Source organism: Ostrea edulis, chromosome 7 (genome assembly GCF_947568905.1).
Source record: "Ostrea edulis chromosome 7, xbOstEdul1.1, whole genome shotgun sequence".
Taxonomy (NCBI): domain Eukaryota; kingdom Metazoa; phylum Mollusca; class Bivalvia; order Ostreida; family Ostreidae; genus Ostrea; species Ostrea edulis.
In genome coordinates, this window is record NC_079170.1 from 37,951,122 (window position 1) to 38,095,300 (window position 144,179).

Sequence of the window (144,179 nt, forward strand, 5' to 3'; positions counted from 1 at the left end):
AGACTTTGTGAAATGCTGACTTTAAACGAGACTGTTGAAACCCCATTAACATCAACCTGTTTGTCAGTAGCCTGTCCGATTTGAAAACTTATCATACTCAGAACAAGCTCTTGCGTATCCAATCAGTTGCGTGGTATAAACACCATATGCTGTAATAATGAAATATTGATGTAAAGATATGGCAAGTTAAGGATGAAGAAGCTGAAATCATCCCGTTTCTCATAAAGTTGAGTTGTTAGTTTAACGTTGATATCTCTTTTTGATAAACTATATCAGAGCGACGTAGAAGTGGGGTTTCTGTAATGTTTTTTTTTTTTCCGGTTTCATAGTATCGAATCGATATATGAATGAAAACGATATTCCTAATAGATGAAAGGTGAGGATGACGAATAGTGATCAATATCATAAATCCTACAAGCAATATGAAATAGGGAGTTGGGCAAACATGGTCCTCTGGACACACAAGAGGTAGGAACAGGTGTTTGGGGGAGAAAGCATCCCTTGTCAACCGATCACATCCGTCGTGAGCCCTATATCTTGATCAGGTAAACATAGTTACCCTTAGTCAAAATCAGTGTGCCAAGAACGGCCTAACTATCGGTATGAAACATGTCAGACAACATTTGATCCGCTGATAGGTTGTATTGGCAAACTAGATCGTTATAACGACCATAGAATTTTCGAAATGCTGACTTTAAAGGAGACTGTTGAACCCCTGTACCACTAACTTGTTTGTCAATAGTCTGCCTCAATTTAAAAACTGGACATACGCAGAACAAGTTCTGGCTTATCGAACCAGTTGAGAGATGTAAACAGAGTATGCAGGTGATAATGGAATATTGCAACATAAATATGGAAGTTGACGATGGAGAACCTGGAATCATCAAGTTGAGTGGTTGGTTCGCTGTTAATATCTACTTTCAATAAAATATCTAAGTATAAAGCAGAAGTGGACGACTCTTTTGTGTCTTTTATTTCGAAGTCACTGGGATATATTGAATCAACTTTTGAAAATTATCATTTTTTATGGATAATACGTCGTCGATATATCTAAATTGCTTCTTTTCATATAGAACATTTTGAATAAATTATAATTCATAGGAGTGTAATAATTGGTCAGCTAACAAGAGAAGAACAATTTGTGACCAGAGGAATTCCAACTGACTATCGTAAGACCTTTTTCTACCGGCACATTTTAGAGGTTTTTAAAGACTAAATGACAATATTTTTAAATCGAAATAAATCTGCATGCAAGGTGAAGATAACGAACAGTGATCAATCTCATAACTCCTCCAATCAATACAAAATAAATAGTTGGGCAAACATGGACCCCTGGACACACAAGAGGTGTGATCAAGTGCCTAGGAGGAGTAAGCATCCCCCGTTGACCGGTCACACCCGCCGTAAGCCATATATCCTGACCAGGTAAACGAAGTTATCCGCAGTCAAAATCAGCGTGCCAAGAACGGCTTAACAATCGGTATGAAACACGTCAGACAGCATTGGACCTATTGATCGGTTCTATTGACAAACTAGATCATTATAACGACCATAGAATTTCCAAAATGCTGATTTCAATCGAGACTGTTGAAATCCCTGTATCATCAACTTGTTTGTCAGTAGCTTACCTTGATTTAAAAACTGACTATACGCAGAATCATGTATCACGAATTTAGGTAGGCATGTCACATATAATTTTGTTACGAATTGGACAGGGAACATTACTTTTTATAAAACTTATCATGTTATCCCATGACCCCAAAGAGTTCTACGGGGTCAAAGGTCATTTAAGTGTACATTTTTAAAATATTTTTCCTTTGGAATATATATATTACGACCCCTCTCACTAGTATCGAGTCAAAAATAGGAAGTTCTAAATGTATCAGCTCATGTTTCTTTTAAAATACTAAAAAAAACATCACTGTCAATTTAATGAATTTTATTGGTAAACAAATCTTTTTGGTTGCTAAGTAAGAACACTCATAGTATAATTTTGACTATAATTTGTCTTTCTACATCAATTCGACACAATTTAAACATAATTACATTTGTTGACTAGATTTCAATCATTTTAAAGGGGTTTTAGCAAAACATATAATGAAGAGAATTAAGGTCAAAGATCATAAAATGGAAATTTCGTACTTTATATATATATATATATATATATATATATATATATATATATATATCCATCATGTTATAATATGTCGATTTGCCATTATGTTCCACAAAATAGTGTAAATATTGCAACATTAAAACAAAAATATTTACTGTTAAAATCTAAAATAATCTATTTTTTATATTCAGATACATTTGGTTGCTAAGCAACAACACCATTATGATATCAAATGAAAGGTGAAGATAACGAACAGTAATCAATCTCATAATTCCTACAAGCAATACAAAATAGATAGCTGGGCAAACACGGACACCTGGACACACCAATGGTGGGATCAGGTGCCTATGAGGAGTAAGCATCTACTGTCGATGTTATGAGAAAGTAATGCCCGTTTTTCCTCCCAAAGTTCATTGTATACGAATGTTCGAGTACTTACTTTCAATCACTGTTTAAATGAACCTGCATTATATCTAACAATTTTTTTTCTTATAATCAGCCTCTTAAAATCTATTTCTAGACATAATTCTTGATACTGGGTTGTTCCCATAGGGGCATACGTTGACCAATATTTGTCTATCGACTGGAACGTATAAGATAATGCCCAACAATCTGAAGAAAAAAATCTGTATACATGCACTTTGCCACAAACACTGATGTATTCTCAGAGCTTTTGAATACTCATTTGGTTCTGTAAATGTGTTGTATAATCAAGGCTTCTGAGAATTATGCGTTTAATTACGTGTAAAATTTTATCAGGGGTAATTGCTATACACATTTAATAAATGTGTTAGATGCACAGCCAAATTAATTTTGGTAAAGGTAATCTTATTAACATGCATTCTATTATTCCTTTTAAACTAAAAATTAATTTTACAATATCGGTACTTTAAAACTATTAATACCTGTATAGTTCCTCTTCAGTGAGAGGCTGCGAACTTCCTTGGGAAGCATATGACAATTCTCCCCCCTAGATATGACCATCTCAGCATAATGGTGTATGGTAACACACATGGAGAAAATCAAATCTTCTGTCAAAAACAGCTTCATAAAATCTGCAGTTCTCTGAATAATCATATCCCATATCTGAACTGAAATTGCAAATAAAATCAATATTGGCCATCATACCTTATTTGCCAGCATTTAAAACACTTATCATACCTTATAATTAGAAACAGAATGATGATGGTTTGTGTTTTGTCTCTTTTTCAATGAATATTATATCTAGTAGTGCAGCGATAAACAGTAAAATGATAATTCTGAATATTTTTTTTATCCCGATCATTCTACTGGTACAAGGTGTAGACCTGTTTCTAAAAATAGATCTTCTGTAACAAGATTGTAAGTCAAATTCTACTGGTTTTTTGTCAAACTTTGGGGATAAATGAAATGAAATCTTAAATAACTGTTGATATATTCTATTTTGCAAGTTAAAAAAATCAGATAAGTACGTCTTGCAATTACAGTCAACATGGCTGACATCCATCCTGTTTAAGTGCAAAAAGGTCATGAAATTGACACATTGCTACATTTTGAAAAATAAACAAATATTCTAAGGCTTTAGAATACTCTTTCAGCCATAGTGGTGAATAAAATTTAAAAAGTTCTTTTTCTTATTGTTAACCAATCTATTGTATACAAAATATAAAAAATCTGCTGACGGCAAATACATTTTATAGTATTTTTTACTGTAGGAATATATGGTATATTTTCATGACAAATAAAACAATTATCATTTCCATACATATGACGGTTCCACATGTACAACTTGTACGGTACCAATTTTGATGCACCAGATGCGCATTTCGACAAATAATGTCTCAGTTTTAGAGCTAAATATAGCCAAAAACAGCGTGCCAAAAAAGTGGAGCCAAATTCGTCCAAGGATAAGAGCTATGCATGAGGGAGATAATCCTTAATTTTGAAATGAATTTCTAAATTTTATCACAGCAATTAAATATACATCCGTATTTTCAAGCTAGTAACGAAGTACTTAGCTACTGGGCTGTAGAGACCCTCGGGGACTAACAGTCCACCAGCAGAGGCCTCGACCCAGGGGTCATAATGTAAAACTTATACGGTACCAATTTTGATGCACCAGATGCTCATTTCGACAAATAATGTCTCTTCAGTGATGCTCAACCGAAATGTTTGAAATCCGAAATAACTATGAAGTTTTAGAGCTAAATATAGCCAAAAACAGCGTGCCAAAAACGTGGAGCCAAATTCGTCCAAGGATAAAAGCTATGCATGAGGGAGATAATCCTTAATTTTGAAATGAATTTCTAAATTTTATAACAGCAATTAAATATACATCCGTATTTTCAAGCTAGTATGAACTCGAGATATAAGAAATCACAGAGTCCTTCACATCTGCTTTGTACCTTGATATTTTATTGAAAATGAATATTAACACCAAATTAACAACTCAATTTTATGAAAACGGGAAGATTATAGCTTCTCCATCTTCAACGTCCTATATTTATGGAGCAATATCCCATTGTCACCTGCATATGGTGTTTATATCTCTCAACTGATTCAATACACAAGAGCTTGCTCTGCGTATGATCATTTTATTTTGATTAGAGGCAGGCTACTGACAAACAAGTTGCTGGTGCAGGAATTTTAGCAGTGACGTTCAACGTCAGCACTTATATGGTTTAGTTTGCCAATACAATCTATCATTGGGTCAAATGGTGTTTGATGTGATTCATACCGATTGGTAAGTCTTTCATGACCCACTGATTTTGACTACGTAGTACTTCGTTTCCCTGATCAAGACACAGGGTTCACGTCGGGTGTGACCGGTAGACAAGGGATGCTTACTCCAGGTAGACAACAGGACCCATATTTACTAAAGTTCGTAGACGTTAACGTAAACGTAGGACTTACGTCTGACTTAAGATTAGAGTTACTTATTCGTTAAATGATACACATGCATTCACAAAACCTTTCGTAACCACAAAGGTAACTTACGAATTGTTAAATGTACGATTGCACCTAAGCGTGCGCAGTGATTATTTTCACTTTGAAGCAAAAAAGGTAATTTACTCATCTACTTTGAATCCCCTGCGCTAACGCTGCATCATCACCTAAAATGACGAAAAAGAACACAGAACCCTGTGAGAAAGCATCGAATTTCAACGTACATATATGCCTGCCTACGGTATGTCGATCAAGTGCACCGTTATTCAGTGTTGTTTACAAATTCAAATGGAAAGTTCATCAAATTGATGTACTTGTTCAAAAAGAAGACGGCATGAACTGACAAGTATGCTAAGTTGTTTGTGTAGAAATTACCTTTCGTTTACCTCTTACAATATATTTAAAGGGGATATTAGGTGTGATATACATGCACTATATATCCAAGTATTGTATTTCTCAAAAGGTCATAAAGGTTGTCAGGAAATAAATTGCCAACATATAGCAGCATTCCTTTATTTAGATGCATATTTCTTCATGTCTGCTTCGGAAAGTTTTTCCATGATGTCTCAAAGTTAGTATTGGGATGCAGTATGTACAGTGCATATATTATGATGTAAGAATATCCACTGTGTGTACACATATTCATTTCTGTACTTATATTTTTCAAAATAAAAATCAGTTATGGTACATGTAATGATTTTCTTAATGCATTGATGATTAAAACTTTAGACAAAGACTTAAGAACACAATCTATGAATTTTTATGATCAAAGTTTGTCTATTTTGCATGTGCTGTACCTGTCCGTCTAGCATCTCTTGACCTTTTGGGCGAATAGAAATTTTAACAATATAAGGACATACACTATGTTTCTCTGAAATTATTTTTATCTCCTCGATATAAAGAATTCTTGCATGTTTTCCAAAATAATTTTAGAGGGGCATTAGCTGTAATTTTGTCACCAAAAATTGAATTCAATAACAATTGCTCTATATCATGTATTTCCCTAATAACACACGTATCTAATTATTTACATATCATCTGATTTTACATTTTTACTGACCACAACCAGGAACTATCAATATATGGAGATGTTTACTCCTCTTAAGCACTTGATCCCACCTCTGGTGTGTCCAGGGGTCCGTGTTTGCCCAACTATCTATTTTTTATTGCTTATAGGAGTTATGCGATTGATCACTGTTCGTTATCTTCACCTTTCATTTGGTTCTCGTAAGACTTCTTGTTAACACATTTTTACACGTTTATGATAATATAAAAATTCCTTGCATATGTTAACTCTAGACTAAAACAAACCTGAGAATATACCCCGGGATGTTTTATGGAAACAAAATTGAATGCAAATGAATCGTACCTGAAATGTCACAATAATTATCTTTTATTGAGAAACGCTTTTCATGTTCTAAAATGAAACTTACCATTCTTGGTTAAAGAGTATTTTATTTATGTTTTGGAAAGAAGGACCAAGCTCATTACAAGGGGTATAGGTAATGAAGAAATGATCAAGTTGACATGGGGTCATTTGCAATCGTTTTCTTAATATGGACGTTTTGGTTATAATTGATTAAAATTAGGAATCGTAGCTGGTACTTGATGATATCTTCCCAGATAAATATACAATAAAATCAGTATTATCTCATTTTTACAGTTTACTTAGCTAATAATTATGTTACATATGGTTTTTTTTTCAAGTCTTATGAAATTTAATTTCAGTCTAATGACAGTTGTTTAAATCAACATGATAATATTATTCTTTAGGTCTTTGGGTACAATGCCGTAATGGCCTAATAAATCTTTTGTGAAACCGAGAAATGCTCATCTTCCATTCCTATGGTTGTATGAAAGGACGGCTAGAGGAATTCAAAAATACATGGCAGGACTTAGAATCCAACCCAGGACCCGTAAACTGTCAATTTACCCACTGACTAATCTATGTTGATGTTAATGGTCCATCTGCTACATTGATGTCATCTTATATATTTCTCATTAATTTGTTTGATATGCAAATTTGACATTAAAATAATAATTAAAAAAAAAAACAAATGTTTCATATATTCACCAAAATAAAATTTGTTACAATACATGTTTAAGAAATTAAGTACATGTGTTTAATTTTTATTCCTTATGAATTATGAGATTGATCACTGTTCGCTATCTTCACTATTCGTTGAACTTACATAGACTTTAACCGCATACCAACAGCTCAACGTTTTGAAAAACTGGATGACTTGAAATTCTCCATCGTCAAATTCGCAGACGTGTGTTGCAATAATTCATTACCACTTCTATAAAAAGAAAAATGGGAAAGCAAAATGATTATGGGGCTGTAGATAAACAAGAAGCATTATTGTGTTCGTATATCTATGTTTTCGTTGCCATTTGTCAAAATATCAATCATCAAGGTCTTCATTCGAATTGAAGAATTAAATCAAAAAGAAGAATTCAAACCTCAGAATTTTTGCAGTGATGTAGGTAACTACATTAAGAGACAACTATGGTCAAGTTCAAAACAAATGAAGGGAAATTCATGCTAAAGCATAGTCTGTTTTCCGTATATCAATTCCGTTATGATACGTTATGTCATCTTCGTGTATGGAAAATGTGAATATAACCCATAGTGATCAATCTCATATCGTATGGAAACGTATTTCAGTTTCTCTTCCACAGCAAATCTGTTAAATCCACTGCAGAAATAAACAACTGTTGTGATAGAGGCAGTTAGCCAAGTCATCCTTTCCTTGCAAGTATTGCAAGAATGTCCGAGTAGAGAGATTGCATTGAGTGACCACAAAATATCAATCGTATCGAGATTGAAATTCCCTAATTATTTTGGTCCGATATTAGAAATATCAAATTCACCTCAAAAGCATGTGCAGGTAAATATGACGGCTTCATTTTCATTTCTTGGATTTTGGCCAGTACGAAAGCACGACATTGTATTATAAACTTAGATAATCAAAAGAAGTAAAGATAAAGAAATTGTCCATTTTCAGTTATCTCTCTGGCAAAAATGTACAGTGTGCATTGATTACATGGTATATATTCTAACAATTATATAACAGCTTAAGGACTGTTGCATAACTCTTTGTGAGTGATGTTTTGTGCTCAATTCTTTTATGTTAGATTTTAATGAAGATATAAGCACCAAGGAATCGTGGAATTGAAATGACTCACAACCGTAGGAATTAGGAATTGTTAAGGTACCAATGCCTTCCACGACACAAAATGTCAGTTTTTAAAGTCATATCCGAAAGACTTGTGATTCTCACATCTTAATGCCGAACTTTTGACAAAGGGATAACTACTACATATGTTATGTCTTAGGTTTGACGTGGTCATGGTACAAGTTGTGTCTCTATTTCGACCTCGCATGGATATATTGAATCGACATATGGAAGACAATTAGTATTGTTAATAGATGAAACGTCGTCGATATATTTAAATGTCAAATTGAAGGTTACAGCCAAATGTTATTTCTTCTCACGTAGAAGTTTCTGAACAATTCTGCTACATATGAATATAAAAACAGGTCAACTAACAAAGGAGCACAATTCGTGGCCATGGAAATTCCAATAAATTGTTGGAAGACCTGATCACCAAAGACCATCAAGATATTGTCAATGAGGAACTGTAGCATATTTTTTATTTCAACTTGTGCGTAAGATCAGAGATGTATTTAACAAAGTAATGTTTTGGAGGACTGATCACTAGATATGAATGTTTCCGTTTTCCATGTTTGTTGACGAAGCAACTGTCTATGATTTCAAAGTCTAGTTTTTAAGTTATAGCGAGGAATGGTTGTGTAAAGTGTTGAAATGGCATGGGTTTTAATGTTGTTGATCTGAGAAAAGTTTTGCGATTTCAAGTTAATCAAAAGTTCTATAGAACTTTTTTTAGTTTTTAGAATCCACATTTGATTAACACCACTTCTGGCATATTTAGTCGCACAGCAAGTGTTAACTTTCTCCATCAGAGCTGTTAATAGTTTCGTGAGGAGTGAAGATGGGGTTTGGTAAAGCACTCACTGGATCCAGCCATGTGTCTTTGTTTGTAATTCGGTTTATGTGTATTTTAGGAATCCAGTATAGGTACGGTAACTCGTATTCATTCGACCCACCGACTGGGATACCAAAGGTGCCTAAACTGAAGCACGGTTATGAATAATTTCATCTTTTGAAAGAATAGTTGGTATATAAGTAAGATTAAATGCCAAACATCTATGATATTGCTATCGTCCTTTTTGCAATAATCTTAATTTTATATTCGTTTTAGGAATGATCACAACTCCTTATCTTCAACTATTCATGGTGAATTAGAACAGGAAACTGAGAGTAACGTGGATTTATATCAGGAAAGGAATTTTGGGGAGGACGGAAGTTTTATTAGCACTTACCAAAGCCGCACTATAAACCCAGGGGAAATCGTCCCTCATGATTGGGCGTACCAAAGGTCTACTTCCATGAGGATGGAATATTTTATATTATCATTGTGTGTGAGTATCATGACGACTGTTGAGCTCTATCATTTACGGATTATATATTTCTATGTAACATTGCTCTCGGAATTAGTAGGTAAGTAATCATCTTTACATAAATTCATTAACTTTCCAATACAAAGGGATGTATGAATACTGTAGTAATCGGGCTCAAATGATTACAGATAAGGAGAGAAGGATTGAAAACTTGCGAACTTTGCGAAACAAATTGCATTATAATCAGATCATTTTCTTTAAAAGCAAGCAAATTTATTTATCTTTTGAATATGAAATAACCTATCCATGTAATATCTGATTCAATAGGATAGAATAAAAGGGCTTCCAGCTAGGTTTTCCATAAAAAATATTTCTATATTCTTTTTCACATATTGAGATAATAGATAGTATATCTAATAGTGGACCTGCTCTTCGTATGTTTTATATCTTTCTTGCGTTAACTCTGTGCTAAAATTACTATATTGCTTGTATTTCCTTTGCTAAAAATGTAAGGAAAAAAAAGGAATAAAAACGACGAAAACAGATTGAAATGCTTCCATCTTAACAGGGCATTGATTCATGGTGCACTTGCCAGACTTTGTACATTTAGTTGTAATGGATATTAACACTTAATAAGTTATGCCATGAATATTTTGGTTTTCTTCTTGTTGCCTTGAACTCGACATTTAGATATAAACAACGTTTTATCGATCAACAATAATCATTTTCATTCATCGATTATATATTATTTAACGTCCCTCTAGAGAATATTTCACGCATATAGAGATGTCACCTTTGCCGGTGAAGGGCTGCAACATTTACTCCTATGCTAAGCTCTTATGGCCTTTGAGCAGCAATATATCTTTATTGTGCCACACCTGCTGTGACACGGTACCTCAGCTTTTGCGGTCGCATCCAACGGACTACCCCAGTTCGTCATTTACTTACGACAAGCAAGGAGCACCCAGGAACTATTCTAACCCGGATCACCACCGCACAGAAATATTTTATTGAAAATAAATATTAATGGCAAACTAGCATCTCAACTTTATGACAAGCGGGGTGATATCAGCTTCCCCACCATCAAATCTCATATTTATGTACCAATATTCCATTATCAACTGTATATGGTGTTTATATTTTTTAACTGATTCGATACATAAGAACTTGTGATGTGTACAATCAAATTTCAAATTGAGGCCGGCTTCAGACCAAGAAGTTGATGTTACAGTTTCAACATCTCGTTTAAAGTAAGCATTTCGCAAATTCTGTGGTCGTTATGTTGATCTAGTTAGCCAATACAACTTATCATTGGAACAAATGCAGTCTAACGTATTCTATACCGATTGTTAGGCTGTTCTTGGCACAGACATTTGAGTAATGATTAATTCGATTACCAGATCAGAATATGGGACCCACGGCAAGTGTGACCGGTCGACAGGGGATGTCTACTCTTCCTATGCTCATGGCCCGACCTCTGATATACACGTATCCAAGTGTTCGTGTTTGCCGAACTCTTTATTTTGTATTCTTTACAGGAGTTATGAGATTGATCACTGTTTGTTATCTGTACCTTTATATTTCAAGGATTTCCTGATAACTGGAATGGAAACACTTGTTTTTCCTTCGTTTGATAATCACATTTCTCGACACATTGTGTTAATGGACAATTGCGATGATTCGTCGTAAAGACTGGTTCATTTGTGGCGGCCGTTTCACTAAGCAATTGTAGATCGTAAACGTGAACGTAGCACATCAAACAACCGTTTCACTATAAAAGTTACGACTTGTGTTCGACGAACATATTGATCGTAACTCTACGAGTGGTCTAGGACTGTAGTAAGTGCCCCTACATGCACGTAAACGAGCAATATCGCCGCCATGCTAGCCCTGGTCGATACCATTTTATAGCTGTGGTTACCTGACTGAGTTTGTTAACACTGTGGAGGAAGAAAACATTTATAATAACTTGCTTTAGCACAGGAATATTGTGCAGTCACAGCCCGAATTCGAAATACATTGAATATTGTAAATAATAAAAACAACAACAGTTGTCAACGGTGGTGGGCGGTGGGTGGGGATTGTTCTGTAATTGCATCAACATTCATGTGCATGTATAAATAACATTGTTTGAAATATTGAAGACTTTAATTTTGATACATGTGTTCAGAAATTAAAACTTTTCATCGATATGTAGCTCAGTTAAGGTTATTCGAGAAATATCCCAGCGATGTTTTAAATGTACCTCTGTGCACTTCGCACCATATGATGTCAAATTGAAAAATTACGGCACATCGTACACTCGGGAAAAAGCAACATGATTTTTTCTGCAATATATTCTAGATGTATTTATGCGTTTAAAAAGTGCAGGGAACAATTTTTGTCTTGCATATTAATGATATGATATATATATAGGAATGAGGACAACCCCGGTAATTCGGCGATGACTGTTGATACGTTGTTAAATTTTAGCATGTTTAATTTCAGTATGCACTTTTCATGTAAAGGATTTTTATATATTTCAGAGTATATCAATAAAAATGCAGCTGGTTACCCAAATGATCTGAACTTCTGTTCACAAGTAGGGTCTCTTGCTGCTTTAAAAAAAATAAAGTGTTACGTGATATTCCTCCTAGGCACCTGATCCCACCTAGGTACGTCCAGGGGTCTGTGTTTGCCCAACGATCTATTTTGCTTTTGTATTGCTTGTAGAAGTTATGGGATTGAACACTGTTCGTTATCTTCACCTTTCATTCAATAAATGACGTCATATGAAATTACTTTGAGGGGAATTTGCGGTAGCTAAGTCACATTCAGTATATATATATATATATATATATATATATATATATATATATATGTGTGTGTGTGTGTGTGTGTGTGTGTGTGTGTGTGTGTGTGTGTGTGTGTGTGTGTGTGTGTGTATTATCGTTTTAGTGTTTTACCGTAGCGAGTGTAATTATACCTGTGAATTCGAGGTGTAATATCACCCCATAATCATAGTGCATTATACTATGGAAGCCCTTAACCTAGTCCGTAACATTTAATCTATATCCGAGATTGATCACATGATCAGTATGCCTTTTATCACTATCTAAATGTAAATAACAAAGATCATAACACATGCACATTCTAATGATTCAATAATACAATTTTGTAGGAAGATATGATAAAATATCTTAATTAGGTAATGGGGGAGGGGGTAAAATTCGAAGTGCTACGTTTCTGTAGATTTTTATGAAAGTCGATAGCAATTGATTATAATACAAACTATATACACAAGAAAGAAATGGTTCGCCATCGGACTATTCCGACAATATTCATAAGAATTCTACCTGGGTAAATAAATGATCTGCATTATACATCATCACGTTAAGCTGAAAGTATATATGTATATATGCCTAAAAGAAAAAAAAGATAAAAATGTAAGAGGAAAATCAAGTAATTTCAGATATTAATTAAGTCTGTGAATTGTTTGAGATTGATATAAATATATGAATGGTGTTATAGCTTATTTTTACAACAAACAATAATCAAACGAGTGCATGAGAGGCGAAATCAACCAACAATGATCTCATAAATCCCACAATGAATACAAAATAAAGAGCAAACACGGGCCCTTGGACATATCAGAGTTGGGACCAATTAAGCATCCCCTGTCGATCGGTCACATCCGCTGTGTGCCTCATGTCCCAACCAGGCAAACGCAGAAATCCTCAGTCAAAATCAGTGTGCCAAGAACGACCTTACAATCGGTCTAACACACGTCAAACAGCATTTGACCCAATAAAAGGTAATATGAACAAACTAGATCATTATAATGACCATTGGATTATATTGAGATATATAAACATTGTTTGCAAGTGATAATGGAACATTGCTTCATAGAAGTTGATGATGGAGATATTGAAATCATCCCGTTTGTCTTAAAGATGAGTTGATATTTTTCAGTCAATATCGATTTTGTATGTATACATTCTTTAAAGGATGTTTGAAGAAGGACACGATTTTCGATGCATGTGTGCTCTTTGTTTTAATGTCTAGATCATTATCTTTTCATTATTTATTCGGTTTTGTTTTTGTCTTTTCAATATCATTCACTTATTGATGGAAACTTGATTCACTTCAGCACATTAATACACGGTATCTAAAATTCTATAAAATAGCTTTTTATATTCTTACATGATTATTTTTCCAATTTTAAGTTTCTTGAAAATAAAAACAAACAAACGAACAAACAAAAATAAAACCAAAACAAAAAACAAAAAAAAAACAAAAAAACAACAACAAAAAAAAACAACAAAAAAAAAACCAAGATACAAAAATGAAAAACAAAATACCAAATTCCCTATCAATCCTTTTAACATTCTAGGAATCTTCTGAACGTTAAAAAAGTGATTGGATTCAAAATTTCCAATATTTTCATTGACAACATGGAAATGTATTCATAGATTACTGCAGACGATAAGGATATATTCGTAATCATGAGAAAATAATGACTGTATATTTTTTTCTACAGTAAAATTAAATTTAAATGTACCTTTATATAGTTTAGAACTCTAACAAATCAGATGTAAATCCCAATCGTAAGAGCTAGGACCACGGCATGTTTCGTGAAATGGTCGTAGAAGTCAAAATCATCGTAAGCGTAATCGTACGTTCACGATCTAAGATCAGATCTCTAAACTTTTGCTGTCTTGGTCATTTACCTCATATTATCTGATCATACTAATTATCGTGAAATCAAATTTCCATTCGTTGCTAATTATCTAGGGACATCACCATTATTTTTGTGTCAACACGTTCAGCAGTCATCAACCAATGGTTCGTTTATTGCCAGTCTTGGTTGTGATGACGACAAGGAGACCTTCTCGCTGACCATTGATGGAGTTAATGAAGTGTGGTCTGTTGACCTGAACAATACTTTAACAATTGGTTGGATCTATGTCAGCGTTGGTACTGGTAATAACAATTTCATATTTCCTTTGATTTGCCAGTATTGCTTAATTAAAGATTGAAAGACACTGTAAAAGTGGATTATGAAATGTATGTTGAAAATACTGAGGATAAAAGAGTTTTGAAGAACTTCTGTCGACCTGAAGGAAGTAAACTAAGATCACTTCAACGATTGACAACATGTGAATATCCTAATTCTGCCATCGGGAAGGCGAATAAAATAACTATTCGTCAAATAGGAAAGGGGTCATTGAAACTTTTTGAAGTTAAACCAATTGGTAAATGCAGAGGGATGCAGTCCTAATTTCCATCAAACATATCCTCTTTATACATCATTCATTTTATTTAATTTACTTCCCTTTAAATATCTTTCTCAAAATTATATTTCATGAAGATTTTTTTCTATTTATGGTTTACTATCTCCCCGCCTTTGTTTATGAATATCTCGTTTGAGGCAAACGATAGTATTGAATTATACGAATTCCAAAGCTTTAAACGGCGACATGGACACATATTACCATTCAAATGAAAATGTCCAGGCCTCCTGGTTCCTGAAACTGGATAAAAACTATACGATGAAATGGATACTTTTATCAGTCAGGGGAGGTAAAATTTTGATAAGTCATTAAAAGCATACATGATCAAAAAAGAGATTCACAGCGGATGTGACTGGTAAAAAAGTAATGCTTATACATCCTCCTTTCCACTTGTTTCCACCTTTGTTATTTCAAGGGGTGTGTATTTATCCTATTGTCCATTCTTGGTGATGGATAATATATTTGAAATTGATTACTATTCGTTGTATTCAATTCTTTGTAAGTAATCAGGTAATAAAGATATGATTTTCATACGAACTTCACATTTTCACAAGTTATGTTTGAATCAAATGTATAGGGCTTACGGCGGGTGTGACTGGTCAACAGGGGATGATTGCTCCTCCTAGGAATCTGGTCTCACCTCTGTTATATCCAGCACTTCATGTTTGCCAAACTATATATTTTGTATTGCTTATAGGAGTTATGAGATTGATCACTGTTCGTTATATTCACCTTTCATTCATTGAACGAACCTAACTTTTCTCAATATGTTGTAATCCAATAGGGATCTGGGTTAGATGTAAAACTTTTTTGGCACGCTGTTTTGGCTATATTTAGCATCAAAATTGGCACCGTATAAGTTTTACATTATGACCCCTGGGTCGAGGCCTCTGCTGGTGGACTGTTAGTCCCCGAGGGTCTCTACAGCCCAGTAGCTAAGTACTTCGTTACTAGCTTGAAAATACGGATGTATATTAAATTGCTGTTATAAAATTTAGAAATTCATTTCAAAATTAAGGATTATCTCCCTCATGCATAGCTCTTATCCTCGGATGAATTTGGCTCCACTTTTTTGGCACGCTGTTTTTGGCTATATTTAGCTCTAAAACTTCATAGTTATTTCGGATTTCAAACATTTCGTTTGAGCATCACTGAAGAGACATTATTTGTCGAAATGCGCATCTGGTGCATCAAAATTGGTACCGCATAAGTTTTACATACAATTATTGTCAAGTGGGACAAATATAAAAATGATAATTTGGGTGGTATCTATTAACTGAAACTGCCTCATTTTTGTTCACGTAACAGCGCTCGTAGCTCGTTCTTCGCTACATGTACATGTATAAGGGTTAACTTCATAACTGAATTATCCTGCATTTTTCTCTCATTCAGAACTTCTCCCACTTTGGAAACAAATTATACTTGTGTTTTGTAATGATAATAACAATGATTTATTCTATTCTTTGATATTGATGAGTGATCTGCAGTTTTCCTATTTTCGCAGTTGATAATCCCGATATTTGTACTTTATAAATTAAATTTCTGATAATATTGTAAAACTTATACGGTACCAATTGTGAAGCACCAGATGCGCATTTCGATAAATAATGTCTATTCAGTGATGCTCAACCGAAATGTTTGAAATCCGAAAAAACAATAATAAGGAAGTTTACTTTTAGTCTTACGCACACGTTCCTTTTTTTTCATTTTGCCTTGCTATGAAAATCGATCCTTTGACTTTGGTGTTCCGAATGAAAGTGAACGGTAAACGCACGGTGGACACTTTGTCAACGGAGAGCGCATGATGAAGGCACAGAGAACGCACGGTGAACGCACGGTGAGAGAACGTAGAAATGGTCAAATAAAACGTTTGAGAGACTGTAAGCAATACAAAATAAATAGTTGGGAAAACACGGATCACTGGACACACCAGAGGTGGGGTTAGGTGTCTAGGAGGAGTAAGCATCATCTGTCGACTGGTCACACCCGCTGTGAGCCCTATATCGTGACCAGGTAAACGGAGTTATCCGTGGTCAAAATCAGTGTGCCAAGAATGAACTGTACTCACTCATGTATTATTTCACATTGATTTGAAATATTCTCTCCTATATCAGGACATTATGAAGTACACGTTACAGATGGTAACCTAACAACAAGCACGCCCACACTGTGTCGGAATTTCAGTTTTACCGGACCAAATTCCTTAAAGAAAAACAACAAGGCCTTGGAATGTTCCACAGAAATGACAGGGGATACAATTGTCATGACAAGAACAGATTTTGGACCATTGAGGCTGTTTGACTTGTATCCCATAAGTAAATATGTTTGGATATCTATAATTCATTAATACTTTGTCAGTAATGAATCTTTGATCTTCCAGTCTATAATATTTATCGATCTAAGTATTGTGAAATTTAAACTACTTTTAAACATGACAAACATAGAAAATAGTTTGAGTCACATAAATATAAAAATAGTCACATAGAAGAAAAATAAATATTTGATAGTTATTGTGATATGATGGGAGCAAACATTATCTCTGTAAAATAATCTCGATTATCAGAGATATGATTCTAATTCCAGTTACCCCTATTTCAAGAGCATGTATCAAAGGAGATATTCTATTTAAAACAGGTATCAAATCATTGCCTGTCTTACTGTAATGCAACTATACTTTTAGTTTGTCCCGAAAACCACTACGGACCAAACTGCACTAAATGCAAAGCAGAGTGTATACCCTGTAGTCCTATCACTGGTGTATGTTTGAATTCGATGTGTGACCAAAAAACAGGTAGATGTGAAGATTGGAAAACAGAAATGGTTACATACAGTACCGCCTCTGACGAAGACACACCTAGTACTAAGGAAATGAACGTCATTCAAGGTATCCTCTAATATTTTATAATTACTCCAATATCATTCTGTTAGTGTGTACTGAAGGTTTTATTCATAAGATGGGGGTTATTGTGGCAAAAATATGATATTAATATTAAACATATCAAATGCAAAGATAATGTTATTGTAGCTCATCATGAATGCGCCTTGATTATTATTTTTTTATCTTTGCTTTTTGTCGTTTGATTCGACGCAGAAACTTCATTTCAATATAGATACATTGTAAATCGTGTGGTATTAGGCACTCGGTTAGAAGATATTAAGCTAAATATCAGCATTACTTTGAGTGAACTTGACAGCCTATTGGTGACAGTTTTGTGCATCAATTCCTCGCGATATTAAACCAGCATTGGGTACCGATAGTGTATACTTATTATAAGGTAATGGTTTCTTATCCTTATGAAAGGTGAAGATAACGAATAGTGATCAATCTCATAACTCCTACAAGCAATACAAAATAGATAGTTAGGCAAACACGTACCCCTGGGCACACCAGAGGTGGGATCAAGTGCCACGGAGGAGTAAGCATCCCCTGTCGACCAGCCACACCAGCCGTGATCCATACATCCTGATAAGGTAAACGGAGTTATCCTCAGCCAAATCAGTGTGCCAAGAACGACTTAACAATCGGTATGAAGCACACCAGACAGCATATGACCCAATGATAGGTTGTATTGACGAACTAGATCGTTATAACGACCATATAATTTACGAAATGCTGACTTCAATCGAAACTGTTGAAACCCCTGTACCATCAACTTGTTTGTCAGTAGCTTACCCCGATTTAAAAACTGACTATACACAGATCAAGCTCTTACATGTCGAATTAGTTGAGATATATAAACACCATATGCAGGTGATATATTCCTCATGTAACATGTCTAATTATTTTATCACTTCTGGTTTTCTAAACACATTATAAATAGATTGTATAAGATATTTGAATATGTTTATGCTTAATTCTTACTAGTCATAGGGTAGGTTCTGACCCATTAGAATAAGAGTTATGTAATTGATTACTTGTCGTTAACTTTACGTGTTCAGCACATATAATACCGTTCTTTATATGCTGATTTTGACTACGAGTTGCTCCGTTTATCTGATCAAGATATATGCTTTTAAGCGAAGTAACTGATCAACAGTAGATATTTGATTTTTGTCCTTTACTTGCTTTTGTATCTTTTATATGATTTATGAGTATGATTTTTTGATTTTCTTTTGTACATATGCTTAACTATATAAAGTAAATTTCTATTTAAGAATGTATTTCCGATTTGTATCAGTGAATAATGAAAAGAATCATGCTAAGAACTTTACTATATATCAGACAGAACATGCATTCTATCAACAATTTTGAAAGTGGTTATTGCAAATCTTCATGACGTATAAGACTTTTTATTCCAGGCTTTCATTAAATCCACACCAATTTAGTATAAACAAAACTAGTTATTGAAATAAAGCATTTTAAAAACCATTAATAAAAATCGGTAATCTGAAGATTTGAAAACAGAAAGGGCTACACACAGCACCATCGCAGATGAAGACACACCTATTACTAAGGAAATGGACGACATACAAGGTATATTCTAATATCTTGTAATCAACCTGAAATCACTCTGTCAGCGTGTAGTGAAGTTTTGACATGATTATCTTGTGTTCATAAAAAATGAGCAAACAGTATTATACATATACATTTTTTTTTAAATTGATATGTTGTATGAGTATTATGGACATATGTAAAACATTAACATAATTCTTTAGAGGTCAGCTCCAACAGAGGGGACCAGACTCAGTCCATCATAGTGCTGTTTGTTCTCGTGGTGATAGCTGTGGTTTTGGTTTTTATTGTGGCTTTCCGCTTTAAAAAAAGGTAACCGTTTCACATATCACCGAACAAGTTCAATAATAGAAAAATCCATAGATATCCAAGTCAGCATTTTGCAAATTATATGGTCGTTATATATGTAAGACTCCAAAGTGTGATGACACTCCAAAGTGCGATTGTCACGTCAAAGTGCGATAGTCTGCGCCAAACCCCGATGGTGTGACACGCCAAAGTGCGATGATCCACAATCATGCGGCAAAGTGCGATGGTATGACACGCCAAAGAGCGATGGTGTGAGACTAATGTACCATAGAGCGATGGTGTGACACTGGCAAAATCCGACGGCACACACTAATGCTCAAAAGTGAGAGGGAGTGACACGCGTAAGGTCATTGGTTTATAAACGAAACAGTGTTTTGGTACCGACTGTACCAACCGTGCGTTGTTCCAAAAAAATATCAGTGCAAAATCCATCCAAAAAATAAGAAACTGGCATTTCATTTATACGGTATTATTGTGAAAGACGTTAAGAATGATGTCACAATGAGGTGACATTACAAACGTTACTGAACCCCGCACGTTCGGCCTTTGGTGTGATCATCGAACTTTGGCATCTGTAACGTTAACAAACCATCGCACTTTGGCTCAGACCCTCGCACTTTGGGTTGATCATCGCACATTGGAGCGACTATCGCATTTAAGAGTCTTACATATATATGATGATCTAGTTTGTTAAACTGTTATTGGGTGAAATGTTGTCTGACCTGTTTCATGCCGATTTATTTGCAGTTCTTGATTTTGATTATGGATAATTTCTAGGCACACGATCCCGACTCTGATATATTCAGGGGTCCGTGTTTGCCCTATCTATTATTTTTGTATGCGATTTTATATGAGATGTGCTATCGTCACCTTTCTTAAACAGCCTTATTATTGATTGCTATGATTTCCTCAAGCTGTGGGCTCTATAAAGAGCATGGGTTACAAAATTAATTAAAGTTGTAAATTCTACTGGCGATATGTGCGTTTCTGTAGATTGCTTATTTTACGGGGGTATTTTACACCGCGAAATGATTAGTAGACGAAAAATCGTGAGAACATGGATTCGCTAGTGACTTGTTGATTAGAGTTCATTTACATATATCTCAGCAATATGTAGGAATATACCGTACATATAACACTGATTCGGAATTACTGTTTCTTGACGTCTTAAAATTTGTAAATTGCCTACAATTTGTGTTCATTTAAGAACGAAAACACCAAAAGTGCAAATCAATGAGGAAAATGTCTTTTCCGTGGAATTACATGGAGTAGAATCACGAAACGAATACGAACTAGAGGAGATTCCCCAGAACGAGGTTGGCGATGTTGAGGATGAAATCATCACCGTAGAGTACAGTAATCTGACGTCACAAAGGGTCTCCATTGATCAGTTCATCAGAGAATTACCAGAAAAAAGAAGCAACGGAATCCTGGAGAAAGAATTCGATGTTTGCATTCAGTTTTATCATGAATCTCGTACTCTAAGTATTCATCAAGGACTTATTAAGTCACCAAAGCACTTATAGTATATTTTCTGGTAATGATAAAAACACAAACCTATTTTCCCTTCATGAAAACATGTACACCACTCAATAAGTCGCACATGTATATTGTATCATTAAATGAATGAAATAAACTCTGATCTTTTTCCTTCATACAGAATTTAATGTATTTGCATCTTTCTGGTTGATTATAGGAACTTCCTACTGGACTACTAGAGTCCTATTCCAATGCTCTGAAGGCTTCCAGTAGAAAGGGGAATCGATACAAAGGAATTTATCCATGTGAGTACACACTTAATGACCTGTGCGACGTTTTTTACATTTTGTCTGGGAAAAACATTATTGTGATTATTGAAAAATAAATTCGATTTTCGAAAATTACATCTTGTATGTAAGGTGAAGATAACGAACAGTGATCAATCTCATAACTCCTACAAGCAATACAAAATAGATAGTTTGGCAAACACGGACCCCTGGACACACCAGAGGTGGGATCAGGTGCCTAGGAGGAGTAAGCATCCCCTGTTGACCGGTCACATCCGCCGTGAGCCCCATATCCTGATCAGGTAATCGGGGTTATCCGCAGTCAAAATCAGTGTGCCAAGAACGGCTTAACAATCGGTATGAAACACGTCAGACAGCATTTGACCCAATGCGAGGTTGTATTGACGAACTAGATTGTTATAACGACCATATAATTTGCGAAATGCTGACTTCAATCGAGACTGTTGAAATCCCTGTACCATCTATTTGTTTGTCAGTAGCTTACCTCGATTTAAAAACTGACTATACCCAGAACAAGCTCTTGCATATCGAATCAGTTGAGATATATAAACATGCATGAATTGCGACGTTTTTCGCAAGCAATCTTTAAAGGAAGCACTAACGTGCTTCATGAAGTATGCTGGTGGAAAACGTCCCAGTTCATGCCCTCATGTATTTTCAGAACTGAAATTGTTTTCTTAAGTATTCACCATTTTAGTGTTAAGACTTGTTCAAATCTCATGGACATTTCTTCTCACGTCTCCAGTTTATAAGGAAGAAATTTGTTAAGTACTTCTTACTTACTCGTTATGTCATTTTAAGAACATTCACGACATGCATGAGAGTTTTGAGATTTTTTTTAATCCATTTTCATTAATTTCTTCGATTTGAAGAATGTTTTTATTAATAGATAGATAATTAGATATATAGATAAACAGACAGATGGATGAACATCAGACTTGGTGGCTTAGTGGTTAGATAACCTAACTAGCCATACAAAGGTTTGAGGTTTGATACCCGATTGTTCCAAAGTATTTTCTCTGCCTCTTTGATACAGTAATGTACAATTATTCAACTTCCTGTAATATACAATAGCTTTCTTTACATATGTACTTGCATCAATCAGAAATTATTTCTATTGATTATCCTTTTTAGATGATTATAATTGCGTGAAATTGATGAGAACATATGCAAATGAGAACGATGACTTTGTCAATGCATCTTACATACATGTAAGTATGTCATTACAATACTTACAAAATCACTAGACATCATTTCTAATATAATATGAATGAATAATTCCTAGATTTCGGATTGGCTGATACCTACAGCAGCACTAGAGGCCACTTGTTATATTTCCTTGAATGGATTTCCCACGCGCTAAATACCATAACAATCAAACAAACAAGGAAGTTATATCTTTCAAGCGAGGTCAAGTTTCAGTGATTTATTTTCAGGGTTTCAACAAAGAGCGAGCGTACATAGCCGCACAAGGTAGACCCACTATTATAGAAAATACATTTACATTTTCAAAAACAAGTCACTGATGCAAACAATTGAATTCTTTAACCCTTAATGCTACTGGATGGATAAGAACTATTTTTAAGAAAACTCACATATTTGTGGTTATTTCATCAAAATTGATTAAGAATCTATCACTAAACCTTAAAACACACATAGGTCCTTTTAATCACAAGACGTTAGAGGATTTCTGGACGATGATCTGGCAGAATGACGTCACAAGGATCGTCATGCTGACCAACCTTTACGAAGGAGATAGGGTAACTGCTCTAGAATTGGTAGAATGACTATTTGAATTATTGGCGTTTTTATATTGGTTAAGATATGATCCAGATGGCAGAAAATCTTAATGAAAGATAACAAACGAATATCCAGAAAGAAAATGTGGTAGACGAGTATGTTATGGGGCAAAATGTCAATAACACAATTAAAAAAAAGCATTTGTTTACAATAAACAATCTCAACTTCCAGTCATTTATATCCATAAAGTAGCATCCGTTATTTGATTACTGCTGAGCTGAATTCAGTCACAAGAATAAATCTTGTCATGGCACCGTTGAAATGTGAAATCCCAAATCAGTTTAGTACAGTTTAGAGTAATGTGAGGTTATAATTTAAACATTGCAGTTCTAACTACAAATTATAGAGTCTGTTTATATTGAAGAACAATTCTAGAAGGGTCTGTTTTACAAAGCAGAATATGAAATTGGTTACTAATGAAAGCTCCCAAATATTTCGTTAGTCACTTTATTAAAATAGCCATTCATAAAAACATTCATGAGTTGATATCAATAAGCAATGATTGGATAATGACTACAGTAAGCATGCACTTCATTACAATAGACAGGGAAAATACTGATTAAATTCAAATCATTTTATTCGAATGCAGATAGGTAAAACTCAAGTTATGTCTCTGAAATTGGATAGTATCCATATCAAACATATCTGTGTATTGTTTTTCTTTAAATCAAACACTCTAATAATCTAACCGTTTGCTCTCTTAAACCATTGAGGTCTACGTGTTTCAGATGAAGTTTCTGAAGTACTGGCCGGACACGGATCTGGACATCGGTCAATACACCATAAGACTGGACAATGTGGATGTGTACGACCACTACGTGCTGAGATATATGGTTGTTCATTGTCAGGTGCTTATGTCTTCTGTTTTCTACATCACACAAAAATGTCTATTGAACTTTAATCATTCTTTGACATTTGTTAAAACTGCTACAGTTAGCATACCTTATAATTAATATCCATATCGTCATGTGGAGTATATCCCTTTCTAACATTAACCTGTACTTGTATTCATTCTAAAATGTTACATTCTATACATGTACATAATTACAATGCAGGAAGAGGAGAAGAAAGTGACCCAGTTTCACTTCACCACCTGGCCAGACAATTCCATTCCTGATGATCCGACGTCACTCTTTTACTTCCGTAACCTGGTCAGAAATGGATTGACCACATCTGATGGACCGATAGTCGTTCATTGCAGGTATACGAGTTAGGTGTTACCTATCATTGAAATAAGATTCTTACGTACAGTGTAGTTCATTATATAAAACAGCTTCATATCAGGGAACACCTTATCATATCATTATCTTTGATCTTGTAGTGCTGGAATTGGGAGAACTGGAACATTCATATCATTTGATTACCTCCTGGAAGAGGGCGCTGCAGAACAGACAGTTGATGTCAAGGGGTACATTGCTTCTTTAAGACAGCAGCGCGGAGGATCTGTGCAAACTTGTGTAAGGCCCATATATATGTTGACAATATCACATGCTTCAGGGTATCCTAGCAGTACCATTACCAACGTTCAGATTAGTATGGTCACTTCAGTCAGTGTGCTTTCACACTACCCGTATCTATTTGCCGTCTTCCGTCATGTATTGCGCGTCTCTGTGTGTTGTTTGTCGTACATATTTGAAAGAAAAGAGTTAATACAAAGAACAGTGATCAATCTCATATAATCTATAACGAAAACAAAGTTTACAAGAATGCAAACATGAACTCCAGAAAACTCCAGAGGTCGACTCTGGGCCCAGGGGGGAGTGATTATCTCCTACTGATAGGTCACACCGCCATGATTCCTATATTTCAATCAGCTAACATCAGCATGTAAGCCACGACACAACAATTGGCGTGAAAGACTTTGGCGATTATTCAACCCAACGATAGTTTGTATCAGCAAATAACATCATTACAACGAGCTTTGAGTTTTCAAACCGCTGATTTGAAGCACATTAAAACTTATTTGTGTCTATACCCTGTATTGGAATATGATGCTGAACAAGCTGAAGTAATCCTGTTTATCATGAAGTTGAGTAGTCAGTTTACCTTTTGCGTCTTTGTTAAATAAATATTGAAATGAGAAGATAAAATATGCCCCATAATAATGCAAAAGAGGTCAATTAGTAAAGGAGCACAATTGATGTTCATGAAAGTTACAAAACACTGCTGAATGGAAGACTTCTTCGAAATCGTTTATGAGCAACTCCATTATCTTTTTACATCGATTTCAGAGTATATGTGCGTAAAATCAGAGTAAAGTTTAGCGAAGTAATATTTAGGATGACCGATCAAAGATTTTAGTATTTCCGTGTTCCACTTTCATAATGAAATTCTGATAATTTCTCTTTTCCTGTACTCAGAAAGATCCAGGCCAACATACATTTTCCGGTGTTGACGTTTTCCTTTTTATGACAAATATATTTTGCTAGAGCTTTAATTTTGAGATTTAGAAAAATTTGAAGTAGGATATATATATATTAAACATGTTGCTTGTATTATTTCAGGACCAGTACATCTTTCTTCATGAGGCACTTATGGAAGGAATTTCAAACAGCAATGTTCACCATGGTTGTCTATCTGTGTTGTAACATATGGGTATATGAGAAAAATATAACATACTTACACACAAATAGTTTGCTTCATTTTCACATAAGGAGACATCAATATGACAAGAGTGTTTCGATGTCACGTAACAGGAACATAAGAATACCAAAGTACACTTCATTCCGTCGTGCATTGTTCATTTGTATATTCTATGCAGATTATTGTTTCAAAGTATGATTTTCTTCATGTCTTATTTAAAAAAAAATCTCATTCCTAATCAGATATTTTAAATTTTTCTTTACGAGACCACGTTTTACTTGTTACTCATTTTGACTGTGCGTCATACATTGACATAAAGAATAGGGATTCACTAGTTGTTGGGTTTTTTTTTTTTACATTCTTACGACACACCCATGGCATTTGAATAGATCGTTGGAATTCAACTGAATCGAAAATACCTTGTTACTGATTATTATGCACAGCTGTCCAATTCTGAATGCTTAAACTAAAAGCATTCCGTTTTAAGAAAGGTGAAGATAACGAATGGTATTCAAACTCATAACTCCTATAAGAAATACAAAATAGATAGTTGGGAAGCACGGACCTATTAGTAAACCTGAGGTCGGATGAGGTCGTTATGAGGAGTAAGTATCACCTGTCCACTGGTAACACCCACCGTGAGCCTTACATCTTGATCACGTAAACGGATTAATCCGTAGTGAAGATCAGTGTGCCACGAACGGCCTAACTATCAGTATGAAACACGTCAGACAACATCTGACCCAATGAGAGGTTGCATTGGCAAACTAGATCATTGTAAATGCTGACTTTAAACGGGACTGTTAAAATCCCATTAACATCAACTTGTTTGTCATTAGCCTGTCCGATTTGAAAAGTTATCATACGTAAAACAAGCTCTTACGTATCGAATCAGTTGCGTGGTATAAACACCATATGTCATAATAATGAAACATTGCTATAAAGATATGGCAAGTTAAAGATGAAGAAGCTGAAATCATTCCGTTTCTCATCAAGTTGAGTTGTTAGTTTACCGTTGATACCTATTTTCAATCAACTATATGAGAGCGATGTAGAAGTGGGGATTCTGTAGTGTCTTTTTTTTTTTTTTGGTTTCATAGTATAAAATCGATGTATGAATGAAAATGGTATATGTACATGTATATATATATATATATATATATATATATATATATATATATAGTTTGTAAATAAAGAATTAGGTATTTGATACAGTAATTACATCCAATAATAAAAGTCAAGAAACACAAAACTCGAATAACATTTCACTGTTAGCGCTTTCGGCTTTAATGCCTCTTCAGACAGTTATAAAATGTCTGAAGAGGCATTAAAGCCGAAAGCGCTAACAGTGAAATGTTATTCGAGTTTTGTGTTTCTTGACTTTTATTATTGGATATATATATATATATATATATATATATATATATATATATATATATACATATGATGTGTAGATGAAAGGTGAGGATGACGAATAGTGATCAATGCAAGGTGAAGATAACGAACAGTGATCAATCTCACAACTCCTACAAGCAATACAAAACAGACAGTTGGGCAAACACGGACCCCTGGACACACCAGAGGTGGGATCAGGTGCTTGGGAGAGTAAGCATCCCCTGTCAACCGATCACATCCGCCGTGAGCCCTATATCTTGATCATTTAAACGTAGTTATTCTTAGTCAAAATGAGTGTGCTAAGAACGGCCTAACTATCCGTATGAAACACGTTAGACAGTATTTGATAGGTTGTATTGGCAAACTAGATCGTTATAACGACCATAGAATGTTCGAAATGCTGACTTTAAAGGAGACTGTTGAACCCTTGTACCATTAATTTGTTTGTAAGTAGTCTGCCTCAATTTAACAACTGGTCATACGCAGAATAAGTTCTGCCTTATAGAGCTAGTTGAGAGATATAAACACAATATGCAGGTGATAATAGAATATTGCTACATAAATATGGAAGTTGACGATGGACACCCTGAAGTCATCCCATTTGTTATCAAGTTGAGTGAGTAGTTTGCTGTTAATATCTTATTTCATTAACATGTCTAAGTATAAAGCAGAAGTGGACGACTCTGTGGTGTCCTTTATTTCGAGGTCACTGGGATATATTGAATCAACATTTCAATGAAAATTATCATTTCTAAGGGATAATATGTAGTAGATACATGTATATCTAAATGTCGAATTGAAGGCAACAGCAAGAGATTATTTCCTTTCACGTCGAACCTTTTGAATGAATTCTGCTTCATAGGAGTATTAAAAATGGCCAGGTAACAAAAGAAGCAAAATTCGTGGCCAGGGGAATTCCAACTCATTATCGGAAGACCTGATCACCAATGACTACGAAGATGTTGTCAATAGAGAACGCCAGCATATTCTTTGTTTCAACTTCATAGTACCTGTGTGTAAATCAAAGTAGTGTTTAACAAAGTAGTTTTTGGATGTCTGATCACTAGATATGAATATTTCCTTTTTCCACTTATTTGAGGAAGTAACTGTCTATGATGTTAAAAAGACTAGTATTTACTTTATCGTGAGGGATAGTCATGTAAAGTGTTAAATATTAATACGTTTCTATGTTGTTGATTTTTCGATTTCAAATTTGCTAAAATTTCTTTAGAATGTTTTAAAATCGTAATATGATTAACACCACTTCTGTTATATGTTTGGAACAGTACATTTGACGTTTCTCCATCATAGCTGTTAACATTATCGTCAGGAGCAGAAATAGGGGTTTGCTTGAACATCTGGTGCATCAAAATTGGTACCGTATAACTTTTACATTACGACCCCTAGGTCTAGGCCTCTGCTGATGAACTGTTAGTTCCCAAGGATATCTACAGCCCATTAGCTAAGTACCTCGTTACTAGCTTGAACATACGGATGTATATTTAATTGCTGTTATAAAATTTAGAAATTCATTTCAAAATTAAGGATTATCTCCCTCATGCATAGCTCTTATCCTTGGACGAATTTGGCTCCAGTTTTGGCACTCTAGTTCTCCTTTTAGCTCTTACAAGTTTATTGTTATTTCGAATTTCCTAAATTTGGACTTGCGCATCACTAAAGAGACATTATTTGTCGAAATGCGCATCTGGTGCATCAAAATTGGTACCGTATAAGTTTTATATTTAATGGATCCAGAAATATATCATTGTAATGGTATCGGTTCTTGTGAAGTTTGGAAATCTATTATACATGTAGGTACGTAACTTATATTCATCCACCCATATACTGGTATATCAAATGTGTCTATAGCAAAACGTGAAGCATGATTTTGTAAAAATACGGCTTTTGAAAGGGCGGTTGGAGTATCAGTACGATTACAAAATTTGAAATTAATGCGAAATTGATTTAAAATAGAGCTATATTAATGTTGTAAGAATTTGTGTAATCTATAGAATTGGTGTGATTGCTGTCCATGATCTTCACGCTTCCAATTTGGTACTCTTTGACACTAAATTTCCACCTCATAATTACCTTAGTTTACGTTATCTGTATGAACACTACTCATATCATTACACATTTCATAATTATCCAATTATCTTCAAAGTACAAATTTTTTACATTATAAATTAGAAGTATTTGACCACAGTCGACTCCGTTGATGAAAACATCTATAACGTCTTATTACTGATAAAGTAAATATATGGGCTCGGTAGAACAGTCACTGGATCCTGCGAGGTTTTGTGAAGTGTTTGAATCCAGTATACAGGTAGGTATAGTATCTGATATACATGCATCCCCTTGTCTGGGATATCAAATGTATTTGAATTGAATGATTTCGTCTTTGAATGGAAACTTAGAGTATATGTTCAATGACCAGATGTGGAATTAAACCAAGATTATACGAGATACTTTATCAGTTTTAACTACGGATTACTCCATTTATCTAATCAAGATATGGGACTTACGGCGGGTGTAAGCGATTGAAAGGGGATGGTGACTCCTCCTAGCCATCTGAATTTAAATTTCTTAACTTCATGTATGCGTCATATTTGTGTATGGGAAAGTGATCAATCTCATATGAGATAGACACGTATTTGAGTTTTCATTCAACAAATTCAAAAGTATATTATATACCTACTGTCAATTTTCATATCTTTGAATTTTCTATTTTGATTTATCAATGCCTAAAGAACAATTGTATGTTTCATACAGCTATGGCATATCTAGAATCCGCGTTTTCCCTACTCTTAGTTTTATATTCCATTTATGAGTTATGGGTTTATCACTATTCCTTATCTTCAGCTGTTAATGATGGATTAGAAGAGGAAAATTAAAGTACTTTGAATTTATATCAGTAATGAAATTTTGAGGCGGACGGAAGTTTGATTAGCATTATCAAAGTGTCATTAGAAAACAAGGGGAAATATTCCTTCATAATCGCGCGTATCAAAGGTTTTCTTTCCTGAGGAAATGCCGATGCCGTTCAATATTTCATTTCATTTTATGGTTGTGTGTGAGTATCACGAAAATCATGTTGACTTTTAAGCTCTACTACTTATGGATTATATATTTCTATGTAACTTTCCTCAATGGATTACTAGGTAAGTAATCATCTTCAAATCAGTTTAGTCAATTCATCTCCGATAACTTTCCAAAAAGAAAGAGCCTAGTATGAATACGGTAGATATAAAAAATGTGAAAAAGCCAATGGAAACAATTTATTTCATGATGCACAGAAATGCTTTATTATTTTGTTTGTGAAAGTCGTAAGAAAACCAAACGAAGTATTGGGTCAATAACAGAAATGCATACATTTTAACAGGAAATTAATTCGTTTTCCACTTGCTAGGCCTTGCACATTTAATTTAAATGACAACTGACACTTACTTATCCAATGCAAATCCTCTTTGGTTTAGGGTAATGTGTAAAGCGAATTGTACTTTTATATTTCAAGGTTTTCCAGAAAGCTTGGTTGGAAACGCTTTTCTTTCTTTTTTAACGATCGCATTTCTCGACATATCGTTTTAATAGACATATTGCGATCATTCATCGTGAAGACTGGGGATATCTCTCATCTCTATAACCGAAATTTTATAGTGTTAATTTCCATGGTCTCTGGTATATATTCCCAGCTATTTGCACCATACTTTACAATTCTCAAGCACAATTTCAGTTCTTTCATACATATTTAGGATCCTCGCCATCATTTGTGTGTAAAGAAGCTCAGCAGTCGTCTACCAACGGATCTTTTAATGCCAATCTTGGATGCGATGAAGACATTAATACCTTCTCTCTGACCAATGATAGGATTAACCAGTCGTGGTCTGTTGAACTGGAAAACACTGATATCATTAAATATTTCTTTGTCATCGTTGGTACTGGTAATAACAATTTCATACTTTTTCTCCATTTCGCCAGTATTATTCAATCAATATATCGTTCTAAGATTATATAGGTTTTTTTTCTATTTTCTAAAGCGGAATATCAAATGTATGTTGTACATAGTGATGGTATACAGTCTTCGAAGCATATGTGTATACCAGAAGGAAGTAATCGAAAATCATATCAACAATTGATGACATGTGAATATCCTAATGTTGTCACTTGGAAGAGGAATAGAATTATTATTCGTCAAATAGGAAATGGACCATTGAAACTATTTGAAGTTAAACCTTTCGGTAAATATGGAGGGATAGAATCCTAATTTACGTAGAGATACCATCCTCTATGTGTATCATTCATTTTTTCTTCTTACTATCTCTACATAAATCATGATTTTATCATAATATTAACGAACGTTTTGATTGATATATATTGTCTAAATGATAACGAATACTTCATAAATTCAATGACAAAAAGCGTAAATTTTATTTCCTTATGCTTCATTATCTTCCCATCTTCATTTAGGATTTTCTCGTTTAAGTAAAACAATGATACTAAATCATACGGATTTTTTGGAACCAATTTCCAAAGCCTTAGATGGGGACATAGTCACATATTACAATTCAAACGAAGATGACCAGGCATCTTGGTTCCTGAAACTGGATAAAAACTATCTGATGAAATGGATACTCGTATCAATCAGAGGAGGTATATTTTTGATAAGTCATTATGATTTAACAAGATCAATACCGATAATATTCACGGCGCATGTGACCGGTCAACACCTAGGCACCTGATCACACATCTGGTGTTTCCGGGATCCATGTTTACCCTAATATCCTTTTCCGATCTTACTTGAGATTGATCACCACTCGTTATATCTAGGGATAATATTATCGGTGTAACTATTAGTGACCTATCATTCATTACCATCGTTAAATATCATTCTATATCAGGATACTGACAAACAAGTTCATGACACAACATTGTCATCAGTCTCGTTTAAAGTCAGCATTTTGAAACTTCTATGGTCATTTTAACGATATAGTTTACCAATCAAACCTGTCATTGGGTCAAATGCTGTCTGGCGTGGTTCATACCAAATATAAGGCCGTTTCTTACACACTAATCTTTTTACTACGGATTACTTAGTTTACCTCAACAAGAGGGCTCAAGGCAGGTGTATCCGGTCGACAGGGGATGTTTACTTCTCCTAGGCACCTGATCCCACCTTTTGTAATGTACAGGGGTTTGCGTTTGCCCAACTCTTGATTTTGTATTCTTTGTTGGATTTATAAAATGACCACTGTTCGTTATCTTCACCTGTCCATAAATTGAATTTGAAATATATCAATTTGATTAAATATCAACTTCTTGATTTCACAAGGTGTGCTTGATTAATTAAAAGGATAAACATTTTCAGAATATAATATAATGAAAAATGTGAAAATAGGTAAGCTCACTGCAGAGTGAAGAACTTTGATCAACCTCATAAATACCAGAAAGAAACCAAAGTTAAAGTAGGGCACACATGGACCCCTGCATATATCAGAGATGGGATCAGGTACATAGGAAGAGTGAGCAATTTTGATAGATCCAACGTAAAGCATACAGCTTGATAATGTGGTATGATGAAAGGTGAAAATAACGAACAGTGATCAATTTCATAACTCCTATTAACAATATAAAAAAGATGGTTGGGCAAACACGGACCCCTGTACACACCAGATGTGGGATCAGGTGCCTAGGAGGAGTAAGCATCCCCTGTCGACCGGTCACATCCGCCGTGAGCCCTATATCTTGATAAGATAAATGGAGTTATCCGTAGTCGAAATCAGTGTGCCAAGAAAGGCCTAACAATCGGCATGAAAAACGTCAGACAGCATTTCAGTCAATGATATGTTGTAATGGCAAACTAGATCGCAATAACGACCATACAATTTGCGAAATGCTGATTTTAAGCGAGACTGTTGGAACCCCTAAATATAAAATGAAAATATCCAAGCATGAAGAAAAAAGTGCGGAAAACCGAATATGTGAGTTAATTTTCTAAGTTTGAGGGTCATAACTGAGCAAAAAGACTTGATCTGTAATTATTTTTTGTCATGGTAAAACAACGTACCAAATAAAGGGCAAAGATAAGGAACAGTGATCAATTTCATAACTCCTATAAGGAATACAAAACAGAGAGTTGGGCAAACACGGACACCTGGGTATACCAGAGGTGGGATCTGGTGCCTAGGAGGAGTAAGCATCCCATGTAATATAAAGATGTGTATGTAGTCTGATAATTTTTATGTCAGGAACTATTTCCATTATGCCTATTAAAGGAATAATTTCGTCATTGTTGTCATAAAGATCTGAGCTATAGTTTACAAAAATTCATTCTTTTTATTAGCCTAACGTTGTTGATTATAATGTCATCAGTAAAACCTGCACTACACTCTTCAATGTATGATATCGTATTGATTTGAAAAATGATCTCTTATATCAGGGAATTATGACGTATACGTTAAAGATGGTGGCCAAACAACCAATCCGTCCACATTGTGTCGGAATTTCAGTTTTACTGGACCAAATTACTTAAAGAGAAACAACAAAGCTTTGGAATGCTACAGAGAAATGACAGGGGATACAATTGTAATAAAACGAAGAGATGATACATCAATGAGGATTTTTGAGGTGTACCCCATAAGTAAATATAATTCCATAATTACATCCGTCAAAACTTCTTTAGTGATATATCTTTGATGTTCTCCTCTATCATATTCATCGATCTAAATAATTAATGGGAAATTCAAGAGACCTTTCAATTTGACATCAATTGAAATTATACAAAGCATATCTTGGCACAACAATAAAATATATTTCGCTAGTTTATAGCAAATAATAGTAGCAAAATGATCTCTGAAAAACCGTGTTGATTATTAGAGATAAAATTCTATTATTCTATTTACAATTATTTTACGAAAATGTATGAAGGAGAAGATCAAAAACATAAAGCCTATCAAATTATTGTTTGTCTTACTGTGATGAAAATATCCTTTTAATTTGTCCTGAAAACCACTACGGACCAGACTGCGCTAAATGCAAAGCAGAGTGTATATCCTGTAGTCCTATAACTGGTGTATGTTACCAATGTCATGGGCCGTTCTACGGGGATTTCTGTCAGCACACATGCCCAGCAAACTGTTTGAACTCGATGTGTGACCAGGGGACAGGTATATGTGAAAATTGGAAAACAGAAATGGTTACAAACCAATCAGCGTCTGGCGAAGACACAACTATTACTCAGGAGATGGACGTCATACAAGGTATGTTCTAATATTTAATAATCAGCCTGATATCACCCTGTTAGCGTGTAGTAATTTTTTGAGTCACGAGATGGAGTTTATTGTTGCACGAGTATCATATTGATATTAGACATATCAAAGGCAAAGACAATGTTATTACAGATACCTTATCAAGCGTGTCATGAGTGTACTATGTTTTTGTTTTGTTTTGTTGCTTTGATTTGATGTGCTTGTGTATATCCATTCAGGTTTTGAATTGTGGAGAATCATGTCATTCGAACTTTTTAGGAGGTGTTGTGTACTAAATTCGTACTTAATTGACACCTGATGCTTGTCAGTTAAATATAAAAATGACGGTAACACTTGTTTTGACATAACTCTTTTTATTGAAGTCGTAAAAATAACACCTCTGGAAACGTTATTTTAGCATACATAAGTACATTGTGTGGTATTAGACACTCGATTAGGATATATTAAGCTACATCTGGTGATTTCTTTGGTTGGACTTGACAGCCGAATTGCGACAGTTTTGTGCGGAAATTCAGCTCGACATTTAACCAGCATTGAACACTGATAATGTATGTATATTGTAAGTTAGTAAATTGTTATTTATATATTTTGTTTTCAATAATTTGAAATAAATTGTTTAAATTTTTGAGTATATTTGTGATTAATTTCTTCTATTCAGAGCGTTTATTCGGATCCATAACAGTAGGATATATATGATTTATTACTGTTTGTTATATTTACCTTTTCAGCAATTGTTAGGCCTTCCTTTATATTTAATTTGACTACGGGTTAATCTGTTTACCTGACTACGATAAAGGACTTAAGGTGGACATAACTCGTCAACAGAGAAGAAGGCTTACTCCTTGGCCATTTCTTATTTTGATTCTTTTGTAGGATTGATGAGATTGATCACTGTTCGTTATATTCACTTGTTCACATGCTTAATTATATAAAATGAATTCATATTTGAGAAGCTAGTTCCAATTTGTGTTAATAATGAAAGCAACTATGATAACATATTTCATTAGGTTACATTGAACATGCGTTCTATAGACAATTTTTGAAATAAAAATCAATATATGCACCCAGGGGTGCATGAGCCGAGTTGCATGGGATACATTGTAAAGTCAGGAATGATGTGGCATATTTATAATTTTGAAGAACTAATTTTAGTTTTAAACTTTTCGAGTTACTGTTCAGAAACCATATTTGTCTAAAGTTTTCAATCTATTTTCAGTCACTATGACCTTGACCTTTGTCACTGTGACCTTGACCTTTGACTTTTTTCTCCAAAATAGGGGCCTTACTTTGCTGGTGTCCAACAATATATCCAAGTTTCATTTCATTCAAATTAAAAATTTTCGAGTTATCCTGAATTTTTTTTTTGGGGGGTAAATCTATTTTCGGTCATTGTGACCTTGACCTTTGACCTATTTTATCTAAAATAAATATAGGTCTTCATTACCTGGTACATAACAATAGCTTTAAGTATCATTTGATTCAGATTTAACCTTCCTGAGTTATCATCCGGAAACTAAATATTTCTGAAATTTTCATTCTATATTCGGTCACTGTGACCTCGACCTTTGACCATTTTTCTCTATAATGAACAGGAGTCGTTCTTTCCTGGTACCCAACAATATATCAAAGTTTCATTTGATTCGGATTTACACTTTTTGATTAGATTGTAAACTTTTCGAGTTGTGATCCAGAAACCATTTGTTGACGCCCAACCGCCCATCCGCCCGCCGGTCCGCATCACCAAACCCATAGCCGAGTTCAAATTCGTTGCAACTCGGCTAAAAATTACAAATCTTCAAGATGTATAGGACTTTTTGCTACAATTTATAGTATTTGGTTTCATTGAGCATTCAGTTCATGTACGGTTTCGTAAATGAATATTGTAAACTTCCATGCCTTTTGATCCTATACTTTCAACGGATCCACACCCCTGCGGTTTTCACTATACAAATATTAGTCAAATAATATAGTTTAAAAACAAATACTAAAAACTGGTAATTTTTAGATTGGAAAAAGCAAATTACTACACACAACATCGCCTCTGATGAAGAGACATATATTACTAAGGGAATTGACGTGAGACAAGGTATACTCTAACATCTTATAACCAGCATGACAATACTCTATTAGTATGCAGTGAATTGTTTGCTGAAGAATAGTATTACAATCCAGCATGCAGTATTGTACGTCGATATTATTTGGAAATGTATATGTTGTATGAGTAATGTGAAAATACATGGAAATAACTTATTTCTTCAGATGTTGGGTCCAACAGTGGAGATCAGACTCGATCCATCATTTTACTATCTGTTCTCGTGGTGTTGGCTGTGTTTTTGGTCTTTACTGTGGTTTTCTTCTTTAAAAAAGGGTAATCCTTTCACAGATTACCGAGCGATTTCAATAATTGATGTTTCATTGACAATGAAAAAAAAAAAAAGAAATATCCATAGACAACCTATTTAATTGTTGATTAAACTGACTCCATCATGTTGCGGCTGTATAATGAGTATGGGTTGTACAATTAAGTACATTTGCAAATCCTAATGGAGCAATGTGCATTGTTGAAGATTCCTTATTTTACGAGAATAGTTAACATCGCGAAATGAATCGTAGATGACAAGTCGTGAGAACATGGATTTGCGGGTTCTCTGTTGATGATGTGCAAATACATATTTCTCAGCAATATGTAGGAATATACCGTACATAGAATAATAATTCTGAATTGCTGTTTCTTGTCTTAAAATTTGTAAATTGCCTACCATTTGTGTTCTTTTAAGAGCGAAAACACAAAAAGTAAAAACAAATGAGGAAAATGTCTTTTCCGTGGAATTCCATCGAGTAGAATCAAGAACTGAATCCGAACTAGAGGAGATTCCCCAGAACGAGGTTGGCGATGTTGAGGATGAAATCATCACCGTAGAGTACAGTAATCTGACGTCACAAAGGGTCTCCGTTGATCAGTTCATCAGAGAATTACCAGAAAAAAGAAGCAACGGAATACTGGAGAAAGAATTCGATGTTTGTATTCAGTTTTATCATAAATTCAGTACTTTACCTATTCATCAAGGACTTACTAAGTCAACAAAGCATTTATAGCATATTTTCTGATAATGAGAAAAACACAAACCTATTTTCTCTTCATGAAAACATGTACAACACTCAATAAGTCGTACATGTATATTGTATCATTAAATGAATGAAATAAACTCTGATCTTTTTCCATCATACTGAATTTAATGTATTTGCATCTTTCTGGTTGATTATAGGAACTTCCTACTGGACTACTAGAGTCATATTCCAATGCTCTGAAGGCTTCCAGCAGAAAGGGGAACCGATACAAAGGAATTTATCCGTGTGAGTACACACTTAAGGACATGTGCGGCGTTTCTGACGTTTTCTTTGATCATTGTGATTATTAAAAAATAGATTCGAATTTCTAAAATTACATCTTGTATGAATCGCAATGTTTTTCGCAAGCAATCTTTAAAGGAAGCACTAACGTGCTTCATGAAGTATGTTGGTGGAAAACGTCCCAGTTCATGTCCTCGTGTATTTTCAGAACTGAAATTCTTTTCTTAAGTATTCGCCATTCTAATGTTAAGACTTGTTCAAATCTCACAGACATTTCTTCTCACGTTTCCAGTTTATAAACCAGAAATTTGTTAAGTACTCCTTTCTTACTCGTTATGTCATTTTAAGAACCTTCACGACATGCATGACAGTTCTGTGTTGTTTTTTCTAAAACATTTTCATTAATTTCTTCGATTTGAAGAATGCTTTTATGAATAGATAGATAAATAAATAAATAGATAGATAGATAGATAGATAGATAGATAGATAGATAGATATGTAGATAGATAGAAAGATATATAGATAGAAAGATATATATATATATATATATATATATAGAGAGAGAGAGAGAGAGAGAGAGAGAGAGAGAGAGAGAGAGAGAGAGAGAGAGAAACAGACAGATGGATGAACATCAGACTTGGTAGCTTAGTGATTAGATCAAAGGTTTGAGGTTTGATACCCGATTGTCCCAATGTATTTTATCTGTCTCTTTGCTACAGTAATGTACAATTATTCGACTTCCTGTGATATGTAATATCTGTCTTTACATATGTACTTGCAACAATCAGAAATTATTTCTATTGATTATCCTTTTTCAGATGATTATAATCGCGTGAAATTGATGAGAACATATGCAAATGAGAACGATGACTTTGTCAATGCATCTTACATACATGTAAGTATGTCATCACAATACTTACAAAATCACTAGACATCACTTGTAATATAATATGAATGAATAATTCCTAGATTTCGGATTGGCCGATAGCTACAACAACACTAGAGGCCATTTGTTATATTCCCTTGAATGGATTTCCCACGCACTAAATACCATCACAATCAAACAAACAAGGAATTTATATCTTTCAAGCGAGGTCAAATTTCAATGATTTATTTTCAGGGTTTCAACAAAGAGCGGGCGTACATAGCCGCACAAGGTAGACCCACTATTATAGAAAACACATTTACATTTTCAAAAACAAAACGAGTCACTGATGCAAACAATTGAATTCTTTAACCCTTATTGCTATTGGATGGATAAGAACTATTTTTAAGAAAACTCACATATTTGTGGTTGTTTCATCAAAATTGATTAAGAATATATCACTAAACCTTAAAACACACATAGGTCCTTTTAATCCCAAGACGTTGGATGATTTCTGGACGATGATCTGGCAGAATGACGTCACAAGGATCGTCATGCTGACCAATCTGTACGAAGGAGATAGGGTATCTGCTTTAGACTAAGTAGAATGACTATTTGAATGATTGGCGTTTTTATATTGGTTAAGATATGATCCGGATGGCAGAAAATCTTAATCAAAGACAACAAACGAATATCCAGAAAGAAAATATGTAGACTAGTATGTTATGGGGCAAAATGTCAATAACACAATTAAAGAAAAGCATTTGTTTACAATTAAAAAAAATCCCAACTCTCAGTCATATATATCCATAAAGCAGTGTCCGTTATTTGGTTACTGCTGAGCTGAATTCAGTCACAAGAATAAATCTTGTCATCACACCGTTGAAATATGAAATCCCAAATCAGTTTAGCACAGTTTAGAGTAATGTGAGGGTATGATTTAAACATTGCAGTTCTAACCACAAATTCTACAGTCTGTTTATATTAAAGCACAATTTTAGAATGCTCTGTTTTACAAAGCAAAATATGAAATTGGTCAGTAGTGAATGATCCCAAACATTTCGTTAGTCACTTTGTTAAAAGAGCCATTCATAAAAACTTACATTAGTTGATATCAATAAGCAATGATTGGATAATGAATACAGTACGCATGCACTTCATTACAATAGGCAGGAATAATACTGCTTAAATTTAAATCATTTTATCCGAATGCAGATAGGTAAAACTCAAGTTATGTCTCTAAAATTGGATAGTAACCCTATCAAACATATCTGTGTATTGTTTTTCTTTAAATCAAACACGCTAATAATCTAACCGTTTGCTCTCTTAAACAATTGAGGTCCACGTGTTTCAGATGAAGTGTCTGAAGTACTGGCCGGACACGGATCTGGACATCGGTCAATACACCATAATACTGGACAATGTGGATGTGTATGACCACTACGTGCTGCGATATATGGTTGTTCATTGTCAGGTGCTTCTTTCCTCTGTTTTCTACATCACATACCAAGGCGTATTGAACTTTAATCATTCTCTGACATGTGTTAAAACTGTTACAGTTAGCATACCTTATAATCAATCTCCATATCGCCATGTCGGACACATCCCTTTCTAACATTAACCTGTACTTGTATTCATTCTAAAATGTAACACTCTATATATGTACATAATTACACTGCAGGAAGAGGAGAAAAAGGTGACACAGTTTCACTTCACCACCTGGCCAGACAAATCCATCCCCGTTGATCCGACGTCACTTATTTATTTCCGTAACTTGGTCAGAAATGGACTCACTGCATCTGATGGACCGATAGTCGTTCATTGCAGGTATACGAATTAGGTGTGACCTATCATTGAAATGAGATTCTTACGTACAGTGTAGTTCATTATAAAACAGCTTCATACCAGGAAACACGTTATTATATCATTATTCTTGATCTTGTAGCGTTGGAATTGGGAAAACTGGAACATTCATTTCATTCGATTACCTCCTGGAAGAGGGCGCTGCAGAAGAAACAATTGATGTCAAGGGGTACATTGCTTCTTTAAGACAGCAGCGCGGAGGATCTGTGCAAACGTGTGTAAGGCCCATATATGTGTTGTCAATAACACATGATTCAGGGTATCCTAGCATTACCATTCCCAACGTTCAGATTAATCCGGTAACTTCAGTCTGAGTGCCGTTACACTACACTTATTTACATGTATTTGCCGTCTTCCGTCATATATTGCACGCTTTGTGTGTTGTTTGTCGTACATGTATGAAAGAAAAGAGTTAATACAACGATCAGTGATCAATCTCATATGAACTATCACGAAAACAACGTTTACAACAATGTAAATATGAACTCCAGAAAACTCCAGAGGTCGGACTATGTGCCCAGGGGGAAGTGATTATCTCCTACTGATAGTTCACACCGCCATTATTCCTATATTTCAATCAGTTAAAATCAGCATGTAAGGAACGACACAACAATTGGCGTGAAACACTTTGGCGATCATTCAACCCAACGATAGGTTGTATAAGCAAATGACATCGTTATAACGAGCTTTTATTTTTGAAACCGCTGATTTGAAGCCCATTAAAACTTATTGGTCTTTATACCCCCTATTTGAATATGATGCTGAACAAGCTGAAGTAATCCTGTTTATCATGAAGTTGAGTCGTCTGTTTGCCGTTAGCGTCTTTGGTTTATAAATATTGACATGTAAAATGAGAAGATAAATTTTGCCCCATAATAATGTAAAAGAGGTCAATTAGCAAAGGAGCACAATTTCCGTTCATGAAAGTTCCATGACACTGCTGGATGGAAGACTTCTACGACATCGTTCATGAGCAGACTTCTTCGACATCGTTCATGAGCAACTCCATGATTTTTTTTACATCAATTTCGTAGTATATGTGCGTAAAATTAGAGTACAGTTTAGCGAAGTAATATTTAGGATGACTGATCAAAGATTTTAATATTTCCATGTACCACTTTTACTAAGGAACACGGAAATATTACCGCTTCGGTCTATGATGGGAAAATAGCTAGTTTTTAATTCATTGTGGCTGATGATCATATACAGTGTTAAAAAGTCGTACGTTTTGATGATGATAATTTTTAAATAGTTATATTTATCAAAAAATTGACAATGCATCCTCGATTTACACCGCATCTCACATATGGTGTGGTACTTTACGTCTAATTCTTCTCTCTCACATTTGTTAATATTTTTCCTGACCAAACATAACTTAATGAAAACCTAAACCACAATTGCCGTGTGGGAACTCTGGATTGAAGAAGAAATTAATCATTCTTAATTATGATTGACCGTTTAGGCACTTAGATCTGAAGTCATAATGAAATTCTGATAATTTTTCTTTTCCTGTACTCAGAAAGATCCATACCTACATACATTTTCCGGTTTTGACTTTTTCCTTTTTATGACAAATATCTTTTGCTAGAGCTTTAATTTTGAGATTTAGAAAGATTTGAAGTAGGATATATATATATATATATATATATATATATATATATATATATATATATATATACATGTTCCTTGTATTATTTCAGGACCAGTACATTTTTCTTCATGAGTCACTTGTGGAAGGATTTTCAAACAGCAATGTTCACCATGGTTGTCTATCTGTGTTGTAACATCTGAGTGTACGAGAAAAATATTACCAACTTACACGCAAATAGTTTGCTTGATTTTCACATAAGGAAATATAAGTATGACAAGATTGATTCGATGTCACGTAACAGGAACATAAGAATACTAAAGTACATTTTATTCCTCGTGCATTGCTCATGTGTACATTCTATGCAGATTATTGTTTCATAGTATGATTTTTCTCATGTCTGTTTAAAATAAATCTCATTCCTAATCAGATAATTTAATTTTTTTTCATTTTACGAGACCACGTTTAAACTGTTACTCATTTTGACTGTGAATCGTACATTGACAGGAGAAACAGAGATTCACTAGGTTTTTTAAAATTCTTACGACGTACCCATGGCATTTGAATAGATCGTTGGAATTCAACTGAATCAAAAATACCTTGTTAATTTGAATGTAGATCTGATTTTTATGTACAGATGTCTAATTAAGAACACAACTAAAAGGATCCCTTTGTAAGAAAGGTAAAGATACCGAACTGTCTTCAATCTCAGAACTCCTATACGGAATACAAAATAGATAATTGGGAAGCAGCGACTTCTTGGTATACCAAAGGTCGGATCAGATTGTTATGAGGAGTAAGTATCACATGTCCGCTGGTCACACCCACCGTGAGCCTTACATCTTGATCACGTAAACGGAGTAATGCGTAGTGAAGATCAGTGTACCACGAACGGCCTATATATCGGTATGAAACACGTCAGACAGCACCTGACCCAATGGTAGGTTGCATTGGCAAACTAAATCATTATAGCGACCACAGACTTTGTAAAATGCTGACTTTAAACGAGACTGTTCAAACCCCACTAACATCAACTTGTTTGTCAGTAGCCTGTCCGATTTGAAAACTTATCATACTCAGAACAAGCTCTTGCGTATCCAATCAGTTGCGTGGTATAAACACCATATGCTGTAATATTGAAATATTGCTGTAAAGATATGGCAAGTTACGGATGAAGAAGCTGAAATCATCCCGTTTCTCATAAAGTTGAGTTGTTAGTTTAATGTTGATATCTCTTTTTGATAAACTATATCAGAGCGACGTAGAAGTGGGGATTCTGTAATGTCTTTTTTTCTGTTTCCTAGTATCGAATCGATATATGAATGAAAACGACATTCCTAATAGATGAAAAGTGAAGATGACGAATAGTGATCAATATCATAAATCCTACAAGCAATATGAAATAGGGAGTTGGGCAAACACGGTCCTCTGGACACACAAGAGGTAGGAACAGGTGTTTGGAGGAGTAAGCATCCCCTGTCAACCAATCACATCCGCCGTGAGCCCTATATCTTGATCAGGTAAACGTAGTTACCCTTAGTCCTAATCAGTGTGCCAAGAACGGCCTAAATATCGGTATGAAACATGTCAGACAACATTTGATCCGCTGATAAGTTGTATTGGCAAACTAGATCGTTATAACGACCATAGAATGTTCAAAATGCTGACTTTAAAGGAGACTATTGAACCCCTGTACCATTAACTTGTTTGTCAATAGTCTGCCTCAATTTAAAAACTGGCCATACGAAGAACAAGTTCGGGCTTATGGAACCAGTTGAGAGATATAAACACAATATGCAGGTGATAATGGAATATTGGAACATAAATATGGAAGTTGACGATGGAGAAGCTGAAGTAATCTCGTTTGTAATCAAGTTGAGTGGTTGGTTCGCTGTTGATATCTACTTTCAATAAAATATCTAAGTATAAAGCAGAAGTGGACGACTTTGTGGTGTCTTTTATTTCGAAGTCACTGGGATATATTGAATCAACTTTTGACAATTATAATTTTTAATGGATAATAGGTCGTCGATATATCTAGATGTCGAATTGAATGCAACAGCAAGAGATTGCTTCTTTTCATGTAGAACGTTTTGAATAAATTCTACTTCATAGAAGTATAATAATTGGCAAGCTAACAAAAGAAGCACAATTTGTGGCCACAGGAATTCCAACTGACTATCGGAAGACCTTTCTCTACCGGTACATGTTAGAGGTTTTTAAAGACTAAATGACAATATTTTTAAATCGAATTACATCTGCATGCAAGGTGAAGATAACGAACAGTGATCAATCTCTTAATTCCTACAAGCAATACAAAATAGATAGTTGGGCAAACACGGACCCCTGGACACACAAGAGGTGGGATCAGGTGCCTAGGAGGAGTAAGCATCCCCTGTTGACCGGTCACACCCGCCGTTATCCCTATATCCTGATCAGGTAAACGGAGTTATCCCTAGTCAAAATCAACGTGCCAAGAACGGCTTAACAATCGGTATGAAACACGTCAGACAGCATTTGACCCAATGATAGGTTGTATTGACGAACTAGATCGTTATAACGACCATATAATTTGCGAAATGCTGACTTCAATCGAGACTTGAACCCCTGTACCATCAACTTGTTTGTCAGAAGCTTACCTCTACTTAAAAACTGACTATACCCAGAATCGTGTATCACAATTTTAGGTAGGCATGTCATATATAATTTTGTTACGAATTGGACAGGGAACATTCTTTTTATAAAATTTGTCATGCTATCCCATGACCCCAAAGAGTTCTACGGGGTCAAAGGACATTTAAGTGTACATTTTTGAAATCTTTTTTCTCTGGAATATATATATATATATATATATATATATATATATATATATATATATTACGACCCCTCTCACTAGTATCGAATCAGAAATAGGAAGTTCAAAATGTATGAGCTGGTGTGTCTTTTACAGTACAACAAAAACATCACTATCAATTTAATGAATTTTATTGGCAAACAAATCTTTTTGGTTGCTAAGTAACAACATTCATGGTATAATTTTGACCATGATTTGCCTTGCTACATCCATTCGACACAATTTAAACATAATTACATTGCATGATGAATAGTAAAGGTCACATTATTTTAAATATATAATCTTTGTCTAGATTTTAATCATTTCAAAAAGGGTTTTAACTAAACATATAATGAAGATAATTAAGGTCAAAAGTCATAAAATGGAAATTTCGTACTCTATATACATATCCATCATTTTCTAATATGTCGTTTTGCCATTATGTTCCACTAAATAGTATAAATATTGCAACATTAAAACAAAGATTTTTACTGGTAAAATCTAAAATAATCTATTTTTGTATTCAAATATATTTGGTTGCTAAGCAACAACACCATTATGATATCAAATGTAAGGCGAAGATAACGAACAGTGATCAATCTCATAATTCCTACAAGCAATACAAAATACTGTAAGTTGGTTTAATTCCACGTTGTTAAAGTTTCGCGATTTGTTACAAGGGTACCAATCACAATGGTTTTATTTTCACGCTATAGGATTATCTACTTTTTAAATTTCGCGCGTTCAGTCTCGGTGATATGTATACTTTGTCACTGAGATGACCCGCAGTCTGCGACTAGTAGTATCAACTGCTGAATAAAATTCACAAGAAACACGTTTTGTGTGGTCATTTAATGATTTCATTTTCAAGGTAGCCTTTGGAGAGTTAACATGTCTATTTTAAACTGGGTGAAAAACGGAAAGCTTGCGATAAAACCCCCAAATTCTATGTATCAACACGTACAAATTACAATGCCATGAAAACACATTTAAATCAGATCAATTATCTTCTCCATTATCCTTAGGTGCTAAGAAGGCGCCAATTAAAGGTGTCGGCGACAAGAGTCAAATAACTGTGGTAATAGCGGCAACGATGCCTGGTATATTGCTCCCTACCCAACTTTTGTATCGCGGTCTCACCAATAAATGTCTCCCCTCATACAACTTTCCTAAAGACTGAGATATATTTCACAGTGAACATCATTGAAGCAATGTAGAAATAATACATGCACTGTAGATATATTGAGAAGATCACCGTTCCCCATGTTGAGCGCGTGCGAGATGAGTTGGATTTGCTTTTAAGGCAAATCTTTTGATGTTTATATAGCTCACGAAGACAAAGCATTACTTACTATGCTGGAGGAAAAGGGAATTCAAGTGGTGTTCGTCCCCACTGCGTGTACGAACAACCTGCAGTCTCTTCATATTCAGATTAACGGACGATTTAAAACGCGTTTACATCCGAATTCCAGACATGTTATGCAAATGAAATAAAAACTTCTCTAGAAAAAGGTGTCGAAATTGAGGATGTTGAAATCGACTTGCAGTTGTGGAAATAAAACCGACCCACGCTAAATGGCTTGTGAGAGCCGTTGAAATACTGGGTCAAGACAAAGAAGTAATAACAAGGGCTTTTGATAAGGCCCGTATATTATTCAATGCGACCTGCAGTGTAAAAGCAGTTAAGAGTATACAAGTACATGTATACTAAAATGTCATATTGTGTGTATGCATTCATATGTTAAATGATGTAACTATTCAATACTTTTCCCAAGCTGATCATAGTATCCCGTTCACAAAAATAAAAGTTATCTCTTTGTTTTTAATTATAGCCGCATTCAAATATTTTTACTTCATTATTCACTATGGGTTTAATTTCGCGAAGAAAAGATAAATCGTGAACATAGTGAAATTAAAACCATCGTGATTATTTCCCAATCTACAGTAGATAGTTAGGCAAACACGGACCCCTGGACACACCAGAGGTGGGATCAGGTGCCTAGGAGGAGTAAGCATCCCCTGTCGATGTTATGAGAAAGTAATGCCGGTTTTTCCTCCCCAAGTTCATTGTATACGAATGTTCAAGTACTTACTTTCAATCACTGTTTAAATGTACTTGCATTATATTTAACAAAAATGTTCTTCTTATAATCAACCTCTTAAAACCTATTTCTAGACATAATTCTTGATACTGGGTTGTTCCGATAGGGGCATACGTTGACCGATATCTGTCTATCGACTGGAACGTATAAGATAATGCCCAACAATCTGAAGAAAAAATTCTTTATACATGTACTTAGCCACAAATTCTGATGTATTCTCAGAGCTTTTGAATACTCAATTGGTTCTGTAAATGTTTTCTATAATCAAGGCCTTCTGAAAATTATGTGTTTAATTACTTGTAAAATTTTATCAGGGCTAATTGTAATACACATTTAATAAATGTGTTAGATGCACAGCCATATTAATTTTGGTAAAGGCAATCTTATTAAATGCATTTTATTATTCATTTTAACCTAAAAATTAATTTTACAATATCGGTGATTTAAAACTATTAATACCTATATAGTTCCTCTTCAGTGAGAGACTGCAAACTTCCATGGGAAGCATATGACAATCCTTCCGCGGTTGAGTTAAGGCTTTCCCCTTAAAACTTTTAATACCAGTGCTGTACATAAATATACTTTACCGCACTGGCACATTGCACGACGTCACAATGAAAATACGTCATGACGAAGGTCATGACGTACATATCTACAGTCCTTTTGTGGTTGGAAATGTCAAAATATTGTTTCGCTATTTACCACCGCTGTGAAACGGTAAACTGCAATCGCGTAAAAGTTTCTGTCAAATGGGTTATATCAATTCTCTTTGATATTGAAAAAGTTTCAATTTCTTCTTTATATACCATACATGCTTAAGTAATATCCATATTATATTGTGATCTTGATATCGACTCTAATCTACACGTATAGTTACGTTCACAATTGACTCGTTTGCATAAACAGGGTTTCCGTACATAAAAATTCCATCATTGGCACGACACCCCGAGGTTTTTAAGTGAAAGATGTTTGATTTATGTGACATGTGAACTTCAGTGCCAAAGGAAAGTTAGGGGAGCAAGTTCTGGCTTCAACAGAAAATATGTCTTTCAGGCTAGATTCAACTTCGTATGTGCAAAAATCGCTGCATCTTGCATATTCAATGCAAAAATTAGACATGTTACAAGTCACGATAAACGTGATCTCAGTACTTTTCAAATTAAGAAATTAATATGCTTTGAAGTTATATTAACTTCAATTTGCATTAATATCTGGATATCGTGCTAATTCAACGATTTATACATACACGATACGTTTTTATCTTGATATTTGATCACGTGATACAGAGTTGATGTATAGACCGTCGGTCTGGTGAAAAATGCATAAGAGGTCAATATGTACTTAATGATATATACATATTGTTTTTGTATAAAAGGGTTGTGTTTACAGAATTTGTCACAAATTGATCTGTTTATTAACGCTTTTTTGCTGACAAATTTCTATAGTCCTACTTAACACAACTGCGTCCCTTTAGATATGATCATCTGAGCATAATGGTTGGTGGTAACACAAATGGAAAAAATCAAATTTTCTGTCAAAAACAGCTTCATAAAATCTGCAGTTCTCTGAATAATCAGGTCCCATATCTGAACGGAAATTGTAAATGAAATCAGTATTGGCCACCATACCTTATTTGTCAGCATTTAAAACACTTATCATACCTTATAATTAGAAAGAAAATAATGATTTTCTGTGTTTTGTCTCTTTTTGTATGCATGTTATATATAGTAATGCAGCGATAAACAGTAAAATGATACACGTATGTCAGTGTACCTTAATGTTAGGATTTTATTTGTGAATGTATTATCTGGATTCATTTGAATGTTAACCAAATGTATACGGATTTAACCCTATATTCAACCTCAAAGAGTCATACTAAGTGAATGCCAGGTTGTTGCTCCGAATGAAATGCCACCGTTCTTGGATCAGGTGTCCTGTGTCCTCCACATCAGCATCCTTCCAATGCATATCTGGATTTGCCAGAAGACTGTCAGTAGCGAAAGATTTGTTTGGATTCAAACTTTGCCAGTAATATAAAGTATGAATGAATTGAAATTCTGAAAAAAATTATCCCGATCATTCTACTGGTATAAGGTGTAGACCTGTTTCTAAAAATAGATCTTCTGTAACAAGATTTTAAGGATGTACGGGACTGACGATTTTGAAATTACCGCGCAACTCCGAATGACGTAAATAAATCCTATGTCGTTCGCATCTCCTATTTGATTCTGAGTGTATGTTAGATAATATCTACAATGCAATTAATTCTATATATATATTTTACATAAACTATGACAAAAATATTATTATATTCGAAATAAAAACAAATCGCGTAAATTTTACGACTTTAATTACTTTCCGGCAATGTAAACATAGTGAGACTTTTGAAACATTGAAATGCGGGGGAAACGCGGATTTCAGTCAGCTAAAACGATCCAGCGTTACATCAAGGTTTTTTGACCCACAGAAGACGATGGAAAGCTGCCTCACCAAGACACCAGACGCTGGATCATCTATATTTGCAATCGCAGACGCAAGACATGTGTTCAGGTTTGTCAATCACTGTTAACAGGTTAATAAATTAATGCCGAGTACGCACGTACGTCAAATAAGAAGAAAACAAAATTGTTCAAGTGCAAATCTTCCCAAAAATTCCATGAAAATCGATGCTTGAAAACAATATTGAAATAGGGTATGAATTCACCGGCGCTTATTAAATTGTCAATGTCAGCTGATTGTTCATAGCCTTTGAAGATCTAGATCAACCTAAATTATTTAGCCAAACATACAAAGTGTATGATACAAGCATCTGAGTATGAATATGTTAAAGTATTTGTCAAGTTTTAATATACATCTCTATAAATTTAAATATCTGTTGGAGGAGGGGTCATATAAAGCTAGGATATACACAATAGATCAGTGGTGGATCTTTGGTTTTACATAAATTGATAAGTAAGATTTTTTCTTCCTTTAATAGTTGATGTTTGCAGTACAGAAAACAGAGACAGGACACTATAAAAATCTACCACCACATACAAATTATACAAACCCAGTGACAGGCTTTGATTTATTTTCACTTTGTGCAAAATATACAGCATAATGCCATAAATGGGTCAACTTTTATTTATTTTACTATATAATTGATTTTGAAATCATTTTCATCCACTTATTAAGATTCAATTCATAGTAACCTTTACACCATTAACAGCACAAATATCTCCAGTATCTTGTTTCAGTGTCTTATTTTTTTCCCCAGAACATTGCAGCCATACACATATTATATGATTGTGTTCCACTCTTACAAAGGAATATAAGGAAATGGAATGATAAATTTCATTAATCATGCATGTTTTCTGCATCTAATGTTGCTAAAAGTTTTTGAAATCATGAATAGAATTTATGTCCAGATCAAATGTTTTTTGATAAATGTTTTAGATTTCATAAAAATGAGTTTAGAATTATGATTTAAACAAAGGTTATTTTTCAATGAGTTATAGGCCTAGCGTAAGATGTGAAAGTTGACTCATTCATGACAGTATGCTGCAATTCTATGCCAGCATGAATGTGTTGAACAACAAAAAGAATATGAATTGTCACTCAGCTTCCTTAGGCCCCAATATTAACACTTCATGTAAATAGCCGAGGTTCATTGATGTATCAGTATTGTTTTTCAGTTCAGTAATTCAAATACCCCCCTCCCCTCCCCCCGAGTAACAAAAAAAGTAATTTTATTACAAAGGAATAGTAATACACTAATTGATAGCTGACTACAATAAAATCGTAAGGTAACCATGGTCTTTTTCGATCATGCAGGAAGATGGATGCTAGGTATTTTCTGCCAATTAAGTTTAAATTCAGCCCAACAATTTCAACACTATGACACTACTATTATACATGTACAACACTAAATATTTTTTTTAACAAGACGCTTCATTAAAGAAATTTATTTAACATTATTAGTTTTCTATTCACCTAATGTATTATCTAGTTTCTTTGGGCCAAAGTTTCCACTATTAAATGTCAGCTAGACCATGTAGACAGATTCAATGTTGAAATCTAGTTGTATTCACCTTTTTTGTGTTACACATACCATGTGAGAGTAAAATATAATTGTTCTATATCTATTTCATGTAAACAATATTTGGGAATTGTCAAGCTAGCTGGATAATTTTGCTGCAAGTCATTTGATATCATGATATCATATTGTGCTTGTTTTTAAAATATATATGCAAATTAAAGATTGTCCAAGTCCTATAATGAAAAAATGACAAGCATGGCATTATGATAAATATGTACGTTTTTGTTATATGCATAATTTTGCAAGGAACTCTAGTTTTTTTTTAAATGCATACATACCTACATGTATATACTGCCCACCATGAATAAGTATACACTCACCAAAATAAGTTACTTGTGCATAAAAAAGAAACATGGGTTACATCATATATAGATACAGATATTTTGATGCAAATACATAACTCTTGCAAATAAATATATAATGGTAGGCTTTTAACTTTTCATATCCTTCTGGTCTTTTTATTAAAATACTTGATTTTCTGAATTCTCTAAATAAGAGATATTATGTAAAATTTAAATTGAAACTATTTCGAACTATTTACTAATACATATTATTTTGTATTTGATGTGAATATAGTAACTTTTATAAGGCCCTTTGATTTTTCAACTGTAATAAATCAATATCACAATTTAACAGACTATATCAAAATATTGAAAGTCCATTATTGTTTCACATATATTGAATTTGTACCCTTAACTAATTATTTTATTGAGCTTAATTGAAAGTTATATTCAGTGAATTAATTTGGCTCTTTTTCATTATATCATATACTATTGGCTATCATTAAGGTACAATGTATCTAAGTTTATATAATTGCACCTGTCAATAAGTTAGTCCTAATACTAAATGCAGTTTGGGCAAGACACACATCAAATATTTGATGCAAGTGTACCTCTAAGTTTTGAGAGGAATTCTTAAATCATTTAACACGTTAAGGGGCGATGGCGAAATCAAAAGTTCAATGTCTGACAAAAAACTAAATTCACATCAAAATTGGTACCGTATACGTTTTACATAGTTTTCACGAAATCACACCCCACTCCCCTTAAATCTAAATATTATGAATGTTGAAACTAATCGATTAACAAGTAAAAACATGCGAGTATAAATAATACTGTTATACTTTTACTTCTGTTTATTCACAAATTAAAGTGTACATTTAAAATATTTAATGTTCATTACCGGTAAAATGTAATATATTATTATGTGGTTTTTAACAGCCACTTGTCTTTTTTCCACTAAAGTGAAATCGATGTTGGATGACAAAAACTTATTTGAGTTTTTACTCCCCCTGAGGCCCCCTAACTATTTGAATTTAAATTTTTTTTCCTGACATTGGTCTTTTGATTTCGCCCCTAAACATGATGGACACTCAACAACCATGGATCAAATTCTGTATGTTGACTCTGCCATTGACCCAATAACCAGAAAACTTACTACAAAATTTATACTTAGTAATAAGTCTTTATACAGGACCCTGCATACAAAATAACCTCTAAAGTAATAATCTTGAATACTTATGATATTCATTGTAAAATTTAATATTGTTTATTTATTCTATTAATATATATCATAGGGGCACATACTTCATTACGATTTTATGTCTTATTTTAAGTTATACATACACAACTACATGTATATAATTTATTGATTCTTTTAATAGACACCTAAAATTGTTCAAATGCATGTTGTCAATATTTGAACAATGCACCCACAGGAAAGAAACATGGAAGAGTGTGGGATGCAAACACAAAACTAAACAATAGTAATTTGTCTGCATGTGCATGTACGCGCACGTACGTGCATTGCAATTTTGGTACAAAAAATTGAAAATCAGAATTCACAAGGAATCAACATGAAACCTTGTTAGGATGATAGTATATCATTTGTATATACGCAAAATGATAGTCGTGTTGTCTGCACGCGCGTGCATGCACATGCATCACATTTTTCTTACACGAATTTTGTAATCAGTGTAACTTTTTTGTTGCTCATTCAAATGGTTTGATATTCATATTATAGGTAGATATTGAGATCCTTAACTGATCTGCATTGTCAAGATTACCAATCTGCACGCGCATGCACGTGCGCTTCTTTTTGATTGGATAATACATGTACTAAAACATCTGTAACTCTCTTATTAATGAAGCGAATGAGTTGATATTCACATCATAGGTAGATGATATGTGTATCTATATACTGGTGTAACAAAAAATGCCAACGCACACGTGCATGCACATGCATCATATTTCAAAAGTTAATTTTTTGAAGGACGATAATGTTTTTGTTTTTCATCAAATTCTTTTGATTTTGAGGTTTTAGGTGTGTCTTGGTACTCCTCACAAATTGGTGTGGTTAAAATTACTGGTCAGCACGTGCACGCACGTGTGCTGATTTCTGATTGGATGATTTTAAAATCACTATAACTTTCTTGTATTTGATGCAAACATTAAGAAATTCTTTCTGTGGGTATATGATAGAAAGGCCTGTACTAGAATGACATCAACAAAAGTACGGAATCATACTCGTGTGTGTGTGTATGCAAGTGCATTGCTTTCTTTTATTTCTTTGCACTAACATGACCATAGTAAATCATAGTAAACGTACTACATGTAATTAAAGGCTAAAATAAAATGATTTTTGCTATAGGTTTACAATGACTTTACTTCTTAACTGGTTTGGGGAACATATGTAATGGTCCCAGTTACAATTAGAACTAGTTACAAATGGAATTTTGATTTTACTTTAGATTGCAGAATTTTTATCTTTGATATGATTTTATAAAGAAATGCAACTCATTTTTAGCTCAAGTGAGCATTTCTGATCACCCATTGTCTATCGTCTGACTGTCTGTAAACTTCTCACATTTTCGACTTCTTCTCCAGAACCACTTGGCCAATTTCAAACAAACTTGGCAAAAAGCATCCTTGGGTCGAGGCAAGTTAAGTCTGATGAAATGAAGGGTAACACCCTGCTCCAAGGGGAGATAATAGCGAAATAGTAGATATATATTGACAAATTTATAAAAAAAATTATCCACAAAAATCCTGTGGGGATCTGTGTTGGAATAGATCCTCAGTACCCCCTAGCTTGTCGCAAGAGGCGACTAAATGGGGCAGTCCTTCGGATGAGACTGCAAAAACCGAGGTCCCGTGTCACAGCAGATGTGGCACGAGATAGATCCCTCCCTGCTCAATGGCACTAAGCACCGAGCATAGGCCTAAATTTTGCAGCCCTTCACCGGCATGGGTGACATCTCCATATGAGTGAAATATTCTCGAGAGGGACGTAAAACAATATTCAATCAATCAATCTCCAGTACAATACTTCCAGAACAAGTAGGCCAATTTCATGCAATGAAGGGCCATGCTACCTTTAAAGGTATAAAAGAGATAATTACAAAAATAGGGAGGGGTCAATTAAAAATCTTCTCAAGAACTGCTGGGCAAGGAAAGTTCAAATGTTCATGGCAGCTTCCTGACATAGTGCAGATTAAAGTTTGTTGAAACCATGGCTCCTGGGGGGTAGGATGGGGCTACAATTGGGGATCAAAGTTTTATATCTGAATATATAGGGAACAAATCTTTAAAAAGCTCCTTCAGAAAGCAATAATTATATATAAATATTTATTATATTTAATATATAAATTTATTTAATAGTAAATATATATAATGCTATCCATTTCACGTAATTTTTGGAATTTTTTAATTATTCTGATATCAACCTTACACGTATATTGTTCACAGGTTGTGAACATGATGTCTCCAGCAAGGATATGTTTGATGATGGTTACCATGGGAACGAACTCAGACCTATGTCAAAAATGTCATTTTCTGATAGAATAGACATAATGCTATCCATTTCACTTGATTTTAGAATTTTTAAATTATTCTGATGTCAGCCATACACTTCCGGGTTCTCTACAGGTTTTAAATATGATTCTCCAGCAAGGATATGTTTGATGATGGTTACCATGGGAACGATCTCACAGACCTATGTCAAAATGTCATTCTCTGATAGAATAGACATAATGCTATCCATTTCACTCAATTTTAGAATTTTTTAATTATTCTCATGTCAGTCATACCTTTCCATTTTTTGTTTACAGGTTTTGAACATGATGTCTCCAGCAAGGATATGTTTGATGACGGTTACCATGGAAACGAACTCACGGACCTATGTCAAAAATGTCTTTTTCTGATAAAATAAATATAATGCTATCCATTTCATTCAATTTTAGAATTTTTTAATTATTCCGATGTCAGCCATACACTTCCAGGTTCTCTACAGGTTCTAGATATGATGTCTCCAGCAAGGATATGTTTGATGATGGTTACCATGGTAACGAACTCAAAGACCTATTTAGAAATGAATTTTTCTGTTAAATTAAAACTAATGCTAATTACTTTAATCACTTTAGGAATTTTTTCACTGCTCTGATGTCAGTTCCATACCCCCTTTTAGACAAATAGTAAATTTCAGTCAATTATAATGTCTCAAGCAAGGGTATCTTTGATGTTCGTTACCATGGAAACGAACTCACGAACCTATCTAAAAAATGTCTTTTTTCGATAAAATGAGTACAATACTATCTATTTCACTCATGTTTAGGATTTTTTAATTACTCTGATGTCAGTTCCATACATCCTTAAGTCAAATTCTACTGGTTTCTGTCCAACTTTGGGGATAAATCAAATAAAATCTTAAATAACTGTTGATATATTTTATTTTGCAAGTTAAAAATCAGATAAGCACTTCTTGCAATTACAGTCAACATGGCTGACATCCATCCTGTTTAGGTGCAAAAAGGTCATGAAATTGAAACATTGTTACATTTTGAAAAATATGCAAATATTCTAAGCTTTTAGAATACTCTTACAGCCGTAGTGGTGAATATAATTTTAAAAAAGTTCTTTTTCTTATTGTTAACCAATCTATTGTATGCAAAATATAAAAAAATCTGCTAACGGCAAAGACATTTTATAGTATGTTTTACTCTAGGAATATATGGTATATTTTCATGACAAATAAAAAACAATTATCATTTTCATACATACATGTATGTCGGTTCCGCATATCTCTGTGAACTCGAGATATAAGAAACCACAGAATCATTCACACGTGCTTTGTACTTTGATATTTTATTGAAAATGAATATTGACACCAAATTAACAACCCAACTTTATGAAAATGGGATGATTTCAGCTTCTTCATATTCAACGTCCCATATTTATGGAGCAACATTCCATTATCACCTGCATATGGTGTTTATCTCTCAACTAATTCGATACACAGGAGCTTGTTCTGCGTATGATCATTTTATTTTGAATAGAGGCAGGCTACTGACAAACAAGTTGCTGGTGCAGGAGTTTAAGCAGTGACGTTCAAAGTCAGCACTTCTATGGTCGTGATATTGATCTAGTTTGCCAATACAATCTATCATTGGGTCAAATGGTGTATGATGTGCTTCATACCAATTGGTAAGTTTTCCCTGACACACTGATTTTGACTACGGAGAACTTCGTTTCCCTGATCAAGACATAGGGTTCACGTCGGGTATGGCCGGTAGACAAGGGATACTTATTCCAGCTAGACACCTGGACCCATATTTACTAAAGTTCGTAGACGTAAACGTAAACGTAGGACTTACGTCCGACTTAAGATTAGAGTTACGTACTCGTAAAATGATACACATGTATTCACAAAACGTTTTGTAACCGCAGACGTAACTTACGAATTCTTAAATGTACGATTGCACCTAAACGTGCGCAGTGGCTATTTTCACTTTGAAGCGAAAAGGGGTCATTTGCTCATCTACTTTGAATCCCCTGCGCTACCGCCGCATTATCATCTAAAATGACGAAAAAGAACACAGAACCTTGTGAGAAAGCATCGATTTTCAACGTACATGCATACCTGCCTACGGTATTTCGATCAACTGTACCGTTATTCAATGTTGTTTACAAATTCAAATGGAAGGTTCATCAAATTGCTGTACTTGTTCAAAAAGAAGACGGCATGAACTGACAAGTACGCTAAGTTGTTTGTGTAGAAATTACCTTTGGTTTAACTCTTACTATATATTTAACAGGGATATTAGGTGTGATATACATGTAGCATGTATTATATATCCAAGTCTGGTATTTTTCAAAAGGTCATAAAGGTGGTCAGGAAATAAAGTGCCAACAGACAGCAGCATTCCTTGATTTAGATGCATTTCTCTTCATTCCCGCTTCTGAAAGTTTTTTCATGATGTCTCAGGATTAGGATTGGGATGCAGGATGTATATATTATAATGTAAGAATATCCACTGTTTGTACACATAATCATTTCTGTACTTATATTGTTTTTAAAAATAAAAATCAGTTATGGTACATGTAATGATTTTCTTAATGCATTGATGATTAAAACCTTAGACAAAGATTTAAGAACATAATTTATGAGTTTTTATGATCAAAGTTTGTCTATTTTGCATGTTTTGTACCTGTCTGTCTAGCACCTCTTCACCTTTTAGGCGAATAGAAATTTTAACAATATAAGGACATACGCTATGTTTCTCTGAAATTATTTTTTCATCTCCTCGATATAAAGAATTCTTGCATGTTTTTCAAAATAATTTTAGAGGGGCATTAGCGGGTAATTTTGTCACCAAAAATTGAATTCAATAACAATTGCTCTATATCATGTATTTCCGTAATAACACACGTATCTAATTATTTACATATCAGCTGATTTTACATTTTTACTTACCACAACCAGGAACTATGAACATATGTTAACTCTTGACTAAAACAAACCTGAGAATATACCCCGGGATGTTTTATGGAAACAAAATAGAATGCAAGTGAATCGTACCTGAAATGTCACAAAAATTATTTTTATTGGGAAACGCGTATCATGTTCTTAACTGAAACTTACCATTCTTGGTTAAAGAGCATTTTATTTATGTTTTGGAAAGAAGGACCAAGCTCATTACAAGGGCGTATGTGTAATGAAGAAATGATCAAGTTGACATGGGGTCATTTGAAATCTTTTTCTTAATATGGACTCTTTGGTTATAATTGATTAAAATTAGAAATTGAAGCTGGTACTTGATGATATCTTCCCAGATATGTGTAGATAAATATAAAATCAAATCAGTATTATCTCATTTTTACAGTTTATTTAGCTAATAATTATGTTACATGTGGGTTTTTCTCAAGCCTTATGAAATTTAATTTCAGTCTAATGACAATTGTTTAAATCAACGTAATAATATTATTCTTTGGGTCTTTGGGTATAATGCTGCAATGGCCTGCTAAATCTTTTGTGGGACGGAGAAATGTTCATCTTCCATTGCCATGATTGTGTGAAAGGATGAGCAGGGGAATTATTCAAAAATATATGACAGGACTGAGAATCCAACCCATGACCCGTAGTCTGTTGCTCTACCCACTGACCAATCTATGCTGATGTTCATGATCCATTTGCTACATTTATGTCATCTTATATAATATCTATATATCACACGCTATATATACATATATGTAAAACTTATACGGTACCAATTTTGATGCACCAGATGCGCATTTCGACAAATAGTGTCTTGTCAGTGAAGCTCAATCGAAATATTTGAAATCCGAAATAACAATGAAGTTTTAGAGCTATTATAGAGAAAAACAGTGTGCCAAAAAAGTGGAGTCAAATTTGTCTAAGGATAAGAGCTATGCGTGAGGGAGATAATCCTTAATTTTGAAATGAATTTCTAAATTTTATAACAATTGAATATACATCCGTATTTTCAAGCTAGTAACAAAGTACTTAGCTACCGGGCTGTAGAGACCCTCGGGGACTAGCAGTCCACCAGCAGAGGTCTCTACCCAGGGGTCATAATGTAAAACTTATACGGTACCAATTTCGATGCACCAGATGCGCATTTCGACAAATAATGTCTCTTCACTGATGCTCAATCGAAATATTTGAAATCCGAAATAACGATGAAGTTTTAGAGCTATTTATTCATTAATTTGTTTGATATGCAAATTTGACATTAAAATAATAAACAAATGTTTGATATATTCACAAAAATAAAATATGTTGCAAAACATGTTTAAGAAATTAAGTACATGTGTTTAATTTTTATTCCTTATAGGAGTTATGAGATTGATCACTGTTCGCTATATCTTCACTATTCATTGAACATATATAGACGTTAACCGCATACCAACAGCTCAACGTTATAAAAAACTGGATGACTTCAAATTCTCCATCGTCGAATTCTCAGACATGTGTTGTAATATTTCACTACCACTTCCATAAAAAGAAAAATGCGAAAGCAAAATGCTTCAGGGGCTGTAGATAAACAACATGCATCATTTTCCTGGTATATCGATGCTTTCATTAGCATTTGTCAAAATATCAATCATCAAGGTCTTTTTTTCGAATTGGAGAATTAAATCAAAAAGAAGAATTCAAACTTCAGAATTTTTGCAGTGATGTCGGAAACTACATTCAGAGACAACTATGATCAAGTTCAAAAGAAATGAATGGAAATTCATGCTAAAGCATGGTCTGTTTTCCGTATATCAATTTCGTTATGATACGTTATGTCATCTTCGTGTATGAAAAATATGAATATAACCAATAGTGATCAATCGCATATTGTATGGAAACGTGTTTGGGTTTCCCCTCCGCAAACTAACAAATATGTTAAATCCACTGCAGAAATAAATAATTCTTGTGATAGAGGCAGTTAGCCAAGTCATCCTTTCCTTGCAATTATTGCAAGAACGTCCGAGTAGAGATATTGCATTGAGTGACCACAAAATATTAATCGTATCGAGTTTGAAATTCCCTATTTATTCTTAGTCCGATATTAGAGATATCAAATTCACCTCAAAGGCATGTGCAGGTAAACATGACGTTTGCATTTTCATTTCTTCGATTTTGGCCAGTACGAAAACACGAAATTTTATCATAAACTTAGATTATCAAAAGAAGTAAAGATAAAGAAATTGTCCATTTTCAGTTATCCCTCTGGAAAAAATGTACAGTGTGCATTGATTACATGGAATATATTCTAACAATTATACAACAGCTTAAGGGATGTTGTATAACTCTTTGTGAGTGATGTTTTGTGCTCAATTCTTTTATGTTAAATTCTAATGAAGATATAAGCACCACGAAATCGTAGAAATGAAATTACCCACAACCGTAACAATGAGGAATTGTTAATGTATCAATTCCTTCCACGACATAAAATCTCAGTTTTTAAAGTCATATCCGAAAGACTTAATGCCAAACTTTTTACAAAGGGGCAATCACTATACATGTATATGTCTATGTCTTAGGTTTGACGTGGTCATGGCACTAGTTGTGTCTTTATTTCGACCAGGCATGAATATATTAAATCGACATATGGATGAAAATTATTATTGTTAATAGATGAAACGTTGTCGATATATCTAAATGTCAAATTGAAGGCCACAGCAAAATATTATTTCTTCTCACGTAGAAGTTTCTGAATAATTCTGCTTCATTTGAATATGACTACAGGTCAACTAACAAAAGAGCATAATTCGTGGCCATGGAAATTCCAATAAATTGCTGGAAGACCTGATCACCAAAGACCATAAAGATATTGTCAATGAGGAACTGTAGCAACTTCAGAATACTTGTGCGTGGAATCAGAGTGGTGTTTAACAAATGTAAAACTTATACGGTACCAATTTTGATGCACCAGATGCGCATTTCGACAAATAATGTGTCTTCAGTGATGCTCAATCGAAATGTTTGAAATCCGAAATAACTATGAAGTTTTAGAGCTAAATATAACCAAAATCAGCGTGCCAAAAAAGTGGAGCCAAATTCGTCCAAGGATAAGAGCTATGCATGAGGGAGATAATCCTTAATTTTGAAATGAATTTCTAAATTTTATAACAGCAATTAAATATACATCCGTATTTTCAGGCTAGTAACGAAGTACTTAGCTACTAGGCTGTAGAGACCCGCGGGGACTAGCAGTCCACCAGCAGAGGTCTCTACCCAGGGGTCATAATATAAAACTTATACGGTACCAATTTTGATGTACCAGATGAGCATTTCGACAAATAATCAAAGTAATGTTTTGGATGACTGATCACTAGCTATGAATATTTCCGTTTTCCATGTTTGTTGAAGAAGCAACTGTCTATGATTTCAAAGTCTAGTCTTTAATTTATAGTGAGGAATGATCGTGTAAAGCGTTGAAATGTCATAGGTTTTAATGTTGTTGATCTGAGAAAAGTTTTGCGATTTCAAGTTAATCGAAAGTTCTTTAGAACTTTTTTAGAATCCACATTTGATTAACACCACTTCTGGCACATTTAGTCACACAGCAAGTGTTAAGTTTCTCCATCACAGCTGTTAATATTTTCGTGAGGAGCAAAGATGGGGTTTGGTAAAGCACTCACTGGATCCAGCGATGTATCTTTGTTTGTAAGGGTTTTTGTGAATCCAGTATAGGTACGGTAACTCATATCCATTCGACCCACCGACTGGGATACCAAAGGTGCGTAAAACTGAAGCACGGTTTTGAAGAATTTCATCGTTTGAAAGAGTAGTTGGTGTATAAGTACGATTAAATGTCAAACATCTATGATATTACCATCGTCCTTTTTGCAATAATCTTAATTTTGTATTCGTTTTAGGAATGAACACAACTCCTTATCTTCAACTCTTCATAGTGAATTAGAACAGGAAACTGAGAGTACCGTGGATTTGTATCAGCAATGGAATTTTGGGGCGGACGGAAGTTTTACTAGCACTTACCAAAGAGTCACTATAAACCCATGGGAAATCGTTCTTTATAATTGGGCGTACTAAAGATCTTCTTCCATGAGGAAATGGTGATGCCGTTCAATGATATTTCATTTTATCATTGTGTATGAGTATCATGACGACTGTTAAGCTCTATCATTTACGGATTATATATTTCTATGTAACGTTTTTCTCTGGATTAGTAGGTAAGTAATCGTCTTTAATAGATAAATCCATTAACTGTCCAATACAAAGGCGTGTATGAATACTTTAGTGATCGTGCTCAAACGATTACAGATAAGGAGAGAAGGATTGGAAACTGATTTTAATGAAGAAAACAAATTGCATTATAATCTGATCATTTTTTTTAAAGCAAGCAAATTCATTTATCTTTTGAATATGAAATAACAATATGAAATAGCATTCATGTAATGTATGATTAAATTGGATAAAATAAAAGGGCTTCGCGCTAGGTTTTCCATAAAAAATATTTCTATATATTTTTTTTAACAAATTAAGATAATCGATAGTATATCTAATAGTGGAGCTGCTCTTCGTATGTTTTATATCTTTCTTTCGTCAACTCCGTGCTAAAATTACTATATTCCTTGGTATTTCTTTTGCAAAAATGTAAGAAAACGAATAAAAACGACGAAAACAGATTGAAATGCTTGCATCTTAGCAGGACATTAATTCACGGTGCACTTGCCAGACTCTGTACATTTAGCTGTAATGGATATTAACACTTAATAAGTTAATGTGCCATGAATATTCTGTTTTCTTTCTTGTTGCCTTTAACTCGACATTCAGATATAAACAACGTTTTATCTATCAACAATAATCATTTTCATTCATCGATTGTATATTATTGAATGTCCCTCTAGAGAATCTTTCACGCATATAGAGATGTCACCTTTGCCGGTGAAGGTCTGTAAAATTTACTCCTATGCTAGGCGCTTATGGCCTTTGAGCAGGAAGGGATCTTTATAGTGCCATACCTGCTTGTCTCACCCAAAGACCACCCCAGTTCGCCATTTAATCGCCCCTTACGACAAACAAGGGGCCCTGAGGAACTATTCTAACCAAAAATAAATATCAATGGCAAAATAGCATCTCAACTTTATGACAAACGAGATGATATCAGCTTCCCTATCATCAATTCCCATATTTATGTACCAATATTCCATTATCACATGCATATGGTGTTTATATTTCTTAACGGATTCGATACATAAGAACTTATGATTCGTATAATCAATTTTTAAATGGAGACCGGCTTCAGACCAAGAAGTTGATGTTACAGTTTTAACATCTCGTTTAAAGTAAACATTTCCCAAATTCTGTGGTCGTTATGATGATCTAGTTTGCCAATACAACTTATCATTGGAAAAATACAGTCTAAAGTATTTTATACCAATTGTTAGGCTGTTCTTGGCACAAAGAAGTGAGTAAGGATTGCTCCGATTACCAGATCAAAATATAGGACTCACGGCGGGTGTGACCGGTCGACCTTTCTAGACACATGGCCTGACCTCTGATATACACGTATCCAAGTGTTCGCGTTTGCCGAACTCTCTATTTTATATTCTTTATAAGAGTTATGAAATTGATCGCTGTTTGTTATCTGTATCTTTATATTTCAAGGATTTTCTGAACACTGACGTCATGGGAAATTACCTTAAGGGGATTTGCGGTAGCTCAATTACAGTCAACATATCGATGGTATCATTGTGGTGTTTAACCGTAACAAGTGTGATGATACCTGTGAATTCAAGGTGTAATTTCACCCCAGAATCATGGTGTATTATGCTATCGAAGCCCTTAACCTAGTTAGTAACAGTTAATCTATATCCGAGATTTATCACATGATTAGTATGCCTTTTATCACTATCTAAATACAACTAACATCATAATACATATACATTTGAATGATTAAATAATACTTGATAATTGATCATAATTAGGTAATAGGGGAAGTGGAACATTTCTGTAGATTTTTATGAAAGTCTATAATAATTGATTATGATACAAACTAGAAAGATTAGAAAAAGAGGAATCACCATCGGCCCCTATCCATATTAATTTTAAATAAATGATCTGTATTATACATGATCACGTTTAGCTGAAAGTATATATGTATACATGCCAAAACGGAAAAAAAAAATTAAAACGCAAGGGAACAATAAATTTCAAGTCGTTTCAGGAATAAATTGAGTCCGTGAATTGTTTGATATTGATACAAATATATGAATAGTGTTATAACGTATTTACAACAAAGAGCTATTAAACGAATGCCTGAAAGGCGAATATAACCAACAATGATCAATCTCATAAATCCCACAAGGAATATAAAACTAAAGAGTAAACACAGACCCTTGAATATACCAGAGGTGAACTCAGGTGTCTAGGAGGATTAAGCATCCCCTGTCGACCTGTCATATCCGATGTGAGTCTCATGTACCGACCAGGCAAACGTAGCAATCCACAGTCAAAATCAGTGTGCCAAGAACGGTTTTACAATCGGTATGAAACACGTCAAACACAATTTGACCCATTGATACGTTATATGGTCAAGATAGATCATTTTAACGACAATAGAATTTGTGAAGTGCTGACTTTAACCGAGACTGTTGAAACCCCTGTAACATCAAATTCTTTGTCGGTAGCCTATTTCGGTTTTTAAAAGAATGATCCAACGCAGAAAAACGTCTTGAGAATCGAATCACTTGAGAAATATAAACATTTTGCTGGATATATTTGGGAAGTTGATGATGGAGAAGCTGGCATCATCCCGTTTGTCATTAAGATGAGTTGTTAGTTTGCAGTCAATATTCATTTCCATATGATATATCCATTGTTTAAAGAGCATTTGATGAAGGATACCATTTCCAATACATGTGTGCCCTTTCTTGAAAATTAAAAAAAATAAAAAAAAACTATCATCACAATTTCCCTAATTTTCATTGACAACATAGACATGTATTCATGGATTACTGCAGACGATAAGGATAGATTCGAAATCATGAGGAAATAATGATCGAATATTTCTTTCCGCAATACAGTTAAATAGATCTACCTCTACATAGAAAGGAGTTCTAAATTCAGACGTAAATCGCAATCGTAAGTGTTATGACTACGGCATGCTTCGCGAAACGCTCGTAGGAGTGGAAGTGATCGTAAACGTAATCGTACATTCACGATCTACGATTGGTTTGTGAAACGGTCGTCAGATCTCTAAACTAAAATTTTGTGGACTTGCTTTTTGCCGTCTTGCTTAGATACCCCATATTATTTACATCATATATTGTTATCGTCAATTCAAATTTCCATTCGTTGATAATTATCTAGGTACATCCTCATTTGTGTGGAAACACATTCAGCAGTCATCAACGAACAGTTCGTTTGTCCCCAGTTTTGGTTGTGATGGCGACATGGAGACCTTTTCTCTGACCAATGATGGAGTTAATCAGTTGTGGTCTGTTGAGATGAACAATACTTACACTATTGGTTGGATCTTTGTCAGCGTTGGTACTGGTAATAACAATTCATATTTTTTCTCTCGATTTCACTAGTATTGCTTAATCATTGACTGAAAGACTGTAGTTTTCTTTTCTATTTCTAAAAGCGGATTATGAAATGTATGTTGAAAATACTGAAGATCAAAGACCCTTGAAGAACTTCTGTCTACCTGAAGGAAGTAAACTAAGTTCACTTCAACAATTGATGACATGTGAATATCCTAATTCTGTCATCGTGAAAGCGAATAAAATAACTATTCGTCAAATAGGAAATGGATCAATGAAAATATTTGAAGTTAAACCAATAGGTAAATGCAGAGGGATGGAATCCTAATTTCCATCAAATGTATGCTCTGTATACATCATTCATTTTCATTTTATTTACTTCCCTTTCCTACAATTTTGATTGTCTTTTTTCCAAAATTATAATACATTAAATTTTAATTCATGTCTGCATTTATTCAAATAATGAAGGATATTACATAAATTCAATAATAGAAAAAGAACGATTTTATTCGTCTATTTATGCTTCACTATCTCCCCGACTTTGTTTAGGACTTTCTCGTTTGAGTCAAATGATGGTACTGAATTATACGGATTCCAAAGCCTTAGACGGCGACATGGACACATATTACCATTCAAACGAAAATGACCAGGCCTCCTGGTTCCTGAAACTGGATAAAAACTATGCGATGAAATGGATACTTTTATCAGTCAGGGGAGGTAATTTTTTGATAAGTCATTATAAGTGTACTTGATCAAAAGAGAGGAATTCACGGCGGATGTGACCGGTCAGAAATGAATGCTTACTCCACCCCGTCCTCCTCTTCCTTTGCACTTAATCCCACCTTTAGTATCTCGAGGGTTATGTGTTTATCCTGTTCTCTATTGTTGATAATAGATATGTGAAATTGATCACCGTTCGTTCTTTTTAATTCTTCGTAAGTAATCAAGTGTTAGACATATAATTTTCATATCAACTTCAAAATTGCACAAGTTGTGTTTGATTCAAATGTATAGGGCTCACGGCGGGTGTGCCCGGTCGATAGGGGATGTTTGCTCCTCCTAGATACCTGATCCCCATCTGATATATCCAGAGGTCCATGTTTGGTCAACTGTCTATTTTGTATTGCTTATATGAGCTATGTGATTGATCACTGTTCGTTATCCTCACCTTTTATTCATTGAATGAACCTAAATTGTCCCAATATGTTGTAATCCCATAGGGATCTTGGTTAGATAGGTTCTCAGTGTTCCTTGCCTGTCATAAAAGGCGATTAAATGGGACGTTCCTTCGGATGAGACCTAAACAATCAAGGCATCATGCCACAGTAGGTGTATGATGTTAAAGATCCCTCCCTGCTCAAATAACATAAGCTCAGAACATAGGATTACATTTTGTAGCTCTTCAATGGCAATGGTGACGTCTTCATGTGCGTGAATTGGATTTTTTAAAGGGACGTTAACCAATAAATAATCAATCCTATAATGAAAAAAACCGTGATTTTAAGGAATAGTGATCAATCTCATAACTACCATAAAGAATATGAAATTTAGAGCAGGGCAATCACAGACCACTGGAAACAGCAATAGTCCCATCATGACATAATATCGTCTTTATATGGATGGTTATTACAACTGTATTTCAAACGAACTTGGCATTAATACCATTTTTGGTAATCGTACTTATACTCCAACTGCTCTTTCAAATGCTGAAATTCTTCAAAGCCATGTCTCCGTTTCAGTCACATTTAATATTCCAGCGAATGGGTCGAATGAATATGAGTTACATACATATGTACCTATACTGGATTTCCAAGCTTCATAAAAACCCTTACAAACAAAGGTACATTGCTAGATGTAGTAAATGGTCTACCAAGCTCCTATCTCTGCTTCTTACGGAAATATTAACACATGTGAAGGAGAAAATTCAAACGTACGGTGTCACTACATACGCAAGAAGTGGTACAAAGTCAATGTGGATTATGAAAAAATCTAAAGAACGTTAAGTAAACTTCAAATAACAAAGCTTTTATCAAATGAACAACATCAAAACGTCTGAATTTTCAACACTTTACACGATCATTCCTCATGATAAATTAAAGACTGGACATTTTTTACATCATAGACAGTTTTTTCTTCAACGAAAATGGAAAATCGAATTATTCATATCTAGTGATCAGTGACACAAATACTTTGTTAAACATCACTCTGATTCCACGCACAAGTACTCTGAAGTTGACATAAAAATATGCTGCAGTTTCTCATTGACAATATCTATTTAGTGTTTGGTCACCAAGTCTTTCATGAAACGTGCTCCTTTGTTTGCTGATTTGTTTATATTATTGTGAAGCAGTATTTATTCCAAAACGTCTATGTGACAAGAAAAACTATCTTGCTGTTACCTCAGAGTCGCCCACCTCTGCTCTATACTTTAAAATGTTCTTGAAAATATACACATGTATTACCGCCAAACTAACAACCCAACTTCATGATACACGGGATGAATTCAGCTTCTCAATTGTCAACTTCCTACATGTATATTGATGTAGCAATATTCTATTATCACCTGGATATAATGTTTATGTGACTCAGCTGATTCGATACGCAAGAGTTTGTTCTGAATACAATCAGTTATTGCATCGAGGCAGGCTACTAACAAGCAAGTTGATGGTGCAGGAGTTTCAACAGTCTCCTTTAAAGGCAGTATTTCGAAAATTCTAAGTTGGTTATAGCGATCTATCTTGACTATACAACCTATCATTGGGTGACGTGTTTCATACTAATTGTTAAAACCGTTTTCTGCACATTGATTCTGACTATGGATAACTCCGTTTACCTGATCAAAATATAGAGCTTTTAACGGGTTTGACCAGTCGACAGGGTATGATTACTCCTCCTATGGACTTGATCCTACCTTTGGTATATCCAGGGGTCCCTGTTTGCTCAACCCTTTATTTTGTATTGCTCATAGGAATCATGAGAGTGGTCACTAATCGTTATATTCACCTTTCATCAGGTACCCAGGAGGGGTAAGTATTCCCTGTTAACAGGTCACACCCATTTCAAGACCTTTAACTTGATCAGGTGATGTAGCGATCATTTTTATGTCAAGAGGTCTTTGTTCTATTTCAAATCATTGCATAATGTCATTTTCGTCATACAACTCTGAGGTATTTTTATAACAAATCATTCTTGTTATAAAACACATATCATTTTTCGAATATATTTACATATCATCTTCAGTTATTCATGAATTGTATTCACTGATGTATTATCTAACATTCATTTGAAACATTCTCTCTTATAACAGGACATTATGAAGTGCACATTATAGATGGTGACCTAACAACCAACACGTCCACACTGTGTCGGAATTTCAGTTTTACCGGATCAGAGATCTTAAAGCAAAACAACAAAGCCTTGGAATGTTACAGAGAAATGACAGGAAATACAATTAGAATTATAAGAACAGATTATGGACCAATGAGGCTGTTTGAGTTGTATCCCATAAGTAAATATGATTGGATATTTATAATTCACTAAGGCTTTGCCAGTAATTGATCATCCATTCTATATATGCTATTAATATTTATCAATCTAAGTATCGTGAAATGTAAACTACATTTTAACTTGACCAAAAAGCATAGACAAAAACAGGTTGAGTCACATAAATATAAATATAACTACACATTTCGATAGTTTATGTTAAATAATGGTAGGAAAACTAATCTCCGCAAAATCATTTTGATTATGAGAGATATGATTCTGACTCCGGTTACCACTATTTCAAGACCATGTATCAATGGAAATATTCTTCGATTGAAAACAAGTATCAAATTATTGCCTGTCTTACTGTAATGAAACTATACTTTTAGTTTGTCCCGAAAACCACTACGGACCAAACTGCGCTAAATGTAAAACGGGGTGTATATCCTGTAGTCCTATCACTGGTGTATGTTTCAACTCCACGTGTGATCAAAAAACAGGTAGGTGTGGGAATTGGACAACAGAAATGGCTACACACAGCATCGCCTTTGACGAAGACACACCTATTACTAATGAAATGAACGTCATTCAAGGTATCCTCTGATATTTTAAAATTACTCTGATATCATTCTGTTAGTGTGTAGTGAAGGTTTTATTCACAAGATGGAGATTATTGTGACAAAAATATGATATTGATATTAAACATATCAAATGCAAAGATAATGTTATTGTAGTTGCCTTATCATGAGTGCGCTTTGTCTATTTTTTCTCTTAGCTTTTTGTCTTTTGATTTGACGCAGATGTGTACATGTATATCCATTCACGTTTTCAATTGTGAAGAATTAAGTTTTATCGTCATTCAAACTTTTTGAGGGGGTACTGGGTAATACATGTGTACTTGATTGACACCCGGTGCTTGTCAGTTAAATATAAAAGGTGACGTAATACCTGTTTTACCATCCCTCTATTTATTTGAGTCATGAAAAGGAAAACTCTGCGAACTTCATTTCAATATAAATACACTGTAAATCTTGTGGTACTTGGCACTCGATTAGAAGATGCATGTATTAAGCTAAATATCGGAATTACTTTGAGTGGACTTGACAGCCAATTTGTGACAGTGTTGTGTATTAATTCCTTGCGACAATAAACCAGCATTGGGCACCGATATTGTATATATATATTGTAAGTTAATGATTTCGTATCCTTATATTTTTTCTTCAAAAATTGTAAATAAATTATATAAATTTTTGGAATATATTTGTGCTGAATTACTACTGGTCATAGGGTATGTTCTGACCCATAACAGTAGGAGTAATGCGATTGATTACTGTTCGTTAACTTTACGTGTTCAGCACATATAACGCCGTCCGTTATATGGTGATTTTGACTACGGGTTGCTCCGTTTACAGGATCAAGATATAGGCCTCAAAGCGGAGTAACTAATTAACTATGGATATTTCATCCTTGCTTTACTTAATTTTGTATCTTTTATATGATTTGTGAGCTTGATTTTGTTTTGTTCATATGCTTAACTATATAAAGTGACTATTTAAAAAAGTATTTCTGATTTGTATTCGTCAATAATGAAAAGAACCATGCTAAAAACTTTTCTATTAGGTCACCTGGAACATGCATTCTATCAACAATTTTGAAATTGACTATTGTAAATCATGACGTATAAGACTTTTTATTCCAGGCTTTTATTGAATCCATACCCTTGTATTATAAACTAGTATAAGATAAACTAATTACTGAAATAAAGCATTTTAAAAACCATTAATAAAAACAGGTAATCTGTAGATTCGAAAACAGAAATGGTTACACACAGCACCATCTCAGACGGAAACACACCTATTAATAAAGAAATGGACGACATACAAGGTATACTCTATTATCTTGTAATCAACCTGATATCACTCTGTTAGCGTGTAGTGAAGTTTTGGCATGATTCTCCCGTGTTCGTAAAAAAAAACTGAGCATGCAGTATTGTACATATACATTATTTGGAGAATTGATATGTTGTATGAGTAATATGAACATACATAAAAGTAACGTATTTCTTCAGAGGACAGGTCCAACAGAGGGGACCAGACTCAGTCCATCATAGTGCTGTCTGTTCTCGTGGTGATAGCTGTGTTTTTGGTCTTTGTTGTGGTTTTCCGCTTTAAAAAAAGGTAACCGTTTCACATATCACCGATCAAGGTCAGTAATAGAAATATCCATAGATATCCAAGTCAGTATTTCGCAAATTATAATGATCTAGTGGTTATAATGATCTAGTTTGTCAATACAGCCTGTCATTGGGTCAAATGTTGCTTGACGTGTTCCATGCCAATTGTTTGACAGTTCTTAATTTTGATTACGGATAACTCCACTTACTCCTCCTAGACACACGATCCCACCTCTGGTATCTTCAGGGGTCCGTCTTTGCCCTACTTTTTATTTTTATGAGATTTTCTATGAGATAAGTTATCTTCACCTTTCTTGAACAACTTAATTATTGATTGATATGATTTCTTCAAGCTGCGGGCTGTATAAAGAGCAGGGGCTACAGAATGTATCAAATTTGTAAATTCTATTAACAAAATGTGCATTTCTGTAGATTCCTTATGTTACGGGGGTATTTTACATCGCGAAATGATTAATGGACGAGAAATCTTGAGAGAACATGGATTTGTTAGTGGTCTGTTGATTTAAGTACAATTACAATATGTAGGAATATACAATACATAGAATAATGATTCTAAACTACTGTTTGTAAATTACCTACATTTTGTGTTTATTTAAGAACGAAGACACCAAAAGTGGAAACAAATGAGGAAAATGTCTTTTCCGTGGAATTCCATCGAGTAGAATCAAGAAATGAATCTGAACTAGAGGAGATTCCCCAGAACGAGGTTGGCGATGTTGAGGATGAAATCATCACCGTAGAGTACAGTAATCTGACGTCACAAAGGGTCTCCATTGATCAGTTCATCAGCGAATTACCAGAAAAAAGAAGCAACGGAATACTGGAGAAAGACTTCGATGTTTGTATTCAGTTTTGTCATGAATCTTGTACTCTAAGTATTCATCAAGGACTCATTACGTCACTAAAGTATTTATAGTATATTTCTGAAAATGAGGAAAACACAAACTTCGTTTCCTTTCATGAAAACATGTACAACACTCAATAAGTCCGTATTGTTTCGTACATGTAGATTTTATTATTAAATGAATGAAATAAACTATTTTTCCTTCAGAATGAATTTAATGTATTTGCATCATTCTGTTTGAATATAGGATCTTCCTACAGGACTACTAGAGTCCTACTCCAATGCTCTGAAGGCTTCCAGCAGAATGGGGAATCGATACAAAGGAATTTATCCATGTGAGTACACACTTATGGACACATGCGGCGTTTCTGACATTTTCTCCGAAAAAAAATCATTTGAATGTAAATATAAAAATAAAATTTCATTTTCGAAAATTACTTCCGGGTATGAATTGCGACTTTTTATGTCAGCAATCTAACGCTCTCTAAATAGTATGCTGTCGTAAAGCGTCCCAGTTCATGCCCTCATGTATTTTTTAAAAAAAAAATGAAATTCTTTTCTTAAGTATTCATCATTTTAATGTTAAGATTTGCGCAAGTCTCACAGACATTTCTTCTCACGTTCCTAGTTTATAAAAAAGTATGCTACTTAGTTCTTACTTAATCTTTATGGCAATTTAAGGACATGCACGACATTTCTAAGATCTTCTCTAAAATATTTCTTATTCGCTTCCTCGATATAGATTATATCAGACTGGGTACCTTAGTGGTTAGATCACTTAACTAGCAATACAAAGGTCCCAGGTAAGATACCCGATTGTTCCATAGAATTTAGTGCATTGCACGTGAAATGTCACGAAAAATCATACTTTTAACGATAAAAGTCGCATGTGTCCTAATTTTGACATCAGAAGTTAAAACAAATATCTTCTGCTGTCGATGAGTTTTGTAAAAGAGATATTTTTCTGTTGATTATCCTTTTTCAGATGACTATAATCGCGTGAAATTGATGAGAACATATGCAAATGAGAACGATGATTTTGTCAATGCATCGTACATACATGTAAGTATGCCACCATGATACTTACAAAATCACTAGACATCATTTCTTATATAATATGAAAGAATAATTCCTAGCTTTCGGATTGGCCGAGAGCTACAACAGCACTTGAGGCCACTTGTTATATTTCCTTGAATGGATTTCCCAGGCACTAAATACCGTAACAATCAAACAAAGAAGGAAGTTATTATATCTGTCAAGCGAGGTCAAGTTCCAATGATTTATTTTCAGGGTTTCAACAAAGAACGAGAGTACATAGCCGCACAAGGTAGAATCACTATTTTAGAAAACACAATTACATTTTCAAAAAAAAAAAAAAAGAAAAAACAAATCGCAGATGCAAACAATTTAATTTTTTCCTTTAATGCTATTGAATGGTCAAGAACTAGTTTTTTTTTTAAATCACATATTTTTTGGTTATTTCATCAAACTCGATCAAGAATATATCACTAAACCTTTAAACATACATAGGTCCCTTCAATTCCAAGACGTTGGAGGATTTCTGGACGATGATCTGGCAGAATGACGTCACAAGGATCGTCATGCTGACCAACATGTACGAAGGAGATAGGGTAACTGCTCTAGAATGAATGGAAATAATTGTTGAGTGATTGGCGTCCTTATATTGGTTATGATAGAACATCCGAATCAATGACAATAAACGATTATCCAGAAAAAAATGTGGTAGATGAGTATGTTAATGGGCAAAATGTCAATAACATAATTAAGAAATTAAGCATTTCTTAACAATAAAAAAATCTTACTTTCAGTCATCTATGTTCATCAAATAGCATCCGTTATTTGTTTACTGCTGAGATGAATTCAATCACAAGAATAAATCTTTTCACAATACCATTGACATATGAAATCCTAAATCATTTTAGTCCAGTCCTGAGTAATATGAGAAACATTGCAGTTCTAACCACAACGTGTACAGTTTGTTTATATTAAAACACACTTCTAGAAACGTCTGAATTACAAAACAAAATATGAAATTGGTTACTAATGAAGACTCCAAAACATTTCGTTATTTCGCTAGTCACTTTATCAAAATAGCCATTCATAAATACTTTAAAACTTACATGAGGTGATATTTGTTCATAAGCAATACATAGAAAATAAATACAATATACATGCACTTCATCACTATAGAAATAAATTCAAATCATTTTTTCCGAATTCAAATAGGTAAAACTCAAGATGTGTCTCTCAAATTGGATAGTGTTTCTGAAACATGCCTGTGCATTGTTTTTCTTTAAATCACATGTTAACAATCACGTGACCGTTTGCTCTCTCACTCTATTGAGGTCTACGTGTTTCAGATGAAGTGCCTTAAGTACTGGCCGGACACGGATCTGGACATCGGTCAATACACCATAAGACTGGACAATGTGGATGTGTACGACCACTACGTGCTGAGATATATGGTTGTTCATTGTCAGGTGCTTATTTCCTCTGTTTTCTACACCACACACCAAGGTGTATTGAACTATAATCATCCTTTGACATTTGTTAAAACTGCTACAGTTAGCATACCCTATAATCATCTCCATTTTGGCATGTAAGACATATCCTTTTCTAACATTAACCTGTTCTTGTATTCATTCTAAAATGTTACACTCTATACATGTACCTAATAATACTGCAGGAAGAGGAGAAGAAAGTGACCCAGTTTCACTTCACCACCTGGCCAGACAAATCCATCCCCGATGATCCAACGTCACTCGTCTACTTCCGTAACCTGGTTAGAAATGGACTGACCATATCTGATGGACCGATAGTTGTTCATTGCAGGTATACGAATTAGGTGTTACCTATCATTGAACTAAGAGCCTTACGTACAGTGTAGTTCATTATATATATATATATATATATATATATATATATATATATAACAGTTTAATACCAGGAAACACGTTATCATATCATTATCTTTGATCTTGTAGCGCTGGAATTGGGAGAACTGGAACATTCATCTCAATTGATTACCTACTAGAAGAGGGCGCTGCAGAACAGACAATCGATGTCAAGGGATACATTGCTTCTTTAAGACAGCAGCGCGGAGGATCTGTGCAAACTTGCGTAAGGTCCATATATATATATATATATATATATATATATATATATGTGTGTGTGTGTGTGTGTGTGTGTGTGTGTGTGTGTGTGTGTGTGTGTGTGTGTGTGCGTGCGTGCGTGCGTGCGTGCGTGCGTGCGTGTGTGTTTTTAAGGGTGAATTGGCAACATCACATGCTCCAGGGTATCGTAACAGTACAATTCCCAAAGTTCAGATTAATCAGGTCGCTTTGTTAGACTACCCGCATCTATTCGTCATTTTCCGTCATGTATTGCACGTCTTTGTGTGTTTTTCCTCGTTTTGTGTTTAAAAGAAAAAAGTTAACATAACGAACAACAATCAATCAATCTCATACAAACTATAACAAATACAGATTTTGTAACATGAAAGTTATGCAATCAGGTACCGCAGAAAACACCAAAGGTCTGACCAGAAGCCTAGGGGGAGTGATCATATCTTGCTGACAGGTCACACCGTCATGATTCCTCCAACTGGTATGACACACTTTCGAGGTCATTCAACCCAATGATAGGTTGTAGATGCGAATGACATCGTTATAAAGAGCTTACAATTTTCGAAAAGTTGATTTTTAAACACATTAAAAAACTTATTATTTACGTACTCCTGTCCCGGAATATGATGATGAACAAGCTGAAGTAATTCCGTTTGTCATGAAGTTAAGTTGTCAGTTTGCAGTTGTTCAGTAAACTTCGAAATGAAAACGGAGAAGATAAACTCTCCCCAATGATAATACAAAAAAGCACGTAAATTAGTAAAGGAGCGCAATTAGCGTTCATGGGAATTCCATGAGGAAGTCCGCATCTTTTTTACATCTAAAATCAGAGTAAAGTTTAATAAAGTAATTTTAGTATGAATGACCAAATATATCAATTTCTGAGTTCAATTTTCATTGAGGAAACAGTGGTCTATGATTTCAAAATAGCTAGTATTTAATTCATCGTGATTTATGAGTGCATACAGTGTGGAAAAATCGTAAATTTTGATGATTTTTGGTTTTATCTTTTTCTAAATTTATATTTCCCAAAGGAGCTTTGGAAATGTTTACAATTCACATTTCAATTTACACCGCTTCTCGCATATGTTGTACTTTAGGTCTAATTGTTTCTCTCTCACGTTTGTTCAAGCTGATATGAATTAATAAATACGTACATCTTTCTCATCTTATCCGCCATATTTCTCTCAGGTAGCCTAATTTACTCTACCCGTGTATACCCCAAATGTGATTGTCACACCTGAGTGATTTTTCTAGGTGGACTCGACCAGTGCACATCTCCGATAGTAATATATAGGGAATGCGAAACAAATAAAATCACATTTCAAAACATTATGCTTTGCTCAAAATTACAAAATATTTATTGTATACCAATGCAACATTCCGAAAGTTTAGATAATTTGTGGGGGGGGGGATGCAAAAACAATATAAGACTCTCTTATGAGTAGCCATGAAATATAAGGTGATTCCACCCGAGGGTTGCAAAAAGCTGTGAAACCCGAGGCTTTGCCGATGGTTTTACCGCTTTTTTGCAACCCCGAGGGTGGAATCACCTTAATATTTCATGGCAACTCATAAGAGAGTATTCTTCTTTCATATTTCTAGAATTTTCCGTTTTCCTTGTGCCTAGCGACGCCATTGTGAGAATTTTCCAATTAGTTAATTTTTGCTGTACATTAAAAATAACATCAGAATCGAATTCTACTACCTTCATTTTGGCAACTTCGTTGCCGACAGAAAATCGGCCGACGAGTGTATAAGTAAATTGTATTAGAGTTATTCTTCTTTGAATAAATCAATAATCAGGGTGATGCGTGACGCAACTCGACAGTCATCAGCGCGAAACATTTTGACATACCTAATCAAAATATGAATCCACAACAGCACTTTTTTTTTCTTAGAGGAGCATTGATATTGATATTAATTGAACAGTTATTTAATGACGATTGTGTGAAGAGGAATTCCAAGTGGTTTTTGTTGGTGAATATGGGCATGGCTAGACGTTCGTTTTTCACGCGTGCAAGGACTCGAGTCTTCACTTGACACACGGACAGTAGACGTTGACAGAGTGAATGTGGAGGTAGGCCAAGAAGTAATAGACCGTGTGGGCTGGGTTTCAGTGAACTGGCATAATGCACCGGATGACATAGGTGTTTGAGGAATTTGTGACTGTTGTTGAGTGTGCAGTAATTGTTCAAGGAATGTGTAATTTTGTGTCTGGTCACATACACCTGGACATTATCAGGGACATTACAATCTGTCATTTTTTTGTACAAGAGCTTTGCAGACGCTAGTGTTTGTCAATCGAGGCGAGGTAAGTTGCAAGCTAGTTGTGTATTGATTATGACGTCACGGGATATGTAAGATAAACGTCACGTGATATGAAAGATAGAAATATCTTACATACCTTTCTTTCATAGAATATCTGTATCTTACATACGTAGATATGAGAGAAAAGCTTTCCCTGCATACTTGCAAATGCATGCAAGTATTTGCAGTTTCTTATGAAATAAATGCGGAGAAATCATTTGCCAATTACATACTGATAGAATGGAATAAGCAAAGAGCATAAAATATATTTATACCAATTCTTGCAAAATACAGGTCCATGCCATATGAATAATATGTAATGTACATGGCATATTCGCCACAAAAAAAAACTCGTATCAAATACGGACGTCTATTCAACAAGTATTGGAGATGTGCACTTACCGAAAATATTAGATTCTCTTTATTCTGACAAATCCACGAAACAAAATGATAAACTCCATTTGTATTTCGTTAGAACTTTACAACAAGTTGTCATTCTATTATACAGACTGCGACACACTTCACCCGTGCCAAATAGGGTGTATTCAATCAGGGGAGATGTCAGAGTCGAACATTTTTCTTGTATAGAATGCTTGTCTGGTCGAGGTTTTGCAGTTTAGAGAAATCGGAAATCTAATCATATACACTGAGCATCTGGTTGGATATATTGCGTGCTCAATTCAAAATTTATCGATGATCATATACAAACTTGGATATACAAATAAGAGAATATAATGATCGAAAATATACATCTGTTTAAAAATGCGGGTATTACATTTGTAATCCATAATAAACAGTTGATTACACAAAGACATAAAAAAGGAAATGTATAAACGAAAATATAGTTTTATTGTTTCTTTGGGAACCACATAATTATTTACGGTATTAGTATGTCCATATTCATTGATTCGACGAGAGAGAGAGAGAGAGAGACTGTCCTACTTCGATGTACAAAATATCATTTCACAGAAGGAAAGAAAATGTATCACTGATATAATGGTAAGCTTACAAGCATTAAAAAGTTTCAGCTATTTAAAAAAAAATTATTGACAATATATTAAAAACTCACAGGAGTTGATGCTTATAATTGAATTCATTACAAATTAAAAAAATATATATATATATATATATCAGTTTGAACTGTGCATGTAGAAAATACTGACTTTGTATGTTAGAATAACGGAAAAAAGTAAATTGTCAAAAAAGTGGGGAGAGCAGACCAGCCCAGCCTCCCTGCCCACCCCAATTCCCTGTATACGTGCCTGAAACAACATCAATTCGTGTTGAAAGAAAGGTGCATATCTGCATTTCATTAAATTCCAAAGGAGCTCGAATTTATGTGTTCCCCTATTGATTATTTTGTATGCAAAATTAATTCCCGAATTCAGAATCATGCTTTCAGTCAGAGCCGAAATAAAATCATTTTGAAGTACATCTAGTTTGAATGCAAATGTGGGGTTCCTTCTTTTAATTTCATCGGACTCTTTTGAACCCCCTCCCCCAAACTATGCAGCTTTGTTTTTATTGATATCTAAATCGGCATATGAATCCGGATATAAATTATAATGTTTTTTCGTTATCATATACGGTAGATATCGATACTAGAAAATGTTGATACTCTTGCCTTTTGCATATCCTACTAATGCATTACAGTAGATTGACACTGTATCATATAAAAAAAAAAAAAAAAACAACCTCAACACGAATTTTACTGATTCATGAATACTAACATCTTATCGAATACATTTGAATTTGAAATTTCGACATACAGCGGTACATGTATGTCTATTTTCAGAATATATCCATTGCGCCAGATCTCCGAAACGAAAATAATCATTATGGCATGTTACAGAAACGTTAAAACACACACATGTTATAGTCCTGCAATGCATGCATGCGATTTTTCTGAATACATGTATGTATTCGTGAATGAAGTTCCTACGCTTAAAATTATCTTGGCCTTTATGCATTTTGTTTTGTGATTTTGGTTTACCATTCCTTACACTGTAAATTAAGTAAAACTTGGTAAAGGATGCGATTCTACACCATACAATTAGTATGCATGCATGTGTTGAAAAGCAAAATGTACATGTAATAACCAGACATGTATCGTCATTTTTCATGAGTCTGGGGGGGGGGGGGGTACAACAGGAAGAAAAAAATGGAAAATTGGATTCTTTAAAATATCTTGCCATTCAAAATAATAATTAAAAAGATGAACGAATTCATCAATAAAATAAAACATAAAACCCAAACAATCCAAGATGTTTTATCCGATGTTCAAAGTCCTAATGTGGGGGCGAAGGGTTACAAGAGTCTTTTATTTTGACTGCCTCAATAATTTCCCCCTACACTTTATTTTCTTCCATCGTTGGGGGTGGGATGGGGTGGTTAGAGTCGTCTACTATGAGTGCCTCATAATATCTTCATTTTCTTAATTGGTGGTGGTGTGTGCCTTCTACTATTATATCAGAACTTTCAAGCTGGGGTCAAGTTTGGGGGAAGGGGTTGTCACCCAATATATTTTTTTTTTGCATTACAAAATAACGGCCTCTCTCTTCTGTTGGCGCGGGTTCGAAACCCGCTCGCGCCGGTAAGTGAGAAAGTTTCCCAGTTTACTTTCGGAAGGTCGGTGGTCTCTTCCCGGGTACATTGTATCTGGTTTCTCTCTTCCACAAAAAAACAAAACTGGGCGCCACCAGATAACTGAAAAATTGTTGAGTGCCACACTCATAAAAACAAACCAAACAAACAAAATAACAAAAAGCGGATATTGTTATCAAAGGTGGGAGACAGGCACTCTTGTCCCCTCCCCTTGATTCTATGTACCTTTGTACTTGACCTTTGTATTTGGGAGAGGGCCTACATATATAGGCTATGCCTTTGCCCAATCCTGTTGAGTTTCTCAATAAAAAAAATATATGTGCTTGATAACTATACGCATATGATAAACTCAGTTATTACATTCTGCATTACTACAATTAGCATGATAAAGCAAAATGGCATAGATATATAAGATCTATTAAGCGCCGAATTAGCATAAAATGAAGTAATTGAAAATAACATTATTTAAAGACATGTTTAATTTTTAATTATTGCGTGCTTTAAATGAATCAAATAAATCTGTAATATCAATTAATGAGAGCAATATTGAGTTACTGTTCTCTTATACATGTATTGAACTAACGATATCATTTGTCTTAATAATAGTGAGATTATTACAAGATCATCGTTTGAATTTCTCTCTCTCTCTCTCTCTTCTCTCTCTCTCTCTCTCTCTCTCTCTCTCTCTCTCTCTCTCATCCCATACACTCGTGCTCTGTTGTATATGCAAATTATCTATGCACAAACAATTTATGTACCTAAAAGATTTCCTGATTTATTAATCTGTAATACTCTGACAAGCAAATCATACGGTATAAGGATTCATGCACAATACAGGTTAAATATTCTATTCTGATACTTCCCCTGATTGAAGATGGGTACCTGTAAAGTGCGAAACGAAATCGAAACGAAACGAAACGAAATCTACCGAAACTAAACGAAACCCACCGAAACGAAATGAAACCTACCGAAACGAAACAGATTGTATGATCGAACTCTTTTAATTATAATGATTGAAAATGGTATCTTAGGCTCCTGTTAAAGTTTACACATATAAATAAAATTCGACTCCCCTTTGATGTAGGCTTTCGGCTTGACTGATACAAAGTTTTAAGAGTTGGAAAGGGGGGGGGGGGTAAGCACAAAGTACATAAATACCATGTGCAATTAGCTTCGGATCCATAAATTTCAGAACGGAAGGTTACAGTCTCACAGGTCAGAGGTCTGGGGAAACACACTAAACGAGGGATGGGGTCGTCGGCGTTGAATCCGATTTTGGGCATAAATACATGTTTCAGTATTTTTTGCTCTAAAGACAAATATATGTATACATGTGGATATTGTGTATTTGTATGTAGTATATCAAACGGTGGATTCTGCATATGTCCTCCCGTTCTCTTTGTGATTTCTGCTTAAAATCCCCTTGTTCATAAGCCTTTTCAGTTTACAAAATGACGACCTCCTCCTAATATTATTGCATTAAAAAAATCCGTTTTCCGTCCCGTTTTCAATTCCCCGTCTTAGTAACATCCCAAATGTATAGAGTTTTTCCATTATTGAAAGTACTCGCACCTCAGCAGTTAGAGATAGAATAAGAGGTTAAGGTAGTACTCTACATCGTCATAATGGCTGACTTCCTTTAAAAACATGGATGAAAAAATCGATATCAGCAATATTTGTCTTTTCCTTTTCTATTTAAAGAGACACTACAGCTCATTTTGCGCAAAAATCATGAAATGACAATTTTCCTAGCGCTTTCTCAATTTTTGTTGCATTGTTGAAAGTATGAACTTTGCGAAAATAACACTTATCTAAAGTTAAAAATTATCGTTTTAACGTAAAAATTAATACTTTTTGATGGCCTATACAAAAAATGTCGAGTCTCCTCCTTTCAGTCTTCAGACGCATGCGCATAGACAGTAAACAGTGTAGCATGTCGTCCAGTGAGAGAAAGTGTAGTTGATAGATCTAGAATGTTGACAGATTCTGTGAGAAAACAGGTAAAAATAGAATGAAATAAAACTCATACGTGAAATAAAATTTACCATGGTATCAGTTTGACCGTTGGAAAACAAAGAGTTCGGAGAAACCCATGTAACTCAGTGGCGGATCTAGGATTTCCGAAGGGGGTGTGAGAGTCAAAGATTAGCCACAGTAATCGGCCATTCTGGTGCAAAATTTGGATTTTCATTCAAAATCTGTGGCGTAAAAAGGGAGGGGAGATCCTGCACCCCCCCCCCCCCCCCCCCCAAATCTGCCATTGAGATTAGCTGCGAAGACACTACTTTTAAAAGTAAAAGTAAGTGCTATTTTTATCTGAACACGACACGTGTTAGTTGTAAAAACATCGGTCAATGGGAACATGGAAGGGTTTCTGTTGAAATAATGATTGATATAATTACTTATTTTAAGGAGCAGGGAATACTCTTATACTTGAAAGGTGAGTGTGGACCTCCTTGAAGGGGAATTTAAATAATTTCCTACACAACACCTTTGCTGTCACTCAAAACCACGTGATGTAAATAAGCATTCAAAAGTCCGAGTCAGAATGAAGAAACCTTTGAATTCCGAACGATCTTCAAAGCGCAGTTGAGAGTAAATTGATGCATCCCAATTGTTCAAAATTGTCAGTATCGATATGAATTTTATCATTTTATCAATACATGTTTTAAAAAACACTTTATTAAAATGTGGAAAATGAGCTGTAGTGTCTCTTTAAATACCTAGCCGAGTAGCTCAGTAGGTTTGAATACCGACTGCTGAACTGTAGGTCGCAGGTTCGAGTCCAGCAGGGGTTTTAAATTTTTTTCAGATTACCTTCTACTAAAACTGTCCTTTTTGACAAAATAAAGTAAATTTGAAAATTTTCAACTTCAAAATATTGTTGTACATATCCTCCACTTTTCATCTACATCAAATTTCTCTGGTGTAGCATACCTCCTTAAGAGCTTTTCCTGCTTTCAATTTTCTCAGACACCAGCTTCTTCAAACAATGTATCTATGCCCAAAGGCGGATCCAACGTCGGCGACCCCACCCCTCGTATAGTGTGTTTCCCCAGATGTCTGAGACTGTAACCCTCGGTTCTGAAATGTATGGATCCGAAACTAATTGTACATGGCATTTAATCAACTACGAATATGTACTTTGTGCTTACTCCCCCCTTTCCAACTTTTAAAACCTTTTAACAGTCAAGCCGAAAGCCTACATCAAAGGGGAGGCGAATTTTATTTATATGTGGTAACTTTCACAGGGGCCTAAGATACCATTTTTAATTATTATAATTAAAAGAGTTCGGTTATACAATCTGTTTCGTTTCGTTTCGGTAGGTTTCGTTTCGTTTCGGTGGGTTTCGTTTCGTTTCGGTAGATTTCGTTTCGTTTCGGTAGATTTCGTTTCGTTTCGTTTCGATTTCGTTTCGCACTTTACAGGTACCCGATTGAAGATAGCTGATCGGCACGGGCTAAGTGTGTCGCAGTCTGTACAATGGACAATCTTGTTTACTGTTGGAATACAAATGGAGTGTACCGTTTTGTTTCATGGATTATGCTAATAAAGGGAGTTTTACTACTACTTTGAGTATTTTCGACAAATGTACACGTACATCTTCGGTCCTTTACAGATATTACGAGTCGACCCAGGTAAATAGTCATCCGCATTCGATGCTTTTTCATGGCGAGCATACATGACCATGTCTTCTTTATACGTATAGTAGCATTTATGTATTTGAATTTTGCTTGAAGTAAGTGTGAATGGTATAGATTTTATACCCTTTGCTTATTCCATTTCATCAATTGATCTAGATAATAGTTGAAATATTTCTCCGCGTTTTTGTATAGTTTTAACGTATTTATTGCAAATGTACGCACATTCACGTAAAGAAAAGGCATTCTATATTTATTTATCCAAAGCTTTTAGAATGATTTACTACTGTACGATATGTTTATTGTAATTTTGAGCACTGTATGGTGTTTCAAAACGTGATTTCATTTCTTCTTGGTGTCCTATAAATTAGTATCGGAGATGTACGTGTTACCTGTTGAAGCTACTCGCACAGGTAAATCGCAGAAACTGATGTGAAGTGAAGCGTAGCAAAACTCGTCCCCTTATATACCATGCGAACCCTGATACATATAACAATATAATATCCAACTCTGTAATATGGCGGGTTAGCAAAGAAATATGGCGGACATATAGAATTATACTATATTTATTAATTCGTGTCAGCTTTAATACTTTATTGGGATCAAAGATAAACTAGTAAAAACCTAAACCGCAATTGAGGTGTAGAAACTTCGGGTTGAAGGAAAACTTCTTAAATTATATTTGACCGATAAGTCACAATGAAATTCTGATAACTCTTCTTTTACTGTACTCAGAAAGATCCATGCCAACATACATTTTCCAGTATTGACGCTTTCCTTTGTATGACAAGTATTTTTGCCTAGCTTTAATTTTCAGATTTAGAAAGATCTGAAGTAGCCATATCTTAATTCATGTTGTTTGTATCATTCTAGGACCAGTACATCTTTCTTCATGAGGCACTGGTAGAAGGATTTTCAAACAGCAATGTTCACCATGGTTGTCTATTTGTGTTGTAACATCAGGGTATACAAGAAAAATATAATCAAATTACACGCAAATAGATTGCTTCATATTCACATAAGGAGATATGAATATGACAAGACTGATTCGATGTCATGTAAGAGGAATATATATAGTAAAAAAAGAAACATTGAATACAATACTAAATAGTACACTTTAGTCTGACGTACGTTGTTCATTTGCACATGGTATGTCGATTATTGCTTCATAATGTGATTTTTTCCTGTCGTTTCAAAAATATTTCTCATTCCTAATAAGGCATGTTCGTTTTTTACTTTACAATATCACGTTTTGCCTATAGCTCATTCTGTCTCTGTATCATCCAGTTATATAAGGAGCAGGGATTCATTAGAGGGTTCTAAATCCGTACGACACATCCGTACATTCGAATAGATCGTTGGAATACAACTCAATCAAAAATGGCCGATTACCTGGAAAGTATATTTGATCACTATACAGTGTTGTCAAATTGTAATTAATGATATGCAACTAAACGTATGACAATGTAAGAAAGAAAATGATACCAAACAGTGATCAATCCCATAACTCCTTCAAGGAATACAAAAAAGAGAGTCGAGTAACCATGGGCCCTTGGACACACCAGGGGTGGGATCAGGTGCCTATGTAGAGTAAGCATCCCCTGTCGACCGGTCACACCCGCTGTGAGCCCCATATCCCGATCAGGTAAACGGAGTTATACGTAGTTAAAATCAGTGTGCCAAGAACGGCCTAACAATCGATGTGAAACACGTCAGACAGCATTTGACCCAATGATAGGTTGTATTGACGAACTAGATCGTTATAACGACCATAGAATTTGCGAAATGCTGGCTTCAATCGAGACTGTTGAAACACCTGTACCATCAACTTGTTTGTCAGTAGCTTGCCTCGATTTAAAAACTGACTATACGCAGAACAAGCTCTTGCGTATCGAATCAGTTGAGAGATATAAACACCATATGCAGGTAATAACGGAATATTACTACTTAAATATAGGAAGTTGACGATGAAAAAGCTGATATATATATATATATATATATACTCGAAAATCCAACGTAAAGTCGACACTCGATTTTCACCACACTAATGTCGACACGATACATTTTAGGCATTTTCCAGTAAATACAAGTTAAAATAGTATGAGAAATGATTTGATTGATGTTTATTAGCGTAAATAAAGACATATCTTTTACACAAAATATGATAGCAGATATAATTAAGAAATTTGGAGGGTCGTGTCGACTTTATCCTCTTATATAGTGTCGACTTTATCCTTTTTGATGCCAAAGTCGACATCAAAAATGTATATATTTTATAAAGGGAAATTACTTTTCAAGTCTTATTTGACTATTTGCTAAAATATGTAGGTCAGTGCATTATTTGTGTGAATAACAGTCGTTTTATATTTGGGAAACAAATAAGAATCCTAATACCCTTTATTCTGAATTTAAAAAATAGTTATAGATCTTGATTTGCATTTTACTCAAATATTCACGGTGATCTAAATATAGATATAGAGTTGTCTCGCATCTGTGGAAATCCCCGACGTACTTTCGTTTTGGAGTATATATATAGATATCAAATCAACATGCAAGAATCGGTGTGTAGACTATTCTGTTCTAAATAATCGTGACGATAATTCATCAATTACATGTTTTGCTCATTTGTTGATTTCATAGTCGTTTTTTTTTTACAACGCTAACGATCCTATTCAGTTTCAAAATACCCAAATTTTATGTATATCGATCAATGTTATTATTTTACAGCACAATGTATACGCTATCCAAAAACCTAGAGTTCTTGTGATCATTATGAATACATATGTAGAAAAGATGTCAGTACCGAATAAGAATATTCTCCATCAATAAGTAGCATAGACTGATCGTACGAATTCATACATGTCAATAATGACTCTAGCGCCAACAGCACTCTTGAAATCGAGATTTATGGTTTGCCCTAGATATTTTTGTATGTATATTTGTGCGTGTGTATACAGTACATGTTTATACCGAATATCGTTTTATTGTTGTATTCTTTCAACTGTTGATAAGATATATTTGTAGACTTTTGTATAAAAAACCTAAATTTTGAAATTCTAATTTTCTTAAAGTCTGAAACGGTTTGATGATTTTTAAATGCGTTCAATTCAAGGATATAAAGTACACAAAACCATAATGTGTAAATTAAACTGAGGACGTATTTAGTACCCTACGTCAATCTGCAAAATAAATCTATAGATAAAAAAACCCACCTTAGAATTGAAAAAAAAAATCAAATGAATAAATAAATAGATAAATAAAGAGTTGTCATTTACATGTACTTGAATAAAATCATTACATAGTTCATGGTCTCAAGACAGGAGCGGAGAATTCTTCTCAAAACAGATGGGGGGTTAGAAATTTATGTTTTAAAGGCGATCTGTGTTTATTGGAGCTGTGAATATGAGCGGCGAATATCCGTTTATCTTTGCCAGAAGTGGTGATTCAGCATACCTACATGTATACAGATATCTACTCAAGCACAGAGTTGTGTTTGTGGAGGGTTCGATACCTGTATATCTGACATTAAGCAGTTTCAGTTTCTTTATTTCCGTGAGCCATATGGCTCATTGAATTCACATACACATACATATACAGGCCCGTACCGAGGGGGCGGGGGGGGGGGGGTGCGGGGGTGCAAACTCACCCCCTGTGAAAACCATTAAGCACTATTAAAGTCGGCTGTGTAAATCATCAAGCACTATTAAAGTCAAATATTTTCTAAAATCCTTAGCTTTTACTTTCACAGTAAGGAATATCACGAAATAAATTCAATACATATTGCCTATGCGATGACCAATTTTAGTATGTTTCCCCTTTCATATTTATGAGTATTAAATAAGTAAATAAAAAGCAAAAATTGCATCCAGGATAGAGCATTTTTACCCTGATTTTACTCTATTTCGCTTCTGCTTCCGGGGGGCTTCGCCCCCCAGGATCCCCCACCGGGCTTCGCCCTGGACCCGCTTGGGGGCCTTAAGCGGCCCCAAACCGCTCGCCGTAAATTTATGCACCCCCCATTGAAAAAGTCTGGGTACGGGCCTGATATATATATATATACACAGGCAGTACAGTAGATATAAAGATATAATACATACAGGAACAGTATATGGAGAGTGCAGAAACTTACATAACGTTATACACTTAATGTCATTGGATAAATTTAAGTTATATATAAACATAGTCTATATATATATTACAGGTATTCATAGAAGTCCTCACAATAACTGTGACTTAACATCTACCCCACAAACAAGTTAACCCTTTTCCACGTACTCCACGTATGCATATTTTTCTTAGACCTTGTATGGAAAGCAGTTGATAAAATCTGCCAACATCACAAACACTCAATTATTTTTTTTTTCAAAATAGATTTAGTATACTCTACCATCTCATCTTTTTCGTCAGAATCAAGTCGGTTTCGGAAATTGCCATGACGTGAAGAAGTGATCTAATTCGTAGTTGTATATTTCTGAGTCGTCGTAAAATAGGAATAAAGTACATGTACTTGTTTACATGGGAACATGAAGGATAACTTCCTCTGTCTCAAAATGTTCATTGAATATAAAAACTTAACGCCTCGACTTTTTTATTTCAAAGCAACATTTCCCGACCTCTGAGGTTATCATACAAAATCCACGAAAACGCGTGCTTTATTTAATTATACATTTATCGGAAATATAATTTCAATTCATGAGCATATGAATTAACTCGTGATTATGTTAAAATTACTTTACTTTAAATATTATTTGTACTTGTCTTGAATGATTTTACACTTAATTTTCAATTATAGGGGTAGTGGTTAATATGCATTAATTTGACTATTCATTTCAAATTCACTTTCATACTGTAGCAACAGCAAAGATTATGTCTGCCAAAAGTGCCAATAGTTCCATTTTAACGGGATTCAGCAACTAGAAGAATGCCACTCCAAAGATCCGAAAACGCTAAGATATCAATTGTGATTATGGAAATCCCTCGAGAAACCAAGAACATTCATTTGGTAAATATGTTCAGCCGCTGAACCACATTGCTGATTCTGCACACTAACAGGGAGGCTACAGATGTGTTGAACCTTTCTGCTATCGTCAAAGACGGTGTGTCAGTCAGGAGTCAAACAAATTCAACGACTAAAACAATAAACTCCTTAAATTTTGGAACTGATGATAATTGCTATACATGTTAATGTCTACCAAATTAAATCATATCAAAACTATTTGTGCTACTTTGCTACAATGTGTGTGTATTGTGAGAGGGATGCACAAAATGTGTCTGTAAATTTTGAGAGTGATGCACTGATTGTATGGGTATATTGTGAATGTGATACACTGAGTGTGTCTGTGTGTGTACATTGTTAAAATTCTTCACATCACTCTCCTTACATCATTCTCTCTATATATACACACTCAGTATATCATGTTCTCTCCCCAAAAACATACCATCTCACTTGGATCACCTCGGCCAACATATACAGTGACGTCAGTCTTTTCCATGATATAACACTGCCAATGTTTGTAACTGTTTTTCTTTGAGAATTATGGGGTTTTGTTTCTCTAAGTCAAACTCGATAAATACATTTTAAAAACACTACTTTCTAAAGGCGACAATTTTTCTGGGAGGGTAAATAGATGGCCCCATTACAAATGTTAGGTATAGCTATATATCAATTCACGTCATACATCCGAGGTTAGATGCAGGGTACCGAGATCTGCCAAAGTTTGTCGAATGACACTCTATAAACACACTTTCTACATCATTCTCTCTCCTTATAAACACACTCTGTACATCATTCTCTCTCCCTATAAACACACTCTGCACATCATTCTCTCTTCATATAAACACACTCTGCACATCATTCTCTCTCCCTATAAACACACTCTGTACACCATTCTCTCTCCCTATAAACATACTCTGTACATCATTCTCTCTTCCTATAAACATCCACTCTAAATCATTCTCTCTCCCAATAAACACACTTTATACATTATACTCTCTCTATTAATGCACTGAACATCATTTTTTAACCCATAACCACACTCTGTTCATTATTCTCTTTCCCTATAAACACAATCTCTATATGTAAGGTGAAGATAACGAACAGTGATCAATTCTCTCTCCCTATAAACACACTCTGTTCATCATTCTCTCACCCTATAAACACACTCTGTACATCATTCTCTCTCCCTATAAACACACTCTGTACATCATTCTCTCTCCCTATAAACACTGTCCCTACATCATGCTCACTCCCTATAAATACACTCTATACATTATTCTCTCTCCCTATAAACACACTCTGTACATCATTCTCTCTGCCTATAAACACACTCTGTACATTGTTCTCTCTTCCTATAAACACACGGTGTACATCATTCTCTCTCTCCCTATCAACACCAACTGTACGTCATTCTCTTCCCCTGTAAACACACTCTGTACATCATTCTCTCTCCCTAAAAACATCCACTCTACATCATTCTCTCTCCCAATAAACACACTTCATACATCATTCTCTCTCTAGTAATGCACTGCATATCATTCTTTCTACGCAAAATACACACTGTTCATCATTCTCTTTTCCTATAAACACACTTTCTCCATCATTCCCTCTCCCTATAAACACACTCTGTTCATCATCTTCTCTCTATAAACACTCTATCCATCATTATCTCTCCATATAAGCACACTTTGTATATCATTCACCCTCCCTATAAATACATTCTGAACATCATTCTCTCTCCAAATAAATGATCTGTTTTTTATTCTCTCTCCTCCCCCCACAAAAACACTCTGCTCACCATTCTCTCTACCTGTAAATACTGTCTTTTCATCATTCTCTCCTCTATAAACACTCTCTCTGTACCCAATTCTCTCTCTATAAATACTCTCTACACCATTCTCTTTCCTTATAAACACACTCTGTACATCATTCTCTCTCCTTATCAAAACACTCTGTTCATCATTTTTAGAATATCCCTATAAAGAAACTCTGAACATCATCCTTTCTCTATGAATGCACTGAACATCATTCTCTATCCCTATCGACACACTCTGTTCATCATTTTATCTCCCTATCAACACACTCTGTACATCATTCTCTCTCCCTATAAACACACTCTGTATATTGTTCTATCTCCCTAAAAACACTCTGTACATCACTCTCCCTCCCTATAAACAAACTCTGTACACCATTCTCTCTCCTTATAAACATACACTGTTCATCATTCTCTCTCCCTATGAACACACTTCATACAGCATCCTCTCTCTATTAATGCATTGAACATAATTCTTTCTATCCAAAAACACACTCTGTTCATCATTCTCTTTCCCTATAAACAAACTCTCCATCATTCTCTCTCTCTATAAATACACTCTCTCCATCATTCTCTCTCCCCATAAACACACTCTGTTCATCATTACCGTACATCATTTTCTCTCTTTATAATGATACTCTCTTCATCATTCTCTCTTCCTATAAATACACTCTGTTCATTATTCTCTCCCCTATAAATACTCTCTCTGTACGTAATTCTCTCTACACAATCCTCTCTCCTTATAAACATTCTCTGTTCATCATTCTCTCTCCCTATAAACACACTCTGCTCATCATTCTCTCTCACTACGAACACACTCTGTACATCATTTTCTCTCCCTATAAACACACTCTGTACATCATTCTCTCTCCCTACAAACACACTCTGTACATCATTTTCTCTCCCTATAAACATACTCTGTTCATCATCTTCTCTCTATAAACACTCTGTTCATCCTTATCTCTCCCTATAAACACACTTTGCATATCATTCACCCTCCCTATAAATACATTCTGAACATCATTCTCTCTCCAAATAAATCATATGTTCATTATTCTCCCCCACCCCCCATAAAAACACTCTGCTCATCCTTCTCTCTCCATGTCAATACTGTCTTTTCAGCATTCTCTCCCCTATAAACACTCTCTCTGTTCCCAATTATCTCTCTATAAATACTCTCTACGCCATTCTCTTTCCTTATAAACACACTCTGTACATCATTCTCTCTCCTTATAAAAACACTCTGTTCATGATTCTATCTCCCTATAAAGAAACTCTGAACATCATTCTTTATGAATGCACTGAACATCATTCTCTATCTCTATCGATACACGCTGTTCGTCATTCTCTCTCCCTATCAACACACTCTGTACATCATTCTAACTCCCTATAAACACACTCTATACATTGTTCTCTCACCCTAAAAACACACTCTGTACATCATTCTCTCTTCCTATAAACATACTCTGTACACCACTTTCTCTCCCCTTTAAAAACACTGTTCATCATTCTCTCTCACCATAAACACATTCTGTACATCATTCTCTCTCCCTATAAACACTGTCTCTACATCATGTTCACTCCCTATAAATGCACTCTCTACATCATTATATCTCCCTATAAACAAACACTGTACATCATTCTCTCTCCCTATAAACACACTCTGTACATCATTCTTTCTCCCTATAAACACACTCTGTACATTCTTCTCTCACCCTAAAACACACTCTGTACATCATTCTATCTCCCTATAAACACACTCTATACATTGTTCTCTCACCCTATAAACACACTTTGTACACCACTCTCTCTCCCCTATAAACACACTCTGTTCATCATTCTCTCTCTCCATAAACACATTCTGTACATCATTCTCTCCGTCTATAAACACGGTCTCTATATCATGCTAACTCCCTATAAATACACTCTCTACATCATTTTCTCTCCCTATAAACAACCACTGTACATCATTCTCTCTCCCTATAAACACACTCTGTACATCATTCTCTCTCCCTATAAACACACTCTATACATTGTTCTATCTCCATATAAACACACTTCGTACATAACACTCTCTCTATTAATGCACTGCACATTATTCTTTCTACCCATAAACACACTCTGTTCATCATTCTCTTTCCCTATAAATATACTCTCTCCATCATTTTTTCTCCCTATAAACACACTCTGTTCATCATCTTCTCTCTATAAACACTCTGTTCATCATTATCTATCCCTATAAATACATTCTGAACATCATTCTCTCTCCAAATAAATCATATGTTCATTATTCCCCCCCCCCCCCCCCCCATAAAAACACTCTGCTCATCATTCTCTCTCCCTGTCAATACTGTCTTTTCAGCATTATTTCCCCTATAAACACTCTGTTCCAAATTATCTCTCTATAAATACTCTCTACACCATTTTCTTTCCTTATAAACACACTCTGTACATCATTCTCTCTCCTTATAAAAACACTCTGCTCATGATTCTATCTCCCTATAAAGAAACTCTGAACATCATTCTTTCTCTATGAATGCACTGAACATCATTCTTTATGCATATCGACACAATCTGTTCATCATTCTCTCTCCCTATAAATACACTCTGTTCATCATTCTCTCCTTATAAATACTCTATTTTCATGACTCTCTCCCCTATAAACACTATCTGTGTACGCAATTGTCTCTATGAATACTCTCTACATAATCCTCTCTCCTTATACTCCTTATAAACACTCTCTGTTCATCATTCTCTCTTCTTATAAACACACTCTGTACATCATTCTCTATCCCTATAAACACACTCTGTACACCATTCTCTCTCCCTATAAACAAACTCTGTACACCATTCTCTCTCCCCATAAACACACTCTTTACATCATTTTCTTTCCCTATAAAGACACTCTGTATATTGTTGTCTCTCCCTATAAACACACTTTGTACATCATTCTCTCTTCCTACAAACACACTCTGTACATTGTTCTCTCTCACTATACACACACTTTGTACATCATTCTCGCTCACTATAAACACACTCTGTATATCATTCTCTTTCCTTATAAATAAACTCTGTATATTGTTCGCTCTCCTTATAAACACAACTTGTTCATCATTCTCTCTCCCTATAAACACTTTTCGTACATCATCCTCTCTCCCTATAAACACACTCTGGACACCATTCTCTCTCCCTATAAACACACTCTGTACTTCATTCCCCCTCCCTATAAACACACTCTGTATATTGATCTCTCTCCTTCTAAAAACACTCTCTACACCATTCTCTCTCCGTATAAACACAACTTGTTCATCATTCTATCTCCCTATAAACACATTTCGTACATCATCTTCTCTCTGTTAATGCATTGAATATCATTCTTTCTACCATAAAACACATTCTGTTCATCATTTTCTTTCCCTGTCAACACACTCTGTACATCATTCTCTCTCCCTATAAACACACTCTGTACATTGTTCTCTCATCCTAAAAACACACTCTGTAAATCATTCTATATCCCTATAAAAACACTCTGTACACCATTCTCTCTCCCTATAAACATACTATCTACATCATTCTCTCTCTTTATAAACACAATTTGTTCATCATTCTCTCTCCCTATAAAAACATTTCGTACATCATCCTCTCTCTGTTAATACATCGAACATCATTCTTTCTACCCCAAAACACACTATGTTCATCATTTGCTCTCCCTATAAATAGACTCTCTCCATCATTCTATCTCCCTATAAACAAACTCTATTCATCATTCTCTCCCTATAAACACACTCTGTACATCACTCACCTTCCCTAAAAACACACTTTGTATATCATTCTCTCTCCCTATAAATACACTCTCAACATCAATGCAAGGTTAAGATAATGAACAGTGATCAATCTCTCTTGCAATAAATAATCTGTTCAATATTCTCTCCACCCATAAAACCACTCTGTACATCATTCTCCTCCTCTGTAAACACACACTGTACATCATTTTCTCTCCTTACAACAAGACTCTCTTCATCATTCTCTCTCCCAATAAATACACTCTGTTCATTATTCTCTCTTCTTATAAATACTGTATTTTCATGATTCTCTTCCTTATAAACACTCTCTGTACGTAATTCTCTCTATAAATACTCTATACACCATTCTCTCTCTGTACATCATGCTCTCTCCTTATAAACACACTCTGTACATCACTCCCTTTCCTTATAAAGACACTGTTCATAATTATATCTCCCTATCAACAAACTCTGTTCATCATTCTCTCTATATGATTGCACTCAACATCATTCTCTCTTACTATAAACACACTGTTCATCTTTCTCTCTCCCTATAAACACTCACTGTACATAATTCTCTCTCCCTATAAGCACACTCTGTACCTTATGAATAATCTGTTCATTATTCTCTCTCACCATGAAAAGACTCTGTATATCATTCTCTGCCATTATAAACACATTCTGTACATCATTTTCTCTCCCTCTAAACACCCATTGTACATAATTCTCTCTCCCTATAAACACACTCTGTACATCATTCTCTCTCCCCATAAACACACTCTGTTCATCATTCTCTCTCTATAAACACTCTGTTCATCATTATCTCTCTTTATAAAACACTCTGTACATCATTCTCTCTCCCTGTAAACACACTCTGTACATCATTCTCTCTCCCTATAAACACACCCTGTACATCATTCTCTCTCCTTATAAACACACTCTGTACATTGTTCTCTCTCCTTATAAACACACTCTGTATATCATTCTCTCTCCCTATAAACACACTCTGTATATTGTTCTCTCTTCCTATCAACACACTCTGTACATCTTTCTCTCTTCCTATAAACACACTCTGTACATCATTCTCTCTCCCCATCAACACACTCTGTACATCATTCTCTCTCCTTATAAACACATTCTCTACATCATTCTCTCTCCCTATAAACATACTTTGTACATTATTCTATCTCGCTATAAAGACACTCTGTATATCATTCTCTCTCCCTATAAACACACTCTGTATACCATTCTCTCTCCTTATAAACACAACTTGTTCATCATTCTCTCTCCTTATAAACACAACGTGTTCATAATTCTCTCTCCCTATAAACACACTTCATACATCATACTCTCTCTATTAATGCATTGAGCATCATTCTTTTTACCGATAAACACACTCTGTGCATCATTCTCTTTCACTATAAACACACTCTCTCCATCATTCTCTCTCCCTATAAATTCACTCTCTTCATCATTTTCTCTCTCTATAAACACACTCTGTTCATCATTCTCTCTCTATAAACACTCTGTTTATCATTATCCCTCTTTATAAACACACTCTGTATATCATTCAATCTCCCTTATAAAGACACTTTGTATATCATTCTGTCTCCCTATGAATACACTCTGAACATCATTCTCTCTCCCATTAAATAATCTGTTCATTATTCTCTCCACCCATAAAAACACTCTGTACATCAATCTCCTCCCCTGTAAACACACTCTGTACATCATTCTCTCTCCTTATAATGACACTTCCTCCACCATTCTCTTTCCCTATAAATACAATCCTTTCATCATTTTCTCCCCTATAAACACACTCTCTCTCTATGTAATTATCTCTATAAATACTCTCTACACCATTCTCTCTCCTTACAAACACTCTCCATTCATCATTCTCTCTCCTTATAAACACACTCTGTACATCATTCTCTCTCCTTACAAATACACTGTTCATCATTCTATCTCCATTTAAACAAACTCTGTACACCATCCTCTCTCTATGAATGCACTGAACATCATTCTCTCTCCCTATAAACAAACTCTCTCCATCATTCTCTTTAACTATAAACACACTTTCTCCACCATTCTCTCTCCCAATAAATACACTCTCTCCATCATTCTTTCTTCCTATAAACACCCTATGTTCACCATTCCCTCTCTATAAACACTCAGTTCATCATTATCTCTCTTTATAAACACACTCTGTACATCATTCACCCTCCCTATACATAATCTGTTCATTATTCTCTCTTGCCATAAACAGACTCTGTACATCATTATCCACCCCTGTAAAGACACTCTGTACATCATTTTCTCTCCCTATAAGCACACTATGTTTCTATAAACACACTATGTACATCATTATCTTTCCTTATAAACACACTCTGTACATTGTTTACTCTCCCTATAAACACACTCTGTATTCATCTTCTCTCTATTAACAAACTGAACATCATTATATCTCCTTATAAACACACTCTCCATATCATTCTCTCTCTCTCCCTATAAACACACTCCTTTCATCATTCTTTCTCCCTATAAACACACTCTGTTCATCATTCTCTCTCTATAAACACTCTGTTCATCATTATATCTCCTTATAAACACACTCTGTACATCATTCTCTCTCCCTATAAACACACTCTATTCATCATTATCTCTCGTTATAAACACACTCTGTTAAATCATTCTTTCAATAAACACTCTGTTCATCATTTTCTCTATCTATAAACACACTCTGTACATCATTCTCTCTCCTTATAAACACACTCTGTACATTGTTCTTTCTCCTGATAAACACACTCTGTACATCGTTCTCTCTCAATATACACATACTCTGTAGATCATTCCCATAAACACACTTTTAACAGATCTCTCTCTCTCTCTCTCTCTCTCTCTCTCTCTCTCTCTCTCAACACACTCTCTTGGAAACCATTATCTTTCCCTATAGATACAGTCTTTACATTATTCTCTTTCGCTATGAACACTGTACATCATTCACTCCTCTTAAAAGCATATGTTGTACATCATTATCTCTCTATAAACACTGTGTTCATCATTATCTCCACCTGTAAACACACTCTGTACATCATTCTTCCTCACTATAAAACACACTCTGTACATCATTCTTCATCCCTATAAACATACTCTATACATCATTCTCTCTCCTTATAAACACACTCTATACATAATGCTCTCTCCATATAAACACACTCTATACATCATACTATCCCGTGGGAATCCAGGTTAGAATAGGTCTTCAGTACCCCTTGCTTGTCGTAGAAGGCGACTAAATGGGGCAGTCCTTCGGATGAGATGGCAAAAACCGAGGTCCTGTGTCACAGCAAGTGTGGCATGATAAAGATCCCTCCCTGCTCAAAGGCCATAAGCGCCGAGCATAGGCCTAAATTTTGCAGCCCTTCACTGGCAGTGGTGACATCTCCATATGAGTGAAACTTTCTCGAGAGGGACGTTAAACAATATTCAATCAATCAATCAATATATATCATACTCTCTCCATCATACTCTCTCCATATATCACACTCACTATACAAACACTGTACATCATACTCACTATACATATACTAAACATCACACTCACTATACACACTTGGTACTTCATTCTCACTATACACATACTCCGTGCATCACTTTCATTATACACACACTCTGTAGATCACAATCACTATACACATATTCTGCACATGAAGCTAACTATAAACACACTCTATACATCTCTCTCACACACTCTGCACATCAATCTCACTGTGCACACTATCTGTATATAACTCTCACTATACACACACTCAGTACATCACACTTACTATAAACACTCTCAGTACATCACACTAACTGTACACACAATTTAAACATCACACTCACTATACACACACTCCAATCATCACACTCACAATAAACACACTGTACATCAAACTCACAATACACACACTCTGTACATCACTCTCACTATCACAATACACACACTATGTATATCACTGTCAATGTACACACACGCTATACATCTCTCTCACAATACACACGCTCTGCACATCAAACTCATTATACACACACTCCGTACATCACTCTCTGCACATCACACAATCTAAATATCACATTAACCATACACACACTCCATACATCAAACTCATTATACACACACTCTGTACATCTCAGAATGCACACACTCTGCACATCAAACCTACATCAAACCTACAATACACACACTCTGCATGTAAATCACACTCACGATAATCCCATGGAGATCCAGGTTAGATTAGGTCCTCAGTATCCCCTTGCTTGCTGGAAAGGCGACTAAATGGGGCGGTCCTTCGGATGAGACTGCAAAACCGAGATCCTGTAACACAGCAGGTGTGGCACTGTAAAGATCTACCCCTGCTCAATGGCTATACCTTTATTCAACGACTGTATATTTTTCAATTATAACACGATTCCTACTTTCGATTTCAGTCTAGCATGACTATTCTGGGAATGATCTCCCTAACACTTTCATTTTAAAACACACGGGTACATGTAATAGTTCGGCTGTGATCTTGTTTAGTTATAACATAAAAGCTAACTTTGAATTAAATTTACGCGGATTTATTTTCCGTGATTTGGAAATCGTCGCAAACAAAGTGGAAATTGAATACACGCGGAAAAAATCTTATATACGGTATACACACTCTGCACATCAAACTCACTATACACACACTCTGATAAACACTCTCACTATACACACACTCTGCACATCAAACTCACTATACACACACTCTGTCAAACACTCTCACTATACACACACTCTGCACATCAAACTCACTATACCCACACTCTGTCCATCACGCTAACAATACACACACTCTGCACATGAAACTCACTATACACAGATTCTGTACATCAACCTCACTATACAAACACTCTGTTCATCAACCTCACTATACACACACTCTGCACATCACACTCACTGTACACACACTCTGCACATCACACTCACTGTACACACACTCTGCACATCAAACTCACTATACACACACTCTGCACATCAAACTCACTATACACACACTCTGCACATCAAACTCACTATACACACACTCTGTACATCACTCTCACTATACACACACTCTGTACATCAAAATCACTAAACACACTCAGTACATCACTCTCACTATACATACATTCTGTACATCACTTTAACAATGCACACACTCTGTACACCATTCACATTATACACACACTCTGTATATCACAAATTCCATACAACACACTATACACACGTTCAGTACAGCAAACTCTTTATAATCACACTTACAATATACACACTCGGTACATCTCTCTCACTATACAAAACGTTGTGCACATCAAACTCACAATGCACACAATCTGTAAATCACACTCACTATACACACACTCTACACATCACTCTAACAATACACAGACTAATACTAAACAGTAAACTCACAATACACACTCCAAGCATACACACCTCAGTATACAAACTTTCTGTGTGTCTCTCATAGTACACACATTCTATTCATCACACTAACTATACACACACTCTAAAGATCACACTCACAATAAACACCGTCTGTACATCAGTTTAACTATACACACACTAAACATCAAACTCACTATACAAGCATACTCAGTTCATCACTCACACTAAATACACCCTGCACATCAAACTCATTATACAAACATACTCTGTACATCACTCTCACAATACAAACACTAAACATCAAACTCACTATACGCACTGTGTACATCAAACTCATTATATACACACTCTGCACATGAAATTCACTATACAGACACTATGTACATCACACTCACTATACACACTCTGCACATCTCTCACTATAAATTTAATCTATACACACACTCTTCACATCACACTCACAATACACACACTCTTCACATCACACTCACTATACACACTCTGCACATCTCTCACTATAAATTTAATCTATACACACACTCTTCACATCACACTCACAATACACACACTCTTCACATCACACTCACTATACACACTCTGCACATCTCTCGCTATAAATTTAATCTATACACACACTCTTCACATCACACTCACTATACACACTCTGCACATCACACTCACTATACAAACTCTGCACATCTCTCTCTATGAATATACTCTGCACACCACACTCACTAAACACATACTTTTCAAACTCACTATATAAAAACTCTGCACATCACACTCAATATATACAAACTCTGTACATCACTCTCACTATACACACACTCTGTACATAACTCTCACAATGCACACACTCTAAACATCAAACTCACTATACACACACTCTGTACATCATACTTACAATATACTTGCTCTGTACATCCATTTCATAATATACACACTATGTACATCAGACTCACTATGCACACTCCATTCTTCACACTCTGCACATGAAATTCACTTTATACACACACTCTGCAAATAACCATGAATATAAACACACTCTGTACATAACTTCCACTATATGCTCATTAATAGATCACACTCACTATACACTCACTCTGTACATCACACCCACTATACAAACCTCATACATAACTCTCACTATACACACACTCTATACATCACACTCACTATACACACACTGTGTAAATCACACTTACAATATACATGTTCTGTATATCACTCTCAGTATACACACACTCTGTACATCAGTCTCAGTATACACACACTCTGTATATCACTCTCAGTATACACACACTCTGTACATCAGTCTCAGTATACACACACTCTGTATATCACTCTCAGTATACAAACACTCTGTACATCACTCTCACAATGCACAGAGAGTATTGTGATACATACACTTCAAACATCACCCTCACTATACATACATTCTGTACATCACTTTAACAATGCACACACTCTGTACACCATTCACATTATACACACACACTGTATATCACAAATTCCATACAACACACTATACACATGTTGAGTACAGCAAACTCTTTATAATCACACTTACAATATACACACTCGGTACATCTCTCTCACTATACAAAACGTTGTGCACATCAAACTCACAATGCACACAATCTGTAAATCACACTCACTAAAAAACACACTCTGCACATCACTCTAACAATACACAGACTAATACTAAACAGTAAACTCACAATACACACTCCAAGCATACACACCTCAGTATACAAACTTTCTGTATGTCTCTCATAGTACACACATTCTATTCATCACACTAACTATACACACACTCTAAAGATCACACTCACAATAAACACCGTCTGTACATCAGTTTAACTATACACACACTAAACATCAAACTCACTATACAAGCATACTCAGTTCATCACTCACACTAAATACACCCTGCACATCAAACTCATTATACAAACATACTCTGTACATCACTCTCACAATACACACACTAAACATCAAACTCACTATACACACTGTGTACATCAAACTCATTATATACACACTCTGCACATGAAATTCACTATACAGACACTATGTACATCACACTCACTATACACACTCTGCACATCTCTCACTATAAATTTAATCTATACACACACTCTTCACATCACACTCACAATACACACACTCTTCACATCACACTCACTATACACACTCTGCACATCTCTCACTATAAATTTAATCTATACACACACTCTTCACATCACACTCACTATACACACACTCATCACATCACACTCACTATACAAACTCTGCACATCTCTCTCTATGAATATACTCTGCACACCACACTCACTAAACACATACTTTTCAAACTCACTATATAAAAACTCTGCACATCACACTCAATATATACAAACTCTGTACATCACTCTCACTATACACACACTCTGTACATAACTCTCACAATGCACACACTCTAAACATCAAACTCACTATACACACACTCTGTACATCATACTTACAATATACTTGCTCTGTACATCCCTTTCATAATATACACACTATGTACATCAGACTCACTATGCACACTCCATTCTTCACACTCTGCACATGAAATTCACTTTATACACACACTCTGCAAATAACCATGAATATACACACACTCTGTACATAACTTCCACTATATGCTCATTAATAGATCACACTCACTATACACTCACTCTGTACATCACACCCACTATACAAACCTCATACATAACTCTCACTATACACACACTCTGTACATCACACTCACTATACACACACTGTGTAAATCACACTTACAATATACATGTTCTGTATATCACTCTCAGTATACACACACTCTGTACATCAGTCTCAGTATACACACACTCTATATATCACTCTCAGTATACAAACACTCTGTACATCACTCTCAGTATACACACACTCTGTATATCACTCTCAGTATACAAACACTCTGTACATCACTCTCACAATGCACAGAGAGTATTGTGATACATACACTTCAAACATCACCCTCACTATACATACATTCTGTACATCACTTTAACAATGCACACACTCTGTACACCATTCACATTATACACACACACTGTATATCACAAATTCCATACAACACACTATACACATGTTGAGTACAGCAAACTCTTTATAATCACACTTACAATATACACACTCGGTACATCTCTCTCACTATACAAAACGTTGTGCACATCAAACTCACAATGCACACAATCTGTAAATCACACTCACTAAAAAACACACTCTGCACATCACTCTAACAATACACAGACTAATACTAAACAGTAAACTCACAATACACACTCCAAGCATACACACCTCAGTATACAAACTTTCTGTATGTCTCTCATAGTACACACATTCTATTCATCACACTAACTATACACACACTCTAAAGATCACACTCACAATAAACACCGTCTGTACATCAGTTTAACTATACACACACTAAACATCAAACTCACTATACAAGCATACTCAGTTCATCACTCACACTAAATACACCCTGCACATCAAACTCATTATACAAACATACTCTGTACATCACTCTCACAATACACACACTAAACATCAAACTCACTATACACACTGTGTACATCAAACTCATTATATACACACTCTGCACATGAAATTCACTATACAGACACTATGTACATCACACTCACTATACACACTCTGCACATCTCTCACTATAAATTTAATCTATACACACACTCTTCACATCACACTCACAATACACACACTCTTCACATCACACTCACTATACACACTCTGCACATCTCTCACTATAAATTTAATCTATACACACACTCTTCACATCACACTCACTATACACACACTCATCACATCACACTCACTATACAAACTCTGCACATCTCTCTCTATGAATATACTCTGCACACCACACTCACTAAACACATACTTTTCAAACTCACTATATAAAAACTCTGCACATCACACTCAATATATACAAACTCTGTACATCACTCTCACTATACACACACTCTGTACATAACTCTCACAATGCACACACTCTAAACATCAAACTCACTATACACACACTCTGTACATCATACTTACAATATACTTGCTCTGTACATCCCTTTCATAATATACACACTATGTACATCAGACTCACTATGCACACTCCATTCTTCACACTCTGCACATGAAATTCACTTTATACACACACTCTGCAAATAACCATGAATATACACACACTCTGTACATAACTTCCACTATATGCTCATTAATAGATCACACTCACTATACACTCACTCTGTACATCACACCCACTATACAAACCTCATACATAACTCTCACTATACACACACTCTGTACATCACACTCACTATACACACACTGTGTAAATCACACTTACAATATACATGTTCTGTATATCACTCTCAGTATACACACACTCTGTACATCAGTCTCAGTATACACACACTCTATATATCACTCTCAGTATACAAACACTCTGTACATCACTCTCAGTATACACACACTCTGTATATCACTCTCAGTATACAAACACTCTGTACATCACTCTCACAATGCACAGAGAGTATTGTGATACATACACTTCAAACATCACCCTCACTATACATACATTCTGTACATCACTTTAACAATGCACACACTCTGTACACCATTCACATTATACACACACACTGTATATCACAAATTCCATACAACACACTATACACACGTTCAGTACAGCAAACTCTTTATAATCACACTTACAATATACACACTCGGTACATCTCTCTCACTATACAAAACGCTGTGCACATCAAACTCACAATGCACACAATCTGTAAATCACACTCACTAAAAAACACACTCTGCACATCACTCTAACAATACACAGACTAATACTAAACAGTAAACTCACAATACACACTCCAAGCATACACACCTCAGTATACAAACTTTCTGTATGTCTCTCATAGTACACACATTCTATTCATCACACTAACTATACACACACTCTAAAGATCACACTCACAATAAACACCGTCTGTACATCAGTTTAACTATACACACACTAAACATCAAACTCACTATACAAGCATACTCAGTTCATCACTCACACTAAATACACCCTGCACATCAAACTCATTATACAAACATACTCTGTACATCACTCTCACAATACACACACTAAACATCAAACTCACTATACACACTGTGTACATCAAACTCATTATATACACACTCTGCACATGAAATTCACTATACAGACACTATGTACATCACACTCACTATACACACTCTGCACATCTCTCACTATAAATTTAATCTATACACACACTCTTCACATCACACTCACAATACACACACTCTTCACATCACACTCACTATACACACTCTGCACATCTCTCGCTATAAATTTAATCTATACACATACCCTTCACATCACACTCACTATACACACTCTGCACATCACACTCACTATACAAACTCTGCACATCTCTCTCTATGAATATACTCTGCACACCACACTCACTAAACACATACTTTTCAAACTCACTATATAAAAACACTGCACATCACACTCAATATATACAAACTCTGTACATCACTCTCACTATACACACACTCTGTACATAACTCTCACAATGCACACACTCTAAACATCAAACTCACTATACACACACTCTGTACATCATACTTACAATATACTTGCTCTGTACATCCATTTCATAATATACACACTATGTACATCAGACTCACTATGCACACTCCATTCTTCACACTCTGCACATGAAATTCACTTTATACACACACTCTGCAAATAACCATGAATATAAACACACTCTGTACATAACTTCCACTATATGCTCATTAATAGATCACACTCACTATACACTCACTCTGTACATCACACCCACTATACAAACCTCATACATAACTCTCACTATACACACACTCTGTACATAACTCTCACAATGCACACACTCTAAACATCAAACTCACTATACACACACTCTGTACATCATACTTACAATATACTTGCTCTGTACATCCCTTTCATAATATACACACTATGTACATCAGACTCACTATGCACACTCCATTCTTCACACTCTGCACATGAAATTCACTTTATACACACACTCTGCAAATAACCATGAATATACACACACTCTGTACATAACTTCCACTATATGCTCATTAATAGATCACACTCACTATACACTCACTCTGTACATCACACCCACTATACAAACCTCATACATAACTCTCACTATACACACACTCTGTACATCACACTCACTATACACACACTGTGTAAATCACACTTACAATATACATGTTCTGTATATCACTCTCAGTATACACACACTCTGTACATCAGTCTCAGTATACACACACTCTATATATCACTCTCAGTATACAAACACTCTGTACATCAGTCTCAGTATACACACACTCTGTATATCACTCTCAGTATACAAACACTCTGTACATCACTCTCACAATGCACAGAGAGTATTGTGATACATACACTTCAAACATCACCCTCACTATACATACATTCTGTACATCACTTTAACAATGCACACACTCTGTACACCATTCACATTATACACACACACTGTATATCACAAATTCCATACAACACACTATACACATGTTGAGTACAGCAAACTCTTTATAATCACACTTACAATATACACACTCGGTACATCTCTCTCACTATACAAAACGTTGTGCACATCAAACTCACAATGCACACAATCTGTAAATCACACTCACTAAAAAACACACTCTGCACATCACTCTAACAATACACAGACTAATACTAAACAGTAAACTCACAATACACACTCCAAGCATACACACCTCAGTATACAAACTTTCTGTATGTCTCTCATAGTACACACATTCTATTCATCACACTAACTATACACACACTCTAAAGATCACACTCACAATAAACACCGTCTGTACATCAGTTTAACTATACACACACTAAACATCAAACTCACTATACAAGCATACTCAGTTCATCACTCACACTAAATACACCCTGCACATCAAACTCATTATACAAACATACTCTGTACATCACTCTCACAATACACACACTAAACATCAAACTCACTATACACACTGTGTACATCAAACTCATTATATACACACTCTGCACATGAAATTCACTATACAGACACTATGTACATCACACTCACTATACACACTCTGCACATCTCTCACTATAAATTTAATCTATACACACACTCTTCACATCACACTCACAATACACACACTCTTCACATCACACTCACTATACACACTCTGCACATCTCTCACTATAAATTTAATCTATACACACACTCTTCACATCACACTCACTATACACACACTCATCACATCACACTCACTATACAAACTCTGCACATCTCTCTCTATGAATATACTCTGCACACCACACTCACTAAACACATACTTTTCAAACTCACTATATAAAAACTCTGCACATCACACTCAATATATACAAACTCTGTACATCACTCTCACTATACACACACTCTGTACATAACTCTCACAATGCACACACTCTAAACATCAAACTCACTATACACACACTCTGTACATCATACTTACAATATACTTGCTCTGTACATCCCTTTCATAATATACACACTATGTACATCAGACTCACTATGCACACTCCATTCTTCACACTCTGCACATGAAATTCACTTTATACACACACTCTGCAAATAACCATGAATATACACACACTCTGTACATAACTTCCACTATATGCTCATTAATAGATCACACTCACTATACACTCACTCTGTACATCACACCCACTATACAAACCTCATACATAACTCTCACTATACACACACTCTGTACATCACACTCACTATACACACACTGTGTAAATCACACTTACAATATACATGTTCTGTATATCACTCTCAGTATACACACACTCTGTACATCAGTCTCAGTATACACACACTCTATATATCACTCTCAGTATACAAACACTCTGTACATCACTCTCAGTATACACACACTCTGTATATCACTCTCAGTATACAAACACTCTGTACATCACTCTCACAATGCACAGAGAGTATTGTGATACATACACTTCAAACATCACCCTCACTATACATACATTCTGTACATCACTTTAACAATGCACACACTCTGTACACCATTCACATTATACACACACACTGTATATCACAAATTCCATACAACACACTATACACATGTTGAGTACAGCAAACTCTTTATAATCACACTTACAATATACACACTCGGTACATCTCTCTCACTATACAAAACGTTGTGCACATCAAACTCACAATGCACACAATCTGTAAATCACACTCACTAAAAAACACACTCTGCACATCACTCTAACAATACACAGACTAATACTAAACAGTAAACTCACAATACACACTCCAAGCATACACACCTCAGTATACAAACTTTCTGTATGTCTCTCATAGTACACACATTCTATTCATCACACTAACTATACACACACTCTAAAGATCACACTCACAATAAACACCGTCTGTACATCAGTTTAACTATACACACACTAAACATCAAACTCACTATACAAGCATACTCAGTTCATCACTCACACTAAATACACCCTGCACATCAAACTCATTATACAAACATACTCTGTACATCACTCTCACAATACACACACTAAACATCAAACTCACTATACACACTGTGTACATCAAACTCATTATATACACACTCTGCACATGAAATTCACTATACAGACACTATGTACATCACACTCACTATACACACTCTGCACATCTCTCACTATAAATTTAATCTATACACACACTCTTCACATCACACTCACAATACACACACTCTTCACATCACACTCACTATACACACTCTGCACATCTCTCACTATAAATTTAATCTATACACACACTCTTCACATCACACTCACTATACACACACTCATCACATCACACTCACTATACAAACTCTGCACATCTCTCTCTATGAATATACTCTGCACACCACACTCACTAAACACATACTTTTCAAACTCACTATATAAAAACTCTGCACATCACACTCAATATATACAAACTCTGTACATCACTCTCACTATACACACACTCTGTACATAACTCTCACAATGCACACACTCTAAACATCAAACTCACTATACACACACTCTGTACATCATACTTACAATATACTTGCTCTGAACATCCATTTCATAATATACACACTATGTACATCAGACTCACTATGCACACTCCATTCTTCACACTCTGCACATGAAATTCACTTTATACACACACTCTGCAAATAACCATGAATATACACACACTCTGTACATAACTTCCACTATATGCTCATTAATAGATCACACTCACTATACACTCACTCTGTACATCACACCCACTATACAAACCTCATACATAACTCTCACTATACACACACTCTGTACATCACACTCACTATACACACACTGTGTAAATCACACTTACAATATACATGTTCTGTATATCACTCTCAGTATACACACACTCTGTACATCAGTCTCAGTATACACACACTCTATATATCACTCTCAGTATACAAACACTCTGTACATCACTCTCAGTATACACACACTCTGTATATCACTCTCAGTATACAAACACTCTGTACATCACTCTCACAATGCACAGAGAGTATTGTGATACATACACTTCAAACATCACCCTCACTATACATACATTCTGTACATCACTTTAACAATGCACACACTCTGTACACCATTCACATTATACACACACACTGTATATCACAAATTCCATACAACACACTATACACACGTTCAGTACAGCAAACTCTTTATAATCACACTTACAATATACACACTCGGTACATCTCTCTCACTATACAAAACGCTGTGCACATCAAACTCACAATGCACACAATCTGTAAATCACACTCACTAAAAAACACACTCTGCACATCACTCTAACAATACACAGACTAATACTAAACAGTAAACTCACAATACACACTCCAAGCATACACACCTCAGTATACAAACTTTCTGTATGTCTCTCATAGTACACACATTCTATTCATCACACTAACTATACACACACTCTAAAGATCACACTCACAATAAACACCGTCTGTACATCAGTTTAACTATACACACACTAAACATCAAACTCACTATACAAGCATACTCAGTTCATCACTCACACTAAATACACCCTGCACATCAAACTCATTATACAAACATACTCTGTACATCACTCTCACAATACACACACTAAACATCAAACTCACTATACACACTGTGTACATCAAACTCATTATATACACACTCTGCACATGAAATTCACTATACAGACACTATGTACATCACACTCACTATACACACTCTGCACATCTCTCACTATAAATTTAATCTATACACACACTCTTCACATCACACTCACAATACACACACTCTTCACATCACACTCACTATACACACTCTGCACATCTCTCGCTATAAATTTAATCTATACACATACCCTTCACATCACACTCACTATACACACTCTGCACATCACACTCACTATACAAACTCTGCACATCTCTCTCTATGAATATACTCTGCACACCACACTCACTAAACACATACATTTCAAACTCACTATATAAAAACACTGCACATCACACTCAATATATACAAACTCTGTACATCACTCTCACTATACACACACTCTGTACATAACTCTCACAATGCACACACTCTAAACATCAAACTCACTATACACACACTCTGTACATCATACTTACAATATACTTGCTCTGTACATCCATTTCATAATATACACACTATGTACATCAGACTCACTATGCACACTCCATTCTTCACACTCTGCACATGAAATTCACTTTATACACACACTCTGCAAATAACCATGAATATAAACACACTCTGTACATAACTTCCACTATATGCTCATTAATAGATCACACTCACTATACACTCACTCTGTACATCACACCCACTATACAAACCTCATACATAACTCTCACTATACACACACTCTGTACATAACTCTCACAATGCACACACTCTAAACATCAAACTCACTATACACACACTCTGTACATCATACTTACAATATACTTGCTCTGTACATCCCTTTCATAATATACACACTATGTACATCAGACTCACTATGCACACTCCATTCTTCACACTCTGCACATGAAATTCACTTTATACACACACTCTGCAAATAACCATGAATATACACACACTCTGTACATAACTTCCACTATATGCTCATTAATAGATCACACTCACTATACACTCACTCTGTACATCACACCCACTATACAAACCTCATACATAACTCTCACTATACACACACTCTGTACATCACACTCACTATACACACACTGTGTAAATCACACTTACAATATACATGTTCTGTATATCACTCTCAGTATACACACACTCTGTACATCAGTCTCAGTATACACACACTCTATATATCACTCTCAGTATACAAACACTCTGTACATCACTCTCAGTATACACACACTCTGTATATCACTCTCAGTATACAAACACTCTGTACATCACTCTCACAATGCACAGAGAGTATTGTGATACATACACTTCAAACATCACCCTCACTATACATACATTCTGTACATCACTTTAACAATGCACACACTCTGTACACCATTCACATTATACACACACTCTGTATATCACAAATTCCATACAACACACTATACACATGTTGAGTACAGCAAACTCTTTATAATCACACTTACAATATACACACTCGGTACATCTCTCTCACTATACAAAACGCTGTGCACATCAAACTCACAATGCACACAATCTGTAAATCACACTCACTAAAAAACACACTCTGCACATCACTCTAACAATACACAGACTAATACTAAACAGTAAACTCACAATACACACTCCAAGCATACACACCTCAGTATACAAACTTTCTGTATGTCTCTCATAGTACACACATTCTATTCATCACACTAACTATACACACACTCTAAAGATCACACTCACAATAAACACCGTCTGTACATCAGTTTAACTATACACACACTAAACATCAAACTCACTATACAAGCATACTCAGTTCATCACTCACACTAAATACACCCTGCACATCAAACTCATTATACAAACATACTCTGTACATCACTCTCACAATACACACACTAAACATCAAACTCACTATACACACTGTGTACATCAAACTCATTATATACACACTCTGCACATGAAATTCACTATACAGACACTATGTACATCACACTCACTATACACACTCTGCACATCTCTCACTATAAATTTAATCTATACACACACTCTTCACATCACACTCACAATACACACACTCTTCACATCACACTCACTATACACACTCTGCACATCTCTCACTATAAATTTAATCTATACACACACTCTTCACATCACACTCACTATACACACACTCATCACATCACACTCACTATACAAACTCTGCACATCTCTCTCTATGAATATACTCTGCACACCACACTCACTAAACACATACTTTTCAAACTCACTATATAAAAACTCTGCACATCACACTCAATATATACAAACTCTGTACATCACTCTCACTATACACACACTCTGTACATAACTCTCACAATGCACACACTCTAAACATCAAACTCACTATACACACACTCTGTACATCATACTTACAATATACTTGCTCTGTACATCCCTTTCATAATATACACACTATGTACATCAGACTCACTATGCACACTCCATTCTTCACACTCTGCACATGAAATTCACTTTATACACACACTCTGCAAATAACCATGAATATACACACACTCTGTACATAACTTCCACTATATGCTCATTAATAGATCACACTCACTATACACTCACTCTGTACATCACACCCACTATACAAACCTCATACATAACTCTCACTATACACACACTCTGTACATCACACTCACTATACACACACTGTGTAAATCACACTTACAATATACATGTTCTGTATATCACTCTCAGTATACACACACTCTGTACATCAGTCTCAGTATACACACACTCTATATATCACTCTCAGTATACAAACACTCTGTACATCACTCTCAGTATACACACACTCTGTATATCACTCTCAGTATACAAACACTCTGTACATCACTCTCACAATGCACAGAGAGTATTGTGATACATACACTTCAAACATCACCCTCACTATACATACATTCTGTACATCACTTTAACAATGCACACACTCTGTACACCATTCACATTATACACACACACTGTATATCACAAATTCCATACAACACACTATACACACGTTCAGTACAGCAAACTCTTTATAATCACACTTACAATATATACACTCGGTACATCTCTCTCACTATACAAAACGCTGTGCACATCAAACTCACAATGCACACAATCTGTAAATCACACTCACTAAAAAACACACTCTGCACATCACTCTAACAATACACAGACTTATACTAAACAGTAAACTCACAATACACACTCCAAGCATACACACCTCAGTATACAAACTTTCTGTGTGTCTCTCATAGTACACACATTCTATTCATCACACTAACTATACACACACTCTAAAGATCACACTCACAATAAACACCGTCTGTACATCAGTTTAACTATACACACACTAAACATCAAACTCACTATACAAGCATACTCAGTTCATCACTCACACTAAATACACCCTGCACATCAAACTCATTATACAAACATACTCTGTACATCACTCTCACAATACAAACACTAAACATCAAACTCACTATACACACTGTGTACATCAAACTCATTATATACACACTCTGCACATGAAATTCACTATACAGACACTATGTACATCACACTCACTATACACACTCTGCACATCTCTCACTATAAATTTAATCTATACACACACTCTTCACATCACACTCACAATACACACACTTTTCACATAACACTTACTATACACACTCTGCACATCTCTCTTTATAAATATACTCTGCACACCACACTCACTAAACACACACTTTTCAAACTCACTATATAAACACTCTGCACATCACACTCAATATATACAAACTCTTCACATCACTCTCACTATACACATACTCTGTACATCAAACTCACTATAAACACACTCTATGCATTAAACTCACTATACACACACTATGTACATCAAAATCACAATACACACACTCTGTACATCACTCTCACTATACAAACACTCTGTACATCATACTTACAATATACTTGCTCTGTACATCCCTTTCACAATATACAAACTATGCACATCAAAATCACTATACACACTCCATTCATCACACTCTTCACATGAAATTCACTTTATACACATACTCTGCAAATAACCATGAATATACACACACTCTGTACATAACTTCCACTATATGCTCATTAATAGATCACACTCACTATACACTCACTCTGTACATCACACCCACTATACAAACCTCATACATAACTCTCACTATACACACACTGTGTAAATCACACTTACAATATACATGTTTTGTATATCACTCTCAGTATACACACACTCTGTACATCAGTCTCAGTATACACACACTCTATATATCACTCTCAGTATACAAACACTCTGTACATCACTCTCACAATGCACACACTCTAAACATAAAACTCACTGTACACACACTCTGCACATCACACTCACTATACAAACCCATAGGTCACTCTCACTATACACACACTCTGTACATCACACGCACTATACACACACTGTGTAAATCACACTTACAATATACATGTTCTGTATAATCACTCTCAGTATACACACACTCTGTACATCAGTTTCAGTATACACACACTCTGTACATCCCTCTCACTATACACATACTCTGTACATCCCTCTCACTATACACATACTCTGTGCATTACTTTCAATATACACACCATCTGTACATCACTCTCAGTATGAAAGGGGAAGATAATGAACAGTGATCAATCTTCTAACGCCTATAAGCAATACAAAGTAGATAGTTGGGCAAACATGGACCCCTGGACACACCAGATGTGGGAACAGGTGCCTAGGAGGAGTAAGCATTCCTTTTTGACCGTTCACACCCACCGTGAGCCCTATATCCTGATAAGATAAACTGAGTTATCCATAGTCAAAATCAGTGTGCCAAGAATGGCCTAACAATCTGAATGAAACAAGTCAGACAGCATTTGACCTAATGAATACACACACTCAGTACATCACTCTAACTATACACACACTAAACATTAAACTCACTATACACACAATCTGTACGTCACTTTCACTTATATACAAACATTCTGCACATGAAACTCATTATACACACACTCTGCATATCACTCTCACTATACACACACTCTAAGTATTACACTTACTAAAGTGTCATTTGGGGACTTTTCGGACTTAGTCATTTTTAGGGTCCATTTCTTTGGTTTTGCAATGTGTTGCCATAACTACCCCCCGGGATTGATCTTGCACATAACTTGAGACTTTAAGACTATGATTAGGCTCAGGCTTAGGGGCTATAGTCTACCCCCCTGAAAAGTGTTATTGGGCACCCAGATATGGTCTTCGATAACACTTTTGGGAACTTTAGGCAAATAAAGTGTTATTGGGGACTTTTCAAAAGTATCATTGGTGATTTTTTGGATTTAGTCCTTTTTAGGGTCAATTTCTTTGGTTTTGCAATGTGTTAGCATAACTAACCCCCCGGGATTGGTCTTACGTGTAATTTGAGACTTTAAGACTATGATTAGGTTTGGGCTTAGGGGCTATAGTCTACACCTCTGAAAAGTGTTATTGGGGACCCGGTTATGGTCTTCGATAACACTTTTGGGGACTTTAGGCAAAAAAGTGTTATTTGGGACTTTTCAAAAGTGTCATTAGGGACTTTTTGGACATTATCCTTTTTTGGGTCAATTTCTTTGGTTTTGCAATGTGTTGCCATAACTAACCTCCGGGATTGGTCTTACGCATAATTTGAGACTTTACGACTATGATTAGGGTTGGGGTTTGGGCTATAGTCTATCCCCCTGAAAAGTGTTATTGGGGACCAGGTTATGGTCTTCAATAACACTTTTGTGGATTTTGGCAAAAAATTGTTTTTCGGACTTTTCAGAAGTATTTGGGACTTTTCGGACTTAGTCATTTTTAGGGTCCATTTCTTTGGTTTTGCAATGTGTTGCCATAACTACCCCCCGGGATTGGTCTTATGTGTAATTTGAGACTTTAAGAATATGATTAGGGTTAGGGTTAGGGCTAAAGTCTACCCCCCCTCCCCTGAAAAGTGCTTTTGAGGACCCGGTTATGGTCTTTGATACAACTTTTGGGGACTTTACGCAAAAAAGGTGTTATTGGGGACTTTTCAAAAGTGTCATTGGGGACTTTTCGGATTTAGTCATTTTTAGGGTCCATTTCTTTGATTTTCCAATGTGTTGCCATAACTACCCCCCAAGATGGGTCTTACGCGTAATTTGAGACTTCAAGACTATGATTAGGGATAGCCTTAGGACTATAGTCAACCTCCTAGAAAAGTGTTATTTGGAACAGGTTATGGTCTTCGATAACACTTTTTGGGACTTTAGGCAAAAAAAGTGTTATTGGGGACTTTTCAAAAGTGTCATTGGGCACTTTTCGGAGTTAGTCATTTTTAGGGTCAATTTCTTTGGATTTACAATGTGTTGCCATAACTAACACCCGGGATTGGTCTTACACGTAATTTGAGACTTTAAGACTATGATTAGGGTCAGGCTTAGGGGATATAGTCTTACCCCCTGAAAAGTGTTATTGGGGACATGATTATGGTTTTTGATAAAACTTTTGGGGACTTTAGGCAAAAAAGTGTTATCTGGGACTTTTCAAAAGTGTCATTGGGGACTTTTTTTTTTTTTTAAAGGTTTATACATTTATTCACATTATGACAGTCAGGGTTTTAACATCATGCCCTTACAAACCCACCTGACTAGGGGGTACAGGGTATTTTATCTACCATTTACTCACACATCCACTCCAATAGGCATTCATTCAAAGATAGGAAAAAAGGAAGAGAATTAGAAAGGAATGAAATTACTCTGGCTTATCATATGTACACTATACAAAATAATATTAATCTAATAGGTTGTCACAAACTAAAGGTTTTAAATGTATAACAAATGTACTGTTATGACATTGATAACAACTTCCGATGATATACATAGGCTAATTAATATATACAATTACATATTATATATTCTGGATGATCTAAAATCTATAAATCTTTTAATTTATGAAATGTATTCCATTTCTTCTCAAAAACATCTACATAATCATTTTTGCATGCTAACTGCCTTTCTCTTTTGTACACATTTGTCCAAGTGGTAATAAAGTTATTTAACAAAGGCGGATTGCCTCTACATTTGCAACAATACACAAAGTACTTTAAATAATAATTAATCAAATTGATCATTTCATTTTCTGAGCTACCCAACAAAAAGTTGTTTTTTTTTATCAACAACAATATTTACTGAAAAAAAATCCCTAAACCATGACTGCACATTCTTGAAAAATAAAACAAGATTTTCACAGTCATACAAAACATGCTCCATCGATTCCCTTTCTTTTACACAAAACAAACATAAATCGTTGTCTATTTTCTTTATTTTGAACAAAAATAAATTTGTGACTAAAATTTTTTGATTTATACGATATTGTAGCCACTGTAATTTTGTATCCTTTGTAATAGTAAAAACATTTTTATTAATTGTATTCCACTCTTCTTGAGAGATATCAAATTGTATATCCCACTTCTTTTGACCTGTAGGTTTTTCTTCACTATGATTAAAAATTTGGTACAGCTTTTTCTTGTTTCTTTTAAAATATATGAAAGGGGCTATATGTATGGGAATAGTAGGTTCTTGAACTTTCATAAACTGGTTTATTCCATTAACTCTCATTGCTTTCTTCAATGCTTGTCTTAAACCAAAAAAATTCCAAAAAATGAGATTTTACTTTATACATTTCCATGAATTGATTATAATTCATGATATCTCCATTCTCATCTAACATTGAGTTAACTGTATATACATTATTTTCACACCATTCTTTCAGATATAAAGTTTTTCTATTTACCTTTATGTTTTCATTGTACCATAAAACACTATTAACCATACGTTCAGAAGATTTTTTTTTCTCAAAAAGACATATTAACCATTTCCAGGATTTAATTACATCCCTCCAAAACATATTCTTTGATTTTTCAAGTTTTTGTAAAGCATACAACGGTCCAAATTTAATAACATTACTTATATCAACTTCTGCTCCTATAATAGATTGCCACTTGGCTGTATCAAAGAGAAGTTTTTTAATCCATGACAATTTTAGACTCGCAATAAAGTTTTCAATATTTACCATATTTAATCCTCCTTTGTCATATTCTTGTGTGACGACTGATTTTTTAACTTTTGCGACAGGACTTTTCCATAAAAACTTGAAGAATATTTGATTTAACTTGTCTATGATGTCTTTAGATGGATTTGGTAATGAAATAAATAAGTGTACCAGTTTTGAAATTGCTAATGATTTAATCACTGTAATACGCCCTATAGGAGTAAGATTCCTTCTTTCCCAATCTTTCAAAAGATTTTGAATAGCAATAATTTTTTTATCAAAATTTATTTTTACTGTTTCACCTAAATCAACATCAAATTCTATTCCAAGAACTTGGAATTTATTATTGCCCCATATCAATTTTTTATCTTCCACTAATCTTTTTACTGAATATCTCTTACTACCAATCCATACCACTTGACTTTTACTATAATTGACAGTTAGACCAGACATCTCTTTAAAATCTTTAAGGTCATCTAATGTAGCCTCTAAAGATTCCTTACTACCATCTAAGAATATAGAAGTATCATCTGCAAATTGTGAAATTAAGTGAATTATATTACCTATCTTAATACCTTTTACCTTTTCCTTATCTTTTAGTTTTATTGCAAGTATTTCTACACATAATAAAAACAAGTAAGGTGAGATTGGACCCCCGTCTACAACCACGCCTATTTTGAAACCACCTTTTTTTTTTCCAGATATGGCCTTCGTTAACACTTTTAGGGACTTTAGGCAAATAAAGTGTTATTGGGGACTTTTCAAAAGTGTCATTGGGGACTTTTCGGACTTAGTCATTTTTAGGGTTCATTTCTTTGGTTTTGCAATGTGTTGCCATAACTACCCCCCCCCCCGGGATTGGTCTTACGCGTAATTTGAGACTTGAAGACTATGATTAGGGATATGCTTAGGGCTATAGTCTTCCCCCCCTGAAAAGTGTTATTGGGGACCCGGTTATGGTCTTTAATAACACTTTTGCAGACTTTAGGCAAAATAAGTGTTCTTGGTGACCTTTCAAAACTGTCATTGGAGACTTTTCGGACTTAGTCATTTTTAGGATCAATTTCTTTGGTTTTGCAATGTGTTGCCATAACTAACCCCCGGGATGGGTCTTACGCATAATTTGAAACTTTAAGACTTTCATTAGGGTCAGGCATAGTTGCTATAGTCTACCCCCCTGAAAAGTGTTATTGGGGACCCGGTTATAGTCTTCGATAACACTTTTGAGGACTTTAGGCAAAAAAGTGTTATTTTGGGACTTTTCAAAAGTGCCATTGGGAACTTTTCGGACTTAGTCATTTTTAGGGTCCATTTCTTTCATTTTCCAATGTGTTGCCATAACTACCCCCCGAGATGGGTCTTACGCGTAATTTGAGACTTCAAGACTATGATTAGGGTTGGGGTGAGAGCTATAGTCTATCGCCCTGAAAAGTGTTATTGGGGACCCGGTTATGGTCTTCAGTAACACTTTTAGGCAAAAAAGTGTTATTGGGGACTTTTCAAAAGTGTCATTGGGGACTTTTCGGATTTAGTCATTTTTAGGGTCAATTTCTTTGGTTTTACAACGTGTTGCCATAACAAACTCCCGGGATTGGTCTTACGCGTAATTTGAAACATTAAGATTATGATTAGGGTCAGGGTTAGGGGATATAGTCTACCCCCCGTGAAAAGTATTACTGGGGACCCGGTTATGGTCTTCGATAACACTTGTGGGGACTTTAGGCAAAAAAGTGTTATTGGGGACTTTTCAAAAGTGTCATTGGGGACTTTTCGGACTTAGTCATTTTTAGGGTCCATTTCTTTGGTTTTGCAATGTGTTGCCATAACTACCCCCTGGGATTTGTCTTACGCGTAATTTGAGAGTTTAAGACTATGATTAGGGTTAGGGTTAGGGCTAAAGTCTAACCCCCCCCCCCCCCTGAAAAGTGTTTTTGGGGACCCGGTTATGGTCTTTGATAACACTTTTGGGGACTTTAGGCAAAAAATGTGTTATTGGGGACTTTTCAAATGTGTCAACCGGGACTTTTTGGATTAAGTCATTTTTAGGGTCCATTTCTTTGATTTTCCAATGTGTTGCCATAACTACCCCCCGAGATGGGTCTTGCGCGTAATTTGAGACTTTAAGACTTTGATTAGGGATAGCCTTAGGACTATAGTCTACCCCCTTGAAAAATGTTATTTGGAACAGGTTATGGTCTTCGATAACACTTGTGGGGACTTTAGGCAAAAAAAGTGTTATTGGGGACTTTTGAAAAGTGTCATTGGAAACTTGTCGGAGTTAGTCATTTTTAGGGTCAATTTCTTTGGATTTGCAATGTCTTGCCATAACTAACACCCAGAATTGGTCTTACGCGTAATTTGAGACTTTAAGACTATGATTAGGGTTAGGGTTAGGGTTAGGGCTAAAGTCTACCCCCCCCCCTGAAAAATATTTTTGGGGACCCGGTTATGGTCTTTGATAACACTTTTGGGGACTTTAGGCAAAAAAGGTGTTATTGGGGACTTTACGGATTTAGTCATTTTTAGGGTCCATTTCTTTGATTTTCCAATGTGTTGCCATAACTACCCCCCGGGATGGGTCTTGCACGTAATTTGAGACTTTAAGACTATGATTAGGGATAGCCTTAGGACTATAGTCTACCCCCTTGAAAAGTATTATTTGGAACAATTTATGGTCTTCGATAACACTTTTGGGGACTTTAGCCAAAAAAAAGGTGTTATTGGGGCCTTTTCAAAAGTGTCATTGGGGACTTTTCGGACTTAGTCAGTTTTAGGGTTCATTTCTTTGGTTTTGCAATGTCTTTCCATAACTAAACCCCTGGGATTGGTCTTACGCGTAATTTGAGACTTTACTACTGTGATTAGGGTTGGGATGAGAGTTATAGTCTATCACCCTGAAAAGTGTTACTGGGGACCAGGTTATGATCTTCAGTAACACTTTTAGGCAAAAAAAGTCTTTTTGGGGACTTTTCAAAAGTGTCATTGGGGATTTTTCGGACTTAGTCATTTTTAGGGTTCATTTCTTTGGTTTTCCAATGTGTTGCCATAACTAACCCCCTGGGATTGTTCTTACGCGTAATTTGAGACTTTACGACTATGATTAGGGTTGGGATGAGAGCTATAGTCTATCGCCCTGAAAAGTGTTATTGGGGACCAGGTTATGATCTTCAGTAACACTTTTAGGCAAAAAAAGTGTTATTGGGGACTTTTCAAAAGTGTCATTGGGGACTTTTCGCATTTAGTCATTTTTAGGGTCAATTTCTTTGGTTTTGCAATAATTTTCAATAACTAACCCCCGGGATGGGTCTTCCGCTTAATTTAAAACTTTAATACTATGATTAGGGTCAGGCTTAGGGGATATAATCTACCCCCCTGAAAAGTGTTATTGGGACCCGGTTATGATCTTCGATAACACTTGTGGGGACTTTAGGCAAAAAAGTGTTATTGGGGACTTTTCAAAAGTGTCATTGTGGATTTTTCGGACTTAGTCATTTTTAGGGTCCATTTCTTTGGTTTTGCAATGTGTTGCCATAACTAACCCCCCCCCCCCCTAACCCCCCCCCCCCTCCGGGGATTGATCGTACGCGTAATTTGAGACTTTAAGTCTATGATTAGGGTCAGGCTTAGGGGATATAGTCTACCCCTGAAAAGTGTTATTAGGGACCTAGTTAAGGTCTTCAATTACACTTTTTGGGACTTTAGGCAAACAAAGTGTTATTGAGCACTTTTCAAAGTGTCATTGGGGACTTTTCGGATTTAGTTATTTTTGGAGTGAATTTCTTTGGTTTTGCAATGTGTTGCCATAACTAACCTCCGGGATTGGTATTACGCGTAATTTGAGACTTTACGACTATGATTAGGGCTGGGGTGAGAGCTATAGTCTATCGCCCTGAAAAGTATTATTGGGGACCAGGTTATGGTCTTCGATAACACTTGTGGAGATTTTAGACAAAAAAGTGTTATTGGGGACTTTTCAAAAGGGTCATTGGGAACTTTTTGGATTTATTCATTTTTAGGGTCAATTTCTTTGGTTTTGGAATGTGTTGCCATAACTACTCTCCGGGATTTGTCTTACGCGTAATTTGAGACTTGAAGACTTTCCTTAGGGTCAGGCTTAGGGGCTATAGTCTACTCTCTACCCCGAAGAGTGTTATTGGGTACCCGGTTATAGTGTTTGATAACACTTTTGGAACTTTAGGCAAAAAAAGTGTTATTGGGGACTTTTCAAAAGTGTCATTGGGGACTTTTCGGACTTAGTCATTTTTAGGGTTCATTTCTTTGGTTTTGCAATGTGTTGCCATAACTAACCCCCTGGGATTGTTCTTACGCGTAATTTGAGAATTTACGACTATGATTAGGGTTGGGATGAGAGCTATAGTCTATCGCCCTGAAAAGCGTTATTGGGAACCAGGTTATGATCTTCAGTAACACTTTTAGGCAAAAAAAGTGTTATTGGGGACTTTTCAAAAGTGTCATTGGGGACTTTTCGGACTTAGTCAGTTTTAGGGTTCATTTCTTTGGTTTTGCAATGTCTTTCCATAACTAAACCCCTGGGATTGGTCTTACGCGTAATTTGAGACTTTACTACTGTGATTAGGGTTGGGATGAGAGTTATAGTCTATCACCCTGAAAAGTGTTACTGGGGACCAGGTTATGATCTTCAGTAACACTTTTAGGCAAAAAAAGTCTTTTTGGGGACTTTTCAAAAGTGTCATTGGGGACTTTTCGGACTTAGTCATTTTTAGGGTTCATTTCTTTGGTTTTCCAATGTGTTGCCATAACTAACCCCCTGGGATTGTTCTTACGCGTAATTTGAGACTTTACGACTATGATTAGGGTTGGGATGAGAGCTATAGTCTATCGCCCTGAAAAGTGTTATTGGGGACCAGGTTATGATCTTCAGTAACACTTTTAGGCAAAAAAAGTGTTATTGGGGACTTTTCAAAAGTGTCATTGGGGACTTTTCGCATTTAGTCATTTTTAGGGTCAATTTCTTTGGTTTTGCAATAATTTTCAATAACTAACCCCCGGGATGGGTCTTCCGCTTAATTTAAAACTTTAATACTATGATTAGGGTCAGGCTTAGGGGATATAGTCTACCCCCCTGAAAAGTGTTATTGGGACCCGGTTATGATCTTCAATAACACTTGTGGGGACTTTAGGCAAAAAAGTGTTATTGGGGACTTTTCAAAAGTGTCATTGTGGATTTTTCGGACTTAGTCATTTTTAGGGTCCATTTCTTTGGTTTTGCAATGTGTTGCCATAACTAACCCCCCCCCCCTAACCCCCCCCCCCTAACCCCCCCCCCCCCCCGGGGATTGATCGTACGCGTAATTTGAGACTTTAAGTCTATGATTAGGGTCAGGCTTAGGGGATATAGTCTACCCCTGAAAAGTGTTATTAGGGACCTAGTTAAGGTCTTCAATAACACTTTTTGGGACTTTAGGCAAACAAAGTGTTATTGAGCACTTTTCAAAGTGTCATTGGGGACTTTTCGGATTTAGTTATTTTTGGGGTGAATTTCTTTGGTTTTGCAATGTGTTGCCATAACTAACCTCCGGGATTGGTATTACGCGTAATTTGAGACTTTACGACTATGATTAGGGTTGGGGTGAGAGCTATAGTCTATCGCCCTGAAAAGTGTTATTGGGGACCAGGTTATGGTCTTCGATAACACTTGTGGAGATTTTAGACAAAAAAGTGTTATTGGGGACTTTTCAAAAGGGTCATTGGGGACTTTTTGGATTTATTCATTTTTAGGGTCAATTTCTTTGGTTTTGGAATGTGTTGCCATAACTACTCTCCGGGATTTGTCTTACGCGTAATTTGAGACTTGAAGACTTTCCTTAGGGTCAGGCTTAGGGGCTATAGTCTACTCTCTACCCCGAAGAGTGTTATTGGGTACCCGGTTATAGTGTTTGATAACACTTTTGGAACTTTAGGCAAAAAAAGTGTTATTGGGGACTTTTCAAAAGTGTCATTGGGGACTTTTCGGACTTAGTCATTTTTAGGGTTCATTTCTTTGGTTTTGCAATGTGTTGCCATAACTAACCCCCTGGGATTGTTCTTACGCGTAATTTGAGAATTTACGACTATGATTAGGGTTGGGATGAGAGCTATAGTCTATCGCCCTGAAAAGCGTTATTGGGAACCAGGTTATGATCTTCAGTAACACTTTTAGGCAAAAAAAGTGTTATTGGGGACTTTTCAAAAGTGTCATTGGGGACTTTTCGCATTTAGTCATTTTTAGGGTCAATTTCTTTGGTTTTGCAATAATTTTCAATAACTAACCCCCGGGATTTGTCTTCCGCTTAATTTGAAACTTTAATACTATGATTAGGGTCAGGCTTAGGGGATATAGTCTACCCTCCTGAAAAGTGTTATTGGGGACCCGGTTATGATCTTCGATAACACTTGTGGGGACTTTAGGCAAAAAAGTGTTATTGGGGACTTTTCAAAAGTGTCATTGTGGATTTTTCGGACTTAGTCATTTTTAGGATCCATTTCTTTTGTTGTGCAATGTGTTGCCATAACTACCCCCCCCGGGATTGGTCTTACGCGTAATTTGAGACTTTAAGACTATGATTAGGGTCAGGCTTAGGGGATATAGTCTACCCCCGAAAAGTGTTATTAGGGACCTAGTTAAGGTCTTCAATAACACTTTTTGGGACTTTAGGCAAAAAAAGTGTTATTGAGCACTTTTCAAAGTGTCATTGGGGACTTTTCGGATTTAGTTATTTTTGGGGTGAATTTCTTTGGTTTTGCAATGTGTTGCCATAACTAACCTCCGGGATTGGTATTACGCGTAATTTGAGACTTTACGACTATGATTAGGGTTGGGGTGAGAGCTATAGTCTATCGCCCTGAAAAGTGTTATTGGCGACCAGGTTATGGTCTTCGATAACACTTGTGGAGATTTTAGACAAAAATGTGTTATTGGGGACTTTTCAAAAGGGTCATTGGGGACTTTTCGGATTTAGTCATTTTTAGGGTTAATTTCTTTGGTTTTGGAATGTGTTGCCATAACTACTCCCTGGGATTTGTCTTACGCGTAATTTGAGACTTGAAGACTTTCATTAGGGTCAGGCTTAGGGGCTATAGTCTACTCTCTACCCCGAAGAGTGTTATTGGGTACCCGGTTATAGTGTTTGATAACACTTTTGGGACTTTAGGCAAAAAAAGTGTTATTGGGGACTTTTCAAAAGTGTCATTGGGGACTTTTCGGACTTAGTCATTTTTAGGGTTCATTTCTTTGGTTTTGCAATGTGTTGCCATAACTAACCCCCTGGGATTGTTCTTACGCGTAATTTGAGAATTTACGACTATGATTAGGGTTGGGATGAGAGCTATAGTCTATCGCCCTGAAAAGTGTTATTGGGAACCAGGTTATGATCTTCAGTAACACTTTTAGGCAAAAAAAGTGTTATTGGGGACTTTTCAAAAGTGTCATTGGGGACTTTTCGCATTTAGTCATTTTTAGGGTCAATTTCTTTGGTTTTGCAATAATTTTCAATAACTAACCCCCGGGATTTGTCTTCCGCTTAATTTGAAACTTTAATACTATGATTAGGGTCAGGCTTAGGGGATATAGTCTACCCTCCTGAAAAGTGTTATTGGGGACCCGGTTATGATCTTCGATAACACTTGTGGGGACTTTAGGCAAAAAAGTGTTATTGGGGACTTTTCAAAAGTGTCATTGTGGATTTTTCGGACTTAGTCATTTTTAGGATCCATTTCTTTTGTTGTGCAATGTGTTGCCATAACTACCCCCCCCCCCCCGGGATTGGTCTTACGCGTAATTTGAGACTTTAAGACTATGATTAGGGTCAGGCTTAGGGGATATAGTCAACCCCCGAAAAGTGTTATTAGGGACCTAGTTAAGGTCTTCAATAACACTTTTTGGGACTTTAGGCAAAAAAAGTGTTATTGAGCACTTTTCAAAGTGTCATTGGGGACTTTTCGGATTTAGTTATTTTTGGGGTGAATTTCTTTGGTTTTGCAATGTGTTGCCATAACTAACCTCCGGGATTGGTATTACGCGTAATTTGAGACTTTACGACTATGATTAGGGTTGGGGTGAGAGCTATAGTCTATCGCCCTGAAAAGTGTTATTGGCGACCAGGTTATGGTCTTCGATAACACTTGTGGAGATTTTAGACAAAAATGTGTTATTGGGGACTTTTCAAAAGGGTCATTGGGGACTTTTCGGATTTAGTCATTTTTAGGGTTAATTTCTTTGGTTTTGGAATGTGTTGCCATAACTACTCCCTGGGATTTGTCTTACGCGTAATTTGAGACTTGAAGACTTTCATTAGGGTCAGGTTTAGGGGCTATAGTCTACTCTCTACCCCGAAGAGTGTTATTGGGTACCCGGTTATAGTGTTTGATAACACTTTTGGAACTTTAGGCAAAAAAAGTGTTATTGGGGACTTTTCAAAAGTGTCATTGGGGACTTTTCGGACTTAGTCATTTTTAGGGTTCATTTCTTTGGTTTTGCAATGTGTTGCCATAACTAACCCCTGGGATTGTTCTTACGCTTAATTTGAGACTTCAAGACTATGATTAGTGTTGGGATGAGAGCTATAGTCTATCGCCCTGAAAAGTGTTATTGGGGACCAGGTTATGATCATCAGTAACACTTTTAGGCAAAAATAGTGTTATTGGGGACTTTTCAAAAGTGTCATTGGGGACTTTTCGCATTTAGTCATTTTTAGTGTCAATTTCTTTGGTTTTGCAATAATTTTCAATAACTAACCCCCGGGATTTGTCTTCCGCGTAATTTGAAACTTTAAGACTATGATTAGGGTCAGGCTTAGGGGATAAAGTCTACCCCCCTGAAATGTGTGATTAGGGACCCGGTTATGGTCTTCAATAACACGTTTGCGGACTTTAGGCAAAATCAGTGTTCTTGGTGACCTTTCAAAAGTGTCATTGGGGACTTTTGATTTTCTAATGTGTTGCCATAACTACCCCCCGAGAGGGGTCTTACGCGTAATTTGAGACTTTAAGACTATGATTAGGGTTGGGGTTAGAGCTATAGTCTATCTCCCTGAAAAGTGTTATTGGGGACCAGGTTATGCTCTTCAGTAACACTTTTAGGCAAAAATAGTCCCAAAAAGTGTTAATGAAGACCTTAACTAGGTCCCTAATAACACTTTTCAGAGGGGTAGACTATATCCCCTAAGCATGACCCTAATCATAGTCTTAAAGTCTCAAATTACGCGTAAAACCAATCCCAGGGGGTGGTCATGGCAACATATTGCAAAACCAAAGAAATGGACCCTAAAAATGACTAAGTCCGAAAAGTCCGCAATGACACTTTTCAAAAGTCCCCAATAACACTTTTTTCGCCTAAAGTCCCCAAAAGTGTTATCGAAGACCATAACCGGTTCCCTAATAGCACTTTTCAGGGGGGTAGACTATAGCCCTAAGGCTATCCCTAATCATAGTCTTAAAGTCTCAAATTACGCGTAAGACCCATCTCGGGGGGTAGTTATGGCAACACATTGGAAAATCAAAGAAATGGACCCTAAAAATGACTAAATCCGAAAAGTTCCCAATGACACTTTTGAAAAGTCCCCAATAACACTTTTTTGCCTAAAATTCCCACAAGTGTTATCGAACACCATAACCGGGTCCCCAATAACACTTTTCAGGGGGGTAGACTTTAGCCCTAACCATAACCTTAATCATAGTCTTAAAGTCTCAAATTACGCGTAAGACCCATCCCGGGAGTTAGTTATGGCAACACATTGCAAATCCAAAGAAATTGACCCTAAAAATGACTAAATCCGAAAAGTGCCCAATAACACTTTTGAAAAGTCCCCAATAACACTTTTTTGCCTAAAGTCCCCAAAAGTGTTATCGAAGACCATAACCTGGTCCAAATAACACTTTTCAAGGGGGTAGACTATAGTCCTATGGCTATCCTTAATCATAGTCTTCAAGTCTCAAATTACGCGGAAAACCCATCTCGGGGGGTAGTTATGGCAACACATTGGAAAATCAAAGAAATGGACCCTAAAAATGACTAAATCCGAAAAGTCCCCAATGACACTTTTGAAAAGTCTCCAATAACACTTTTTTTCCCCTAAAAGTGTTATTGAAGACCATAACCGAGTCCCAAATAACACTTTTCAGGGAGATAGACTATAGCTCTAATCCCAACCCTAATCATAGTCTTAAAGTTTCAAATTACGCGTAAGACCCATCGCTGGGGGTACTTATGGCAACACATCCGAAAGTGAAAAGTTCCCAATGACACTTTTGAAAGGTCACAAAGAACACTGATTTTGCTTAAATTCCGCAAAAGGGTTATTTAAGACCACAACCGGGTCCCTAATAACACTTTTCAGGGGAGTAGATTATATCCCCTAAGCCTGACAATAATGTTTGCAATAACTAACCCCCGGGATGGGTCTTACGTGTAATTTGAGACTTTAAGACTATGATTAGGGTCAGGCTTAGGGGATATAGTCTACCCCGCTAAAAAGTGTTATTGGGGACCCGGTTATGTCTTCAATAACACTTTTGGGGACTTTAGGCAAAAAAGTATTATCTGGGACTTTTCAAAAGTGTGATTGGGATCTTTCGGACTTACTCATTTTTAGGGTCCATTTCTTTGGTTTTGCAATGTGTTGCCATAACTAACCCCCCCCCCCTAACCCCCCCCCCCCCTAACCCCCCCCCCCCCCGGGGATTGATCGTACGCGTAATTTGAGACTTTAAGTCTATGATTAGGGTCAGGCTTAGGGGATATAGTCTACCCCTGAAAAGTGTTATTAGGGACCTAGTTAAGGTCTTCAATAACACTTTTTGGGACTTTAGGCAAACAAAGTGTTATTGAGCACTTTTCAAAGTGTCATTGGGGACTTTTCGGATTTAGTTATTTTTGGGGTGAATTTCTTTGGTTTTGCAATGTGTTGCCATAACTAACCTCCGGGATTGGTATTACGCGTAATTTGAGACTTTACGACTATGATTAGGGTTGGGGTGAGAGCTATAGTCTATCGCCCTGAAAAGTGTTATTGGGGACCAGGTTATGGTCTTCGATAACACTTGTGGAGATTTTAGACAAAAAAGTGTTATTGGGGACTTTTCAAAAGGGTCATTGGGGACTTTTTGGATTTATTCATTTTTAGGGTCAATTTCTTTGGTTTTGGAATGTGTTGCCATAACTACTCTCCGGGATTTGTCTTACGCGTAATTTGAGACTTGAAGACTTTCCTTAGGGTCAGGCTTAGGGGCTATAGTCTACTCTCTACCCCGAAGAGTGTTATTGGGTACCCGGTTATAGTGTTTGATAACACTTTTGGAACTTTAGGCAAAAAAAGTGTTATTGGGGACTTTTCAAAAGTGTCATTGGGGACTTTTCGGACTTAGTCATTTTTAGGGTTCATTTCTTTGGTTTTGCAATGTGTTGCCATAACTAACCCCCTGGGATTGTTCTTACGCGTAATTTGAGAATTTACGACTATGATTAGGGTTGGGATGAGAGCTATAGTCTATCGCCCTGAAAAGCGTTATTGGGAACCAGGTTATGATCTTCAGTAACACTTTTAGGCAAAAAAAGTGTTATTGGGGACTTTTCAAAAGTGTCATTGGGGACTTTTCGCATTTAGTCATTTTTAGGGTCAATTTCTTTGGTTTTGCAATAATTTTCAATAACTAACCCCCGGGATTTGTCTTCCGCTTAATTTGAAACTTTAATACTATGATTAGGGTCAGGCTTAGGGGATATAGTCTACCCTCCTGAAAAGTGTTATTGGGGACCCGGTTATGATCTTCGATAACACTTGTGGGGACTTTAGGCAAAAAAGTGTTATTGGGGACTTTTCAAAAGTGTCATTGTGGATTTTTCGGACTTAGTCATTTTTAGGATCCATTTCTTTTGTTGTGCAATGTGTTGCCATAACTACCCCCCCCCGGGATTGGTCTTACGCGTAATTTGAGACTTTAAGACTATGATTAGGGTCAGGCTTAGGGGATATAGTCTACCCCCGAAAAGTGTTATTAGGGACCTAGTTAAGGTCTTCAATAACACTTTTTGGGACTTTAGGCAAAAAAAGTGTTATTGAGCACTTTTCAAAGTGTCATTGGGGACTTTTCGGATTTAGTTATTTTTGGGGTGAATTTCTTTGGTTTTGCAATGTGTTGCCATAACTAACCTCCGGGATTGGTATTACGCGTAATTTGAGACTTTACGACTATGATTAGGGTTGGGGTGAGAGCTATAGTCTATCGCCCTGAAAAGTGTTATTGGCGACCAGGTTATGGTCTTCGATAACACTTGTGGAGATTTTAGACAAAAATGTGTTATTGGGGACTTTTCAAAAGGGTCATTGGGGACTTTTCGGATTTAGTCATTTTTAGGGTTAATTTCTTTGGTTTTGGAATGTGTTGCCATAACTACTCCCTGGGATTTGTCTTACGCGTAATTTGAGACTTGAAGACTTTCATTAGGGTCAGGCTTAGGGGCTATAGTCTACTCTCTACCCCGAAGAGTGTTATTGGGTACCCGGTTATAGTGTTTGATAACACTTTTGGGACTTTAGGCAAAAAAAGTGTTATTGGGGACTTTTCAAAAGTGTCATTGGGGACTTTTCGGACTTAGTCATTTTTAGGGTTCATTTCTTTGGTTTTGCAATGTGTTGCCATAACTAACCCCCTGGGATTGTTCTTACGCGTAATTTGAGAATTTACGACTATGATTAGGGTTGGGATGAGAGCTATAGTCTATCGCCCTGAAAAGTGTTATTGGGAACCAGGTTATGATCTTCAGTAACACTTTTAGGCAAAAAAAGTGTTATTGGGGACTTTTCAAAAGTGTCATTGGGGACTTTTCGCATTTAGTCATTTTTAGGGTCAATTTCTTTGGTTTTGCAATAATTTTCAATAACTAACCCCCGGGATTTGTCTTCCGCTTAATTTGAAACTTTAATACTATGATTAGGGTCAGGCTTAGGGGATATAGTCTACCCTCCTGAAAAGTGTTATTGGGGACCCGGTTATGATCTTCGATAACACTTGTGGGGACTTTAGGCAAAAAAGTGTTATTGGGGACTTTTCAAAAGTGTCATTGTGGATTTTTCGGACTTAGTCATTTTTAGGATCCATTTCTTTTGTTGTGCAATGTGTTGCCATAACTACCCCCCCCCCCCCCGGGATTGGTCTTACGCGTAATTTGAGACTTTAAGACTATGATTAGGGTCAGGCTTAGGGGATATAGTCAACCCCCGAAAAGTGTTATTAGGGACCTAGTTAAGGTCTTCAATAACACTTTTTGGGACTTTAGGCAAAAAAAGTGTTATTGAGCACTTTTCAAAGTGTCATTGGGGACTTTTCGGATTTAGTTATTTTTGGGGTGAATTTCTTTGGTTTTGCAATGTGTTGCCATAACTAACCTCCGGGATTGGTATTACGCGTAATTTGAGACTTTACGACTATGATTAGGGTTGGGGTGAGAGCTATAGTCTATCGCCCTGAAAAGTGTTATTGGCGACCAGGTTATGGTCTTCGATAACACTTGTGGAGATTTTAGACAAAAATGTGTTATTGGGGACTTTTCAAAAGGGTCATTGGGGACTTTTCGGATTTAGTCATTTTTAGGGTTAATTTCTTTGGTTTTGGAATGTGTTGCCATAACTACTCCCTGGGATTTGTCTTACGCGTAATTTGAGACTTGAAGACTTTCATTAGGGTCAGGTTTAGGGGCTATAGTCTACTCTCTACCCCGAAGAGTGTTATTGGGTACCCGGTTATAGTGTTTGATAACACTTTTGGAACTTTAGGCAAAAAAAGTGTTATTGGGGACTTTTCAAAAGTGTCATTGGGGACTTTTCGGACTTAGTCATTTTTAGGGTTCATTTCTTTGGTTTTGCAATGTGTTGCCATAACTAACCCCTGGGATTGTTCTTACGCTTAATTTGAGACTTCAAGACTATGATTAGTGTTGGGATGAGAGCTATAGTCTATCGCCCTGAAAAGTGTTATTGGGGACCAGGTTATGATCATCAGTAACACTTTTAGGCAAAAATAGTGTTATTGGGGACTTTTCAAAAGTGTCATTGGGGACTTTTCGCATTTAGTAATTTTTAGTGTCAATTTCTTTGGTTTTGCAATAATTTTCAATAACTAACCCCCGGGATTTGTCTTCCGCGTAATTTGAAACTTTAATACTATGATTAGGGTCAGGCTTAGGGGATAAAGTCTACCCCCCTGAAATGTGTGATTAGGGACCCGGTTATGGTCTTCAATAACACGTTTGCGGACTTTAGGCAAAATCAGTGTTCTTGGTGACCTTTCAAAAGTGTCATTGGGGACTTTTGATTTTCTAATGTGTTGCCATAACTACCCCCCGAGAGGGGTCTTACGCGTAATTTGAGACTTTAAGACTATGATTAGGGTTGGGGTTAGAGCTATAGTCTATCTCCCTGAAAAGTGTTATTGGGGACCAGGTTATGCTCTTCAGTAACACTTTTAGGCAAAAATAGTCCCAAAAAGTGTTAATGAAGACCTTAACTAGGTCCCTAATAACACTTTTCAGAGGGGTAGACTATATCCCCTAAGCATGACCCTAATCATAGTCTTAAAGTCTCAAATTACGCGTAAAACCAATCCCAGGGGGTGGTCATGGCAACATATTGCAAAACCAAAGAAATGGACCCTAAAAATGACTAAGTCCGAAAAGTCCGCAATGACACTTTTCAAAAGTCCCCAATAACACTTTTTTCGCCTAAAGTCCCCAAAAGTGTTATCGAAGACCATAACCGGTTCCCTAATAGCACTTTTCAGGGGGGTAGACTATAGCCCTAAGGCTATCCCTAATCATAGTCTTAAAGTCTCAAATTACGCGTAAGACCCATCTCGGGGGGTAGTTATGGCAACACATTGGAAAATCAAAGAAATGGACCCTAAAAATGACTAAATCCGAAAAGTTCCCAATGACACTTTTGAAAAGTCCCCAATAACACTTTTTTGCCTAAAATTCCCACAAGTGTTATCGAACACCATAACCGGGTCCCCAATAACACTTTTCAGGGGGGTAGACTTTAGCCCTAACCATAACCTTAATCATAGTCTTAAAGTCTCAAATTACGCGTAAGACCCATCCCGGGAGTTAGTTATGGCAACACATTGCAAATCCAAAGAAATTGACCCTAAAAATGACTAAATCCGAAAAGTGCCCAATAACACTTTTGAAAAGTCCCCAATAACACTTTTTTGCCTAAAGTCCCCAAAAGTGTTATCGAAGACCATAACCTGGTCCAAATAACACTTTTCAAGGGGGTAGACTATAGTCCTATGGCTATCCTTAATCATAGTCTTCAAGTCTCAAATTACGCGGAAAACCCATCTCGGGGGGTAGTTATGGCAACACATTGGAAAATCAAAGAAATGGACCCTAAAAATGACTAAATCCGAAAAGTCCCCAATGACACTTTTGAAAAGTCTCCAATAACACTTTTTTTCCCCTAAAAGTGTTATTGAAGACCATAACCGAGTCCCAAATAACACTTTTCAGGGAGATAGACTATAGCTCTAATCCCAACCCTAATCATAGTCTTAAAGTTTCAAATTACGCGTAAGACCCATCGCTGGGGGTACTTATGGCAACACATCCGAAAGTGAAAAGTTCCCAATGACACTTTTGAAAGGTCACAAAGAACACTGATTTTGCTTAAATTCCGCAAAAGGGTTATTTAAGACCACAACCGGGTCCCTAATAACACTTTTCAGGGGAGTAGATTATATCCCCTAAGCCTGACAATAATGTTTGCAATAACTAACCCCCGGGATGGGTCTTACGTGTAATTTGAGACTTTAAGACTATGATTAGGGTCAGGCTTAGGGGATATAGTCTACCCCGCTAAAAAGTGTTATTGGGGACCCGGTTATGTCTTCAATAACACTTTTGGGGACTTTAGGCAAAAAAGTATTATCTGGGACTTTTCAAAAGTGTGATTGGGATCTTTCGGACTTACTCATTTTTAGGGTCCATTTCTTTGGTTTTGCAATGTGTTGCCATAACTACCCCCCCCCCCCCCCCGGGATTGGTCTTACGCGTAATTTGAGACTTTAAGACTATGGTTAGGGTAGGGGTTAGAGCTATAGTCTATCCCCCTGAAAAGTGTTATTGGGGACCAGGTTATGGTCTTCAGTAACACTTTTAGGCAAAAAAAGTGTCATTGGGGACTTTTCGGATTTAGTCATTATTATTCTAAGTCACGTTCTGTCTATCTAATCATAGAGTATTCTACATCACGTTCTATCTGTCTATTGATACAGAATTCTACGTCAAGTTCTATCTGTCTATTGATACAGTATTCTACATCACGTTCTATCTGTCTATTGATACAGTGTTCTACATTATGTTCTATCTGTCTATTGATACAGTATTGTACACAACGTTCTATCTCTCTATTGACACAGTATTCTACATCACGTTATATCTGTCTATTGATACAGTATTCTACATCATGTTCTATCTGTCTATTGATACAGCATTCTACATCACAGTCTATCTGTCTATTGATACAGTATTGTACATAACGTTCTATCTGTCTATTCATACAGTAATCTACACCATGTTCTATCTGTTTATTGATTCAGTATTTTAAATCATGTTCTAATTATCTATTGATACAGTATTCTACATCAACTTGTACATGTGTATTGATGGAGTATTCTACATCACGTTCTATCTGTCTATTGATACAGTACTCTACGTCAAGTTCTATCTGTCTATTGATAAAGTAGTCTACATCACATTATATTTGTCTATTGATATACTATTCTACGTCACGTTCTATCTGTCTATTGATACAGCATTCTACATCACAGTCTATCTGTCTATTGATACAGTATTGTACATAACGTTCTATCTGTCTATTCATACAGTAATCTACATCATGTTCTATCTGTTTATTGATTCAGTATTTTAAATCATGTTCTAATTATCTATTGATACAGTATTCTACATCAACTTGTACATGTGTATTGATGGAGTATTCTACATCACGTTCTATCTGTCTATTGATACAGTACTCTACGTCAAGTTCTATCTGTCTATTGATAAAGTAGTCTACATCACATTCTATTTGTCTATTGATATACTATTCTACGTCACGTTCTATCTGTCTATTGATACAGTGTTCTACATCACAGTCTATCTCTCTATTGATACAATATTCTACATCACGTTCTATCTGTCCATTGATACAATATTGTACAAAACGTTCTATCTCTCTATTGATACAGTATTCTACATCGCATTCTATCTGTCTATTGATATAGTAATGTACATCACTGTCTATATGTCTGTTGATACAGTATTCTACATCACGTTTTATCTGTCTATTGATACATTATTCTACATCACGTTCTATCTGTCTATTAATACAGTATTCTACGTCACATTCTATTTGTCTATTGATACAATATAGAACATCACGTTCTATCTGTTTATCAATACAGTATTCTACGTCACGTTCTATCTGTCTATTGATAGAGTATTCTACATGAGGTTCTCTCTGTCTATTGATACAGTATTGTACACAACGTTCTATCTCTCTATTGACACAGTATTCTACATCACGTTCTATCTGTCTATTGATATAGTATTCTACATCAATGTATATCTGTCTATTGAAACAGTAATCTACATTATATTCTATCTGTCTATTGATACAGTATTCTACATTACAGTCTATCTCTCTATTGATACAGTATTCTACATCATGTTCTATCTGTCTATTGATACAGTATTCTACATCACAGTCTATCTGTCTATTGATACAGAATTCTACATCACATTCTGCCTCTTTCTTGATAGAGTATTCTACGTCATGTTCTGTCTATTGATACAGTATTTTACATCACGTTCTATCTGTCTATTGATACAGCATTCTACATCACGTTCTGTCTGTCTATTGATACAGTATTGTACATCACGTTCTATCTCTCTATTGATAAAGTATTCTACGTGAAATTATATTTGTCTATTGATACAATATAGTACATCACGTTCTATCTGTTTATCAATACCGTATTCTACGTCACGTTCTATCTGTCTATTGATACAGAATTCTACATCACGTTCTATTTGTCTATAGACACACTATTATACGTCACGTTCTATCTGTCAATTGATACAGTGTTCTACATTATGTTCTATCTGTCTTTTTTTCAGTATTGTACGTCACGTTCTATTGGTCTATTGATACAGTATTCTACGTCACGTTCTATCTGTCTATTGATACAGTGTTCTACATCACAGTCTATCTGTCTATTGATACAGTTTTGTACATAACAATTTATCTGTCTATTGATGCATTATTCTAAGTCACGTTCTGTCTGTCTAATGATAGAGTGTTCTACATCAGGTTCTATCTGTCTATTGATACAGTATTCTACGGCAAGTTCTATCTGTCTACTGATACATAATTCTACATCACGTTCTATCTGTCTATTGATACAGTGTTGTACATCACAGTCTATCTCTCTATCGATACAGTATTGTACATCACATTTTATCTGTCTATTAAAGCATTATTGTAAGTGACGTTCTGTATATCGAATGATAGAGTGTTCTACATCACGTTCTATCTGTCTATTGATAAAGTATTCTACGTCAAGTTCTATCTGTCCATTGATACAATATTGTACAAAGCGTTCTATCTCTCTATTGATACAGTATTCTACATCGCATTCTATCTGTCTATTGATATAGTTTTGTACATCACTGTCTATCTGTCTATTGATACAGTATTCTACATCACGTTTTATCTGTCTATTGATACATTATTCTACATCACGTTCTCTCTGTCTATTGATACAGTATTCTACAATACGTTATCTTTGTCTAGTGATACAGCATTCCACATTACGTTCTGTCTGTCTATTGATACAGTATTGTAGATCACATTCTATCCCTCTATTGATACAGTATTCTACGTCACATTCTATTTGTCAATTGATACAATATAGTACATCACGATCTATCTGTTTATCAATACAGTATTCTACATCACGTTCTATCTGTCTATGGATACAGTAATCTACATCACAGTCAGTCTGTCTATTGATACAGTATTCTACATCACGTTCTATCTGTCTATTGATACAGTATTCTACATCAGAGTCTATCTGTCTATTGATACAGTATTGTACATCACGTTCTGTCTGTCTATTGATACAGTATTCTACGTCACATTATATCTGTCTATTGATACAATATAGTTAATCACGTTATATCTGTTTATTGATACAATATAGTAAATCACGTTATATCTGTTTATCAATACAGTATTCTACGTCACGTTATATCTGTCTGTTGATACAGTATTCTACATCACGTTCTATCTGTCTATTGATACAGTATCTACCTGTCTATTGATACAGAATTCTACGTCACGTTCTGTTTGTCTAATGATACAGTGTTCTAGATTACGTTCTATATGTCTATTGATACAGTGTTTTACACCACGTTCTATTTGTCTATTGATACAGTATTCTACGTCACGTTCTATCTGTCTATTGATGCAGTGTTCTGCATTACAGTCTATCTCTCTGTTGATACACTATTCTACATCACATTTTATCTCTCAATTGATACATTATTCTAAGTCACGTTCTGTTTATCAAATGATAGAGTGTTCTACATCACGTTCTATCTGTCTATTGATACAGTATTCTACCTCAAGTTCTATCTGTCTATTCATACAGTATACTATATCACGTACTATCTGTCTATTGATACAGTATTGTACACAACGTTCTATCTCTCTATTGACATAGTTTTCTACATCGTGTTCTATCTGTCTATTGAGATAGTATTCTACCTCACTGTCTATCTGTCTATTGATACAGTATTCTACATCACGTTCTATCTGTCTATTGATACAGTATTCTAGATCACAGTCTATCTGTCTATTGATACAGCATTCTACATCACGTTCTATCTGTCTATTGATATAGTATTCTACATCACAGTCTATCTGTCTATTGATACAGTATTATATACAACGTTCTATCTCTCTATTGAAACAGTATTCTACATCACTGTCTATCTGTCTATTAATACATTATTCTACCTCACTGTCTATCTGTGTATTGATATAGTATTCTACATCACTGTTTATCTGTCTATTGATACAGTATCGTACATCACGTTCCATCTGTCTATTGATACAGTATTCTACATCACCTTGTATTTGTCTATAGACACACTATTCTACGTCACATTTTATCTGTCTATTGATGCAGTGTTCTACGTCACGTTCTATCTGTCTATTGACACAGTGTTCTACACCATAGGTTATCTACCTATTAATGCAGTATTCTACATCACGGTCGCTCTGTCTATTGATACAGTATTCTACATCACGTTTTGTCTGTCTATTAATACAGTATTCTACATCACGTTCTATCTGTCTATTGATACAGTATTCTACATCACGTTCGCTCAGTCTCTTGATACAGTATTCTACATAACAGTATATTTGTCTATTGATACAGTATTCTACATCACGTTTTGTCTGTCTATTGATACAGTATTCTACATTACGTTTTGTCTGTCTATTCATACAGTATTCTACATCATGATCTATCTGTCTATTGATACAGTATTCTACATCACGTTCTCTCTGTCTATTGATGCAGTATTGTACATTACGTTCTATCTGTCTATTGATACAGTATTCTACATCAAGTTCTATCTGTCTATTGACACAGTATTCTACATCACGGTCGCTCTGTCTATTGATACAGTGTTCTACATCATGTTCTCTCTGTCTATTGATAAAGTATTCTACATCGCAGTTTATTTGTTTATTGATACAATATTCTACATCACGTTCTATCTCTCTATTAATACAGTATTCTACATCACAGTCTATCTGTCTATTGATATAGTATTCTACGTCACGTTATGTCTGTCTATTAATACAGTATTCTACATCACATTTTATCTGTCTCTTGATACAGTATTCTACAAAAAGTTCTATCAGTCTGTTGATAAAGTATTCTATATCACGTTCTATCTGTCTATTGATACAGTGTTCTACATCACGATAGATCTGTCTATTGATACAGTGTTCTACATCACGTTCTATCTGTCTATTGATACAGTATTCTACATAGCAGTCTATCTGTTTATTGATTCACTGTTCTACATCACGTTCTACATGTCCATTGATACAGTATTGTACATCATGTTCTATCTGTCTATTGATACAGTATTCTACATCACGGTCGGTCTGTCTATTGATACAGTATTCTAAATCACGTTTTGTCTGTCTATTAATACAGTATTCTACATCACGTTCGGTCTGTCTATTGATACAGTATTCTACATCACGTTCGTTCAGTCTATTGATACAGTATTCTACATAACAGTATATTTGTCTATTGATACAGTATTCTACATCACGTTTTGTCTGTCTATTGATACAGTATTCTACATTACGTTTTGTCTGTCTATTCATACAGTATTCTACATCATGATCTATCTGTCTATTGATACAGTATTCTACATCACGTTCTCTCTGTCTATTGATGCAGTATTGTACATTACGTTCTATCTGTCTATTGATACAGTATTCTACATCAAGTTCTATCTGTCTATTGATACAGAATTCTACATCACGTTCTATTTGTCTATAGACACACTATTATACGTCACGTTCTATCTGTCAATTGATACAGTGTTCTACATTATGTTCTATCTGTCTTTTTTTCAGTATTGTACGTCACGTTCTATTGGTCTATTGATACAGTATTCTACGTCACGTTCTATCTGTCTATTGATACAGTGTTCTACATCACAGTCTATCTGTCTATTGATACAGTTTTGTACATAACAATTTATCTGTCTATTGATGCATTATTCTAAGTCACGTTCTGTCTGTCTAATGATAGAGTGTTCTACATCAGGTTCTATCTGTCTATTGATACAGTATTCTACGGCAAGTTCTATCTGTCTACTGATACATAATTCTACATCACGTTCTATCTGTCTATTGATACAGTGTTGTACATCACAGTCTATCTCTCTATCGATACAGTATTGTACATCACATTTTATCTGTCTATTAAAGCATTATTGTAAGTGACGTTCTGTATATCGAATGATAGAGTGTTCTACATCACGTTCTATCTGTCTATTGATAAAGTATTCTACGTCAAGTTCTATCTGTCCATTGATACAATATTGTACAAAGCGTTCTATCTCTCTATTGATACAGTATTCTACATCGCATTCTATCTGTCTATTGATATAGTTTTGTACATCACTGTCTATCTGTCTATTGATACAGTATTCTACATCACGTTTTATCTGTCTATTGATACATTATTCTACATCACGTTCTCTCTGTCTATTGATACAGTATTCTACAATACGTTCTCTTTGTCTAGTGATACAGCATTCCACATTACGTTCTGTCTGTCTATTGATACAGTATTGTAGATCACATTCTATCCCTCTATTGATACAGTATTCTACGTCACATTCTATTTGTCAATTGATACAATATAGTACATCACGATCTATCTGTTTATCAATACAGTATTCTACATCACGTTCTATCTGTCTATGGATACAGTAATCTACATCACAGTCAGTCTGTCTATTGATACAGTATTCTACATCACGTTCTATCTGTCTATTGATACAGTATTCTACATCAGAGTCTATCTGTCTATTGATACAGTATTGTACATCACGTTCTGTCTGTCTATTGATACAGTATTCTACGTCACATTATATCTGTCTATTGATACAATATAGTTAATCACGTTATATCTGTTTATTGATACAATATAGTAAATCACGTTATATCTGTTTATCAATACAGTATTCTACGTCACGTTATATCTGTCTGTTGATACAGTATTCTACATCACGTTCTATCTGTCTATTGATACAGTATCTACCTGTCTATTGATACAGAATTCTACGTCACGTTCTGTTTGTCTAATGATACAGTGTTCTAGATTACGTTCTATATGTCTATTGATACAGTGTTTTACACCACGTTCTATTTGTCTATTGATACAGTATTCTACGTCACGTTCTATCTGTCTATTGATGCAGTGTTCTGCATTACAGTCTATCTCTCTGTTGATACACTATTCTACATCACATTTTATCTGTCAATTGATACATTATTCTAAGTCACGTTCTGTTTATCAAATGATAGAGTGTTCTACATCACGTTCTATCTGTCTATTGATACAGTATTCTACCTCAAGTTCTATCTGTCTATTCATACAGTATACTATATCACGTACTATCTGTCTATTGATACAGTATTGTACACAACGTTCTATCTCTCTATTGACATAGTTTTCTACATCGTGTTCTATCTGTCTATTGAGATAGTATTCTACCTCACTGTCTATCTGTCTATTGATACAGTATTCTACATCACGTTCTATCTGTCTATTGATACAGTATTCTAGATCACAGTCTATCTGTCTATTGATACAGCATTCTACATCACGTTCTATCTGTCTATTGATATAGTATTCTACATCACAGTCTATCTGTCTATTGATACAGTATTATACACAACGTTCTATCTCTCTATTGAAACAGTATTCTACATCACTGTCTATCTGTCTATTAATACATTATTCTACCTCACTGTCTATCTGTGTATTGATATAGTATTCTACATCACCTTGTATTTGTCTATAGACACACTATTCTACGTCACATTTTATCTGTCTATTGACACAGTGTTCTACACCATAGGTTATCTACCTATTAATGCAGTATTCTACATCACGGTCGCTCTGTCTATTGATACAGTATTCTACATCACGTTTTGTCTGTCTATTAATACAGTATTCTACATCACGTTCTATCTGTCTATTGATACAGTATTCTACATCACGTTCGCTCAGTCTCTTGATACAGTATTCTACATAACAGTATATTTGTCTATTGATACAGTATTCTACATCACGTTTTGTCTGTCTATTGATACAGTATTCTACATTACGTTTTGTCTGTCTATTCATACAGTATTCTACATCATGATCTATCTGTCTATTGATACAGTATTCTACATCACGTTCTCTCTGTCTATTGATGCAGTATTGTACATTACGTTCTATCTGTCTATTGATACAGTATTCTACATCAAGTTCTATCTGTCTATTGACACAGTATTCTACATCACGGTCGCTCTGTCTATTGATACAGTGTTCTACATCATGTTCTCTCTGTCTATTGATAAAGTATTCTACATCGCAGTTTATTTGTTTATTGATACAATATTCTACATCACGTTCTATCTCTCTATTAATACAGTATTCTACATCACAGTCTATCTGTCTATTGATATAGTATTCTACGTCACGTTATGTCTGTCTATTAATACAGTATTCTACATCACATTTTATCTGTCTCTTGATAATGTATTCTACAAAAAGTTATATCAGTCTGTTGATAAAGTATTCTATATCACGTTCTATCTGTCTATTGATACAGTGTTCTACATCACGATAGATCTGTCTATTGATACAGTGTTCTACATCACGTTCTATCTGTCTATTGATACAGTATTCTACATAGCAGTCTATCTGTTTATTGATTCACTGTTCTACATCACGTTCTACATGTCCATTGATACAGTATTGTACATCATGTTCTATCTGTCTATTGATACAGTATTCTACATCACGGTCGGTCTGTCTATTGATACAGTATTCTAAATCACGTTTTGTCTGTCTATTAATACAGTATTCTACATCACGTTCTATATGTCTATTGATACAGTATTCTACATCACGTTCGTTCAGTCTATTGATACAGTATTCTACATAACAGTATATTTGTCTATTGATACAGTATTCTACATCACGTTTTGTCTGTCTATTGATACAGTATTCTACATTACGTTTTGTCTGTCTATTCATACAGTATTCTACATCATGATCTATCTGTCTATTGATACAGTATTCTACATCACGTTCTCTCTGTCTATTGATGCAGTATTGTACATTACGTTCTATCTGTCTATTGATACAGTATTCTACATCAAGTTCTATCTGTCTATTGACACAGTATTCTACATCACGGTCGCTCTGTCTATTGATACAGTGTTCTACATCACGTTCTCTCTGTCTATTGATAAAGTATTCTACATCGCAGTCTATTTGTTTATTGATACAATATTCTACATCATGTTCTTTCTCTCTATTAATACAGTATTCTACATCACAGTCTATCTGTCTATTGATATAGTATTGTACGTCACGTTATGTCTGTCTATTAATACAGTATTCTACATCACATTTTATCTGTCTCTTGATACAGTATTCTACAAAAAGTTCTATCTGTCTGTTGATACAGTATTCTATATCACGTTCTATCTGTCTATTGATACAGTGATCTAAATCACATTATATCTGTCTATTCATACAGTCTTCTACATCACCTGTTATCTGTATATTAATACAGTAGTCTACGTCAAATTCTATCTGTCTATTGATACAGTATTCTACATCACGTTCTATCTGTCTATTGGTACAGTATTCTACATCACGTGCTATCTGTCTATTGATACAGTATTGTACACAAAGTTCTATCTCTCTATTGACAGAGTATTCTACATTGGGTTCTATCTGTCTATTGATATAGTATTTTAAATCACTGTCTATCTGTCTATTGATACAATATCCTACATCACGTTCTATCTGTCTATTGATACTGTAATCTACATCACAGTCTATCTGTCTATTGATACAGTATTGTACATCACGTTCTGTCTGTCTATTGATACAGTATTCTACCTCACGTTCTATCTGTCTATTGATACAGTTTTCTACATCACGTTCTGTTTATCTAGTGATACAGCATTGTACATCATATTCTATCTGTCTATTGATACAGTATTCTACATCACGTTCTATTTCTCTATTGATAGAGTATTCTACGTCACATTCTATTTCTCTATTGATACAGTATTCTACGTCACGTTCTATCTGTCTATTGATAGAGTATTATACATCACAGTCTATCTGTCTATTGATACAGTGTTGTACATCACATTCTATCTGTCTATTC

General features: G+C 35.3%; 3 protein-coding genes and 3 long non-coding RNA genes across 10 annotated transcripts; 5 read left to right on the top strand and 1 right to left on the bottom strand.

The window, feature by feature from the left end:
* The first annotated feature begins 14,986 nt into the window (after nt 1–14,986).
* Nucleotides 14,987–26,057, top strand: LOC130048666 (receptor-type tyrosine-protein phosphatase alpha-like). The gene is made up of 13 exons (XM_056145678.1): nt 14,987–15,089; nt 16,915–17,115; nt 17,481–17,684; nt 19,194–19,274; nt 19,457–19,565; nt 20,770–21,010; nt 21,259–21,346; nt 22,484–22,560; nt 23,059–23,109; nt 23,878–23,997; nt 24,205–24,350; nt 24,471–24,606; nt 25,654–26,057. Exons 1-13 carry the CDS (start codon nt 14,987–14,989, stop codon nt 25,735–25,737), a joined length of 1,641 nt encoding a protein of 546 aa, XP_056001653.1. The 3' UTR covers nt 25,738–26,057.
* Nucleotides 26,058–30,883: 4,826 nt separating this feature from the next.
* LOC125656065 (uncharacterized) lies at nt 30,884–34,152 on the bottom strand. Its single transcript, XR_007363010.2, has 3 exons — nt 34,098–34,152; nt 32,227–32,392; nt 30,884–31,019 (listed from the first exon to the last, which is right to left on the bottom strand). It is a non-coding gene; the product is annotated as an uncharacterized LOC125656065 (long non-coding RNA).
* Nucleotides 34,153–34,271: 119 nt separating this feature from the next.
* On the top strand, nt 34,272–42,493 carry LOC130046508 (tyrosine-protein phosphatase non-receptor type 7-like). Of its 4 annotated transcripts, none has more exons than XM_056144265.1 (12): nt 34,272–34,383; nt 36,398–36,478; nt 36,652–36,760; nt 37,170–37,410; nt 37,659–37,746; nt 38,562–38,638; nt 38,864–38,900; nt 39,092–39,192; nt 39,963–40,082; nt 40,290–40,435; nt 40,554–40,689; nt 42,172–42,493. In XM_056144265.1, exons 1-12 carry the CDS (start codon nt 34,272–34,274, stop codon nt 42,253–42,255), a joined length of 1,332 nt encoding a protein of 443 aa, XP_056000240.1. In that variant the 3' UTR covers nt 42,256–42,493. The 4 variants fall into 4 exon arrangements, with proteins under 4 accessions (XP_056000240.1, XP_056000239.1, XP_056000241.1 ...); XM_056144264.1 differs by having other exon boundaries at nt 40,554–40,685; XM_056144266.1 differs by having other exon boundaries at nt 40,554–40,640.
* Nucleotides 42,494–49,160: 6,667 nt separating this feature from the next.
* LOC130048104 (uncharacterized) lies at nt 49,161–55,301 on the top strand. Its single transcript, XR_008796932.1, has 2 exons — nt 49,161–49,544; nt 55,181–55,301. It is a non-coding gene; the product is annotated as an uncharacterized LOC130048104 (long non-coding RNA).
* A 6,617-nt stretch (nt 55,302–61,918) lies between these two features.
* Nucleotides 61,919–84,715, top strand: LOC125656056 (uncharacterized). Of its 2 annotated transcripts, none has more exons than XM_056144263.1 (17): nt 61,919–62,054; nt 65,197–65,382; nt 65,474–65,674; nt 65,922–66,089; nt 68,680–68,880; nt 69,245–69,448; nt 70,659–70,739; nt 70,924–71,032; nt 71,647–71,887; nt 72,141–72,228; nt 72,879–72,955; nt 73,184–73,220; nt 73,424–73,524; nt 74,275–74,394; nt 74,601–74,746; nt 74,899–75,039; nt 84,469–84,715. In XM_056144263.1, exons 1-17 carry the CDS (start codon nt 61,976–61,978, stop codon nt 84,500–84,502), a joined length of 2,214 nt encoding a protein of 737 aa, XP_056000238.1. In that variant the 5' UTR covers nt 61,919–61,975; the 3' UTR covers nt 84,503–84,715. The 2 variants fall into 2 exon arrangements, with proteins under 2 accessions (XP_056000238.1, XP_048742595.2); XM_048886638.2 differs by having other exon boundaries at nt 74,899–75,034.
* An 865-nt stretch (nt 84,716–85,580) lies between these two features.
* On the top strand, nt 85,581–88,539 carry LOC130048103 (uncharacterized). Its single transcript, XR_008796931.1, has 2 exons — nt 85,581–86,156; nt 88,448–88,539. It is a non-coding gene; the product is annotated as an uncharacterized LOC130048103 (long non-coding RNA).
* Nucleotides 88,540–144,179: the final 55,640 nt, after the last annotated feature.

Bases quoted from the DNA above. Each gene is read 5' to 3' on its own strand.
- LOC130048666 (XM_056145678.1), top strand. From the start codon at position 14,987: ATGGACACATATTACCATTCAAATGAAAATGTCCAGGCCTCCTGGTTC. The intron at 23,110-23,877 runs GTAACTGCTCTA...TACGTGTTTCAG, and splicing joins ACCTTTACGAAGGAGATAGG to ATGAAGTTTCTGAAGTACTG. The intron at 24,351-24,470 runs GTATACGAGTTA...TTGATCTTGTAG, and splicing joins CCGATAGTCGTTCATTGCAG to TGCTGGAATTGGGAGAACTG.
- LOC125656056 (XM_048886638.2), top strand. From the start codon at position 61,976: ATGAGTATCATGACGACTGTTAAGCTCTATCATTTACGGATTATATAT. The intron at 65,383-65,473 runs GTAATAACAATT...TATTTCTAAAAG, and splicing joins CTTTGTCAGCGTTGGTACTG to CGGATTATGAAATGTATGTT. The intron at 69,449-70,658 runs GTATCCTCTGAT...GGTAATCTGTAG, and splicing joins TGAAATGAACGTCATTCAAG to ATTCGAAAACAGAAATGGTT.
- LOC130046508 (XM_056144264.1), top strand. From the start codon at position 34,272: ATGTGTGACCAGGGGACAGGTATATGTGAAAATTGGAAAACAGAAATG. The intron at 38,901-39,091 runs GTAGACCCACTA...AAACACACATAG, and splicing joins GGCGTACATAGCCGCACAAG to GTCCTTTTAATCCCAAGACG. The intron at 40,686-42,171 runs GTGTGTAAGGCC...GTATTATTTCAG, and splicing joins CGCGGAGGATCTGTGCAAAC to GACCAGTACATTTTTCTTCA.